We start from the raw sequence: 144,179 nt of genomic DNA on the forward strand, positions 1-144,179 counted from the left end.
CCAGCCTAGAATCAGAAAGATAGAGAAAAATATTACGTGGTTTCTTCACAACTGGGGATAATAAGAGACATTTACAAGGATGAAATCATGTTGTCACGGACTTCTGTGACAGAGGTATTGCATTTATGAGCAATTTAAAACTAACACATGGTTTACACTTCACTGTATTGATTCAGTCAAGGGATGTTTTCTTACTATTCAATGATTCTATGGTTACAATTGTATGTATGGGTTTATTGTGGATCTGCCACTAACATTTCCTTATCAGTTGACAGACCTCATTTCAATTGTAAACTTTCAAACAATATGCATAAGAAATGATATATTGGAGCAACCACAAAGACCATGAACTTTGGCATTAACTGTGCAACCTATTACCTCTATGACTTGGAAGAGTCACTTAACCTCTTTATGATCCCATTTCCTACTTGTAATATGAGGAAAATAATGCGAGCTATTTTGTGGAGATGTGTTGAGGATTAAGTCGGATAGTGTACAGTTCAGATTCTGTTAATGGTCCAATTCTTTACCCTTTTCTATATCCAGGCCCTTTGCCTGGTTACTTTGCAGTTTCTTCCACTAAAGAAGCAGAGTGCTATTTCCTCAACCCTTGACTTGAGTTTAGCCTTGTAGCTTGCTTCAGTCAATGGCATGTTATAGGACGTAATGTGACAAAAATATGTCAAACTCTTACTCCATTCAGTTTTCTGTCTTCTCCCTTTACCATCAACATAAAACAAACATTCTTGCTTGTTCTTGAAGAACAAACACTGGGGCAAAACAAATCACCTTATTTGGGCCCAGCCTAGATCAGACAACTCCTAGCCAACCTCCAGATCCATGAGCAAAGCCAGCTTGAGATGAAAAGAATTGCAAGCTGTGCCCAACTTCGATCATCGAATGCCTAACTGACCCACAGACTAATGGGAATCAATGAGTGTTGTTTTAAGCTGCTGAGTTTTGGGATGATTTCACAGAATATTTTTGTGGTGATAACTATCCTTGTCAGGGATTTAGCACAGTGCTTGGCACATGATTGTTTTTAACAAATTTTAGCTGCCTTTTTCTTGCACGGATAAAATGCAGTACATATTTTATACAGTTTACCTATAGTATAAAACATGCAGCTATTAAGAAATATTTGGATGAATATTTCCATTTGGTGTCATGCAGACATCACTTTTTCAATATGCAGTGAAACAGCAAATCCTTCACAAAGAATTCTTAGACTTTTGCATGTTGATTGCTATATTCTTCTCATGCAAGTATAACTAACTTCCTCACACTAATGCTAATATGAATTATGTGTGTGCATTGAAAGGAAAATATATTCCACGAATATTACACTAATGAATTAATTTAGCAACTCAGACTCATCTGTTCATTAACTCCCCACTCATCACCTTATGTATTTTGCATGTTGTAGTAAATGCAGAAAGAAACTTTTAGAAATATTCACTTGCTTGTCCATAGAGATCAGCTCGGGGAATAAATCTGAGTTATATCATGCTGCCTTAATGTTACATGCATACTGAGGAAGTATTTTAAAGATTATCTTGACTGGTCATTTTCTGTTATAATTTTCTGAACCTTTAAGTTTCAATTATTGCCTTCAAAGTTTCTTTGATTAATATAATCAGATACCTCCGCTTCTCAGATGTTTCTCAACATCCTCACTGGTACTGTTAACTACTTGTCATATTCAACTAAAATTTAGTATTCCTTTGTTGATGTTTAGTGTATTAAATGCAAGTAATTGACACTCTTTTCTTAAAAAGTCTGCATACCTCCTTAGTAAACAGCTTGTGATAAAAACCTTCAGAACATACATTGCTTCACTGCTTTACTAGTAACTCGATTCTATTTGCAATATTTTTTTTGAGACACAGTTTCATTCTTGTTGCCCAGGCTGGAGTGTAATGGCATGGGCTCAGCTCACGGCAACCTCTACCTCTCAGGTTCAAGTGATTCTCCTGTCTCAGCCTCCCAAGTAGCTGGGATTATAGGCATGTGCCACCATGCCCAGCTAATTTTTGTATGTCTAGTGGAGATGGGGTTTCATCATGTTGGCCAGGCTGCTCTCCAACTCCTGACCTCAGGTGATCCTCCCACCTTGGCTTCCCAAAGTGCTGGGATTAGAGGTGTGAGCCACCATGCCCGGCCTCTATTTGGAATTTTGTATTTAGAGGAGATGGAGAGATAGAGGTTGATGGTAGGTAATGTAGCAAGGGACAGGACAGTTGCCTGCTCTTTATAAATTGTTATCACTACCAAACCATCACATATTACTTAAATCTGTAACTCGATTTTTGCACTCATAATTAAAGGCATGTTACCATGGAATAAATTCTTTCTAAAGGCTTTTAAGGCATATATGGTACTGTATGTAATATGTGAAAGGAGGTAAAATTCAAATAGTATAGGGAAAATTTTTCACCTACTTGAGGACAATTTAGAAATAATTCAAAGATGTTAAATAGACATTAGATACGGGAGACTAGATATTGGAGAAGAAAATATTAGAAGCTATAAATTTATATCCAGCTGCTGTCTGCTAACACCCAAGCATTTATATTTCTATTTAATCAAATTACATGTAAGTTTAGTTTAATTCAGATGGTATTTACGCATCTGACCCACTTCTTTTCCATCATCTGCAAGACCGTGCTCCATCAATTATTCCTCTTACATCTGTATCCTCAAACTCTTTGTGCCCTTCCACTAGAGATATAAGTATGTAAAAATATTTCTCTTTCAAAATACCTTCCTTTGAACCTACTGACTTCGGTTTGTCACTCTAGAGCCTTCTCTCCTTCTCTTCACATCAGTTTATGAAGAATATTTTTCACATTGTCCTTCACTTCGTTATCTTCAGTTTAACCCACATGAATTTATCTTCCATTCCCATCATATTGCTGAAATATCTCTGAAAGAAGTAATTAGTGACTTCTAAATTGGTAATTTCAATTTCAATCCGTTTCTCACTTGACCATTTACAACATTTGATATTGCTGGACATACTCTGTGTCTTGAAAATCTCTTCACTAGTTTCTGCAATTACCCTTTTTTAGTTCTCTTTTGCATATTTCTTTTTGTTCTCCTTTCTCCCTTCAATGCTCCTTTTAATATGGTACTTTCCAAAATCTTTAGCTCTTTTATTTTTTCACTCTACACATTGTTCTTCTTTTTGACTATTTTTTCTTGGCTTCAACTATTACCTGTATTCTAACAACTTCCAATAGCTGAAGTCCAGATTTCTATTTTCAATTCACTAATAGAAATTTTCTCTTGGACATCTTATAGCAAAGTCAAAGAAATTTACTAAAAAAAAAATCTTACTTTTTCTAAAGCATTTTCTTCTCCCTATGCTTTTTATCTTGGTAAATGGCAGCATTAATCACTCAATTCTCCAAGGCAGAAAACTGATAGATTCCTTCTACTCTTCCATTTGCATTATCACACACATTTCAGTTACTATGCATTCATATATATGTTTCTCAAATCTCTTCTTACACTCATCATTTTAATTTGTGTTTTTATGACCTCTACCCTACACAATTTCAGTAGTTTCTTCATTTGTTTTAAAACTTTTGAATTTTAGATACATTAATTAGTGAATTTATCAAGATCACCTGGAAAAAGTCAAGATTGAGAAATATTTCCATTTCTGTAAAGTAATAAGAAATTTTGCAAATAAAATTTAAAATGTCATTTAAAGTAGCAAAAAAAATCATCAAGTACTTAGAATTAAATTTAATGAAAGATATGTCCAACCATTATACCTGAAACAAGACAATTCTGAGAGACACTGAAAAGATTTAAATAAATTGAAAAACATAGCACGTTTATGAATTGATTGGGGGACACAATAGTGTTACAGTGTCAATTCGTCCAAAACTGATCTATAAAGTAAATGCAGTCTCAATCAAATCACTGCAGTGTGTGGAGTGTATGTGTGTGTGTATAAACTGACAAGCTGATTATAAAATTTTAATTGAAATGCAAAAGTATTGAATAGTCAATACAATCTTGAAAGAGAGGAAACAAAGTTGGAGGGTTTATGCTCCTGGACTTCAAGACTAATTATAAACCCATAATGGTTAAGGCTGTATAGTATCGATGGAAGGATTGACAAATAGACCAATGGTACAGAAAAGAATCCAGAAACAGGCCCACACAGACAGAATCACCTGACTTATAACTAAGATTTCACTGTAATTAAGTGCAGGAAAGAATAGTTTTATTAAATAAATGGTGCAAGAGTAACTGAATTTTTATATAAAAGAAAATGGACCTTGATACCTATGTCTAACTATACAGAAAAACCAAAGTTAGATGGACCATGGACCTAAATGTGAAAAATAAAACAATGGAACTTTTAGAACAGACATCAACTAATGATCCTTAGGCCAAATCCAGACTACTGTCTCTTTTTGTAAACAAAATTTTAGCAGAACAGAGCCAGTCCATTCATTTGTGTATTGTTTATGATTGCTTTCATGCTACAATGGCAGAGTTGGGTAGTTATGAAAGAGATGACATGGCCTGTAAAGCCATATATATTTACTATCCAGTATTTTATAGAAAAAAATTGGTCAAACTATGTTCTAGAGAAAACAGGAGTATACCTTTATGACTATGGAATGGTATTCTACAAATTTTATATAAGGAAAAGAAAAAGGTAAGCATAAAACAAAACCATATACGATTAAATAAAGAAATAAATTTGACTCCATTAAGTTAAGAACATCTTTTTATCAGGATTTGTGTCTAGACTATAACAAAAACTCTCAGGTATCATTAAGAAAAAAAGACAAATAATCCAATTTAAAAATGAACAAAGGATTTGAATACACACTTCTCCACAGAAGGATACACAAGTGGCTGATAATCACATATAAAGATGCTCCATACCATTACTCAAGAAAATAAACAAAACCACAATGTGATATCCACTTTATATCTATTAGGATGGCTCTCATTAAGAAGACAGAAAATAACAAGTGTAGGAAAATATGTGGAGAAATTAAACTCTTAATACACCGCTGGTAGTAGGAACATAAACTTATATGTGCATCCTCTTTGGAAAATAACTTGGCTATTCCTCAAAAAGTTAAACAAATAGTTACCACATGATCCAGCAATTTCACTTCTAGATAAGTCCAAGAAAACAGAAAACTATGCCCACAGAAAAACTCATACATGAATGTTTATAATGGCATTATTCATAATAGTGAAAAGCAGAAACCACGCAAGTATCTACCAGTTGACGGATGGATAACCAAAATGCGTTATATTCATACAATGGAATATTATTTAGCCAACAAAAGAAACGAAGTAGTGATAGATGCTACAACATAGATGAAACATGAAAATATTACACGAACTTAAGCCAGATGCAAAAGGCAGCATACTGCATGATTCCATTTATGTGAAGTGTCCAGAGTAGTCAAATCCATAGAGACCAAAAATAGCAGATTAATGGTTGACAGGAATTGGAGTCCCAGGAGAATGGGGGGGTGACAGCTAATTACCATGGGATTTCTCTTTGCAGGAGGAAAATATTCTGGAATTATATATTGTTGATAGTTGTATAACTTTATGAATATTTAAAAAATCTCTGAATTGCATACTTTAAAAGGGTGAAAATTACAGCATGTGAATTATAGCCCAGTTTTAAAAGTTACAACTACGTCATCATGGTTACATGTAAGAAACTGAAGTTTTACTAATCCATAGATCAGCTAAATAGATAAATAAGTACTAAAAAAACCGTAATATTGTTTAGATGACCCAACACACACACACACACACAAAATCCCACAATGAGATATCACTATACACCCACCAAAATGGTAAAAATTAAAAATACCTAATACCAACTGTTGGTAAGCATGTACAATAATTGGAGCTTTCATATATTGGTGATGAAAGTGTAATTTTATGCAGTAACTCTGAATAAATTTAGTTGATACTGTTTGGCATCTTCTTAACATATGCTAAATATATTACAGAAGCTTATATTAGAATAAGTTATATATATATGCTTATTTTATGACCCAGAAATTCTACTCCCACATATATAACCAAGAGAAATGAGTGGATATGTTCACGAAAATACTCATAAAATAATGGGCATAGTGGTCTTATTCATAATAACCCAAATGAGAAATGACTCAAATGTCAATCAACAGGAGAATGGGCAAACAAATTGTGGTGAGTTCATGTATTGAAATGCTACAGAACAATAAAAAGGAAAAAATTCTGCTGAAACTTATACAACAATATGGATGAATCAAAGAAATATTATGTTGACTGAAAGAAGCCAGTCACAGAAACATGAGCACTATATGATTTCACTTATAAACAGTAGAAGAATAGACAGTACTAATTTACTATACATCAATATTGGTTGCCAATGGTGGAGGGGTGGAAATTAAATAGAGTGGGGTGCTAGGACACATTCTGGAGTGCTAGACAAATTCTATATCATAATGTGGGTTGTGGGCGCACAGGTATATACAAATATAAAAATTAATTGAGTTGCACCTTTCATATGTGTGCATTATATACACCTCAAAGTATGCATTTAATATCTCGATTGTGAAACTAAAGATAAACAAAAGAGTAGGGAAATTATAACTCTTTCCAATTGTAAAAACAAAATTGTTATTTTGCTAAGTAAGCCATAAAAAATGATATGGGTAACATCTATATTCACCATTATTTTGTAAAATAAACAGCAAAAATCAGAATGTTGATATTATATCAGAATAGAAAATAATCCTATTTGTAGAATGAATCCAGCTTTACAGGAAACTTATTAGCTCATCCTTAGTTTTGTACTATTTTATACCATTTTGCTTGGTACAAGTGAAAACCTTGTTTTGGATTAGCAACAGTTGAGGACTTACATCTTGGTATTATTGTTCTACTAGTATCTCGGCCTTCAATCTTTCACTTCTTCAGTCTAAACAATAGTTTTGTTTTCTAATATTTTCATTCATTGTTGTGCTTAAAATCCTCCAATGGCTCCCAACTGTATAAAGTAGTGGCTTTCCACTCTGGCTGCAGGTTAGAATAACCAGAGAGCTTTTAAAAATGGCCTTTACTCATCATAGCTCAATAAACCAGAATCTTGGGAGGGTGGTGCTCAGGTGCAGGCATTTGTGTTTTAACTTTACACTTTACGGTATCATGCACCAAGAAGAAACACACACTCAACTACTTAGTATCTGAACGGTTTCTGCATGCTGCTATGTTGCTCCCTCTTGTTTTATCTTTCTTGGGAACTATTAGCCTTCTTACAAGACTGTTTAAATATAATGTCTTTGTAAAGCCACTACCTATTTCCACTGTCCCCAAGCAGACTTAGATCCTTCATAGCCACTTACTATAGCATCTATCATTTCTTATTGTAGCTATACCAGAGCAAGTTTCATCAGGCAGGTCCTGCACTTTCTTTATACTTTTATCTCTAGTGTCTAGTAGAGTATATAGCACAACGTTCAATAAAACTTGAATGAATGAATACATTAATCTCTAATTTTGAGAATTTGCAGGAACAAATCCCCTGATTGCCTGCAGTTAATTTAATACAAGAGGCAATCTCCTAAAAAAAAAAATGTCTGTACTAAAGACATGTGGGAAAATACAAAAATAGAAATCAACATGGGTTAAGAAGTTCATTCAAGCAAGGTAAAGTGCAGTGAAACATACATAGAATAATCTTTCAAAAATATTACATGCAGTTGTGTGAAAACTACGTGAAGCAAATATGGTATTCTTGGGGAAAGTAAGGAAAGCAACGATAGATACCACATATATCAAAAGTATTATGTTGACACCAATGAGAGCTTCTTAGACAAAGCTGACTCCTATGTGAAGGAAGCTTATGGCAAAATAATTCTGACAATTTGACATCCCTTGAGAATAAATTCTGAACGTCACTTTTGAACAAAAAATTGACTGTGTAAAAATTGAAGGACAAAAATAAGACATAGCTTCTTTTTACAATTTCTCCATTTTTCCCACTGCAGGATGGATTGTAGCAAAAGGAGATGAGGTAAGTGGGCAGTCTATCCAGGAGGAAAATTGCGTGTGCTTCTTTTTCCGAGTCCAGCAACTCAAGATTCTTTACTGATTTGTAGAATGATTTTAAGCACCGACACAATCAAATCCAGCAGAAGGTAATTCTAACAGAGTCTTTGGAAGAGAAGTTCTTAACAAATATTTACCTCATCATTTGGTCATTTGATAGAAACAAAACAATCATTTCACGCCTTCTAATCTCGCACTGAATTATCAAGGTAAGGAGACAAGCTAGACTTCAACGCCTTCTTTTGGCAGTATATGCAGTCATTGAATAAGTTCTTTAAATTCAAAGCAGTATTCTAGCACCATAGATTCTGTTAACATTCTTAATAGTACATAGTATTGCTAAATTTCCTTACTCAAACTGTGTAAGAATATGCCCTGTGCGTTTTTGTCACTGACAAAGCTTTAAGAAAACTTGTGAAAAGATTTCGCATCCTACTTTGAAGCTTTAACACTAACTTGGGGGACTGTGAGGATTACTGCTGTGCTGATGGCAAGACTAGAAAAGTGCCATATTTTTCTACTTGTCCTCACTGACTCTCTGGTAAAATTTTTCAAGCTTATTTTTTCTTCTTCATCTCTTTCATTTCTTCCCACCTCATTGTTCCTGGGGATGGGCTCTTGCAAGGCTCTCTGAGATCCACTCCACTTTATTCCAGAAAACACAAAGAACAAGGTGAATTGTTCATTAATCTGTAGTGCTTTCACAATCACAACACCAGCTTTTCAGTTTTATTGGGCACCACATAGGCACTGTGCTATTTTGATAGGAGGCATATTGAGTATACTGGTTTGACCCAGAATATTATTGCCACAGCTCTCTGACAGGGATTCATATTGTACTATCTCCCCTTGACATTTCCAAAGCAACTTTTGCCACATAGGGGTGAAGACTGCAAGATTAGGATGCCTTTTTTTCTGAAAACTTGACTGCATGCTTTTCAGCATTCGCTTCTAATTCTTCCAGTGAAATTTGTAGCCATTCTTCATTTGTTATTTAATTTTCCATGGTTTTAAATTAAGTTATTGAAGAAAGACACTACTCAAACACAATTTTATGTATTAGAAGTTTCATTTCTGTTTTTAAAATGTTTGAATCCCCTTTTCTTAAATGCCAAAAAAAGAAATAGAGAATTTTGCGTCGTATTCTGATCAACATATCAACTGATGAAATCTGTTTCTTTGTTATTTTGAGAGAATGCTGCAAGTAAGGTGTTCTATCATTGAGCCAAAGCATTATTTTTATTCTTAGTCTTGATAGTATGATGTTATGAGTCATCCCCTGGGGTTTGGGGAAGTGCTGAGTGTAAGGTTGTAAAGTTGCAGAATATGAAAACATAAATGTATGTGTGTTATCTTTTCACGGTTTGCAAACTGACATCTACTAATTGTATTTTTTGCTTGTAAAGCTTATTTCCTTATTATATTAGTCTTGTAATTCTTAAGTATCATAGAAGGTAGTTACCCGAGAAGAAAAAAAAATCCATTTACAGTGATTCCTTCCAACTCTGCTGACAGACTACTCTTTAACTTTTCCTTAGTTTTGGATTCTGGTAATGCCAGTCTATCCCTATACAGCTCCAGGGAGAACAGTACTTTTTAAAATGGGGTCAAGATAGACGTAAGAATTCTCTAGAATCTCAGATTGCAGAAGAGTGAAGGTTTGAAGGCAATTAAATGCCACTTTACACCATTTTTAATACTGCCAGGCACAAAATGAAAAGGTTAGCTAGAGAAATTGTTTTACTTGACCTCATTAATATCTATTCTCCGTTTAAAGTGTTCTGAGGTATTGGTCACAGGAAGTATAACTTGAATTACCATGATTTTTACCTATTACAGAACATTTCAACAATATAAGCTGCCTCTCATCTCTGCTTGTGCAGTAATGCTAAAGCATTGGAAGGTATATGTTGAACCAAATACCGTTGTGGGAGTAGATTCTCATGGTAGCAATAAAATGGATAAAGGATTCAGAATTTCATGTCGGAATTCAAAGCTATGTGATTATAATGCATTTGATTCTGTTAAGTGTAAATGACAAAAGTCCAGACATTTATTTAACGTTTGCAAAATAAAACTAGTGACCTTTGAAGGATTTTGTGATCCTCTAACTGGTGAATTACCCTATCAAATATTTTTCTTATTTATAAAGTGTGGTAAAACACTTTATAACATTTCTCAGAACTAAAACCAGCTAATCTTTACAAATAATAATCTGCTTATAAAAAAATGCAATGTCTTACTTTCTTGATATATAGCATCCAGTGTCAAGGTAAGCTAAGGGGAATACCATGCTGGAACAAGCCCATATTTTCACAGATGAAATAATTTTTTAAATGGTATTTCAGATATAGCATGGTCATACTTTTTAGTATACCCTATTTGATATGCCCTAGAATCAAAACAGTAAAGACACGTATATATTTGTAAATAGCAGGGAGATAGATTATTTTAGTCAAATTAAATTCAGGTGCCCTACTCTAATAGAAGTAAACTTAAGCACAGCTTTGTACTCCTTTCTTTTAGCTGTAACTTGATGCCTATAGCATTTTCATTTAAATTATTTCACAATACACAGGCAGAAACTTTTTTGCTAAGTGTGAAACTGCCAAAACCAGGCTCTGTAAGTTCACGCTTTGTAGAGGATGTTAATTGAAAGTGAAAACTCAAAACAATGCAGCTCAATTAAGCTCCTAAAGAAAGCATGGACATTACAAATAAAGTAAGCAGATTTTACCACGTTAAGATTTCTCTTTTCCTTCTTTGTCACATTTTTGAATCGGGTTCTAAAAAAGTGTTTCTCACTAAGACATTTCAACTTTTTGAAGGTTTTGGAAATATGTACCATGTTTGAAACTGATCATCACAAATTATCAATTAGATTTGTAGATGCTGATGATTGACAGCTGTTCTATAGACTACAGAATACTGGGTAAGAGACTCTAATTGTTATGAAGATGACCTAAAATATACATATACACACACACATATATATATATGACTTAGTATGTATCATAGACATATGCTTACTATTTGTGCTTGAAATCAAACAGTAGTTTGAAACAGAAACACAACTAGTTAGAAGAATGGTCCGACTCAGCCAATCAGAATTATAAATTATTTGTTTTGGTGGTATTTGGTGCAATGGCTTTAATAGAACTTGTATGAAATATGATTCAAAATACCTTGAAATTTTCAACTTATTCTTGGAAACATTTTGGGAGTTCTGACTTCAGAGGAGTATGCATTTGTACATTTTGACTGACCAGCTTTTTAGGTGTCGTTAGCTAACAAAAACTATATATTGTATGTGTAATAAGACCATAATATTTATTTTCACAGGGATTACTAAAAATAGAAAGATTCAACAGCCAAACGAGCTACATTTAAAAAGTTTATGTAACATTGAAAAATTTTAGGATCCCCATTAGAAAATTGAACAGGTCTGATTATTAAATAAGCATCCTTTTTTTCTAGATATTTTATCAATTATTCCATGCTTATGGGCAAATATTGTTTCCCCAGATAAATTGTTTGAAATAAAGATTTTAGCACAAAATTGAGTTTAAAGTTCTGAAACTTATTTCGATTCTAACCGTGAAGAGGAAATTACCTCTGATAGCATACTGAAAAGTGTGATCTAACTTCAGGAACAAGTAGTGAGATTTCAAATACTATTAATTAAATTTAGTTCATTATGTTTTAAAATATTCTTTCTTCCTACTCTCAACACTTTTCTCATTTTTATGCTCTAGATCTTTTTTCTGTTGAACTCTAATTTACTTAGAGTGAAAGACACAAATCTTAAGTGTACAGATCAACCAGTTTTGACAGATGCTTTCTATAGCTCACATACTCATATGTATGTAGAATACTCCCAACACCTCAAGAAAGTTTTTTTGAACCATGTCCCAATTAACCCTTGACTGTCCCCCTGAAGCAACCATTGCTCTGATTTCTTTCACTATAGATTTACTTTGCCTGTCCTAGAATTTTATGTAAATCAAGTCATATAGTAAGAGTGCTTCTTTTGATAAGCATAATGTTTTTGAGATTCATCCATTTTCTGGCATGTTTCAATAATTAATTCCTTTTTATTGTTGAGTAGAAGTCTATTGCATACATATCTCACAATTATTTTATTGTCCTGTTGACCGACATTTAGGTTGTTTCTAGTTTTTCCTATTTTGACTAAACCTGCTATGCGTTTTCTTATATGAGGCTTTTTGTGGATATATATTTTCATTTCTCTTGTGTAAATTTCTTGGAGTGATACTACTGGGTCATAAGAGGGGTGTCTTAGTCTGTGCTGCTATAACAAAATACCAAGGACTAGGTAATTTGGAAACAATAGAAATTTATTTCTCACAGTTCTGGAGGCTAGGAAGTCCAAGATTAAGGCACCTGCAGGTTTGGGGTCTGGTGAGGGCTACTCTCTGCTTTCAAGATGTATTCTCACATGGCAGAAGGAATGGAAGGACAAAAAGGGACAAATGCGAACTCCCTCCAGCCCTTTTATAAGGCTGATAATCTCATTCATGTGGGCTTTGCCCTCATAATTTAATCACCTAAAGGCCTCACCTCTTAATACTATCACACTGGCCGTTAAGTGCCAATGTATGAATTTCGAGGGACACTTTCAGTCCATAGCAGAGGGAATATGTTCAACTTTATAAGAAACTGCTAAACTGTTTTCATAGTGGTTTAATGTTTTCTATATCCAGCAGCAGTGTTTGAGCGTGTCAGTTTTTCCATATTTGCTGACATTTGGTATAGTCAGTGTTTTAAATACTAGCCATCTTGATGAATATGTAGTGGTATTCAATCATGGTTTTAATTTGTATTGATCAACTATTACCTAATGATGTTGAGCACTTTTTCATTGTGCTAATTGACCATTTATATATCTTCCTTTGTGACATGGCTGTTTAAGCATTTTGATCATTTATTGCATTGATTTATCTTTGTTTTAATAAGTTGGAAGAGTCTTTTATATATACTAGATTTGAGCCCTTTTGATATGGTTAGGCTTTGTGTCCCCACCCAAACCTCACCTTGAATTATAATCTCTATAATCCCCACATGTCAAGAGAGAGAACAGGTGGAGGTAATTGAATCATGTGGGGCAGTTTCTCTCATGCCGTTTTCATGATGGTGCAGTCTCATGAGATTTGATAGTTTTATAATGGGTTCTTCCCCTTTTGCTCAGCATTTCTCCCTTCTGCCACTTTGTGAAGAAGGTGCCTTGATTCCCCTTTGCCTTATGCCATGATTGTAAGTTGTCTGAGGCCACTCTAGCCATGTCAAACTGTAAGGCAATTTAACCACTTTCCTTTATAAATTACCCATTCTCAGTTATTTCCTTATAGCAATGTTTGAATGGACTAATACGGTAAATTGGTACTGCAGAGAGTGGGGTGCTGCTCAACAGATACCAAAAAATATGGAGGCAACTTTAAAACTGGGTAACAGGCAGTGGTTGGAACAGTTTGGAGGACTCAGAACAAGACAGGAAGATGAGGGAAAGTTTGGAACTTCCTAGAGACTTATTGGTTTTTACCAAAATGCTGATAGTGATACAGATGATGAAGTCCAGGACGATGTGGTCTCAGAGGGAGATGAGGAACTGTTTGGAAACTAGAATAAAGGTGACTCTTGCTATATTTTAGAGTCTAACTATGAATGCATGTTGAATTTATTAAAATGCTTCTTCTGCATCTATTGAGCATTTTGCCCCTGCCCTAGAGATCTGTGGAGCCTTGAACTTGAGAGAGATGATCTGAAATTGGAGCTGTATGTCATTGTTTTCATATATGTGTCCAGTTATTCCAGCATCATTTGTTGAAATGACTTTCCTTTATCCATGGAATTGTTGTGGTGCCTTTGTAAAATATCAGTAGGATGTACAAGTGTGGGTCTAATATGGTCTATATTATCTTCTGTTGATTGATTCGTCTTTATTTAACCTACTACCACACTGTCTTGATAGCTGTAAATTTATAATAAGCTTTGATATCAGGTAGCATCAGTCTTCCAATTTTGTCTTACCTTTTTGCAAGATAGGTTTGGCTGTTTTCGGTCATTTGCTTTTCCACATAAGTTTTAGAATTAGGTTCTCTTTTGGTTTAATGAAAAAAAAAGGCTGCTGGGATTTTAATTGAGATTGCACTGAGATTTATTTCCATATATATCAGATCAATTTTGGGAAAACCGACACCTTAACACTGTTGAATATTCTGATCCATAAACACTGCCTGTCTTCCGTTATTTAGGTCTCCTTTAGTTTTTCTCAGCAATATGTTGTAGTTTTCAGTATAGAGGTCTTGCACATATTTAGATGAGTTCATTTCTAAGTGTTTTATCGTATTGATCTTATTGCAGATATTAATATTTTAAATTTCATTGTTAATTGTTGCTAATACATAAATATAATAGCTTTCTGGATATTGTCTTGTATTGTATGACCTTGCTAAGTTCACCTATTAGTGCATGTAGCTTTTCTGTAGATTTCTTGGCATATTCCACATCCCACATTATGTCATCTTCATATACAGATTGTTTAGTTTCTTCCTTTTCAATATTTTTGGTTTTTGATTTTTTCCCTTGCCTTGTTTCACTGGCTAGGGCCCCCAGTAAAAGCAGACTTCCAGGACTTGTTTCCAATTTTAGAAGAGAGGTATTCAATCTTTTGCTCCTGAGTTTGATACTAGCTATGTGTTTTTGTATATGCCTTTTATCAAATTGAGTGACTTTCTTATTGATTCCTAGTTTCTTGAGTTTTTACTATGAACGCATGTTGAATTTTGTAAAATGTTTCTTCTGCATCTATTTAGGTGATCTTATAATTTTTTTTCTTTTTTATTCTATTTCAAGTGTTGAATTGCATTGACTTATTTTCTCTTGTTAGTCCAACGTGGAATTACTGAGATATATCCTTACTGATCACAATGTCTTATTCTTTTTCTATCTTGCTATATTCAATTAATGGATATTTTGTTGTTAAGAATAATTTGTATGTATATTTATAAAGAAAATTAGGTTGTGGTTTTCTTCTAATGTCTTTGCCTCACTAATGGCAGGATAATACTGACCTCATAAAATGAATTGGGAAATGTCACTCTTCTATTTCTGAGAGAATTTATATAATATTAATATTATTCCTTGTTTAAATATTTACTACAACTTACCATTAAAACCATATAGAAACATTTTAAATTACCACTTCATCTAATTTGTTAGATATACATCGATTTCAATAAAAAAATTGTATCAATCTTGGTAATTTGTGTCTTTCAATTAATTGTCCATTTTATCAAATTGTAATATTTATTCTCATCAAGATGTTCACAATATATCCCAATATCCCAGCAATATCTGTAGGATTTATAAAAATATTTCCCTTTTTTGTTTGTTATCAATAATTTGAGGGTTTTTTTTTTTATAATTTGTGGGTTTTTGTTTTCTTTTTCCCTTTCTAGTCCAACTAGAGTTTTTTTTAAATTCAAGGGCTTTTCATAAAATAACTCTTCATTGCTTTTATTTACTCTATTGTCTGTTCCTTTTGTGTTTTATTCATTTCAGCTCTAACTTTATAAGTCCTTTCTTCGACTTGTTTGAGTTTTAATTTAGTAATCTTTTTCAACTCACTTAGGAGAACACATAGATAATTGATTTTGTTTTCTTTCAAATTTTATGTTAGATGTAGGGGGTATATGTGCAAGGTTTGTTACTAGGGTATATTACATGATGCTGAGGTTTGGGGTATGAATGATCCCATCACCCAGGTACTGAGAATAGTACTCCCAAAGTTAGTTTTTCAGATTTTGCCCCTTCCTCCTTCCCTGATCTAGGCATCCCCAGTTTCCATTGTTGATCTCTTTATTTCCATATGTACTCAATGCTTCTCACTTGCAAGTGAGAACGTGTAGTACTTGGTTTTCTGTTCTGGTGTTAATTTACTTAGGATAATGGCCTCCAGCTGCATCCATGTTGCTACAAAGGACATGATTTCATACTTGTTTTATGGCAACAGAGTATTCCATGCTGTTTATTTATTACATTTTCTTTATCCAATCAGCCATTGATGGGCACCTAGGTTGATTCCATGTCTTTTTGCTATCGTGATTAATACTGTGATGAATATGTGAGTGCATCTGTGTTTTCGGTAGAAGTACTTGTTTTATTTCGAATATATACCCAATAATGGGGTAGCTGGGCTGAGTTGAAGGTAGCTGTGTTTTAAATTCCTTGAGAAATCTCCAAACCGCTTTCCACAGGAACGGAATTAATTTACATTCTCACCACCTGTGTACAAGTGCTCCCTTTTCTCCGTAGCCTATCCAGCATCTGTTATTTTTTTACTTTTAATAATAGTCTTTCTGACTGGTGTGAGATACGATCTCATTGTGGTTTCGTTTGCATTTCTCAGATGATTAGTGATGAAGATTTTTTTCATATGTTTGCTGGCTGCTTATATGTCTTCTTTTAGGAAGTGTCTTTTTCATATTTTTTAATGGCTTTGTTTTTGCTTGTTGACTTAAGTTCCTTATAGATTCTGGATGTTAGAATCTATATTGTTAGATACACAGTTTGCAAATATTTTCACCAATTCTATAGGCTGTCTGTTTACTCTGTTGATTGTTTCTTTTGCTATGCAGAAGATCTTTAGTTTACTTAGGTCCCACTTGTCAATTTATATTTTTGTTGCAACTGCTTTTGAGGACTTAGTCTCAAATTCTTTCCAGAGGTTGATATCCAGAATGGTGTTTCCTAGGTGTTCTTCTAGGATTCTTATAGTTTCATGTCTTACATTTAAATCTTTAATCCACCTCAAAATTAATTTTTGTTTATAGTGAAAGGTAGGGGTCTAGTTTCATTCTTCTGCATATGGTTATCCAGCTCTCACAGCATGACTTATCCAATAAGGAGTCCTTTCCACATTCTTATCAACTTTGTTGAAGATCAGGTGGTTGCAGGTTTGTGGCTTCATTTCTGCATTCTCACATTGGTCTATGTGTCTGTTTGTGTACCAGTACCATGCTGTTTTGGTTACTGTAGCTTTATAGGATAGTTTGAAGTGGAGTAATGTGATACCTCCAGCTTTGTGGTTTTGGTTTAGGATCATTTGTCTATTCAAGCTCTTTTTTGTTTTTACATGAATTTTAGAATATTTTGTTCTGGTTCTGTGAAGCTATTTTAATAGGAATAGCATTAAAGCTGACTGCTTTGTGCAGTATGGCAACTTTAATGATATTGATTCTTCCAGTCTATGAATATGGAATGTTCAAACAAACATTTACTTCTCCCAGTACTAAAGGCTGAGAAGTCCAAGATCAAGTTCCACGCAGATCTGATGTCTAGTGAGGGCCTACTTCCTCACAGATAACACCTTCTCACTGTGTCATCACATGGTGGAAGGGGCTAGCTAGCTCTGTGAGATCTCTTTATGAGGCCACTAATATGAAATGCAAAGGTTCTACCTTCATTACCTAATCACCTCCCAAAGGCCCCACTTTCTAATACCCTGAACTAGGGTGTTTAGGATATCACCATATAAATTTTGAGGGGATACATACATTCAGGTCATCACAGACAGTATCCTATAAATGTGAATTTGGTTACCTTGGTAGATAGTGTTATTCAAATAATGTATACCATAATTGACTTTTTGTCTAGCTGTTCTAGTAATTATTGAGAGAGGAGTGTTAAAAATCTCCAACTATCAATTGTGAATTTGTCTACTTATTCCTATAGTTCTATCAGTTTTTCTTCATATATTTTAGAGCTCTGTTATTAAGTGCATATACACAAGAATTTTATGCCTTTTTGATACATTACAGTTTTATAAACATGAACTAACACTTTTATTTCTTTAGTGATATTTGTGTCCTAAGGACTATTCCTAGACTACTATTCTCATATCTACTACAACTTTCTTATGAGTGGGGTTTGCATAGTATGGTGATTGACATTTTATACTATGATCTTATCTTTGTCTTAAAGCTATTTATTAATTTTTGAAGCACTGAGCTTCCAGCTGTTACTATTCCTCTCTTGTAGTTTCTTATAGTTAGGTCAACTTTATTTATTTGAAAATGTCTCTTAATTTACCTTTATTTTTTAAGGATATTTTCACTGGATATCAAATTGAAGATCAGTAGAGTTTATTTTTCCAAATGTTCAAATATGTCAGTTCATTTTCTTCTGTCTGGTAGTGTCTCTGATGAAAAATCAACACTCTTATTATTGTTCTTCATGTAATATATCTTTTTCCTTTATATTTGATTGTATTATGATGTCCATAGGTGTAGTTTTTTCTTTTCTTTTCTTTTTCTTTTTTTTTTTTTTGAGACAGAGTTTCGCTCTTGTTACCCAGGCTGGAGTGCAATGGCGCGATCTTGGCTCACCACAACCTCCGCCTCCTAGGTTCAGGCAATTCTCCTGCCTCAGCCTCCTGAATAGCTGGATTACAGGCATGCACCACCATGCCCAGCTATTTTTTTTGTATTTTTAGTAGAGATGGGGTTTCACCATGTTGACCAGGATGGTCTCGATCTCTTGACCTCATGATCCACCTGCCTTGGCCTCCCAAAGTGCTGGGATTACAGGCATGAGCCACTGCGCACAGCCAGGTGTGGTTTTGTTTATGCTTACCTTGCTTAATGTTTAGACTCTTGGATCTGTGGATTTATATTTTTCATAAATTTTGGAAAATTTTGGCCACTATTTCTTCAAGCACTTATCTATCCCAATCCTTCTCTTATTCTGGGAAACCCATTATTTGTGTATTAGACTACATGATAGTATCACTCAGGTTACTGAAAATGGTTATTTTTTTCAGGCTTTATTTCTTTCCAGGCTTTCATTTGTATAGTTTTGTTGCCTTTTCTTCAAGTTTATTGGTCTTTTCTTTGTTAGTGTTTAATATGCTGTTAAGCATATCTATTGATTTTTTAAATTTCTGTTTTGTGCTTTCCATTTATCAAATTTCCATTTGGTTCTGTTTTGATAGCTTCCTTTTTTTCTGCTGAAATTTCTCCATCTTTTTACTCATATGTCTATCTTTTTCTTCAAATCCTTGAATTTATTTATAATTGCTCTTTTAAAGTAATTTTCTGCTAATTTTAACATCTATATCGTTTCTAGGTGATTTTTACTGATTGGTTTCTTTTCTCATTTTGGGTCACATTTTCATGTTTCCTCACAGGTCTGGTATTTTTCAAATTATACATTGTCAATGCTGTAGGCTTAAATTTCTTTTGTTATGGTCCTTTAGGGCATATTGAATTTTTGTTTGGGCAGATCATTAGTTTACTTGTGCATCATCTGATTTCTTGAGGCTTGTTTTTAAGTTTTCATTAGGGCAGGTCTAAAGTAGTGCTTGTTCTAGAGTGGACATAGACTTGTACCTTTGGTGCGGTTTTTTTCTCAAGTCTCATCAGAATGTTAATGTAATTCAGTAATGTTTCTTCTCTCTGGTTGGTTATAACTTTAATGACTACTAATACTTCACAAACTCGAATCTCCATTCAATTCATGGATCTTCAATAGTTACTTTCCGCTTTGTATATATATATATAGCTTAGTATTCATCTAAATATTTATTGTGACCCTTCTGTAAATTTTCTAGAGCCTCTTCATTTTTTACTTTCCTCTTGTCTGTTATTCTGCCTCAAAAGTTTCAGCCACCTACTTAGTACCTATCTCTACACTCTATTTCTTCAGTTCAGCAAGACTGCCATGCTCTGGGCTCCACCTCCCTGTGATGTAGTCTGGAAAGTGCCTCTTGGCAAAAAGTCAGGAAATAATTAGCCTCACCTCCTGTTCTTCTCTTCTGTCACCAGTTGTTACCTGTGATGCCTATTTTGCAATAACTGCAAACTATTGTTCCATATATTTTTTCAAGTTTTATAGTTAGGTACAGTAGAAGAAAAAGTCTGGCACTAAGTATTCTGTCATGGCTAGAATTGGAATTACAGTCCCACTAAGTTTTTTAATTTGAGTAATCGCAAACCTACAGATAAGCTGAAAGAAAAGCACGCATACACTTAACTTAGATTTGCCAATTATCATCTGGCCAAATTTACTTCATCCACCTATTTTCATATATCCTTATTATCTGTTATTTCCCTGAACCATCTGAAAAAAAGTTTCATATAGCCTGAAACTTCATCTCTAAACATTTCAGTATGTGTCTCTTGAGAATAAGAAATATTTTAAATAGCTACAATACCAGTATCACATCCAAGAAATTTAACATTGTTCAAAAAATATTATCTAATAGTATATATTCAAACTCTCCCAGCTGTTCTTCCAAAGTCCTTTAGAGCTTTATTTTTAAACCTAGGATCTATTCAAGAATCCCTTACTGTGTTTGAATGTTATATCTTTTTAGCTTCCTTTGATACAAAATAGCCCTTCTTGCCTTTTTGTCTTTTACAAAATTGACATTTTTAAAGAGTTCAGGTCATGTATGTCAGATAGTCTCTTCATGAATAGATTCAAGTTAAACACTTTTGTCTAAAAAAAAATTCACAGAGTTCCCTATACTTTCCATTTGTATAATATGAATAGCATATAGTCTCAGTTCATTTATATCCAAGTCATGCTAAGTTTGATCATTTGTTTAATGTTGTTCATGCCAGAGATTTTCAGTGTAAGGTATCTTTTCCTCTTTACAACCAATATGTAATCTGTGGGGTGATACTTTAAGACCATGTAATTATCCTGTTCTCCAATATTCTTTCATTGGATTATTTTAATATCCACTAATAATTATTACCTGATCAGTTATTACATTGGGAGTTACAAAATGGTGATTTTCCTAATTCTGTAATTTCTTCTACATGTATTATTTAAAATTGCTTTGTAATGAAGACTGTCATATTAGCTTTATCTTAGAAACATTTTTGAAATCTAACTAAGTGACAAAGTCAGGAGAAATCCTTAGTATGCATTTTATTAGTGTCACTGATCCAGCATGACTCCCACCACCTTAGAGATTTAAATTGAGTTCCCCAGTCAGGCACATTACTTTATAATAGTGATATAGAATGTTACTTCATTGAGAAATTCCTTCATGTCCTTTCCCAACCCATTCAATCCCCATCCCATAGGGACAACCACTGTTCTGGTTTTTCTCTACATAAATTAGTTTTTCCCATTATAAAATTTCGCACAAATTGAATAACATAGAACATTATTGTTTTTTGTGAATGGCTTTTTCACTGATAAACATGTCTTGAAGATTTATCAGTGCTGCATGTATCAAGTTTCTTATCATTACAAAGGGATTGTATTCCTTTGTATTTACACACGAAAGTTTGTTCATTAAGTTTCCTATGAACAGCTTTGCTCTTTCCAGTTTTTTGCTATTGTGAATACAACTTTTATAAGCATTGTATCAACAGACTCTAGAGTGGTTCCCCCATGGACCTCAACTCCTGGTGTTCATTTGCTAGTATTATCCACTCATTTTGAATGTAGGGAATTCCTGTAACTTGATTCTAACCAACAGAATGTGGAAAAGGTGATGAAACATGACTCTAATAATTTTGTTATATAGATCCCTATTTTGCTAGTAGACACTTTCTAGAGACTCTCTCTCCCTAGCTAGCTTGGAATAAGTAAGCAGCCATGTTGAGAAGACCACATGGCAAGGAGATAAAGGCAACCTCCAGCCAACACTAAGCCAGAAGCTGGGATCCTCAGCTCCACAACTGCAAGTGTATTGTTTAATTTTCAAGAAATTCTTCTTGTTACTGGTTTGTAGTTTTATTTAATTGTGGCCAGAGAAGATGCTTGATATTATTTCAATTATTTAAATGTTTTCAGACTTGTTTTGTGACTGAACATATGGTCTATCCTTGAAAATAATCCATGTGCTAAGGAAAAGAATGTGCATTCTGCAGCTGTTGGATGAAATGTTCTCTAAATGTCTATTGGGTCGTTTGTTCTATTGTGCAGATTAAGTCTGATGTTTCTTTTTTGAGTTTTGTCTGAGACATCTGTCCAATGGTTAAACTATGGTGTTGAAATTTCCAGCTATTATTGTATTGGATTCTATCCCTCTCTTTAGGTCTAATAATGTTTGCTTTATATATCTGGGTGCTCCAGTGTTGGGTTCATGTATCTTTACAATCCTTAAATCTTCTTGCTGAATTGGTCCCTTGATCGTTAGATAAGACACCTCCTTTTCTCTTCTTACAGTTTTTGTCTTGAAATCTATTTGGTCTAAGTATAGCTACTTCTGTTCTTTTTTGGTTTCCATTGGTATGGAATATCTCTTTCCAACCCTTTATTTTCAGTCCATGTTTTTCTTTACAGGTGATGTGTTTGTTTCAGGCAACAGATTGTGGCCTCTTGTTTTTTAGCCATTCAGCCACTCTATGTCTTTTGATTGAAGAGTTTAGTCTATTTATATTCAATGTTATTATTGATAAGTAGGGAATTACTCCTGTCATTTTGTTGTTTTCTGGTTGTTTTGCAGTTTTCCTTCTTTCCTTCCTTCTTTTTAGTAAAAGTAATTTTCTCTGGTGGTATGTTTTACCCTTGGTTTTTTTTTTTTGACAAGGACTCACTTTGACACCCAGGTTGGAGTTGCAGTGGTGTGATCACATATCACTACAGCTCACTACAACCTTGACCTCCCAAGGCACAGGCGATCCTCCTGCCTTAGTCCCCTGAGTAGCTAGGACTATAGGCACATGCCACCATGCCAGACTAATGTTTGCATTTTTAGTAGATACAGGGTTTTGTCATGTTGCCTAGGCTGGTCTCGAACTCCTGGGCTCAAGCAATCCACCCACCTTGGCCTCCAAAAGTGTTGGAATTACAGACGTGAATCACTGTACTTGGCCATTGTCTGTTTTTCAATTTGAGATCACCATGTGGCCTACAAACACTATGCTATAATCCATTAATTTAAGCTAATGATGACTTAACACTGATTGCACAAAAAAAAAGCCAAAATGCAAAAGGAAACTTATAAAAATTCTACATTTCATCTCCCTGAGATTTAACTTTTTGTTGTTTCTCTTTATGTCTTTTTAAATTTTTTATTCATTTTTTATTTTTTTATTGCATTTTAGGTTTTGGGGTACATGTGCAGAACATGCAAGATAGTTGCATAGTCTCTTTATGTCTTATTGTATTCTCTATGTCTTGAAAAGTTGTTGTGGTCCATCATTTAGTCTTTCTCCTTCTGAAGAGTAATTTACACACCACATTTATAGTGTTTTAGTGTTCTGTGTTTTTCTTTGTGCTTATAATTACCAGTGAGTCTTATGCTTTTGATTATTTTTTCTTGCTCATTAACATCCTTTTCTTTCAGATTGAAGAATTCCCTTTAGCATTTCCTATAGGACGGGTCTGATGTTGATGATATTCCTCAGCTTTTGTTTGTCTGGGAAAGTATTTATTTCTCCTTCCCACTTAACGAATATTTTACCAAATATACTATTCTAGGATAAAACTGTTTCCTTTCAGCACTTAAAATATGTCATGGCACTCTGTCCTGGCCTATAAGGTTTCCACTGAAAGATCTGCAACCAGAAATACTGAAGTTCCATTGTATGTTATTTGTTTGTTTTCTCTTGCTGCTTTTAGGATCTTTTCTTTATCCATGACCTTTGGGAGTTTGATTAAATGCCTTGAGGCAATCTTCTTTGGGCTAAATTTGCTTCATGCTCTGTAACCTTCTTGTACTTGAATGTTAATATTAGTTTTGAGGTGTGGGAAGTTCTCTGATATTATCCCTTTGAATAAGCTTTCTATCCCTATCTCTTTCTCCACTTTCTCTTTAACGACAATAACTGTTAGATTTACTCTTTTGAAGCTATTTTCTAGGTCTTATGGGCATCCTTCATTGTTTTTTATTTTTTTATTTTTGTCTCCTCTGACTGTATATTTTCAAATAGCCTGTCTTCAAGCTCACTATTTTTTTTCTTCTGCTTGAGCAGTTCTGCTATTAAGAGACTCTGATGCATTCTTCAGCATGTCCATTGCATTTTTCAACTCTAGAATTTCTGCTTGACTATCTTTAATTATTTCAGTCTTGTTGTTAAATTTATCTAATAGAATTCTGAATATCTTCTCTGTGTCCTCTTGAATTTCTTTGAGTCTCCTCAAACAGCTGTTTTGATTTCTCTTTCAGAAAAGTCATATATTTCTGTTTCTCCAGGATTGGTCCCTGGTACCTTATTTGGTTCATTTGGTGAGGTCATGTGTTTTTGGATTGTGTTGATGCTTGCTGATGTTCTTCAATGTCTGGGCATTAGATATTTATTTTGATCTTCACAGTCTGGGCTTGTTTGTGCTTGTCCTTGTTGAGAAGGCTTTCCATGTATTTGAAAAGACTTCAGTCTCAAGCCTAATTATGCTGTGGATTTTGCATACTCCCAGAGGTACTGCTTTGGTGGTCTCTACTGAGCCACATGGAACTGGGGGTGTGGTGATGCAAGCACCCCTGTGGCCACCACCATTGGCATGGTGCTGGGTCAGACCTGAAGCCAGCATGGCACTGGACCTTTCCCAAGTCTCTTCCCTTCATGGTGGCAAGCTTCCCCAAGCCCTGTTCATGTCCAGAGATACTGTCTTGGAGCCTCAGATTGGAGTCATTGGCAGGTCAGTTAGTGTTCTATTTGACTGTGTCTGAGCTTGCTCTCACACCATAGTACAAAATCCTTCCTGATCTTCCCTTCCCTTTCCACAGGCAGAGGAGCCACCACCACACAAGTCAATGTTGGCTGCCTGGACACTCCCAATGTTTACTTAAAGCCCAAGGGCTCTTCCGTCAGTTTGTGAATGCTACCTGGCCAGAGACTCATCCCTCAGGGCAGTTGGCTCTTTCACCAAGGGCTAGTCGAGAAATCCAAAAGCTTAGATCTGGACTCGAGGACCCCAAGAGCCTACTTGTTGCTCTGCCACACTGTGGCTGAGATAGTATCTAGGGTACCAAAGTCCCCTTTACTTTTCCCTCCGCTTTTCACCAACAGGAGTCTTTTACTATAGCCATCACAGCTGGGACACAGCATACTCCCTGAGTGTCCCTAGTGGTTATTCAGGGCCCAAAGTATCTTTGGTTAGTGGTTGATGAATGCTTCCAGGGACTGTTCCTCCCTTCAAGGGAGTAGGTACCATTTTTGCCCATAGTGCATCTAGAAATGTCATCTGGCAGCAAGGGCCTGGAATGGGGCCTCAAGACTGTCTGATGCCCTATCCTACTGTGGGTGAACTAATATCCAAGATGCAAGACAAAATCCTCTGTACTCTTCCCTCTCCTTTCCTTAAACAGAAGGAAGGAGTCACTTTCATTGCTACCAGCTGCACTGTCTGATGTTAGGGGAGGAAAGGTGTAAGCCCTCTCTTAGCTGTGCCAGCTGATGTCTCCCTAGGTCACATGCCACTCTAGTTCAGTGGCTCTAAGCCCAACCTTGCACTAAAAGTTTTCTGGGAATTTCAGTCCTTGAGTCCTACACTGCCTTTCAACTTTACATGCAACCCCAGAGCACTTCAGCCCATGGTTACGAGGCTTGTCCAGAAACTCAAAATCCAATGGCTGGGAGGGGTGATTTCCCTCTGGCTGGGGTGGGTCTAAATTCTCCCTCCATGTGCAGATGCTAGCTGAGCCCAGTGTGGCTTTCTTCTCTTATGTGACAAGGTAGCATTGACTTCAATGTAAAGTCCCTTAGTGACTGCACTCTTCCTCCCCAAAGTGTACAAATTCTCTTTCCCTTCAAGACTTCTGTGGGGGGATAGGAAAGGGGTGGCATTGGAATTCAAGACAGTCTTTCTGACCCTCCTCAATGTCTCTTTCCATGACATGTAGTTAAAACCAGGAACTTGATTACTCACCTGATTTTTGGTTGTTGTGATGATGTTTTTCTGTGTGCAGATAGTTATTAAGATTTGTGTTCCAAGAGTGGGGAGATGAACGGCATATGCTTCTATTCTGCCATCATGCTCCATCCCTCTATTAACCAATTTTTATTTTCATTGTTAATTTTTTTATAATTAACTTATTGGGTATGTTAATACACACACAACATATGTATGTGTGTGTGTGTATCTATATCTCCTGAACACTAGTCTTTTATGATTTGTACCCATGTTCTTCCAGTGTTTGGCTTGCTTATTCATTTTCTTAATTGTATATTTTGAGGAGAATTTTACTTTAACTATTATTTTAAGTTCAGGGGAACATGTGTAGGTTTGTTACATAGCTGAACACATGTCAGGGGGTTTGTTGTACAGATTATATAATACCCAAGTATTAAGCCCAGTACCAATAGTTATCTTTTCTGCTCCTCTCCATTTTCCACCCTCTTCCCTCAAGTAGACTCCACTGTCTGTTGTTTCCTTTTTGTGTTCATAAATTCTTATCATTTAGCTCCCACTTATAAGTGAGAACATGCAGTATTTGGTTTTCCGTACTTGAGCTTGTTTGCCAATGATACAAGCCTCCAGCTCCATCCGTGTCTGCAAAAGACATGGTCCCATTCTTTTTTATGGCTACATAGTATTCCGTAATGTATATGTACCACACTTTCTTTAACCAATCTATCACTGATGGGCATTTAGGTTGATTTCCATGTCTTTGTTATTGTGAATGGTACTGAAATGAAGATACATGTGCATGTGGTTTTTGTCTTTAGTTCTGTTTATATGATGAATCACACATATTGATTTGTGTATGTTGGATGAACCTTGTATCACAGGGATAAACCCTACTTGATTGTGGAGGATAAGATTTTTGATGTGCTGCTGAATTTGGTTTGCCAGTGTTTTCTTAAGGATTTTTGCATTGATGCTCATCAAGGATATTGGTCTGAAGTTTTCCTTTTTTGCCATAGCTCTGCCAGGTTTTGTTACCAAGATGATGCTGGCCTCATAAAATGAATGAATGAGGAGTCCCTCCTCCATTTTCTGAAATAGTTTTAGTAGAAATGTGTATTAGTCTGTTCTCATGCTGCTATAAAGGACTACCCAAGATTGGATAATTTATAATGAAAGCAGTTTAATTAACTTACAGTTCTGCAGTGCTAGGGAGGCCTCAGGAAACATAAGATTATGGCAGAAGAGGAAGCAAACATTTCCTTCTTCACATGATGGCAGGAAGGAGATGATGAGAGCCCTGTGAAGAGGAAAGACTTTTGTAAAACCATTAGATATCATGAGAACCTACCCACTATCATGAGAATAGCATGGAGGAAGCCACCCCCGTGATTAAATTGTCTCCCACTGGGTCCCTCCAATGACATGTGGAGATTATTGAACCACAATTCAAGATGAGATTTGAATGAGGACATAGTCAAACCATATAATTCCTCCCCTGGCCCCTCCCAAATCTCTTGTCCTCACATTTCAAAACACAATTATGCCTCTTCAACAGTCCCTCAAACTCTTAACTCATGCTAGCATTAAGTCAAATGTCCAAATTCAAAGTCTCATTGGAGACAAGAAAAGTCCCTTCCACCTATGAGCCTGTAAAGTCAAAAGCAAGTTAGTTACTTCCTAGATACGATGGGGATACAGACATTGGTAAATACACCCATTCCAAATGGGAGAAATGGGCCAAAACAAAGAAACTACAGGCCCTGTGCAAGTCTACATTTAAATAGGGCAGTCATTAAACCTTAACGTTCCAAAATGATCTCCTTTGACTCCATGTCTAACATTCAGGGCATGCTGATGTAATAGATGAATTTCCACAGCCTTGGGCAACTCTGCCCCTGTGGCTTTGCAGGGTACAGACCCCTCCTGACTGCTTTCATGGACCAGCATTGAGTGCCTGTGGCTTTTCCAGGCACATGGTGGAAGCTGCTGGTGGATCCAACATTCTGTGTTCTGGAGGACCATGACCTTCTTCTCATAGCTCCACTAAACAGTGCCCCAGTGCACACTCTGTGTGGAGGCTCTGACCCCACATTTGCCTTCTGCACTGCCCTAACAGAGGTTCTCCATGAGGGCTCTGCCTCTGCTGTACACTTCTGCCTGTACATCCTGGAGTTTCCATACATCCTCTGAAATCAAGGAGGAGGTTCCCAAACCTCAATTATTGACTTCTGTGCACCTGCAAGTTCAATGCCACATGGAAGTCAAGGTGTAGGCTTGAACCCTCTGAAGCCATGGCTCAAGCTGTGGCTGGAGCATCTGGGATGCACGGCACCAAGTCCCTAGGCTGCATACAGTAGGGGGGCACTGGGCCTATCTTAGGAAACCACTTCTCCCTCCTAGGCCTGCAGGCCTGTGATGGGAGGGGCTGTCACTAAGGTCTCTGACATGCCCTGGAGACATCTTCCCTATTGTCTCTGTGATTAGCATTCAGCTCGTGGTTACTTATACAAATTTCTGCAGCTATCTTGAATTTCTACCCAGAAAATGGGTTTTCTTTTCTATTGCATCATGAGGCTGCAAATTTTCCAAGCTTTTATGCTCTGCTTCCTCTTAAACACTTTGCTGCTTTTCTTTCGCTAAATGCCCTAAATCATCTCTCTAAAGTTCAAAGTTCAACAGATATCTAGGACAAGGGCAAAATGCCACTAGTCTCTTTGTTAAATCATAACAAGAATCACCTTTGCCCCAGTTCCCAACAAGTTCCTCGTCTCCATCTGCAATCACCTCTGCCTGGACTTCACTGTCCATATCACTATCAACATTTTCATCACAACCATTCAGCAAGTCTCTAGGAAGTTCCAAACCTTCGCACATCTTCCTGTCTTCTGAGCCCTCCAAGTCTCTAAGAAGTTCCAAACTTTCTCAAATTTTCCTGTCTCCTTCTGAGCCCTCCAAACTGTTCTAGCCTCTGCCAGTTGACTCAGTTCCAAGGTTGCTTCTCCATTTTTAGATATCTTTACAGCAGTGCCCCACTCACTGCAGCACCAATTTATTGTTTGAGTTAATTCTCTTGCTGCTATAAGGGAAAACACTGGGTGATTTACACAGGAGAGAGGTTTAATTGACTAATAGTTCCATATGGCTGAGGAAGCATTAGGAAATTTACAATCATGGTGGAAGGGGAAGCAAACACATCCTTCTTCACATGATGGCAGGAAGGAGAAGAATGAGCATCAAAGGAAGGGGGAAGCCCCATATAAAAAAAAAGGAAGGGGGAAGCCCCATCAGATTTCATGGCACTTACTCATTGTCATGAGAATAGCATGGGGGAAACCACCTCCATGATTTTATTACCTCTTACCAGGTCCCTCTCACAACACATGGAGATGATGGGAACTACAGTTCAGATGAGATTTGGGTAGGGACACAGCCAAACCATATCAGAATGGTACCAGCTTTTCTTTAAATATCTGGCAGAATACACTGTGAATCCATCTGGTCCTGGGCTTTTTAAAATTGTTATTGGCAGGTTATTTATTACTGCCTCAGTTTCACAACTTGTTATTGGTCTGTTCAGGGATTCAATTTCTTCCTGGTTGAGTCTTGGGAAGGTGTGTGTGTCCAGGAATTTATCCATTTCTTCTAGATTTTCTAGTTTATGTGCATAGAGGTGTTCGTAATAAAATCTGATGGTTGTTTCTATTTCTGTGGGGTCAGTGGTAATATCCCCCTTGTCATTTCTGATTGTGTTTATTTGAATGTTCCCTTTCTTTTTTTATTAGCCCAGCTAACAATTTTTATTAATTTTTCCCCAAAAAATGGCTCTTGGATTAGTTGATCTTTCAAATGGTTTTTCATGTCTCAATCTCCTTCAGTTCAGCTCTGATTTTGGTTATTTCTTTTCTTCTGCTAACTTTGGGATTTGTTTGCTCTTGGTTCTATCATTCTTTTAGTTGTAATGTTAGGTTGTTAACTTGAGATCTTCGTAAATTTTTAATGTGGGCATTTAGTGCTATAAATTTCCCTGTTATTAATGCCTTAGCTGTGTCCAGAGATTTTGGTATGTTGTATCTTTGCTTTTATTAGCTCAAATAACTTCTTGATTTCTGCCTTAATTTTATTATTTGCCCAAAATCATTTAGGAGCAGGTTATGTAATTTCCATGTAACTGTATAGTTTTGAGTGAATTTGTCTTGATTTCTAATTTGGTTGCACTGTGCTCTAAGAAACTGTTTGTTATGATTTCAGTTCTTTAGGATTTGTTGAGGAGTGTTTTAATTATATGATCAATTTTTGATTATGTGCCATGTGGTGATGAGAAGAATGTATATTCTGTTGATTTTGGGTGTTGAGTTCTGTAGATAGCTAACAGGTCCATTTGATCCAGTGCTGAGTTCATGTCCTAAATATCTTTGTTAATTTTTTTTGTCTCAGTGGTCTGATATTTTCAGTGGGGTGTTAAAGTCTCCCACTATTATCGTGTGGGTATCTAAGTCTCTTTTAAGGTATCTAAGAACTTGCTTTATGAATCTGGGTGCTCCTGTGTTGGGTATATACATATTTAGGATAGTTAGATTTTCTTGTTGAATTGAACCCTTTATCATTATGTAGTGCTCTTCTTTTTTCTTTTATAATCTTTGTTGGTTAAAAGTCTGCTTTGTCCGAAACTAGGATTGCCACCCCTGCTTTTTTCTGTTTTCCACTTGCTTAGCAGATTTTTCTCCAATCCTTTATTTTGAGCCAATGTGTGTTATCTTGGGTGAGGTGGGTCTCTTAAAGACAGCATAGCAATGGGTCTTGGTTCTTTAACTTGTTACTCTGCGTCATTTAATTGGGGACATTTAGCCCATTTCCATTTAAAGTTAGTACTGATATGTGTGGATTTGATCCTGTCATCATGATGTTAGTTGGTTATTTTTCTGACTTGTTTATGTGATTGTTTTGTATTGTCACTGCTCTGTGTACTTCAGTGTGTTTTTGTAGTGGCTCACAATGGTCTTTCCTTTCTATATGTAGTGTTTTTTTTTTCAGGAGTTCTTGTAAGGCAGCTTTGATGGTAACAAATTCCCTCAGCATTTGCTTGTCTGAAAAATATCTTATTTCTCTTTCACTTATGAAGCTTAGTTTGGCTGGATATGAAATTCTCGTTTGGAATTTCTTTTCTTTTAGAATGTTGAATATTGGCCCCCAGTGTCTTCTGGTTTGTAAGGTTTCAGCTGAGATGTCTGCTTTTAGTCTGATAAGCTTTCCTTTGTAGGTGACTTGACCTTTCTCTTTACTGGCCTTTTACGTTTTTTCTTTCATTTTGACCTTGGAGAATGTGATGATTATGTGTCTTGGGGATGATCTTCTCTCAAGGAGTGTCTTACAGAGGTTCTCTGTATTTCCTGAATGTGAAGGATGTGAATGTTGGTCTCTCTAGCTAAGTTAGGAAAGTTGTCATGAATGATATCCTGAAATATGTTTTCTAAGTTGGTTTCATTCTCCTCATCTCTTTCAGGGACACCTATCAGTAGTAATTTGGTCTGTTTACATAATCCCACATTTTTAAGAGTTTTTTTCTTTCCTTTTTGTTATTTTTTCTCTATTCTTATTCTAGAAAGGCACTGAGATTGTTTACTCTACTTGGTCTCTGCTGCTATTAATACTTGTGATTGCATTATGGAATTCTCGTAGTGTGCTTTTCAGCTCTATTAGGTCAGTTACATTCTTCTTTATGCTGGCTATTTTGTCTGTCAGCTCCTGCAATATTTTATAACAATTTTTAGCTTCCTTGCTTTGGGTTACAACATACTCCTGCAGCTTAGTGAACTTTGTTTCTATTCATAATCTGAATTCTACTTCTGTCATTTCAGCCATCTCAGCCTCAGCCCAGTTCCAAACCCTTGCTGGAGTGCTGATGCATTCATTTGGAGGCACTCTGGCTTTTTGAATTTTCAGCATTCTTGTGATGATTCTTTCTCATTTTTGTGGGCTTATCTACCTTCAATCTCTGAGGTTGTTCACCTTTGGATTTTTTTTTAAATTTTATCCTATTTGATAAACTTGAGGATTTGATTGTGGCATAAGGTGGATTCCGCCAACCAGTTTCATTTCTGGAAGATTTTAGGGGGCCAATGTTCAGCTCCCAACTCCTGGACTGCATGGTCTAACTCTGGGGTACTTGTATTGGATCCTGACTTTGTTCTCTGAATACTTGAGGTTTGGAGTCTACTGAACTGTGGGGGTTGAGGTGCAGCAGTTCCATCCAAGTGTTAGTGGATTCAGAGGTGTTCATCTCCCTGTGGGCATTCACCACATGGCTGAGACAAGGCAGTTGGGTCTGGGGAGTAGGGGGCCCTTGCTGGTGACTGTTAGTGCTGTTGCACTGGAGGTGTTGTTGGTTTGGGGTGAGGTGCTGGCCAGTGCAGGTCTGGTGCCTTTTCTGAGCCCCAAAACAGGAAGTTACTACTCAGGGTGTAGGAGGATCCCCTGTTCTCTGAGTAGTGTTAGCACAAGAGGAGGACACTGGGAGGTATGGGCTTTCTGGTTCTGTGCCTGCCAAGGCTCTGTCTAAAGTGGTAGTCTGTGGGGGTTTGGGTGCATACTGCAGTCCCACATGTTGGTGAGGGAATTAAAGTAAAACCCACTTGTGCAGATACACACCAGCAATGTGATGTGGGGAGTTGCTGTGGGCTCAGGGAAACTGCAATATGGGGAAGCAATGTGCAGGCTGGTTTGTGGTCACAGGTGCCATCTTGCTGGAGCTCTCCATCGGTCAGGCATGGTCCGCCATCTCAGAAGCTATGGTATGGGAATGGTATGGCCCCTCCAGGGGACCCAAGACTGTCCTGTGAGCAGGTGTGGCCAGGCTGGGGTCCCGGGAGATGCCAGCAGATCAAGGAGTGCTTAGGTTGGACCAGTCCTGTCTGATGTGCAAGACCTCCCTGTGAAGAACAAGTTCAACAATTCCCCTAGGGCTAAGGTCTTCTATGAGAGCAAGTCGAACACAGGCGGATGGCTGTCTTACCATGCTTTGCTACAGACAATTCGGCACCAAACCCTCTGGGCCCCACATCAGCTGGCTTGCTGCTCTACCACTTTCCTTCTTTCCTAGGGGTTCTACCCCAGAGAGATGTTGGTCAGCAATAGCTCAGGGCAATCAGCACAGGATGGAAAGACTCTGATGTAGGCCCAAGCCTGGGGTTCCTTGTCTAGTGACAAACAGTTGGGAGTGTGTAGGACCCATGGTAGATAGACTGGCCTCATATCCATGGATCGACTGCAGCTTGTTGAAGGTGTGGATAAAGCACTTAGGGCCTTGGCTTTTTTGTTAGTCAGAGGGTAGGAAGGGCAGTTCCACTGCACAGGCAGTGACACATAGGCTTTCAATTGCCCCTGGAGACTCTGTCCGGGGAGTTGCTGAGCTGCTACTGGCTTGATAGCTCTGTCAGAGAGTGGGTAGAGGCCCAAGCTTGGAGGACCTCCCCAGTGAGAAGATACAGGAATGGGCCACTTTTCTGTATGGCTGCTGAAGTATGCTGGGGTCTGCTCCAGTCCTAGTTGCCTTGGATTTTCCAGTACCTGGAGGTATCACCAGGGAAGGCTGTGAAATAGCAAAGATGGCAGCCTGCCCCTCCCTGTAGGAGCTTTGTCTCAGGGAGGTGCAGGACTGTTGCCAGCCAAACACACCTGATGGAGATGCCTGAAGACCCCAGTTGGGAGGTCCTGCTGTCAGGAGGAACAGGATTGGGGATTCACTCCAAAAAGTAGTCTGGTCATATTTTTTGTAGAGTAGCTGTGCTGTGCTGGGGGAATCTCTTTCACCCCTGGTCTGTTTGAACTCCCCAAAGCCCAAAGGCAGTAAGGACTGTCTCTCAAACAGCAGAGATAGTGGCCCACCCCTTCCTCCAGGAGCTCTATCCCAGGAAGGTGCAATGCTGCTACTAGTTGCTGGCTGTAATTCCGAGTTAGTAGGTTTATGTTTATTATTTAAAGCACCATGGAAGTCTGGCCCACAGACTGTTGCTGCTCAGCCCCTTGGATTCAGCCTCTTTCCTAGGGGTATGTATCGGGGGGGCTAACCTCTCGCTTTGCTGGAATTGCAACTACTTTTGGTGGGATGCCTGGAAAGCCAGAGTATGTAAAGCTCGTGAGTGGCTGCATGCACCTGAGTGGCTGCTCTGCCAAAACTCCACGGAAGTCCCTTTGTCAAACTGAAGACCCTGGTAGAGTGAGTTCATGAGGGGATCTCCTGACCTGAGGGTTTGCAAAGGTCCATGGGAGAAGCGTGGGTTCCTGGGGTTGCACATTCCCTCATAGCTTCTCTGGGCACGGGAATTTTCCTTGGCTTCGTGTTGCTCTGGGTGCGCTGTCATCCTGCCTTGCTTTTCTCTGTTTTTGGTAGGTTGAGCTGTTTCCTTGATTAGTGCCAGTGAGTACTTGGATGTTTCAGCTGAACATGTTGTATTTACTTGCACCTTCCATATTTCTCCATGAGAGCCACACACATTATCTGCTTCTGGTTGGCCTTCTTGGCCACTCCCCAGGGAAATTTTTGAATTTTGATCATATAGTTTATTATATTTTTCTTTTATGGTTTTTACTTTCCGTGCTCCCTCAAAGTTGCGAAGATGTTTTCCTGTTTTCATTCCATGCTTTATAGTGTTAGCTTTTCTGTTTAGGTTCACGATCCACTTGAAATTAATTTCTGTGTATGGTACAAAATTAGGATCAAAGTTGTTCACCCATCTCCATGTAGGTACTGCTTTTTTTTTTTTTTTTTTGAGACAGAGTCTGACTTCTTCACCCAGGTTTGGGTGCAGTGGAACGATCTCGGCTCACTGCAACCTCCACCTCCCTGGGCTCAAGGGATCCTCCCATTTCAGCTGGGACTACGGGCATGAGCCACTGCACCTGGCCTAGCATAGATTTTTAAAAGACTTTCCTTCTATAATTGGATTGCTTTGCAACCCTTATCAAAAATTAAATAATCATGGAAGTGTGGGCCTATTTCTGGGTTCTGTATTCTGTACCATTAGTCTACTTGCTAATCCTTATGTCAGTGTCATGGTTTCTTGATTGCTTTAGTATATATATGGAATTCAATTTGCATCAAATCTCCAGCTTTATTTCTTCTTCCAAAATGCTTTGGGCATTCTAGGCTCCTTTATGTTTTTATAAATATTTTAGAATCAGTTTGTCATTTAAAAAAAATATCCTGCTAAGATTATGACTTATATTGCTTTGAACCTTTAGATCTATAGGGGGAATTGTCATCTTAACAACTTGACTCTTCAAATTCCCACCTATTTGGGTCCTTTTTAATGTCTTCACAACATTTCATAGTTTTTAGGTTAGAGGTCTTGCAGTCTTTTATTAAATTCACTCCTATCCAGCCAATACTTTTGTAGCTATTGTTAAAGCATTAAAAAATGTTTATTTACCAATGTTTTCTGCTTATATAATGACAGCATTTTTGGACTCTTACTTTATATGGTATCTATGTCTTTACCTGAAAAACAGACTAAACCCATCTGTGGTACAAAATGGGAGACTTTCAAAACATATATGAAAATTTGCTTGGTCTGCACATTTTCCCCCTTAATTACCATATCTCCCCTGCCCACAGCTTGAGATCAGCTGATGCCATCCTCAGGACCTGTATAATCCTATATCACTTAGTGGTAAATAAAAGTATCCTAGTTGTCCTTATGAACCACTGACCCTCTATAGGTGAATGGAATAAATTAGATTCTTCATCACTTATAATATTATGTGATCATGGTCTTCAAACCCACAGATACTAAATCAGAACCAGGAAGTCTATGTGTGTGTGTTTAGAAAATTACACCTGAACTTATTAGTAAAAATAGAATGATTTTTATTTTATATATGACTAATTGGTCATAGTGACACTAATACGCTATAGCTGAGATGAAGAAATGGGGAGTAGAAGGATTCTTGTATATTATCACTTGACTAATCACAGAAAGAAATAAAGTCAGAGGTGGAGATAATCTATTTCAATGATTTTTCTTTCTGTATCCTGTTACTATTTTTTTCATTAGAAATAATACACAGAGTTCAAATATTTTTTTAAAAAATAGAAAAGACCACAATTGCTCTGGCTTAAATGACGGTAGAGGTTTTAGATCCAATGTATTACTATGGGACCTTTTTTGTTATGCTAGGGCTCAGAGGAAAAGTTTGGAAAATGCTGACCTAATCACATCACCCTATTTTAAAGAAGTAAAATAGGCCCTGGCCAGAACTTCAAATACTATGTTGAATAGGAGTGGTGAGAGAAGGCATCCTTATCTTTGTTTGTTCTTAGGTCTGGCCTAGCTATTTACACAAAGTTTTGTATCTGAGTAAGTCACTTAACTTTCTCTTAGTATTAGTTTTTCATCTGTTAATTAGGGACATGATACCTGTTGAACATTCCATCAAGTTATTGGAGGGATTATATGAGATGATGCAAGTTGAAAGGGCTTTAGAAACTATAAAGAATTCCCTAAACGTAAAATTATATTATCATTGTTATAAAAGTCACCTCTCCATTGCAACAACATTTTAGTGATAAAAGTATGGCTTATATAATAAACTAAATTGGGTGTGTCTTATAGCAACTGCTATTATCTGTAGCATTAGTCCTGTGAGATTTTATCATGTCTTATTATCTGTGGAAGATAAATGATATTTGTGTGGTGACCTGATGCAGACCAGTCACAAACCAGGGGATTAGAAGAATTGTTATAAATATATAATGTACCATAGCAGTGAACAGCAGGAAATAGGGTGGATTATTTTGAAGCATGGCCATGGGTCACAACTGAGAACTTCCAACAGTCACAAACCCTATAAGACACTAACCACAGACTGTGGCTGAATGATGGTCTTTTCTTCCAGTCACTCTAAGGAAGCTGACACATCTATACACATTTTATAGGCATGAGTTTTGAACATCGTATCCCTTGATGTGGATGACAGTGATGTCACTGTTATAAACCAACCATAGATATTTGTGCTGAGAGTTACCAAACTAAAGAATAAACAATCCTTCAGATGACCTTTTAGTAAGAGAACTAAATCAGTGTAATGGTCTGACCTGCAGTTTGCTTTTGAGTTTGTAAGTATCTGAAGCTTGAGGCTATCTTGGAATCAATAGAAGAGCTAATTTATTAAAATAAGTTGATTTATATTAATCAGCAAGCACAATGTCACATACTTAGGTTTCAAAGTATTTTCTTGCTCCTAGACCAAGTAGGCACTTGAAAAGAAATGGAAAAGGGACACGTTAACTTCTCTGTGAAGAAGGCAATTATTTCATCTTTTAAGTTTATATTCAGAACACATCCATAGCAAATATAATTTAAGCCCACATCATAAATATTCCACAAGAAACGTTCACCAGTTCCCAGAACTTGAAGTCACCTCTTTGGACACCAGACCATTCTGTGACATGCCATCACCTTCATCTAGGAGATAACAATCACAGCATATTTATTACAGTCCTTTTTAGTAGAAAATATCTGCAAAGAACATTGCAGTACCTCTCTGAATTATATAGAAAGAGTCATCCTTTTAATTTTTCTCCCATCTAAATGTTTACTTGTCTAACCAAACATCTGGAGCTCAGGGGGCGTAAGGAGCTCATTTATTTGATGCAGTGCTTCTGCATTGATTTTAGAAGGAAAACAAGACACTGTGTCCTGAATAAAGTTCCTAGAAAAATCTACAGTGTTTTGTTGTTGTGGCGGTGGTGGTGGTTATCATGGATTACCATGTGATCTTTTTTCTCTTCTTACACACACTTAATAGTGAAGCATGCTAACCATGGAAGGTACGTTTTTACCTGTATAGCCCCTACCCTGCATAGAATTGTCTAGGTTGTCTGCAAAACCCATGCTTCTATGACAGTCAGAGCCCAGCAGTGGGATAATATGGTTAATAATAACTAAATAGAACCAAAACACCAGGCTCAATTCAATTAAACAATGGTATATGGGATCTAAGACATTTTTTCTAAATACTCTCCAAGTCATGATCATTAGTGCAGGCTTCTAATACATAGGAATGCAGAGAGTTAAATGGAAGCATTGTATGTAAAGAAGTCAATATATGTGAATTAATGAAAAAAATCCAGACTTTTGCGCAATGCCTCAAATATATTAAGTGCTCAGAAATGTTTATTTTTTTCTTACATCTTTCTATCTCAACTTTCTCCTCTTGGCTTATTTGTAAAATAATGTAAATAAAATTTTAAGAAAAAAAATGGGAGAATATTTTTATGAGTTCAGTGTATGTTTTTTTAAATAAGCAGCAAAAAATACTAACCATAAAAGACAAGATAGATATATTAGAGTACATTAAAATGTAGAACTTTACTTCATTACTGAGAGTGACATAGCAAGCCTCAAATTGAGGAAATGTATTTACAAGACATATAGCTGCAAAATGATTGGTATCTAGAATAGTTTTAAATAAATATATTTTTAAAACCATGACAAATCAATAAGTAAAAATCACAACCCAACAGCTAAAATGGGCGAGTCACTACAGGGATTTTGTAGTATGTAAAATGTGTCGAGAATAAAAGCAGATGTTTATTTCATTACTAATCAGAAAAATATAAATTAAGAGAACTGTGAAATAGCATTTTAAATATCTGAAAAAAATAGGATTATCAATACAAAATGTTGGCAAGCATGAGGGTCAATAGGAGCATTTGGAATCTGCTGAGGGGAAAGCAAATTTGACACATATATTGGAAAACAATTTGGTATTATTTTGTTAAGTTATACGTTTGTCTAGAGTATGGCCCAGCAATTCTAACTCAAAAGTTGGTTTTGGGGAAAATATTATACATGTTCACCAGGAGAACGATATAGGAAATGTGTACAGCAGCATTGTTCACAATAATGCTAAGAGGATGGATAAGTAAATGAATGAATATATTTTGATATACTGAGAAATTAAAATATCATACAGCACTGAAAAATAATTATGGCTCACACACAAAAAATATATCAACAGAAAAAAGTAGAAATGTAAATCACAAGAGACTATGTATAGTGTGATTTCATTTTTCATGAAGCTTAAAAACAAGCAAAGCAAAGAATATACTGTTTATAAATACATAAATGTGAGATCAAACCACTTTCTAAAAAAAGAGAATAATAAACATGAAATTGTGAATGGAGTTATTATCTCTGGAGGAGGCAAGGGGCTGAAATAGGGAAGAAGTCCGCAGGTAAAGGCAATAGCTTTGGTAACGTGGGACAATTAGTTTGGAGACTGGGCTTTCAGGTGTTTATTTTATTATTATGCATTGTATATGCCAATATATATTAACTATATTCTTCTATTTGCATTAACTATTGCATAGTTTTCAGTGAAAATATTCAAACAACATCAGCTCCTGATAGTGATTACCTGTTCACTACTTCACTGAGTCTTGTATTGCTCTTCTCATCTTTGATACTAATCAGACATAGACCTTGAGGGACCTAGAGATGATATTTGTTGACTTTGCATTTCAACTCTATTTCTCAACACTAGACTACGTCTGGGGACCTTTGTTTCCTACTCCTGGATTTCAGTCTGCTACCCTGTCTGATATCCCAGTTACTTACATGCAGATTTTTTGGATATCTCCCTTTCTGACTAGAATTCTAAGGAGTGTTTTCCATGAAGACTGTTTTATGCCTAGCCATTGAGATCCTGGTCTTTCTTTGATTTTGCCTCTCAAGTATTTCTTCAGTTGTGATGAAAACTTTGGTGCTTCTTAGATTCACCCCTATTCAGCTGGCTGCACCTTGCAATTCAGCTTCTATTGCTGTGAGAGTTCCTCCAGCACTTGTCTCCTGCCATTGTTGGGTTTTGCGTTTATGTTTTGTCCTACCTGCTTACATTACTGAGTGAAATCATGAAGTCTCTCAGCCAAGTTCTGAGTTAATATGAGAAGAATGAAAATGGCAAAGAGAATTTTTGAGATAGTTAAGTGTAGCAAAGATAATAATCACCATTTTTTAACTTCTGGAGTTCTGAAATACATTCATAGAAGTGTAGCTCAACTATTAGTTACAGTTAGTGTAAATCAAGGAAACTGCTACACAGATATTGTCATATTACAGATTTCCCTTTCAGAATAAGGAAGACTTTTTTTTTCTGGACAGAATTTGGCACACTTAATTGAGTATGTATCCTGACATGCTAAAATATGAACACTGATGACCCTTGAAATTTTTATCAGATCAGAGCAAAAATTAATTCTACTTTCATAATTTATCTTTCTCTTTCTCAAACAGAATACTAAAATGCCAATTTCCTGCCTTTTGAACTACTTTCAGTCAAATTCTTGGAAGGTGAAGAAAGTTGTGTGGGTTTAAAGTCTTTTCCATTAAGATGCATTGTTCTCATTTCTAAACATTATTCTTACTTATTAAGCATTTATTTTACTAAGTCTTCAAAAAGCATTTTTAAAGTACTTCAGTATTTACTAAGATCTGCCAAGATCCCCTCCTTTTCCTTTGGTTGCTTAATCAATATCTTCTTTTGTTCAGTACTCTGATTTTCACCTTCAAAAATCTCTTGATGGCAATGAACTCTGTCCCCGTTAGAAGTTATATGCCCTTAATACTCCAAGCAACATTTTCTCACTGGAGAAGCTGTTTGAAACCAAAGTAAAGCTTTTAAAGATATGTATCATTTGGCCTCCTTAATCTATTCTCCCTATGTGGTAGAGTTTCTTTTTAATCTTTAAGGACCAACTTGAATATTGGAAGAGAGATGAGTCATCAACATGCTTCACATTTCACCAGCGTTAGCAAGTAAAACCTGATGTTATTAGAATCACTGGTATATCTAGTATTGAAGGTGGAAGAGACCTTAAATGTCATCTACTCGAACTATTCATCTAACTTTTCATTATTCAGACAGTTAGGAATTAACTGACAAGGGCATTGAAAAGAGGCATAACTTTATTCTTTACAATAAATGAATATAGTAAGATGCATTCTTGGGTCCCTAGAAATCACATCTACAGCAGCCAAGAGAATAAGAATGTAACTTCCTTTAAAAATTACAGGAAAATCTTTGTATGCTTATCTGTAATTGAAGAATATTTTATTTCTCTTTTCTGACCAATGTAATGTTCAGCCATTTGAGAAAATTCTACAAACAGTAGGTCTGTCTAAATTTCTATTCAGGGTTTGGTGTTTTTATAGTCTGCTCATAACATATCTGCTAGAATCTCTCATTATGTAACTTTTCCACTGAGGTAAATTCTCCCACCTTTTTGTAGCCCACACTGTATTTTCAACATCTTAGCATTTTTAATCATTATCATGTTTTGTTAAAACAGATTCTTTAAAGAAAAGAATTATTCTAGAACTGCTTAATTTCAGGCTTTTTACCCCGCCATGATGATACCAGAACATGGCAAATGTAATTGATCTGCCCAAACGCAAAAGTCGTGAATTTATTGCAGATTATTATTCATTAAAAAATAAAAGAATTAACATTTCACATGTGCCACAAAGTGGCATTTTTTTCAAAGCCTAATAAAGTTAGATGTATATGATCTATGTGTGTGCATTAAGCTAGATTTTTTTACAGATAAACATGGAAACAGAATATACTTTGATATATGTATTCTATTTTCATAAAAAATGTGGCTTAAATAGAGTTGTGGTCCCCAAGGAAAGCACATGCTGAGAGAGCATTTCAAATATGTCTGGGCTAGTTTAGTCTATGGCTCTGTCTATAAATATAAACTAAAAAGTCAGAGCCACTGAATATCTGCCAAATTGATTAGCCATTGGGTGGCCAGAAGAGAGAGAAGAGACATCCTAATTAGTTAGGTTGTTTGATTTTAGCCTCTGGATAACACGGTCCTAGATCACCCAATCCAGTGCATGACATTACCATTTGATTTTGCCTCACTCAGAAAAGCATTGATTTAACTGTTTTTCTCTGAATTTGTGCATCTTTGAATAAATTGGTGATATCTGACAAGAAGATCTGTAGAGAAACATCATATTTAAATGTCCCAGCACTTGTGTAAACTATGGTCAGTGGGCACTAGCATGAAAGTTTCCTTTTCGCTTCTTGCAATTTGTATTAGGATGTAATCGTGCTCTCTGAGAGCCTAGAAGAGGCAAAGGATTGATCCACCCAGAAAGAAAATTGGATCTGGTGTTATTCTAACCATCTTTCTGATTATTCTGCCAGCAAGTGCTTAAAAAAAATCCCCATCCAATTCTCATTTGGACACATAGAATCCTCTTAGGGCTGATTAGCAGTTTACTTACTTGTTTGTTCATTCATTCATTCATTCATTAATCATTTATTCAGTATTCTTTATGTGAAACACACTGTAGTAGGTAGGCATGGGGGATACTAAGATAAACAATGGTCATGTCTGTTCTTCAGAGGAGCTCTGTTTCCATTGTGGTTTTAATAAATATCCAACAAGGGAGATGCAGAGTATGGGGTAGAAGGGCCTTCCTCCACTGTAATAAGGTCCTCCACGACTTTGAAATCATGCTTCACCTTGGCCCTACTGACTCTTCAATCTATTTTATAGCTATAAGGAAACTGTGTGCAGGTGGAAGAGAAAAGCCTCGAAAGATAGATATCTGTGCTTCTCATTTACATGTACTTGTAATTTCAAACCAAAAGACATCCTTTAGTTCAGTAGTTTAAATATAACACATGTCACAGGGTTAAAGGATCCATATCTTTTGTTTAAATTTCACTGCAGTATCCCGATATGACTTATTCACACGTATTGTTAAAAGTAGATATGGGCCTGGGATACTGGCTCTAAACGTGCAACCAACAGAGATGATGCTGGATTACATTGCGTCTGACCTGTCTGATTTCTCTGATTTAAAGCTATCCGCATTGTTTAAAACTATATTTAACATTATCTATAGGGAGAAATTGCTGCTAGGTTGGCATGGGAAGGGAAAATCTCCACATCATGTATTCCATTTGTTAAGGGAAGAATTAGGAACAGGGCAAATGTTAGGGAAACTGTAGAATGAGAAAGAATCAAAATGACAAATGCAAATTTCTCTCCAAATTTGACGAACAGAATGTTGGTAAATGGGTTATTTCGTAGCAGTTAAATTGTTGAGTCAAAAGTGTAAAACCTTATATGGACAGAAATCAGCTAGAATAATCCATTTTGTCAGCAGGGAGGGAAAACCACTCAAAGGTATTTTACAGAAAGACGGTAAATGTGAATCTTTATTCAAAAAGGAGAATACATACATCTGTTTGTTTAAAGCTTGACATGTATATTTTCTGTGTTTGCTCTGATATTTGTCTCTTGGTTTTGTACTGAAATATTTCAAGTTTCCTTTAATTATTTGCCCTAGGAAATATGTTGGCATCCTGTTGTATAAAATAGGCAGGGTTTACTCTAGAAAATTAGAGAAGAAACTGTGAATACATTTGTTTGGGTATGGTCTAAAATACATCTACATCTAAATTAATAGAAAATGTTTATATTGGCATTTATTAATAACATATTGTACCACTACCAAGGATAATTATATTTTATGCATACAGACACATTCAGTGCAGATGTCAAACTGCCTGCTCAGTAATTAGTGTTACCTGCAGCTTGAGTAAAACTCAAAATTGGTATGCTAACTGCATTCAGTGATTACAGTACATAGGAAATGAATACAACACATCACAAGGAACACATATATGTCTAAACTAAAGAATTTATACTACATGCTAATAAATTTATTCCTTAAAATATAGGCATTTGAAATTTGTTCTGGTAATGTGGTGCATGTTTTGGACAATGACATACTATTCAAGGGCTTCTTGATAATTTAGAGCTATTTTTAAATTGGGCCACGTCCTGCCCTACAAAATGATAATATTCTTGTTTATCATTCTGTCCTAGTCACACTATGGTAGAATGAATCAGTTCCTTACTTATGAATACTGCAGCACAGTAAACCCTGTTTTTCTCTGTATTTAAAGTAACAGTCTGTTGAATAGATGGCTAAGGATATGGATCTCATCATTTAGAATGTATCATTTTTGTGGTCAATGTTCTCCAATGGGGTGTTTACCTGTACAGCAACCACTAGAAGGAAGCTCAGGGAAGAAATCTACAATGCAATGTATGATTTCACATTTGTTTCTGCTTGCAGTCAAAAGTACAATATTGCTCAGAGCTAGTCTGTTGTATGCTTAAGCAGCATATTTTCAAGAGTTTTTATTTTTAGGACTAACACTGCAAAGATGATAGTTACATGAGGACTTAAAACTAAGGATATGTCTAATCAGAGACAAGCATTCTGGTTAAAGAAGAAAAAATTTCTAAATCTATCTAAATAACCAGTATTTGATTATATAAAATAAAAATAATAATGTCATTTGCTTCATCATACTTTATCTTCATTCTAACCATACAAAACAAAACCCCATTTGGCACAAAATTATGCTTTTCATTTTACATATATGGCAACTGAGGCTCAGCTAGGGGATTCGATCCATCTATATCTGACACTAACATGGTACTCTGCTAACCCATGGATGGATAAATTAAACACTTCCAGTTACCTGTATTAATGCTATCTCATGTGATGTTTTTCATGTATCTCAGAAGCCTTCAGTATATATAAAATTAGAAGTAAAATTTTGGCCATTTTCTGACAACATGGAGATAATAAATGTGATAAATCTTGAAAAGCCTCCACTGTATAACTAGAAAGAATTGCTTATTAAATGGTTCCAAGACATCAGATATTATATCATCATAGTGATAATATCTTTCCCAGTAAAAAGACACTCTTTTTAAAAATGTTTATCTGGTCTTTTGATTACAAATAAATATTACTAATCTTATTTCTTTAGTTATAAAATGCATTGTTTGTTGCTTTTAGATATTTAAAATGCTATCCTACCATTGTTTGAGGGATTTACCCTCAATTCTTCTCAATGGATTTAAGATTGACTAGTTAAAAAACATATTAAACACGACTTTATAGTTAATATAAAGAATACTAACTAGTCATCTGGATTAAATATCTGATCCAAATTATGGATTGTTCAGGTATATTTCCCACTATTGCATTATCTGATGTGGTATTTAAAACATACTACCTTGATTAAAACATCATTCTGTGTTATGTGTGAGTTCACCAAGTTAAAAGTCTTTGCTTCTGTCTTTAGAGATCATTTGAAATTACTCTGAAAAAATTAGTTTCTATTATTCTAATAAATCTTCTTCAGCAATTGTTTCTATATGTCATTGGGGTTTCATACCAGTCAATCCATATCAGAACCTCTCATCTCTGACATCAAATCTGTTCTTTTCATTCTATGTCCTAAATATCTCACAGATGGTTCCATTTTATTTCCACATCCACCTCCACTACCATGGTTCAGGCCATATCATAGCAGATAATCTTTAGGGTAAAATTTGGAAAGAAAGCATCAAAATTTACATATTCTTTGTCTTCTGAAGATTAGAAAATATTCATATGAGTATAGCAGAAGATGGTAAGGATCAAAGAAAATAAATAAAGAAAACCATTCTTTGATCTCTTCTCAGCAGGTCCATCATCCTCTCTACTGTTTCTTTTTTTTTTTCTTTATAATATATATCCCAGTTTGTGAATACTTGTTTCAGTGAATTTTGGATGCCATCATTGTAAGATGTGCCATTATTTTATGGATTATTGAAAACAAATTAAAAATCCTGCCAATTAAGTTATGATACACCATCAATTATAAGATACCTCAAGATCTCAGAGATGATTAAATGTAAAAAAATATGAATCAAAGCATTATGGGATTTACTTACATATGATAATCACACATACTTATGTCTATCTTTTCCACTAGAATCCAAGATACATGAGGGTAGCAGACATGTCTAATTTTTTTTATCATCATATGCTCAGAAAAACGAATATAATCCTTGGTATAAAATCAAGACTAAGTATGAACTTGTTAAATTCATGAATGACACCAGGTAGGCTCTAACAATATTTCCTATGGCTCAATGCTACCATTTTTATTTTGTCTGTGGTATGGTAGGGATGGTAGATATTTATTTAAATTATTAAAATACACATAGGAACTACAGAAAGAGATATAAGAATGACAAAAAATCACAACATTGGTAGGCTAGTTGTTACAGACTAAATCTTGATACTTAAGAAGGATCCTTATGGGACTGCACACAAGAATTTTCTACCCAACATTGTGTCTGAACATGCTTTCTTGGAAAAATGCCACTTGATATTTGGTAGGTGGAGTTTTTAAGGGCTGAATGCCCATCAAGGAAATTTTTGTTTAGATTTCTAAGAGGCTAACAGCATTAAAGAAAGGATGTATTGGCTTGGGTTAAAACATACAGAACCAATATTTATACGTAAGACTTGATCAGTCCTGATTTCATGAGGTGGAGATGTTCTTCAGCCATAAAAATTTTAGACAATTCTCAAACTTCATTGAATAATTATAAAATGCAGATTTCTGGATTCCACTCCCAGATATTTTCTGCCTTTTTTATTCAAATATATTTTATGAAAATTCTTCAAAGAAAGCTTGTATAGAAGTGATTCATTCTTCTTTAATGGCTTCAGAAGATATTATTTTGAAATTGTTTTGAAAATGTAGGAGAATAACAATGTCTTTTCTGAAATGCATGCACTTTTTAAATATTTTCCACTATCAACAATGATGATATATGTATATATGTACATCAAGGGATATATATACACATCTATATAATAATTGTATATAATAGTAATGATCATAAGTAAAAATAATAGATAAGGTGTCCATATCTATTTTATTTTTTATTATACTTTAAGTTCTGGGATACATGTGCAGAATGCGCAGGTTTGTTACATAGGAATACATGTACCATGGTGGTTTGCTGCACCCATCAATCTGTCATCTACATTAGGATTTGTCCTAATGCTCTTCCTTCCCTTGCCCTCCACCCCCAACAGGCCCTGATATGTGATGTTCCCCCTCCCTGTGCCCATTTGTTCTCATTGTTCAACTCCCATTTATGAGTGAGAACATGTGATATTTGGTTTTCTGTTCCTGTGCTAGTTTACTGAGAATGATGGTTTCCAGCTTCATCCATGTCCCTGCAAAGGACATGAACTAATTTTATTTTATGGCTGCATAGTATTCCATGGTGTATATGTGCCACATTTTCTTTATCCAGTCTGTCATTGATGGGCATTTGGGTTGGTTCCAAGTCTTTGCTATTGTGAACAGTGCCATAATACATACTGGTGCATGTGTCTTTATAGTAGAATGACTTATAATCCTTGGGTAAATACCCAGTATATACCAAGTAATGGGATTGCTAGGTGAAATGGTATTTCTTGTTCTAGATCTCTGAGGAATTGCCACACTGTCTTCCACAATGGTTGAACTAATTTATACTCCCACCAACACTGTAGAAGTGTTTCTATTTCTCCACATCCTCTCCAACATCTGTTGTCTTCTGACTTTTTAATAATTGCCATTCTAACTGGTATAAGATGGTATCTCATTGTAGTTTTGATTTGCATTTCTCTAATGAATAGTGATGATGAGCTTTTTTTCATATGTTTCTTGGCCACATAAATGTCTTCTTTTGAAAAGTGTATTTTCATATCATTTGCCCATTTTTGATGGTTTTTTTCTTGTAAATTTGTTTAAGTTTCTTGTAGATTCTGGATATTAGACCTTTGTCAGATGGATGGATTGCAAACATTTTCTCCCATTCTGCAGGTTGCCTGTTCACTCTGAGGACAGTTTCTTTTGCTGTGCAGAAGCTCTTTAGTTTAATTAGATCCCATTTGTCAATTTTGGCTTTCCTTGCTATTGCTTTTCGTGTTTTAGTCATGAAGTCTTTGCCTATGCCTATGTCTTGAATGGTATTGCCTAGGTTTTATTCTAGGATTTTTATAATGTTAGGTCTTACATTTAACTCTTTAATCCATCTTGAGTTAATTTTTGTATAAGGTGTGAGAAGGCATCCTTATCTTTGTTCGTTTTCAAAGGGAATGCTTCCAGCTTTTGCCCCATCAGTATGGTATAGGCTGTGGGTTTTTCATAGATAGCTCTTATTATTTTGAGGGGTGTTGAATTTTATCCAAGGCTTTTTCTGCATCTATTGAGATAATCATGTGGTTTTTGCCATTGGTTCTGTTTATGTGATGGATTATGTTTATTGATTTGCAAATGTTGAACCAGCTTGCATCCCAGGGATGAAGCCTACTTGATCATGGTGGATAAGCTTTCTAATGTACTGCTGGGTTTGGTTTGCCCATATTGAGGATTTTTGCATCGATGTTTATCAGGGATATTGGCCTGAAATTATTTTGTTGTTGTGTCTCTGCCAGGTTTTGGTATTAGGATGATGCTGCCCTCATAAAATGAGTTAGGGAGGATTCCCACTTTTTCTATTGTTTGGAACAGTTTCAGAAGGAATGGTACCAGCTCCTCTTTGTATTGCTTGTAGAATTCAGCTGTGAATCCATTTGGTTCTGGGCTTTTCTTGGTTGATAGGCTATTAATTACTGCCTCAATTTCAGAACTTGTTATCAGTCTATTCACAGATTTGACTTCTTCCTGCTTTAGGCTTGGGTGGGCATATGTGTCCAGGAATTTATCAGTTTCTTCTAGATTTTCTAGTTTATTTGCATAGAGGTGTTTATAGTATTCTCTGATGGTAGTTTGTATTTCATTGGGATCAGTGGTGATATCTCATTTATCATTTTTATTGTGTCTTATTCTTTTCTCTTTTCTTCTTTATTATTCTGGCTAGTGATCTATCTATTTTGTTAATATTTTTGAAAAACCAGCCTCTGGATTCGTTGATTTTTTGGTGAGGTTTTCATATCTCTATCTCCTTCAGTTCTGCTCAGATCTTAGTTATTTCTTGTCTTCTGCTAGCCTTTGAATTTGTTTGCTTTTGCCACTTTAGTTCTTTTAATTGTGATGTTAGGGTGTCAATTTGAGATCTTTCTTGCTTTCTCATGTGGGTGTTTAGTGCTATAAATTTCCCTCCAAACACTGCTTTACTTGTGTACCTGAGATTATGTTTTGTGTTTTTTTCTCATTGGTTTCAAAAAACTTATTTATTTCTGTCTTAATTTCGTTATATACCCTGTAGTTACTCACGAGCAGGTTGTTCAATTTCCATGTAGTTGTGCAGTTTTGAGTGAGTTTTTAAATCTTGAGTTCTATTTTGATTGAACTGTGGTCTAAGACTGTTATGATTTTCATTCTTTTGAATTTGCTGACTGTTTTATGTTCAAATATTTGGTCAATTTTAGAATAAATGCAATGTGGTGTCGAGAAGAATGTATATTCTGTTGATTTGGGGTGGAGAGTTCTGTAGATGTCTACTAGGTCCACTTGGTCCAGAGCTGAGTTTAAGTCCTGGATATCCTTGTCAATTTTCTGTCTTGTTGATCTCTCCAATGTTTACAGTGGGGTGTTAAAGTCTCCCACTATTATTGTGTGGGAGTCTAAATCTCTTTGTAGGTATTTAAGAACTTTCTTTATGAATCTGGGTGCTCCTATTTTCAGTGCATATATATTTAGGATAGTTAGCTCTTCTTGTTGCATTGATCCCTTTACCATTATGTAATGCCCTTCTTTGTCTTTTTTGATCTTCGTTGATTTAACTTGTTTTATCAGAGACTAGGATTGCAAACCCTGCTTTTTTTGTTTTTCATTTGCTTGGTAAATACTCCTCCATCCCTTTATCTTGAGCCTATGTGTGTCTTTGCACATGAGATGTGTCTCCTGAATATAGCACACCCATGGGTCTTGACTCTATCCAATTTTCCAGTCTGTGTCTTTTAATTGTGACATTTAGCCTATTTACATTTAAGGTTAATATTGTTATGTGTGAATTTGATCTTGACATTATGATGCTAGCTGGTTATTTTTCACATTAGTTCATGCTGTTTCTTCATAGTATTGATGATCTTTACATTTTGTTATGTTTTTGGAGTGGCTGGTACCAGTTTTTCCTTTTCATATTTAATGCTTCCTTAAGGCAGGCTGGTGATGACAAAATCCCTCAGCATTTGCTTGTCTGTAAAGGATTTCATTTCTCCTTCATTTATGAAGCTTAGTTTGGCTGGATATGAAATTCTGGGTTGAAAATTCTTTGCTTTAAAAATGTTGAGTATTGGCCCCCACTCTCTTCTGGCTTGTAGAGTTTCTGCAGAGAGATCCACTGTTAGTCTGATGGGCTTCCCTTTGTGGATAACTTGACCTTTCTCTTTGGCTGCCCTTAACATTTTTCCTTCATTTCAACCTTGGTGAATCTGACAATTATGTGTCTTGGGGTTGCTCTTCTCAGGGATTATCATGGTGGTGTTCTCTGTATTTCCTGAATTTGAATGTTAGCCTGTCTTGCTAGGTTAGGGAAGTTCTCCTGGATAATATGCTGAAGTATGTTTACCAATTTGGCTCCATTCTCCCTGTCACTTCCAGGTACAGCAATCAAACCTATGTTTGGTCTTTTCACATAGTCCCATATTTCTTGGAGACTTTGTTCCTTTTTATTCTCTTTTACTCTAATCTTATCTTCATAATTTATTTCACTAAGTTGATCTTCAGTCTCTGATATCCTTTCTTCCACTTGACCAATTGGCTATTGATACTTGTGTATGCTTCATGACATTCTTGTGAATGTTTTTCAGCTCCATCAGGTCATTTATGTTCTTCTCTAAACTGTTTATTCTAGTTAGCAGTTCCTGTAACCTTTTATCAAGGTTCTTAGCTTCCTTGCATTGGGTTTGAAGATGCCCCTTTAGCTCAAAGGAATTAGTTACTACCCACCTTCTGAAGACTACTTCTGTCAGTTTGTCAAATTCATTCTCCATCCAATTCTGTTCCCTTGCTGATGTGGAGTTGTGATCCTTTGGAGGAGAAGAAGCATTCTGGTTTTGAAATTTTCAACTTTTTGTGATGCTTTTTCCTCAACTTGGTGGATTTTTCTACCTTTTGTCTTCGATTTTGGTGAACTTAGGATGAGGTTTTTGCTTGGGTGCACTTTTTGTTGATGTTGATGCTATTGCTTTCCGTTTGTTAGTTTTCCTTCTAACAATCAGGACCCTCTGCTGCAGGTCTGCTGGAGTTTGCTGGAAGTCTACTCCAGACCCTGTTTGCCCAGATAGCACCAGTGGAGGCTACAAAACAGCAAAGATTGCTGCCTGCTCCTTTCTCTGGAAGCTGCATCCCAGAGGGATACCTGACAGATGCCAGTAGGAGCTCTCCTGTATGAGGTGTCTGTTGAATTCTGTTGGGAGGTGTCTCCCAGTCAGGAGGCACAGGGGTCAGAAATCCATTTGAGGAGGCAGTCTGTCACTTAGCAGGGCTCAAGTCCTGTTGTGGGAGATCCACTGTTCTCTTCAGAGCTGACAGGCAGGAACTTTTTTTTTTTTGAGACGGAGTTTCGCTCTTGTTACCCAGGCTTGAGTGCAATGGCGCAATCTCGGCTCACCGCAACCTCCGCCTCCTGGGTTCAGGCAATTCTCCTGCCTCAGCCTCCTGAGTAGCTGGGATTACAGATATGCGCCACTGTTTCCAGCTAATTTTTTTGTGTTTTTAGTAGAGACGGGGTTTCATCATGTTGACCAGGATGGTCTCGATCTCTTCACATTGTGATCCACCCACCTCGGCCTCCCAAAGTGCTGGGATTACAGGCTTGAGCCACCGTGCCCGGCCCAGGCAGGAACTTTTAAGTCTGCTGAAGCTGCACCCACAGCTGCCCCTTCCCCCATGTGCTCTGTCTCAGGGAGATGGGAGTCTTATCTATTTGGGCCTGTTGCCTTTCTTTCAGAGATGCCATGCCCAGAGAGAAGGAATCTAGACAGGCAGTCTGGCTACAGCACCTTTGCTATGCTGTGGTGGGTGCCACATCCAGTTTTAACTTCCCAGCAGTTTTGTTTATACTGTGAGGGGAAAACAACCTGCTCAGGCATCAGTAGTGGCGGATGCTCCTCCCCTCACCAAGCTTGAGTGTCTCAGGTCGACTTCTGACTGCTGTGCTGGCAGCGAAAATTTCAAGCCAGTGGATCTTAGTTTCTTGGGCTCCACGAGGGTGGGATCTGCTGAGCTAGACCACTCAGCTCCCTGGCTTCAGTTCTCTTTTCAGGAGAGTAAACAATTCTCTCTCTCTTGCATTCCAGGCACCACTGAAGTACAAACAACAACAACAACAAAACTCCTGCAGCTAGCTCAGTGTCTGCTGAAGTGGCGACCCAGTTTTGTGCTTGAAACCCAGGGCACTGGTGGTATAGGCACCCAAGGGAATCTCCTGGTCTGTGGGTTGTGAAGACTGTGGGAAAACCACAGTATCTGGGCCAGAGTGCACTGTTGCTCACGACACAGTTCCTCATGGCTTCCCCTTGGCTATGAGAGGGAGTTCCTTGACCTCTTGCATTTCCCTGGTGAGGCAACACCCCACCCTTTTTCTGCTCACCCTTTGTTGGCTGCACTAAGTGTCCAACCAGTCCCAATGAGATGAACTGGGTACCTCAGTTGGAAATGCAGAAATCACCCACCTTCTGCATTTGTCTCACTGGGAGTTACATGCCAGAGTTGTTCCTATTCAGCTATCTTGCCTGGGAATGGTGTTTTTATTTTCTTAAACTGAGATTTCTAGATTGAGTATATATATCAAAAATAATTTCCAGAAAATCTTCATTAATTTCACTAGGAACATATGAGAACAACTTTTCCTCTATATGTGAACTATATATATGTCTTATCACTGTTTTTTCATAATATTAAATTTTTATATGGTCTGATATGTCTACCTTTTTTTTCTTTTAAAAACTGAATTTCCAGTTTAAGAAGCTGATTATGTTTTCTGATCCACAATTTTATATGTAGACTCCTACATATTCTTACATGAATTTTATTTGTTCACACTTAAGCCTTTAATTTATTTGAAGCTTATTAATGTTTTTGTTTGCTTTACATGGGGGGTTTAAATTTATTTTCTTTTATATGGATAGCTAGTTATGCCAGTAAAATTTGCAGATAATCCATCCTTTCTCAAAGGATTGAAATAGCAACCTTGCCATGTTAAATGGCCATATATACTGGAATCTATTTCAGTTTTCTCCATTGTGTTCTAATGATCTACTTGCATATTGATTTGATTAAAGTTAGTTTATCTTATGCTCTATTAATGAAGCAAGATTCATCCCATGTATTTTTCATAAGTTTCTGGCTGTATTTGTCATTTAATCTTTAATTAATTTTAAGATCATTTTACCCAATTATGAAGGAACAACATAGTTGGGGTTCTAATTGGAATTGCATTGATTTCAGAGATTATTTTTTGTTTTACTGATAGTTTTATAATATTTACTCAGGACTTGTTTTAAATACTTCTGTAAATGCTTATCATTTTTGTCATATAACTTCTTTCTCTTTTTATTTCAATTTTTATAGATTTTTCATTATTTTAAATGAAAAAATTTTTCCCCACTGTTTTTATAAAGTTCTTATTATAAGGATAAAGAACAGCATTTAATATTTGCATATTTTTGTATCATTCTGGCAACTCATTAAATTCTACTTCTTTCTGTAGAGTACATTTAGTTTTTCCAGTAAATGATTCTATACTCAGTTTTTCCTTCTTCTAAATGTTTATGCCAGTTATTTAGTTGTCAGATTTTACTGCAGTTGCCAGAGTGTCCATCCAAGACAACAGTGAAAATAAACAGGAAAAATTTGATGCCTTAGTTATTGATTTTAACTGTATTGGCTTTAGGGTATAATTATCTGAGATAATATTTGTTTGGGGTTTTGATGGTATTTGTTATATTTAATTAATTTTCTCCCTTGCCATTTTATTTAGCTACTTTACTAAAGATGGCTGCTGAACTTTATTGAATAATTTTTAGCATTTTAAAAACTTTTAAAATTTTTGTGGGTACATAGAAGTGTGTATATTTATGGGGTACATGAGATGTTTTGACACAAGCAAGCAATGTGCAATAATTACATCATGGAAAATGGAGTATACACCACCAAAGCATTTATCCCCTGTGTTACAAAAAATAAGATTGTAATATTTTAGTTGTTTTAAAATGTATGATTGAATTATTATTTACTGTAGTCAACCGGTTGAGCTATCAAATACTGGGTCTTATTTATTTTTTCTATTTTGTGTTTGTACCCATTAACCATCCCCACCTCCCCATCACTCCCTGTGCAGTACCCTTTCCAGCCACTAGTAACCATCCTCCTACCCTCTGTGTCCATGAGTTCAATTGTTTTGATTTTTAGGTTCCTCAAATAGTGAGAACATAGTAGTCTTTCTGTGGCTGGCTTATTTGACTTAACATAATGACTTTCAGTTCCATTCATAGTGTTGCAAATTACATAATTTCATTCATCTTTATGAAGAAACACAACATATTAAGAACAAGAAACACATTTTCTTTATTCACTCATCTGCTGATGGACACCTAGATTGCTTCCAAATCTTCGTTATTATGAACAGTACTGCAACAAACATGGAAGTGCAGATATCTCTTCCACATACTGATTTCCCTCTTTGGGTATATACTTATCAGTAGGATTACTGGATTATATGGTAGCTCAATTTTTAGTTTTTTTGAGGAACATCCAAACAGTTCTCTATAGTGGTTGTAGTAGCTTACATTTCCACCAACAGTGTATAAGGATTCCCTTTTTTCCACATCTTTTCCAGCATTTGTTATTCCCCTTCTTTTGGATGTAAGCCACTTTAACTAAGATAAGATGATATCTCGCTATAGTTTTGACTGGCATTTCTCTGATGATCAATGATGCTGAGCACCTTTTGATACTCCTGTTTGCCATTTGTGTTTTTGTTCTGAGAAATGTCTATTCAAATCTTTTGCCCATTTTAAAATCAGATTATTAGATTTTTTCCTATAGGGTTGTTTGAGCTCCTTACATATTCTGATTATGAATCCCTTGGCAGATGAATGGTTTGCGAATACTTTCTGCCATTCTGTGGCTTGTCTCTTCACTTTGTTGATTGTATTCTTCCCACTGTGGGAGCTTTTTAACTTGATGTGATCACATGTGTCTCTTTTTGCTTTGGTTGCCTGTGCTTGTAAGAAACTTTTGCCCACATCAATATCCTAGAGAGTTTACCAAATGTTTTCTTGTAGTAATTTTGTAGCTTGAGGTCTTAGATTTAAGTCTTCATTACAATTTCATTTTTGTAGATGTTGAGAGACATTGGTCTAGTTTCATTCTTCTGCATATGGATATACAGTTTTCCCAGCAGCATTTATTGAAAAGATCATCTTTTCCTAGTGTGTGTTTTTGGCAACTTTATTGAAATGAGTTTACTGTAGGCATATAGATTTATCTCTGGATTCTCCCTTCTATTCCATTGGTTTATATGTCTGTTTTTATGCCAGGACCATGCTGTTTTGGTGACTATAGCTCTGTAGTATAACTTGAAATCAGGTCATGTGAATCCTCCAGTTTTGTTGTTTTTGCTCAGGATAGCTTTGGCTATTCTGGATATTTTGTTATTTCAATAAATTTTAGGATAGTGTTTTTCTATTTTTGTGAAGAATTACATTGGTATTTTGATAAAAATTGCATTAAATCTGTAGATTGCTTTGGGTAGTACAGTCATTTTAACAATATTGATTCTTTCAATTCATGAACATGAAATATCTTTTCATTTTTGTGTCTTCTTTAATTTATCTCATCAATGTAGAAATCTTTCACTTCTTTGATTAATTCCTAGATATTTTATGTGTCACTATTGTAAATGGAATTATTTTTTATGTCTTTTTCAGAATGTTCCCTGTTGGCATATAGAAATGCTACTGATTTTTGTATGTTGATTTTGTATCCTGCCAGTTTATGGCATTTGTTTATAAGTTCTAATAGTTTTTTTTGCTGGAGTATTTATGTTTTTCCAAATATAAGATCATATCATCTGCAAACAAGGATAATTTGATTTCTTCCTTCCCCGTTTGGATGCCCTTTATTCCTTTTCCTTGTATGCTTGCTCTAGGTAGGACTTCCAGGAATATGTTGAATAAGAATGGTAAAAGTGGGCATCCTAGCCAAGTTCCAGATCTTAGAGAAAAACCTTTCAGTTTTTTTTTTTTTTGAGTCAGTATGATACTAGCTGTAGATCTGTCATATATGGCTTTTATGATGATGTATGTTCCTTCTATATCCAATGTTTTGAGCACTTTTATCATGAAGGGATTTTGAGTTTTATCAAATGCTTTTCCTGGCATCAATTGAAATGATCACATGGTTTTGTTCTTTATTCCGTTGATGTAATGTATCATATTGATTGATTTGTGAACCATTCTTGCATCCCTTGGATAAATCTCTCTTGGTCATGATGGATGATACTGTTAATACATTATTGAATTCATTTTGCTAGTATTTTGTTGAGTTTTTTTATATCAGTATTCATCAGAGATACTGACCTGTAGTTTTCTTTTCTGATATGTCTTTTTCTGGTTTTGGTATCAGAGTAATACTGGACTCGTAGCCAAAAATTTGGAAGTATTCTCCTCTTCTATTGTTCAAAATAGTTTGAGTAGGATTGACCTTAGTTCTCCTTTAAATGTATGGTAGAATTCAGTGGTGCAGCTATCGGTCCTGGGCTTTTCTTTACTGGGAGACTTTTTATTATGGCTTTGATATCATGACTTGTTATTGGCCTGTTCAGGTTTTAATTTTCTTCCTGACTCAATCTTTGTAGGTCGTGTGTGTATAGGAATTTTTCCATTTCTTCTAGATTTTCCAATTTTTTGGTATATAGTTGCTCAAAGCAGCTGTCCTTTGAATTTCTGCAGTATCAGTTGTATTGTCTCCTTTTTCATCTCTGATTGTATTTATTTTGATCTTCCCTTTTTTATGGTTATTCTGGCTAAAGGCTTGTCAATTCTGTTTATCTTTTCAAAAAATCCCTCCACTTTTTGTTTCATTGGCTTTTCATTTTCTTCATTCACATTTATTTATTTATTTTATGATCTTAATTATTTCTTCTACTAATTTTGGGTTTGGTTTGCTCTTGCTTTTCTAGTTCTATAAGTTGCATCATTAGATTATTTAAACATTTTCCTATTTTTTTATGTAGGCACTTGTAGCTGTAAGCTTCCCTTTTAGTACTGCTTTTGCTACGTCCCATAGGTTTCCTTTATCATTTGTTTTAAGAAATTTTTTACTTTCCACCTTAATTTCTTCATTGACCCACCAATCATTCAGGAGTATACTGTTTAATTTTCATGTGTTTATATGGCTTCAAAAATTCTTCAAAATTTCTTGTTATTGGTTTTGTAGTTTCATTTCATTTTGGGCAGAGAAGATCCTTGATGTTATTTCATTTTTTAAAAAAAAATGTTTTCAGACTTGTTTTGTGACCCAACATATTGTCTATCCTTGAGAATGATCCATGTGCTGAGGAAAAGAAAGTGTATTTTGTAACAGTTGGATAAATGTTCTGTAAATATCTACTAGATCCACTTTGTCTATAGTGGAGATAAAGTCAAATATTTCTTTATTGATTTTCTGCCTGGAAGTTCTGTCCAATGCTGAAAGTGTGGTGTTGAAGTCTCCTGCTATTGTTACATGAGGGTCTATCTCTCTCTTAAGGTCTATCAATATTTGTCTTATATATCTGGGTGCTCTCATGTTGGTGTGTATATATTTTTAATTGTTATAACCTCTTGCTGAATTGATCCCTTTATCATTATAAAGTGACCTTCTTTGTCTCATCTTATAATTTTTTCTTGAAATCTATTTTGTCTGATATATATGTATAAATACTTTTGCTTTTTTTGATTTCCAGTGGCATAGAGTATCTTTTTTCATCCCTTTATTTTCAGATTACGTGTGTCTTTATGAGTGACATGTGTTTCTTGTAGTCAACAGATAATCTGGTCTTGTTTTTTCATTCATTTAGCCACTCTATGTCTCTTGATTGGAGAGTTTAGTCTATTTGGAGTCAATGTTATAATTGATAAGTAAAAAGTTACTTACTCTTGCCATTTTATTTGTTTTTTTAATTTTTATTTGTGGTCTACTCATTCTTCTTTCTTTCCTTGTTGTCTTGAAGGTGATATTCTCTGGTGGTATACTTTAGTTTCTTGCTTTTTATTTTTTGTGTATCCATTGTGTACTTTGTGGTTAGAGGTACCATGAAGCTTACAAACACTATCTTTTTTAAAAATAATTTTAAATATTTTTTCTTTATTCCTTCTAAAATTAACAAACAAACATGAAATACATGTGCAGAATGTGCAGGTTTGTTGCATAGGTATACGTGTGCTATGGTGATTTGCTGCATCTATTGATCTGTCCTTTACGTTTCCTCTCCTCACCCTCAACCCCCTAACAGGCCCTGGTGTGTGTCACTCCCCTCTCTGTGTCCATGACAAACACTATCTTATAACCCATTTTATTAAAGCTACATACCACAGTTGCAATGTTATAACATCTGTGTTTTTCTGTATAATTATTATTACCAGTGAGTTTGGTACCTTCAGATAATTTCTTATTACTCATTAAGGTTTTTTTCTTTGGATTTAAGTAACTTCTTTACCGTTTCTCAAGGGATGGGTCTGGTATTGCTGAAATCCCTCAGCTTCTGTCTGTCTGAGAAAGTCTATTTTATTTGTTCTTCATGTTGGAAGGATATTTTCACTTGATGTACTAGTCTAGTTTAAAAGTTCTTTTCCTTCAATACTTTAAATATGTCATGCTACTCTCTCCTGGCTTGTAAGGTTTCCACTGAAAATTCTGCTGCCAGATGTATTGGAGCTCCATTGTATGTTCTTTGTTTTCTCTTCTCTTCCTGCTTTTAGGGTCCTTTATCTTTGAACTTTGGGAGTTTGATTACTAAATGCCTTGAGGTAGTCTTCTGTGGGTTAAATTGCTTGGTGTTTTATTCACCTTCTTGTACTTGGATATTGCTATCTTCATCTGTGTTGAGAAGTTCTCTTCTGTGATCCCTTGGAATGAACTTTCTACCCTTGTCTCTTTCTCTTCTGCTTAGTTAAGGCCAATAACTATTAGACTTTCCCTTTTGAGGCTTTCTAGATCCTGTAGGTGTGGTTTATTGTTCTGCATTCTTTTTTCTTTTGTCTCCTCTGACTTTTTATTTTCAAATAGCCTGTTTTAAGCTCACTACTTCTTTCTTCTGCTTGATCATTCTGCTATTAAAAGACTCTGATGCATTCTTCAATATGCCCATTGCATTTTTCAGCTTGAGAATTTCCGCTTGATACTTATTAATTATTATTTCAATCTCTTGTTCAATTTTATCTGATAGAATTCCAAATTTCTTCTCTGTGTTATCTTAAAATTCTTTCTGTTTTGTCAACACAGCTATTTTTAATTCTCTGTATGAAAGGCCACACATCTCTGTTTCTCCAGGGTTGGCCCCTTATGCATTAATTAGTTAATTCAGTGAGGAAATGTTTTCCTGGATCATTTTAATACTTGTAGACATTCATCTGTGTCTGGGCATTGACGAGTTAGGAATTTATTGCTGTTTTCTCAGTCTGGGCTTATTTGTTCCCGCCCTGCTTGGGAAAGCTTTCTAGGTATTCTAAAGGACTTGGGTGTTGTGACTAAAGCTGTTATCTGCTTTAGGGGTTATTCCAAGACCAGTAACAATGTGGTTCTTGCAGACTCACAGAAATACTGCCTTAATGGTCTTGAACAAAATCTGAGAGAATTCTCTGGATTACCAGTTAGAGACTCTTGTTCTCTTCCCTTACTTTCTACCAAACAAGTGAAGTCTCTCTCTCTTTTCTGATTCACCTGCACCTGGGGGTTGAGTGACACAAGCATCCCTGTGGCCACCACCTCTAGAACTGGGCTGAGTCAGACCTGATGCCAGCACAGCACTGGGTCTCACCCAATATCTTTTGTAATGATTCCCTGGTTACCACCTATGTTTGCTCAAGGCCCCAGTGCTCTACAATCAGCAAGTGGCAAAGTCCAGGCCTGTGTCCTTCCCTTCATGGCGGTGAGATTCTTCAGGCTCTGGGTGGATTCAGAGATGCCATCCTGGAGGCATGGAAAACAGACAAAAACCTTAGATGTCTACCTGGTGTTCTATTGGACTGCAGCTGACTTGGCACTGAAACTAGAAAATGAAGTCTTACTCTTCCCCCCCGCTTTCCAAAGGCAGAGAAGCCTCACTCCATGGCCACCACCACTATAGTCCCAAGGGGAGTACTGTCAGACTATCTCCAGTGTTCCCTAAGGCCCAAGGCCTCTTAAGTCAGACTCACCCTTCAGAGACTTGGTCTCCCCTTTGGCCCAGGGTATGTCCAGAAATGCCATTCCAGAGCCACGTTCTGGAATCAGGGACCCCAAGAACCCACTATGTACTCTTCTCTGCTGTGACTGAACTTATATCTGAAGTCAGCATATCTCAGAGTTTCATTTGAAGCCCTCAAAAGTACCTGGGTATTGCTGTGGGTTATTCAGGGCCCAAGGGCTCTTCATATCAGGTGATGAAGCCTGCTAGGACTGGATCTTTCAAGGCAGCACTTTACCTTCTGTCCCAGGGTGTGTCCAGAAATCTCACCTGCAAGCTAGTATCTGGGAAGGGGGTCTCATGATTCTGACCAGTGCCCTATCCTACTATGGCTGAGCTGGTATCCAAGATACAAGACATAATCCTCTTCACTTTTCCCTCTGCTCTTTTCAAGCAGAAAAAAAGTGGTCTCTTTAGAGCCAGGAGCTATGCCCCTGGGGTTTGGGGAGGGGTGATGCCAGCACTCCCTTGGCTGCTCTAACTAGTGTCTCAGTAGGTCATAGGCCCTCCCAGTCTGCTGTCTCTGGGCTAGGATGTGCCTAGGAGTTGCTGCCTTGTGGCCTAGACTGCCTTTCAAGTTTATTGTAAGACCCCAAAGCACATTAGCCTGTGATGGGATCTGAAGTTCCAACCACTGAAATTAGCAATTTCCTTCTGGGTAGGGCTGGTTTAAAGGCTCCCTCCATGAGCTGGCATCAGATGAGTTTGGTCCTTATAATTGCTGAGTTCTTCCACTCCAATCTCACAAAAATGCTCTCTGCACTGTGTTTCCACTGTTGGAGGATAAGAGAGGGGTGGCGATGGCGATTTCAAGACTATTTTTCCTGCCACTTCACTGCCTTTTTCAACATAAGCACTTAAAGCCAGGTACTATGAGTGCTCACCTGATAATTGGTTCTTTTGAAGTTTTTATTTTTATTTTTTTGGTGTGGATACTTGTTAAACTGGTGTCCTTGCAGGGGGAATGATCAGTGGAGTCTTCTATTCTGCCATCTTACTCTGCCTATTTTAGTATTTGTTTCATGATTTTTTTACTTCTTTTTGGGTCATTACTAAAACTTGCATTTTCTTAGAAGATCAATTTTTTCTCTAGGTTTTCAAATTGGTTGTGCTGGAATTGTGTATTAAATTCTCTTTAGAAGAGAATTGTAATATGTTAAACTTTTATGTATTTGTAATGATGTTTCACTTATGACTCTAATATTGTATTTTTACTCTTTTCTTTCTTAATCCCATGAGTTCATTAACTATTTTATTGATTTTTTAAAAAAGGTTTATATTTCTGTATTATATATAATATAGTTTTTGCTTTCCAATTCACTACTTCAGATTTATCTTTATTAAATATTCCTACCTTTTAGGCTTGAGGTTCTTTTCCAAAAATTTTAAATGAGAAATAGTCTTATGTTTTCATAATTCTCTTTTAATATCTATGGCATTTAAGCCTGTATATTCTCTTCTAAGTAAAGAGGCTTCTGCATCCCATATGTTCTAATTAAAAAGTGCTTTCTTTTTAGTTTATCACAGATAGGTTTTAATTCAATTTTGATTGCCTCTATGATGTAAGTGTCATTAAAGGTTGTATTTTCTAATTTCCATGTAGTAAAGATTTTTTTTGTCAACTTTTTACAATTTCTTTCTAGTTTGTTGGATTATGACAGAAAATATTACTTGAATGTAGAAACTTTTGAATGTATTAAATTCTGATTTTTGGATGAACACATGATTTTTAACAATGTTCAATGGGCAAGTGAAAAAAGTGTCTCTATTTGAGGAAGACAAGGTTCTATGAATGTTGCACAGTTAAATCCAACATAATTTAGTAGTTTACCTTTATTCATGGTGGTGAATACATTCCAAAACCCCACAAAGCACAGGTATAAACACACTGTATACACTATATATGCTATGATTTTCCCTATATGTACATATTATTAAATTTCATGTTTTCACTTAAAGAAAAACATTATGCCTTTTCTTTGACATATCCAAATTGCCAGTATCATTATGCTTGCGCTTTGGGGCCACTATTAGGTAATAGTTACTTGAAGACAAGCATTGCAATACTGCAAAAGTCCATCTGATAGTCCAGATGTCTACTAAGTGACTATTGGGAGGGTAGTGTATACGGTTTGGTTATGCTGTACAAAGGGATGATTCACATTCCAGGCTTGATGGAATAGGACAATACAGGATTCTGTCATGCTACTCAGAATTGAAGGTAATTTAAGACTTATGAATTGTTTGTTTCTGGAATTTTCCACTTAATATTTTCAGACCATGGTTGACTGTGGGCTACTGAAACTACAGAAGGCAAAATCATGGGTAAGAGGAAACTACTGTATTATATTCTATTGTTAACATATATTTGCCCTATTCAGTATGTCCACCTCTGAAAGAGATATATTGATCTCTCTTACCATAAGCCAAATTGTAATCAGTTTCTTCCTTAATCAATCAATCAATCATATCTTCAATCAATTTATAGCAAACTCTTGCTTAACAAATTTGTCTTTTCTGATGAAAAGAACTATATGACTAATACCTTTACATAAATTCCATTTATTATTTTAATAAATCATGCCCTTTACTATGCTTAATGCTTTAACAATGTTACTATTACTTATTGTGGCATTGTCCTGATAGCCACTTTCCAGTTTTAAAATTTTTATTATTTCATTATTACTTTGTTTAAAGAATGCTTTCTGTAGAAGGCATGCTCATTAGATTTTTTTGAAAAAAATTACAGTCCACGAGTCTCAGTCTTTTAATGCAAGAAGCAGCTTCATTCACACTTAATTCAGTGACAGATATGTTTGATTTCATTGTAATCATCTTTATTTTTTAAATTCATTTTATGTTATTTTCTATTTTTTAGTTTCCTTGTCTTTCCTAGTTTGAAAAAGTTAATGTAAGTTTTGAGATCTTCAAAGTTTAGGCTGTATTTAAAGCCATCAGTCAGGATGAGATGACCCAGAAGTGAAAGAGGGTGATAAGAGATCTGAGGACTAAGTCCTCAGGTTCTTCAATATTTAAAGGTCTTAAAGATTAGATAGAACTAGCCAGCAAGACTATAAGCAATAGCCATTGCTTTAGGAGGCTTTTCAAAAGAGAGACTATGGCCCAGGAGACCAAGTAAAGTCTTTCAATAAGAGAATGATAATTATGTTAAAATGCTGCTAGTAGGTCAAAAAAGATTAGGACAGAAAATTGGATTTAACAATATTGTAACCATTCATGACTTTGACACATTTTGGTGGAGTATTGGGGCAAAATCCTAATGATTTTAATTGTTGAAGAGAATGTTGGAGGGACTTCTAATTACAGAGATGCGAAGATTTTGGTGGCAAATTTTGCGTGTGAAAGTGGACAAAACAGTCAAAGACAAACATTTCAGGGCACTGGAACTTGAGCAAAGGCTAACAACAAATTGAGAAATGTTTATTCTTGAAAAGCTGCAAGAGCTTTTAGTAAGGGTATTATGGTATCCTTGCATGAGGAAGCTCTCATTCTCCTTATGTTCCGACCAATTTGTGGGGTCAGCAAGAAGGATGCATATTTTACCATTTTGTGGCTTCTCATGAAGACCAGAAAATTTGTTGCCAGAAAGCAGGACTTAATTGTGAGTAGTAAAAATTCAATGGCTTTTCTGACTAAAAATTGTGTACTAGGTTAGGAAAAATGAAATAAACCCAGTTTTGCTAACTTGTTGCTGTCCCAGTTAAGTGAACAGCAGACAAGTCAGAAATTTAATAGAAAGATATTGGAAATAAGAGAGGGATAGAAGGTCAAATGTAGCTCTCCATATATCCCTGGTTGAAAGAAAAATTACACATGATCATTAAAAATCTCAAGAGGGCCCGCCAAGAAATAAAAGTCGAAGAAGACTTGATAATTGATTATAAATGTGAATATACTATTGAACCTACACACAGCTTGATCGGCATTGGGTAGGTGTCTTTCAGGCTCAAGATGTTTGAATAAAACTTCTGTCCAAATTATTGGCTGACCACTAAGTTACTCAGGTAAAGGTGCGACTTTAGGAAGCTATACACTAAAAAAAAAAAAAAAATCAGAGGCATTAATGGCTGCAGTCAGGGCAACAGAGTTTATAGTGTAAGTCCAGGCAAGTGACTAAAAGAAAAAATAAACCCTCTGAGAAAAAATTTAAAAAGAATATAAAGTTGCTACATTATTTAAATATCCAGAGGCAAAATACAATAATTTCTTCCTAATAGCCCCCAAGAGTCTATACTCAGTCCAACACCAACTCAAAAAGTCCAAAGTCCAAAGTCTAATCTGAGATTAGAGGCAAGTTTCTTACAGCTCAGAGCCTGTAAAACTGAAAACAAGTGATTTATTTCTGAGATACAATGGTGATTCAGGCAGTGAGTATATATTCCCATTCCAAAAGGGAGAAATTGGCCAAAAGAAACGGGTAATAGGCCCTATGCAAGTCTAAAACCCAGCAAGGCAGACATTAAACCTCAAAGTTACAAAATAATCCTTGACTCCATGTACCTCACCTGAGCACACTGGTACAAGAAGTGGGCCCTGGCTGGGTGCAACGTCTCATGTTTGTAATCCCAGCACTTTGGGAGGCTGAGGTGAATGAATTGCCTGAGGTCAGGAGTTTGAGACCAGCCTGGCTAATATGGTGAAACCCCATCTCTACTAAAAATACAAAAATTAGCCGGGCGTGGTGGCACACGCCTGTAGTCCCAGCTACTCGGGAGGCTGAGGCAAGAAATTCACTTGATCCCAGGAGATGGAGGTTGCAGTGAGCTGAGATCACACCACTGCACTCCTGCCTGGGAGGGAAAACAAGACTGTCTTTCACCAAAAAAAAAAAAAAGGGGGGCCCCAAGCCTCGGGCAGCCTTGCTCCATGGCTTTGCTGATTCAAATGCTAATCTCATCCAGAAACACCCTAAGAAACACACCTAAACACAAGTAATCAGATGAAGTAAACCATCATGGAGTGCCTAAAGGAAATAAAACTAAAGAAAATGACACTTGACAGTATCTCCAATTCATGTGAAGAAATACAGGCTGGATGCGGTGGCTCATGCCTGTAATCCCAGCACTTTGGGAGGCCAAGTCAGTAGGGACACTTGAAGCCAGGTGTTCAAGAGAAGCCTGGGCAACAAAATGAGACCTGGTTTCTACAAAAAATTAAAAAGTCAGCCTGGTGTGGTGGCACACACCTGTAGTCCCAGCTACTAGGGAGGCTGAGATGGGAGCGTCACTTGATCCCACGGGGTCAAGGCTGCAATGAGTCACGACGGCACAACCGCAATCTAGCCTGGGTAACAGAACAAGGCTGTGTCTCTAAAAAATTGGAAGAAAAAGAAAAGGTTTTGGTATTCTAAGCTTGAATGTCCTGTCCTGTATTACAACTCACTAAGTGTGCAGGCTTCACTCATCGCTTGTTTCATTGCCCTGTGTGAACCACGGTTTAGGCAGCAGGTGCAAGTGAACGATGATACTCTGGCTACTGCCATTGGTGTGGAAATCAACTTTCCTTATCGCTGACCAAAAATCTCAGATCCTCTCCCACGAGAAACTATGGAAAATTAACCTATTAACTTGCAAATAGCATGGAATCTCATACTCTTCACAGTTTTTAACAGTGTTAATGAGACAGTAAGGAAGATATTAACTTACAGGATATAAACAAAGTCTATAATGTATGGTAAGTATAAGTAATGAGTAAGCAAGTAGCTCATGAGATGTAGGCAGAATTCTTAAGATGTGTTAATAGTAGGTAATAAGTTTGTAAGATGTTACAGATAAGTAGAGCTGTTAAAGACCAAATAAATGGATATATGACTCAAACAAGAGTGTTACTTTTGGATAGAAAGGAAAGGAAAGATCACATAAGATGCCATTATGGCCCCAGTTGGATTAACAACTATGTCACTCCCAAATTGGCCATTCATCGATAACACCAAGTGTACTTTCTTTCTGGCCCCACATGTGATGTGTCCAAGAAGCAAAGATAACATCATAGTTGCTTATCAAGTTAATTGGTGAGCTACAGCTATTGACCAAGCACACTTACTTCTGCATCTTTCCTATTTAAATAAAGCCAGAAATGCCTTCTCTTTGTCTCTCCTTCTCCCCCTTTACTCAAACTTCATCTCTGGTCCTCATAACTGCACCATCAGTGGGGTAACATGATGTAACCAAGAGACAAGACATATGAACATTGTGTAATCCAGGGTTTGGGTTGTGAGGTCCGTCCACCCACTTGCATCCTATCCACAGTGTGTTGACATGCCAGATTTCTTTTCCTGTTGCTTCTTGTGTGTTTTACATTCATTTACTAGATCATGTGATATAAAAAAATTATAATTTTTCTGTGAGCTCTTCTGTTCTATGATCTCTTAAAGAGTTCGCCTGGTGGTGTGCCTGGTAGACAGCACTGCGTCAAGGAAATTTCTTGCATAAGAATAGTGGGAACCTGTAAAAATTATCTTCTGATTACTTCAATTTTGCTAATTTATTAGGAAATAGGTGATCAGCTGAGAGTGAAGAAAGGGAGGAGTTGGAAGTTTGATAAAAGTGGAAAAATGAAATAATCATCTGGGAGAAATGTAAAGTAATTTGATTAGGAAACATAGTAGAATTATTGGGAAGCAGTAGGGACCTACTTGAAGTTAGTGGTCATGAATTAAAGTGAAACCTGTCACCACAGTCTTGTGTTTTTCTCTGACCACATTCTAACTGTATGGGTATAAAGAGAGAGCTGGTGGAGTTGTATTTATCCAAGATTGAGGTTTTTCCCTAAGGATGTGATAAGGAAAGAGGATGGTAACAGATTGAGTATATAAGCTCCACAAAGGAAGAACTGTTTCTCAATGCTTAGAACAGTGACTGACACAATACGTATTTAAAAAACATTTGCCAAATAAATGGAAACCTGATAGATTTTTCTCTTTATCCTCAAAGCTCAGTAATTTTACAAGTGTGTCTTGTCTCACCAATTCTGGCCCTTTAGTCTGAGCTTAGCTACTTCTTCAGCTCAGAGAAATTTTCTTCCGCTATTTGCTTACTGGGGCCTCTCTTCCATCTGTTTTTCACATCCTTCTGGAACTCTTATTTGCATTTTAAATCTCCTAAGTCCATCTTCTAGAGCTCTTACCCTTTCTCTCATAATTTCTTTCACTTCAAATTTATGCTTTGAGTTTGAAGTATTTGTTCTTTTGATTTTCTAGTTTCCTAATTTAGCTCTCAATAGACATTGTCCTCTACTTAAATGTATCTATTCAGCTCTTTTGTTGACAAATTACCCAATAGGTGTTTTTTTGTTGTTGTTGTTGGTTTTTTTTTCCCCATGGGCATGTACTCTTCTTGTTCTAAGTACTTTCTCTCCCTGGTTTCTGGGTCCTTTCAATTTATTGTTTTCCTTTGTCATCCATTGTTAGATGATTAAGACCAAGACACATTTGTTGGAGTTATGTATGTGATGGGAATCCCACAAGTGTTAAAAGGTGACACAGTGTCTATCATTTAGAGCTAATGGTTTTAAAGCAGGCAGGTTGTCAGTGGTGTACATTCTTGGTCTCCTTGTACATTCCTGGCCTGACCTCAGAGTCTGGGAAGACTCACCTACAATTTTACCTTTTTTTTTGGCCTCTGACAAACCATGGGGATCAGCCACACTCACACAAGTGGTCAACTTTTGTCCCTTTTTCCTTGCCTCAACCAGAAGGCTCACAGATCTCTGTAGACAAAGCTCTGTCTAGAGTCCACTATTGACTGATCCTCTCATTTCTGATGCTATTCTTCAGAAATCTTTTAAAAACTGTTTTACTCTCATAACCTTGTTAATAACCCCAATAAAGAATCCTATATTTTGAAAAACTTTCTGAAGTAACTTACTCTGCTTTGACTAGTGTCTTTAGGTCTTTTGAACACTTAGGTGTCCCACTTTCAACGTGCAATTCTACCTCACCTGAAGCAAGACCAATTTGTGAAGATATAGATTAATGTTAAAGACAAATTTGGAAGTAGCTCTGCTTCATCAAACTTCTCAAAACAGTATTGCCTCAATTAAGCTCCTATTTTTTTTCTCTAAAAGCAATTTAATTCAAGGAAATTTAAGTTATGTATACATTTTCAGGAACATATCATCTATTGAAAGTCAAAAATTTCAATGTAATTTTGTACCTGTTAATGGATTTGCTAATTATTCTCAAGCCACAGAATAAAAATATATTGTGTATCTAGTCCATACAATAGCAACAGTAGAAAATTAGGCACTTTTTGTCCTCTCCACAGTGCCTAATACTGTGTTCTTGTACAACGAAGATTTTCAATCAGTGTTTAATTACCTAGATGGAGGTTAAGTCCAAATTGTAGCAATTATCTGGATAATAATGTTGCAAATGCAAAACTTTATAAAATGAATCATAACTGTACTACCACGATCACAAAGTTTCTCCATTCTTTCAGTTCCTGGCCTGATTAAGAGTTTGTTGTTGGAAGTAAGGAAAAAGTGTGAATAGAAAATTGGTGACATCTGGAAATGTCAGCTGAAGCATATATTTCTCACCATTCTTACCTATTAATTCTACTTTTCTTGTGTCTTTCTTCTTCAATGTGTTGTTTAACCTAACCCTTATATTTTCCTGGGGTCTTCGTAATCTTTTTCTAAAAATCCAAATAGTCATGTGCATATTCATTATCAAATGAAAAACAGATCAATTATTGCATTCATTAAGTCACTACAAGGGAAATATATGTTTTATTTCTCTCTCTAGTATTTGAGAATTTTAAATAGTGTCAATTTGTCTTAACCTCTTTAGTTAGCATGTAAATTTACTTCTGGACTAAGAATTTCCCACTCAACACCTGTAAGAACTAAATATGTTTTTCTCGAAGTTATTACCTTTAAACAAGAAATAATAAAATGTAATAACTTGGAGAAAAACATGTTGAGTTCTTACAGGTATTGAGTTGGAAAATCTTAGTCCAGAAGTAAATTTATATGCAGAAATGAAATACTTCTTAGGTATTGTGTTTCAGGAGAGTAAAAATAAAAATCAACATTAAAAGCAGGAAATTCGACCCCGCATTGTGGCTCACGCCTGTAATCCTAGGACTTTGGGAGGCTGAGGCGGGCAGGTTGCTTGAGCCCACGAGTGAGAGACCAGCCTGGGAAACACGGTGAAACTCCATCTCTACTAAAAATACAAAAAATGTAGACAGGTGTGGTGGTGTGCGCCTGTAGTCCCAGCTACTATGGAGGCTGAGGCAGGAGAATTGCCTGAACCGGAAGGCAGAGATTCCAGTGAGCTGAGATTCCGCCACTGCACTTCATCCTGGGAGACAGAGTAAGACTCCAACTCCAAAAAAACAAAAAAAGAAATTCTATCATATGCTACAACATGTATGAATCTGAAGGATATTATGCTTCAGATGATATGAAAGATATAAGCTTCATACAGAAAGATAAAAATTGTATGATCTCACTTGTATGAGGTATGTAAAGTAATGAAACTTATGAAACAGAAGTTAGAATGGTGGTTGCCAGTAGCTGACGGGAGGGAGAAATGGGGAACTGGTGTTCAATGAATAGTTTCAGTCATGCAAGATGAGTAAGTTCTAGAGATCTGCTATAGAACTTTGTGCTTATTGCTAATAACACTCTTTCGTATACTGTAAAATTTGTTAAGAGGGCAGATCTCATGCTATGTTTTTTCTTCCCCCTAAACTTAAAAAACAATCCATATTAATTTCATCCCTCTTTTTTCATGGCCTCTGGTCTAAAAGTGCCTTCATTTTTTAAATAGAAATTTGGCATCTAAGAACGTTACAATGTGTACTAAGTCATTTTGGTATTTTAAAAATTGTATTCCTTCTGTTCAGTTACAGCAAGAGAATAAAATCCGAAAGTAGCTGGTGATACTCCACATAATGTTTGAGATCAAAACCTCATTGATATCACTGTTTGTGATTCCAGGGCCTTTTACTGTCTCTAAGAGGTGGAAGCAAACCGCGAGACGCCAATTTGTTTCTAACGGTATTTGCCTCATTATAGTAGGGTTTGAGGAAGGCTTACTTTTCAAATTCTTGCTATGTATGTTTCACTGAAATTGGAATGGCTTTAAAAATGTGAAGCAGCTGTTAGGTAACTCATTGTCCTTCATGTTATAAGATAATACTGCTAAAATAGTTTCTTCCTGCAACATGAGTTACTGGTAAGAATATTACAAAGTCTGTGTTCCTTCCTTAACTGATCTCTCCATGTGTCCTTTGCTTAATACCCATAGTTGCTTTAAGGACTTGTCACTTAATAATCACTAGAGTGTTATGCTTTATAGGAGTCTAAATTTCTAGCTCAGTTTGAGACATTCTATTTCTAATTGTGTACCTGTGTGTTTTCTGTATGGGTTGGCTGCTTTGTTAAAGTTCATGACTCCTAATGTAGTATTCATTCAAAAATGTGTTTTTCTGATTCTCGGAAGCTGTATCTGGGCATGAGGAAAGGACTAAATACTCTGAATCAGTGAATGGCTTGCCCTTTACCAGACTCAGCTTGCTCTGCCCTGTTTTCATTGTTGTTCGCTTTGTTTAGTTTCTTCTTTAGTGAACACAGTATCGAGGTCACATGACTGTTCTTCCCCACATGTTGCCCTTTGGTCAGATGTCTTCATATTATTTATTAGCTGAGTCTGCACTCATATTCCCTCGGGAGGACAATCTGTTTGTGGAGATATATGTGTGTCAGGTTGTCCAGATAAAAGGGAATGTCATTGGCCCTGAAAGCCTGCTGATCTGTGTTTGTTTCTCTAAAGTCAGATAGCATGAGCAGAGTGTTCTTCCCTATTGACCCCCTGCTGGTGTCACTATTTACAGATTAATTCAACAGCCAAAATATGTGGGTTCATGGAGGCCTTTGAAACCTGACTTTACTGTTCCCTGAAAAAAATATATACATCTTATTGAATTCTCTTGCATACCAAATATTATTAAAGATAATGTGACCTTACCTCCAAGCATTCTTAAAAAAACAAAAACAAAAACCAACTATCCTTTACTCCGAGAAAGTGGTACAATTACACATATTACTATGCTTTCAGAACAAAGCTGTAGCTTGGCAGAGTGCTATTAAAGTGAAATAAAGAAGGTAGAATGGAAAGGAAATAAAACAATCTCTAATAACAATGCCAACCCAGCTCCACAAAGTGTAAAACACAAAGAGATGCAAGTGATGGTGCCAAAATCAACCACTGAGGCATCGGCATAGATAACTGTACTCTTGATATTTGATACTGTCAGCTGCAATTTAAACATATTGGTGTGCTGAATAAGTTGGATGCAACCTAAGACCTTCTTGACCATCACTCAGAATTGTGATTTATTTGCCTTCTCAGCCAAAATCAAAGAGATTAACCATGCCACAGCCTAGCTCTCCAATATTAATGACTTACGGTTGTTGAACACTTTCATATGCTTCTTACATGCTTTGCCACAATTATAATCATATTTATGTAAATTGTGATTATAATTTAAAAATCAATATCTAATATTCATAATAGCTTTATGAGGTAGATTTATTATTATCATTTTAGATAAGAAAAAGCTAAGACTGAGTAGCTCTAAAACTTGCCTAACATCATAAAACTAGTAAAGGGAGAAGTCTGAATTGGAAAGCAGCATTGACTTCAAGACCCACATGCTGAACTGCTACCTAGTACTGCTTCCCTGCCCCTTTTTATCATCACCAATAATCTCTTTTGTAAGTAAGGCAAAATATATCCAGATTTGTATCCACCTCCCTGCTCCATGCTGGGCCCCTAATTATTTTGTACAGAGTGGACGAGTCACGCTTTCGTTGGATATCTAAGGCAAAATGGAAAAATAGATTAAGCAGTAGGCATGGAAGTGATGTCCTAATCACGTTTAGGGTCTGTTTGGAACAAGGAGTCTGAAATAAGTCCAGACAGAGAATTAATTCCAGAACAGAAGATCTGGAGTGAAATTGGGCAGCGGGGTGGTCAGGAATTTTTCATATCATACAGATATTAAAGAGCAGAGTGAACAGGAAGTTTGGGACCAAGAGAAAGAACTTAGGCATTAATTATGAAGTCAGAAACACAGACAAACACCCTGCACCAAAACAGATCAGGATTAAAGCAAAGGATCTGAACACTACACATGAGGTAGTAACAGCATTACAGATCTTGCTATGGAACCTTCTGCCTCATGTTTGGAACTTGCCAGCGCTTCCTGTTAAAGTAGCCAAGCACTAAGCTTGGTTAGTCAGAGGATGCAAATGAAGAGATCCATCATTTTTTGTCAAAACTGGAAAATAAGAAGCCTGAGATAAAGGCAGCCCTCAAAACTTTCCATCTCCTTAAAAATATTTTCTTTCAGTGAAAGAGCTAATACCAGTTATTTTTACTTTGGTGAGAATAAGGTAAGTTATGTGTTGCATCTCCTGGGAGATTTTACGTTTTCAGCTTTGGCTCCCAATGTAGAATGAAAATCTTAATCCTGGTTTATAGGGCTTTCTAGCTCAGGCCTCAATATGGAAGTAGATTTCCAGAGAGAAGCAGAAGTTCTTCCCATACTCGTGATACCAAACTACTTTGCTTATGCTTTGAAATTGCCCTGCCAATCTTGATCATTTGTTCAGTGAGAATGCATGAAAGAGTTACATATTTTGGTGACTTGTTTCATTTCTAGTTGGAAGTCTTTGTGCTTCTATCTATAATAATCAGTGTAGATATTTTAAAAATTAGAAGACCTAAGGGTAAGACGATAGACACAACCAGTACAGAAGTTCTACATTGTTCTAGAATACTGTAGAATACTGGGTAATGCAATGTAAGTGTTTACATCCAGATGGAGTTAAATGACTCAAGAGGACAGAACATGCTAGTAGCTATGTTAACTTGTTTCTGTACTTGATGGATCTACTTACAAAAATCAACATGTACTCAAAACCAGGGCTTAAATGAAATATCCAAATCTTTTTACATGAGTTATACTTTCTCACTGTGTAAACTCAGGCCAGCTATGTAAGCTCAATAAATTTCAGTTTCATCCTTATATAATGGTGATAATAACCTAGTTCTTCATTAGGTATTGTGAGAAGTAAATGAGATAATATATGTAAATCACTCAACACAGAGTCTGGCACAAAGCAGATATTAAGTAATAGAATCTATTATTATCCTTTTAGGTTGTTAAAGCAACCCTGGACAGTAGGAAGAGAAGCTATTGATAATCATATAACAACTAGAGAAACTGAGTCTCGGGGATTAAATTATTTGTTCCAAGTTGGTTAGTAGAACAATTAGGTAATTCATGAATTCATGAATGTTTATTATTCTTACTTTTAGAATTTTATTCTTGATTTATTTAATTCTATTTTTGATTATACATTTTAAATGTACTTTATTTGGAATTTAATTCTCTTGTGTGTGTATGAGTATTCTTTGCAAAAAATTAGAATAGGATGCCAAAAACTGAGGACATAGAGTTTTGCAAAGAAATATTACAATCATAGTAGCTCCAGGAAATGGCCGGGTTCAGGGAAGAAATCACTTGGATTTTTAGAATATGAAGAATTTCAGAAAGTAAACAGTGAACAGAAAAGAAAGGAAAACAAAAACAGAAAGCAAAGGGCCAGTGAAAAGGTCTAAAGAGGTAAAGCAGGGATCAGAAGCTCAAACATCTTCAGAGTCTGGGCAGGTAACTGACTGAAGCCAGTGAATACAACACAGTAGAAAAGAATCAGGGCTGAGACACAGTCAAGAGTGTGCGTACCAGCTAAACGTATTACAAAGAAAAAAGAAACACCTCTGTTCAAACCTGAAGCTAATGATGCCTGGAATAAATGACCGGGCAAGGTGTCAGAAGAAATAGGATGAAAGGGATCGAAAGAGAAGATGAAGTAATTAACAAAGGGAGGAGACAACTTTCTTGGGGTTGCACAGAAGTTGGAAAAATATGGTTCTAGATATTCTGATGTGGAAAGGAGAAAGTTGCAGAAATTCATGCCCCTCAATCTTCTCCGGAAAGTACGTATTTGTTAGGAGTGTTTTTGAAGACAGAGCAGTAACTGTGGGCTTGGGAATTTGGAGAAGACCCACCTAGGAAAATCACCATAAGAAACACAATAGGAAGTCACTGAAAAGAAAGAAAAGGACTACTCACTAGTAGAGGAGGAACAGCTGAGGTTAGACCGCATGGGTGTGAACTGGTCCCACTCAATACAGTTTCAGGATTTTTTTCTAAGCATACACCAAAACTGTGTCTATTGTGCTTTTTGTCACTCTCATTTATAGTGTCTGAGTAATACAAACTCTTGCATTATTAAGCTATGCCAAATGTCACTGTATGTGAATAACAACAAAAATGTCATATTACCTTAAATATTATAAAAATGATTTTTGTCTTCTTTATGCCACTGGTCCTCACTATGAATGTAGAAGATCGAGACTTCAGCAAATAGTACTTTCTTTATCTTAATGTTTAATTGATTTTCTCTTAGGAGTAGTGTGTGTGTGTGTATGTGGTGTGGGAGAATCACGCATTCATTTGTGAATGTTCTCTTAGCCCTGGGATATCAGAAAGAGGGACATGATTCTCAGATAGAGGATGCGGTACAGGTCAACGTGAATGACACCACTGTCAGTTTCAAATGTGGAACAATATTTTTGTAGGCCTACATGGCGTTTAAAAATTTCTGCAGTGTTTATCTCATGGATTATATTTTTGGTACTTTAGGATATGAGCCTGTTTTAACATTTCTCATAGAGAAGAAAGTGTATTACAACTTCTTTTTTTCTAATATGGCATGGAGAAGATTGAGAAGTATTTCCTGAATATGACACCAGTAAAATCTGCACATTTCTTCTACCAGCAAACACTTTTAAACCCTAGGAATGTGCTAGGTATAACTGGGCATTTCGAATGTAATGAGAAATGTTTTGTGACAATTTCTTGCAAGGTAATAGCAGGCAGTAGAGAAGAACCACATCAACTGAGAGGCTCTGGGGTTTAGAGACATCCTCTGAAGGGGAGAAAAGGAGGGAAGGGAGCTTGTGGATCACTAGTCATTCTTGATTGGCCTGTAGAAGAAAAGTGATGTATGGGAGATGGCTTCTGTTCAGAGGACCACGCAGTGTGCCACAGGGCAAGGAAAGAAGAAGTGAATAGAGAGACCATTATGCCAATGAATTAACTTAGTAAATGATGGAGGGAAGAGAAGATTTTTGTCAGTTTTTAATGCTGAGGAACTTTGAGGAGAGAGGAACATGCATACGTCATATTTCTGTTAAGCTCTTTGAGAGCAGTGCTATGTAAATCTTCCAGGGTGGCCTGTGCCTTTAAGAATTTATCATTCTTTTTAGATGCAACTCCATTCATATATTGGGCCATGTAGGGGGCCCTGGCATTTATTAGGGTTACACAGAGGCCCCAAAATGTTATGCCCTTCAACCTAAGGAAACAACAGTATTGCAGAATACTGAAGTACAAAATCTTACTGCACAACTTGGAAAGAAGTAGAAATTGATGGGAACTCTTTTTTCAGGTCCATAGCTTCATCAATAGGTTTTGCACTCTGAGCCTTCAGATAAAGAACAAAAGCACAATAACTCAGAGACTGCTCTGCAAGCTTTAATCAGACATTAATGCTTATGTTGAAAAGGCAGCTTATATAGACGGAAGCTTCTTGGCTATGCCCTCACAACTGATGTTCAAATATGTTAATAAAAGATACTGGCTGGAGTGCACACTGGTCTAATTACCCTTCTTTTTTTTTTCCGTAGCCATCTAATTACATACCATTTAAATGAATGTTTTTTGCCATGTCATGCATACTCAGTATTCTTAAAAATAGCTGACACTTTTCAGTAAAATCAGTCAAGAGAAATAAAATTGTTTACCTGCTTATAGCCATGTTTTTTGCTCCTTTGAACATTATACTTTCAAATAAAAGTATCGGCTTTTGAACCCTGTCAAAATCTAAAGCCCATGGCATTTCTTAATAGCCTTGTAACTTTATCCAGATCTCTGAAGACTGTCTGTAGACTTGAAGCTTCTGTGATTCAGGTAGAATTCGGACTTTACAGAAAAACTAACCTTTCAGTTAAAAGCTCGCTTGTGTCTGCATGTGTATGTTTTCTTCATGAATTGATCCAAGTGCAAAGACTTACAAACTTGTTCTGAACAGGGGAAAATATTTCCTTTTTCATCCCTTAAAATTATGCCTGTCTATGTTTTTCACTCAGTCAAACTTTCCCAGCTATCTCCTGGCACTAGAGAGTTAAGTCAAATAGTGAGGCAGGGAGCTGCTGTAAGATTTTTATAGCTGTATTAAAGTGAGAAATGGTAATGTGGCTAAGCAATTTCTGGTCAGGTGGTCTTAAAAATTTATACATCTGGTTTTGAAATATCATTCACCAGTCATATCACCCTGCTTATCTTGTTCATTTAATAAGCATATTTTGTTACTTTCATTCAGTTCTTGGCTAATGAAATTATGTGGGTAGTTTGAAACCGGCACAAAGAATACAAAATTACTCTTCTGTGATGTGATCTGATTTGGATTTGGACCACCGAGAGACTTATATAAGGTTTCAAAACAGAAATTTGCACATACCAAGCTTGAGTCCAGTGGTTTCCAACATTTTTGTAATGGCAATGTCCTGCCAGGAATTTGATTTTGTGAACCTTCCACTCCATTCTGGGTGGTAACAATAACACACAGTTTAAAACAAAGTAAATTAACCATACATTTGTTTTGAAAAAAAATTCTACTTCCTTGGTAACTATTGAGATAATTAGAAATGCAAACTTCACGTTGAAGTATTACAATGGTTGAAAATAACCATTTTTTATGATGGACAGTATAAACATAATATGCCAACTGACTGAGAGAATACTTCTCTTTTTCCATCCCCCAAATTTTAGCATTTCAATTTTAACTGGTTTACTCCAGTACATTTGTTTACTCCTAGGACACTAACAAATATAAATTAGACTTCAGAAAGTCAGTTATTAGTATTACAAGTATTTGTAATTTCAGTACTTTCACATTTTCATTAGCAGTCTGAACGCTAATTACCAAATTTCTATATTTCTCTAAAGCCAGCGATTGCAGAGTGTGCAGCAGAAAAATATTAATTATTAGTAGAAAGGCTAATTAAAAGTTGAAAGCAAAGCTTTAATAACTATAAATACCATTGTTTGTCAAATGTGAAAAACACACATTATTATTTTGCAAAATCCTATCCTTAGACTCATATGTGCGACTCCCTGATGCACAGACAATAGCATTATGAGGTGGTGATATGGGTAGGAATATAAGCTTTAAGGAGATAAGTACATCTAAAGGCAATCAGCATATTAGGATTTTGAGGGGAAAAAAGCTACTTTTTTACACAAAGATTAGTATTTTTGATAATGGCAAAAGAAAAATAATGCATGTAAAAACAATTTGCTCTTCCATCTTTTTTGGTGACTCTAAATACAGTAGGAAAGGGAAGCAAAAAGCAGACGGCAAAATGAGAGCTTGTGAAATGCACACAATTTATCAGATTGCCAGAAGTTGTGAAGAATGGGGAAGTAAAGGGAAGAAGACAGAAAGAAAAGAAGATGTGAGAAATTAGGATGCTTTCCATTTAAATGATGTTTTAGCATAAATTACATTTCTAAACCAGACTTTAGAAATAATGAAACTAGTATCATTTTTCTTGTTTTATGATACGAGTTTAGTATAAACTGGGTCTAATGGTGCTATTTAGCAGTGACAGTTAACTGTGAATTCTCTCATGGAGCATGACAGGAAATGCTGAATTGTTTGGGTTGATCAAGGTGCAACCAATACCTAGATTTCTAGTCTTGTATATAATGATACAAAATAGATCCTATACCCACAAATTATAAGAACCAGAGGCCAATTAATTCAAGCAAACATATAACTGTGAATAAATAGGGACCATCAAGAAAGGCTGAGTTGAAGACAACACACGTAGACCGATGGTCATTGGTATGAAACTGATCAAATTGTTAAAGGCAATGCCTAGTCCAGAGGAGGCCCAAGAGGAAAACAATGACGTCTTTATGTGGTTAGTGGTATACAGCCAAAAAGAAGAATTTATATGTCTATATTTGTATACTTTTTATAATCGGAAGGCTGCTATATCTTGCTCTCTTCTCTATCCACAACTTTATTATTGCCAAGCTTCTTGAAAATAAAAATGTGGGAGTGATGGCTCACGCTTGCAATCCCAGTGCTGTGGGGGGCTAAGGTCGGAGGATTGCTTGAGGCCAGGAGTTTGAGACCAGCCTGGACAACACAGCAAGACCAAGTCTCTTTAAAAATGTTTTAAATGTTAAAAAAAAAAAGAAAGAAAGAAAATTTGTCTACAATAATTATCTACACTTTTTGAACTCCAAACCCATATCATTCTGATTTCCTCCATTACTACCCTAAGTGGCCACCAATAATATCCTAACTGCTAAATCTGTTGAACATTTATCTGAATCAGTCTTTGATATCTGACTTTGTTGACAACTACCTCCTTCTCAAAGCTCTGTCTTCCAGGATTTCTGTTCATCCTTTCTTCCCACATTATTCCACCGATGCCTGTGTGTACAGCACCTGGCAAAGTGTTTGTCACAGAGAAGATTCTAGGTCTGTGTTCTCTCCTTTCATTCCACCTTCCATTTAGACTTTAGTGCCCTACAGGATCTTGTCAGCCCTCTTTTCACTTTACATGCTTTCCTTGTGCATAATAAGAATTTCACAGGAGCATGTCTTTTGTCATTCTCTACACTACTTCTTGTTAAAGAGTTTTAACTTCCCGTCTTTACCACATCTCTAGCTTATTAAATTATATTTAACTTAGGAAACACAGTGACAACTAGATTTAGCTCTGTTGCTTGGAGCCTAGTTAATTACCCTTCATTTATTATTATTCACTTTTTATTTAGATTCTCAGGTTAAATATGGAAAATAACAACACCACAAGTTAGATTGTTCAACACAGTGAAAATCTAGCAAACTGATTATATTGACTGGTCAAGGTCCTCAAAGTGATCAAGCTAGTAGCCTCCCATAGAGATACAATCTCAATATTTTTTTATTTTTAAAATGCCATGGAACTTCATTGTATTTCCTGTATTAAATGACTGTCTCTCATTGTGTGTTTTGTCCCTGTTTAGACAGATGTTATCATTCCCACCCAACTTTCTTTTCAAATTAATAAGTACTTTAAATTTTTTTATTTTTAAACTTTAAGTTCAAGTGCAGGTGTTTTACATAGTTACTCTTGTGTCATGAAGGTTTGTTGTACAGTATATTTTCTCACGCAGGTATTAAGCCTAGTAACCATTAGTTATCTTTCCTGATCTCTCCTTCCTCCCACCTTCCACCCTTCAAAAGGCCCCAGTGTGTGTTGTTCTCCTCTATGTGTCATGTGGTATTTGGTTTTCTGTTCCTGAATTAGTTTGCTAAGGATAATGGCCTGTAGCTCCATCTGTGTCCGTGCAAAGGACATGATCTTGTTTTTTTATGGCTGCATAGTATTCCACGATGTATATATATCACATTGTCTTTATCCAGTTGATCATTGATAGGCATTTAGGTGGATTCCTTGTCCTTGTTATTGTGAATAGTGCTACAGTTAACATACACATGCATGTGTCTTTATAATACAGTGATTTTTTTTTTTAATTTTTCAGTTTAGTTTTATTGTGTTTGAGACTTTTTTTTTTTTTTTTTTTAATTTTTTATTGGATTATAGGTTTTGGGGTACATGAGCAGAGCATGCAAGACAGTTGCGTAGGTACACACATGGCAGTGTGCTTTGCTTTTCTTCTCCCCTTCACCCACATTTGGCATTTCTCCCCAGGCTATCCCTCCCCACCTCCCCTCCCACTGGCCCTCCCCTTTTCCCCCAATAGACCCCAGTGTTTAGTACTCCCCTTTCTGTGTCCATGTGTTCTCATTTTTCATCACCCACCTATGAGTGAGAATATGCGGTGTTTCATTTTCTGTTCTTGTGTCAGTTTGCTGAGGATGATGTTTTCCAGATTCATCCATGTCCCTACAAACGACACGAACTCATCATTTCTGATTGCTGCATAATATTCCATGGTGTATATGTGCCACATTTTTCCAATCCAGTCTATTATCAATGGGCATTTGGGTTGATTCCAGGTCTTTGCTATTGTAAACAGTGCTGCAATGAACATTCGTGTACATGTGTCCTTATAGTAGAACGATTTATAGTCTTTTGGATATATACCCAGTAATGGGATTGCTGGGTCAAATGGAATTTCTATTTCTAAGGCCTTGAGGAATCGCCACACTGTCTTCCACAATGGTTGAACTAATTTACACTCCCACCAACAGTGTAAAAGTGTTCCTTTTACTCCACATCCTCTCCAGCATCTGTTGTCTCCAGATTTTTTAATGATCGCCATTCTAACTGGCGTGAGATGGTATCTCAATGTGGTTTTGATTTGCATCTCTCTGATGACCAGTGACGATGAGCATTTTTTCATATGATTGTTGGCCTCATATATGTCTTCTTTCGTAAAGTATCTGTTCATATCCTTTGCCCACTTTTGAATGGGCTTGTTTGTTTTTTTCCTGTAAATCTGCTTGAGTTGTTTGTAAATTCTGGATATCAGCCCTTTGTCAGATGGGTAGACTGCGAAAATTTTTTCCCATTCTGTTGGTTGCCGATCCACTCTAGTGACTGTTTCTTTTGCCGTGCAGAAGCTGTGGAGTTTCATTAGGTCCCATTTGTCTATTTTGGCTTTTGTTGCCAATGCTCTTGGTGTTTTGTTCATGAAGTCCTTGCCTACTCCTATGTCCTGGATAGTTTTGCCTAGATTTCCTTCTAGGGTTTTTATGGTGCCAGGTCTTATGTTTAAGTCTTTAATCCATCTGGAGTTAATTTTAGTGTAAGGTGTCAGGAAGGGGTCCAGTTTCTGCTTTCTGCACATGGCTAGCCAGTTTTCCCAACACCATTTGTTAAACATGGAATCCTTGCCCCATTGCTTGTTTTTGTCAGGTTTATCAAAGATTGTATAGTTGTATGTATGTTGTGTTGCCTCCGGTGCCTGTTTTGTTCCATTGGTCTATATCTCTGTTTTGGTACCAGTACCATGCTGTTTTGATTACTGTAGCCTTGTAGTATAGCCTGAAATCCGGCAGTGTGATGCCCCCCGCTGTGTTCTTTTTGCTTAGAATTGACTTGGCTATGCGGGCTCTCTTTTGGTTCCATATGAAGTTCATGGTGGTTTTTTCCAGATCTGTGAAGAAAGTCAATGGTAGCTTGATGGGGATAGCGTTGATTCTGTAAATTACTTTGGGCAGTATAGCCATTTTCACAATATTAATTCTTCCTAACCATGAACATGGAATGTTTCTCCATCTGTTTGTGTCCTCTCTGATTTCATTGAGCAGTGGTTTGTAGTTCTCCTTGAAGAGGTCCCTTACGTTCCTTGTGAGTTGTATTCCAAGGTATTTTATTCTTTTTGTAGCAATTGCGAATGGCAGTTCGCTCTTGATTTGGCTTTCTTTAAGTCTGTTATTGGTGTAGATGAATCCTTGTGATTTTTGCACATTGATTCTATATCCTGAGACTTTGCTGAAGTTGTTTATCAGTTTCAGGAGTTTTTGGGCTGAGGCGATGGGGTCTTCTAGGTATACTATCATGTCGTCTGCAAATAGAGACAATTTGGCTTCCACCTTTCCTATTTGAATACCCTTTATTTCTTTTTCTTGCCTGATTGCTCTGGCTAGAACTTCCAGTACTATATTGAATAGGAGTGGTGAGAGAGGGCATCCTTGTCTAGTACCAGATTTCAAAGGGAATGCTTCCAGTTTTTGCCCATTCAGTATGATATTGGCTGTTGGTTTGTCATAAATAGCTTTTATTACTTTGAGATACGTTCCATCGACACCGAGTTTATTGAGGGTTTTTAGCATAAAGGGCTGTTGAATTTTGTCAAATGCCTTCTCTGCGTCAATTGAGATAATCATGTGGTTTTTGTTTTTGGCTCTGTTTATGTGGTGAATTACGTTGATAGACTTGCGTATGTTGAACCAGCCTTGCATCCCTGGGATGAATCCTACTTGATCATGATGAATAAGTTTTTTGATTTGCTGTTGCAATCGGCTTGCCAATATTTTATTGAAGATTTTTGCATCTATGTTCATCATGGATATTGGCCTGAAGTTTTCTTTTCTCGTTGGGTCTCTGCCGGGTTTTGGTATCAGGATGATGTTGGTCTCATAAAATGATTTGGGAAGGATTCCCTCTTTTTGGATTGTTTGAAATAGTTTTAGAAGGAATGGTACCAGCTCCTCCTTGTGTGTCTGGTAGAATTCGGCTGTGAACCCATCTGGACCTGGGCTTTTTTTGTGAGGTAGGCTCTTAATTGCTGCCTCAACTTCAGACCTTGTTATTGGTCTATTCATAGTTTCAGCTTCCTCCTGGTTTAGGCTTGGGAGGACACAGGAGTCCAGGAATTTGTCCATTTCTTCCAGGTTTACTAGTTTATGTGCATAGAGTTGTTTGTAATATTCTCTGATGATGGTTTGAATTTCTGTGGAATCTGTGGTGATTTCCCCTTTATCATTTTTTATTGCATCTATTTGGTTGTTCTCTCTTTTATTTTTAATCAATCTGGCTAGTGGTCTGTCTATTTTGTTGATCTTTTCAAAAAACCAGCTCTTGGATTTATTGACTTTTTGAAGGGTTTTTCGAGTCTCAATCTCCTTCAGCTCAGCTCTGATCTTAGTAATTTCTTGTCTTCTGCTGGGTTTTGAGTTTTTTTCATCTTGCTCCTCTAGCTCTTTCAATTTTGACGATAGGGTGTCAATTTTGGATCTCTCCATTCTCCTCATATGGGCACTTATTGCTATATACTTTCCTCTAGAGACTGCTTTAAATGTGTCCCAGAGGTTCTGGCACGTTGTGTCTTCGTTCTCATTGGTTTCGAAGAACTTCTTTATTTCTGCCTTCATTTCGTTGTTTACCCAGTCAACATTCAAGAGCCAGTTGTTCAGTTTCCATGAAGCTGTGCGGTTCTGGGTCAGTTTCTGAATTCTGAGTTCTAACTTGATTGCACTATGGTCTGAGAGGCTGTTTGTTATGATTTCAGTTGTTTTGCATTTGTTGAGCAGTGCTTTACTTCCAATTATGTGGTCAATTTTAGAGTAGGTGTGATGTGGTGCCGAGAAGAATGTGTATTCTGTGGATTTGGGGTGGAGAGTTCTGTAAATGTCCACCAGGTTTGCTTGCTCCAGGTCTGAGTTCAAGCCCTGGGTATCCTTGTTGATTTTCTGTCTGGTTGATCTGTCTAGTATTGACAGTGGAGTGTTAAAGTCTCCCACTATTATTGTGTGGGAGTCCAAGTCCTTCTGTAAGTCACTAAGAACTTGCCTTATGTATCTGGGTGCTCCTGTGTTGGGTCCATATATGTTTAGGATCGTTAGCTCTTCTTGTTGTATCGATCCTTTTACCATTATGTAATGGCCTTCTTTGTCTCTTTTGATCTTTGTTGCTTTAAAGTCTATTTTATCAGAGATGAGAATTGCAACTCCTGCTTTTTTTTGCTTTCCATTAGCTTGGTAAATCTTCCTCCATCCCTTTATTTTGAGCCTTTGTGTATCCTTGCATGTGAGATGGGTTTCCTGGATACAGCACACTGATGGGTTTTGGATTTTTATCCAATTTGCCAGTCTGTGTCTTTTGATTGGTGCATTTAGTCCATTTACATTTAGGGTTAATATTGTTATGTGTGAATTTGATACTGCCATTTTGATTCTAAGTGGCTGTTTTGCCTGTTAGTTGTTGTAGATTCTTCATTATGTTGAAGCTCTTTAGCATTCAGTGTGATTTTGGAATGGCTGGTACTGATTGATCCTTTCTATGTGTAGTGCCTCTTTTAGGAGCTCTTGTAAAGCAGGCCTGGTGGTGACAAAATCTCTGAGTACTTGCTTGTTCACAAAGGATTTTATTCTTCCTTCACTTCTGAAGCTCAGTTTGGCTGGATATGAAATTCTGGGTTGAAAGTTCTTTTCTTTAAGAATGTTGAATATTGGCCCCCACTCTCTTCTGGCTTGTAGTGTTTCTGCCGAGAGATCTGCTGTGAGTCTGATGGGCTTCCCTTTGTGGGTGACCCGACCTTTCTCTCTGGCTGCCCTTAGTATTCTCTCCTTTATTTCAACCCTGTTGAATCTGACGATTATGTGCCTTGGGGTTGCTCTTCTTGCGGAATATCTTTGTGGTGTTCTCTGTATTTCCTGCAATTGAGTGTTGGCTTGTCTTGCTAGGTGGGGGAAATTTTCCTGGATGATGTCCTGAAGAGTATTTTCCAGCTGGGATTCATTCTCTTCATCCCCTTCTGGTACACCTATCAAACGTAGGTTAGGTCTTTTCACATAGTCCCACATTTCTTGTAGACTTTGTTCATTCCTTTTTGCGCTTTTTTCTCTGATCTTGGTTTCTCGTTTTATTTCATTGAGTTGGTCTTCGACTTCAGATATTCTTTATTCTGCTTGGTCAATTCGGCTATTGAAACTTGCGTTTGCTTCGTGAAGTTCTCGTATTGTGTTTTTCAGCTCCTTTAATTCATTCATATTCCTCTCTAAGGTATCCATTCTTGTTATCATTTCCTCGAATCTTTTTTCAAATCTTTTTTCAAGGTTCTTAGTTTCTTTGCATTGATTTAATACATGATCTTTTAGCTCACAAAAGTTTCTCATTATCCATCTTCTGAAGTCTAATTCCGTCATTTCGTCACAGTCATTCTCCGTCCAGCTTTGTTCCCTTGCTGGTGAGGAGTTTTGGTCCTTTCTAGGAGGCGATGTGTTCTGGTTTCGGGTGTTTTCCTCCTTTTTGCGCTGGTTTCTTCCCATCTTTGTGGATTTGTCCGCTGGTCGTCTGCGTAGTTGCTGACTTTTCGTTTGGGTCTCTGAGTGGACACCCAGAATGTTGATGATGAAGTATTTCTGTTGCTTGGTTTTCCTTCTACCAGTCTAGCCCCTTTGCTGTACGACTGTTGAGGTCCGCTCCAGACCCTGCTTGTCTGGGGTGCACCTCTAGTAGCCGTGGCACAGCGAGGGATGCTACCAGTTTCTTTTTCTGCTCTCTTTGTCCCAGGATGATGCCTGCCTAATGACAGTCTTTTGGATATAGAGGGGTCAGGGAGCTGCTTGAGGAGACAGTTTGTACTTTATAGGGGTTTAATTGCTGAGCTGTGCACTCTGTTGTTCATTCAGGGCTGTTAGGCTGCTATGTTTGATTCTGCTGCAACACAGCTCCTTAAACAACCCTTTTTTTTTTCTCAAATGCTCTGTGTTGAGGGGTTTGGGCTTTATTTTTGGATGTCCGATCAGGTGTCCTGCCCAGCTCGAAGGCAGACTAGCCACTGTTTGGCTGCCGAGGCTCCGCCCTGCTGTTGTGTGATTCGCGCTGTTCCTGCCGGCTCTGCTGTGATCTCCGCCACGCCCTGCGGCGGAGTCTCTTCGTTGTAGCGTGTTGCCTCAGCAACGGCAGGCTGCGTCAGCAGTGGGCGTGTATCTCAGTAGGGACGGGTTGCCTCGGCAACGGCTGGCTGCGTCAGCAGTGGGCGTGTATCTCAGTTGGGGCGGGTTGCCTCGGCAATGGCTGGCTGCCTCAGCAGTGGGCGTGTATATCAGTTGGGGCAGGTTGCCTCCGTAGTGGTGGACGCCCCTCCCCCACAGAGCGTCTCGGACCGTCTGCTCAGGATAGTTTGAAATCGCGGTTTTGTTCGTCCCACTGGGTATCCCAAACGATCTGTCCCTGCAATCCCCTGGGCTGGGCTACTGTGCAAGTCTCATTCAGTCTCAAGTCCAGCCCTCTCAAGTCTCAGGTTGCCGGTTCAACAAGGCACCCGGACAAGCGCGCCCTGTGGGGATTGCTGGGTAGGGCCGGCCGCCGCCGCCCCGGCTGCCGGCTTCGCCAGGCAGACCTACTGCCTGGCGTCCCGTGTCTTTTTATACTTGGGAGTTTCCCCGTTCTGTGGGCAACAAAGATCAGTCTGGAAATGCAGCACTGACTCACCGTTTGCGAATTCAACGCGGGCTCCAATCCTGGGTTGTTCTCACAGCGCCATCTTGAGTCTCTCTCCAATACAGTGATTTATATACCTTTGGGTATATTCCCAGTAATGGGATTGCTGACATGAATATTTCTGTTTTCACGTCTCTGAGGAATTGCCACACTGTCTTCCACAATGGTTGAACTAAGCTACACTCCCACCAATAGTGTATAAGCATTCCCTTTTCTCCATAGTCTTGTCAGCATCTGTTATTTTTTGACTTTTTAATCATAACCATTCTGACTGGTGTGAAATGGTATCTCATTGTGGTTTTTATTTGCATTTCTCCAATAATCAATGATGTTGAACTCTTCTTTATATGATCGTTGGCCATATGTATATCTCCTTTTGAAAAATGTATGTTCATGTCCTTCACCCACTTTCTTATGGGGTTGTTTTTCTTATAAATTTGTTTAAGTTCCTTATAAATACTGAATATTAGAGGTTTGTCAGATGCATATTTTGCAAACATTTTTCTCCCATTCTGTAGATTGTCTATTTACTCTGTTACTGGTATCCTTTTCTGTGCAGAAGCTCATTAGTTTAATTAGGTCTCATTTGTCAATTTCTGCTTTTGTTGCAATTGCTTTTGGCATCTTTATCATGAAATCTTTGTGCATGCCTATGTACTGAATGATATTGCCTAGGTTGTCTTCCAGGGTTTTTATAGTTTTGTGGTTACATTTAAGTCTTTAATCCATCTTGGGTTAATGTTTGTATATAGTGGAAAAAAGGCACCCAGTTACAATTTTCTGCATATGACTAGCCAGTTATCCCAGCATTATTTATTGAATAAGGAATCCTTTCCCCATTGCTTGTTTTTGTCAGGTTTGTCAAAGATCAGATTGTTGTAGGTGTGTTGTCTTATTTTTGGGTTTTTTTTCTGTTCTATTTGTCTATGTGGTTTTTTTTTTTTGTATCAGTACCATGCTGTTTTGGTTACTGTAGCCCTGTAGTATGTTTTGAAGTTGAGTAGCATGATACCTCCAGCTTCCCCACCCAACTTTTTACTTTTCACACCTAATCAGTATGTTTTCAATTCTGTTGGTCAAGTGAGTCTTTTTGACATGGCATATTGTATGAGATTTGGAGTTCAGCAACATTGACTTGAAACTTCAGTCTCCTCATTTATAAAATGGTCCTAACAATGTTATATGGTCTTAAGGATTGAATTCAGTAACAGCTATCTTTTAGCCTTATGTCTTCCACATGGAAAACAAACTCAAAGTTTAATATTACTGTATCTTTTGCCTTTGTTTCTCCCACATAGGGGCAATATCCTGTACACTTATTTTATGTAACATAGAGTCCCACGTTATGTCAGGAATAAAATTCCACTACCTCGAACAGGAATGGAAGGAGGCCATGCAAGTTTATTGGGGTTTATGTATGGAAGACACTTTTATTGGGGATAGTAAAAGAGAAAGGGCAATGAGATAATGCTTAGGTTGGAGTTGAGAATGAACAATTTACGAAAAAATAGTGGGACCCAGCATAAGTCACCATGGTAGTGACAGATGAAAAGTTAAGCAGATTGCTGTTTAAAATGGAGGAAGAGAACAGATATTATGTTTTGTTACCCAACTTGACATTGGTCAGTGTATAGTTAAATGGACAAAGCTATAGCATATAAAATAGTCATCAGTAGAAAAGGTGCACTCTATTTTACTTATCTTTCAAAATTTTATTTCTAATAATTTAGAAATCATTTATCAGTTGACCAGCCTTACTATATGTGCTTTTGATGAAATCCTGTAAGTTTTCCACATTTATATAGGTTTGAAAATTAGAATATTAATCAAATCACTAGAGTAGATACAGGCATTTTGATGTCCCTGGTTATTTAAAGTTGGCTTAATTTAAGGTGAACTGCTGTTTGTATCTCCTCTCCCATTCTCTGTTATTTATATAGATATCCTAAATTAAAACAGAAGTGGTACACTGAATCCCAAATGTCCTAGCAATGCTATATATGCCACCTACAAGCATCTTTGAATCATATCTTAATTTTCTGATGGACTCAGGCCTTTGATCCTATTAAGAATTCAGCACTGAGACCACTCAGGAAGAGCCAAAGTGCTTTCTGTTGGGGCTCATGCATCATCAACCAAATTGTCAGCTAAATTCTTGTTGCAGAATCTTTATTACTGGCAATGATGAAAGAGGCAGAGAAAACACAGCTTGAATCTCAGATCTCTGGATAAAAATAGATCAAGTATTAAAAATATTCTTTTACCTAATAAGTCAATTAAATGTAGATATGTCTCTGATTAATTAAAATTAGAAATACCTGTAATGTCATAGTTTACTTACTTTCTCAGCCTAAAAACCAGTTGTGACTACTGACCCTAGGTCCTGTTCTGTCATCATAGCACCAACTTTCTTAACAAAAGGAACAATAGAATCAAACTAGATAGCATGGTTTGAAATAGAAAGAGTCAGCATCATCCCCCAAATCTGTACATTCTGTGATGCTTATCAAAGATAGAGAATAAATGACGTACCAATGAATGTGGGAATCAAAGGACGATCACCAATTGAAGACATTTATTGGTAATTAAGATGATGGAGCATGGGTTGATTGGAATTTATTATAAAATTTTTATAGCAGTAGGATTGGTGTGAATTAACATCATCAATATTAGAGCTCTTGCTACTTCTCCATCATAAGGTAGTGACAGATAATTAATAAACCTGATTAACTACGAAATTACATCTGCTTAGGTTTTTGCATATGGCTTGACTATATTTTAAAGTAATTGAAGTTATTTTCAACTGTTAAAAATATACCCCAAGACATCTTCTTACTGAAAGATCCATTTTCAGTCAATTTGAGCATAAAAGTTCTTCAGAAGATGGAATAAATCTATAGAGTGGTCTGTAGATTCTTACCCTTCTTTCATTCCCTTCACCAGCCTCCACAGAGAGATTGGAAGAAAGCAGACAGACCTCTGTAAATATGATAGCTTATTGCTATCATTAAGCACTATCTGTTTTCTGGGAAAAGTTTGTGAAAATAAAAGAAATTAGATATGTCTCTACTGTCACTGAGATTTTAATTACAGAAGTCAAATATATGGCACAGAAGAGTTGAAACATTAATTAAAACAATTTTGATAAATGCAATTGGATTAAATTATACACAATATAAGGTGGCGATGTGGATATTATGGTATGAGAAATGCAGCAATCCCCCCCTCTACACTTTGGACTAAATAAAGAAGGAAGAGGTCATATACATTCAACGTACCTTGATATAAATATTTGGATAATTATTTGTTCTTTGATTTTCTTTTTCTTATCCCTCAAAACCTTTCTCTTTTAATGTGGAAATTTCTGTCTATCTCTGTGTTTCAAGAGCAGCAGGAGGTACAGCAATATGAGAGATGTGTGGAAGGGTCATTGGGTGGAAAAAAGAGCCAATCTGAGCATGGAACACCCACTGGGGTCAAAGAGAATAATGGGATGTAACTGAACGGCTTCCTAGGGAGATGAAGCAAGAAGAGCAACCCTTCCAAAGATATTTTTCCTCATGTTTGACAACATAGAACCTCTGCACATATAAAAGTAAATGCTGTTGGTTTATAGGAAGATCTATAGGTGTGTAAACATTTTGATCCAATTTCAGAATGGCCACTGATTTTCATCTATGGTGGTTTCATTAGCATTCTGTTTTAGACATTCTACTTTCTAGCTCAGAGAGTATACATGTTTGCCTGTGACAAAATCCAATTTTCAACCCCCAAATGAATAAACAAATAAACAAACAAAATAACCCATAAAAACTCAACAGTAAAGAATACTCTCCAATGCCTATGGACTAATTTTTTGTCTTTAATTTATTAGCATAATGACAAAAACTATCAGTCACTTATGGAAGTACAAGAATAAAAATCAGAAAAATCATGTGAGTAATTGCACTTAGAAGGAATTCAATACATGCTGTGTTGGAGCTAGCAATGTCTTGTGAAAGCCAAATGTTAAATTTTCAAGAATTTTGCAAGCTGGTTGACATCACATTGGTAGCTAAAATCAGCCTTAGTGAGATGGAAATTGGCAAATGCTAAAAATCAGAACTTTGTTTGCTACATGAGACAGCCAGTTTCTAAAGATTTATTTGTGTATCACCAGATTCGATCAAATCAATGCATTTTTTTTTTAATTTCTTCAGCTAGTTTTCCCCTAGGTTAATAGCATGACATAGAATGGTGCTTTTCAAATCTCTCTTTTTTAACATAAGGAAATTTTTCCAAACAAAATCTTACATAGAAACTTGTATAAGCAATAAAGACAGATATGCTTTTATTGAAGTAAATGGGTAAGAGTGTGCCATTCCCTGGCCTCCCTTAGTCCTATAAGCTACCAATCAAATGATCCTCTGAAACCCCACCATATCCTGGACCCTGGAAGCCTATTTATACCGATTGATAAAAAGGAAGGAACAACAGCTGGACAACAACGAATACACGAGGAATTATAGTCCCAGTTTTGACTCTAAGCAACCACTTCAGATCTTGACTTCTTTATTGTAAAGTGAGGAGTTTAGACAAAGGACATTAGAATTCTCCAAGCTACAAAACTTTGTGTTTTTCTGATTTAAAGATTCATGAAAGTTCCATGGAAATAATGTTTTGAATTTGACTTAAAGATAAATTATACTTCAAGTCAGCACTCTCATATACTTTCATTTAACTTCTAGGGAAATTACTTTTGCATTTAAATTAATTGGCAATTGCCACATACTTGCACCTAGACTCACAAAAGCGATAATCTTACCAATGCCTATACAAAAATGAGAATATTTTTACCAACAAATATTCTCATTAAATTGGTGCGTACCTAGCTAAGCAAGACAAATTGTCTTTCTTCACATGCATATTTGTTCTCTGCAGTGCTGGCAGCACCACTCTTGGTTGTTTACTGACTTGTTTTTATGCTTTACCTTACACTAAATTCTCCTATGTCTACACCCTGTCCTTGATGATACTCTCTTCAGAGTCAATATGAGTCATATTAGTAAAAGAAGAGCTGAACCATTCTGGAGTGGGTGTCCATTGCTAGAGTATTTGGAGGTGATGGAAACAAAATCTGCAAAGTAAGATGATAAGTTTTCCCCAGCAGAAGCAATTCTGAAAGCTGAAACAGGTATGTTATGTGTGGGTTTGTAAATGTGTGTAGGTATATGTATATGTATGTACTGATAGGCTCATAATTGCCCAAAGGAACTATTTCAAAAGAAGAGTAGTAATATGCCTACCCACCTTTCAACTATCTAGGCATAGATTAGTAAGTATGTGGACCAACTAAAATAAAAATATATAATAGCATATTTATAAAAATTATTACTATAAATCAATTAAAACAGCCACATATAAGGATCTGTTGTTCAGAACTAGAAAGTAACTGTAGGGTCTTGGCAGGTGCTACGATCTGAATGTTTGCAACGCCCCAAATTCACATATTGGAATTTGAACCCCTAAGGAGATGGTATTACATGGTGGGGTCTCTGGGAGGTGATTAGATCATGAGGGAGAGCACTCATGATTGAGATTAGTGCCCTTAAAAAAACAAAAAATACTGCTGGCCAGGTGTGGTGGCTCACCCCTGTAACCCCAGCACTTTGGGAGGCCAACGCAGTTGGATCACCTGAAGTCAGGAGTTCGACCAATACGGTAAAACCCTGTCTCTACTAAAAATACAAAAAAATTAGCTGGGCATGGTTGCAGACACCTGTAATTGTGGACCTCCAGCTAATCAGGAGGCAGAGGCAGCAGAATGGCTTGAACCCAGAAGGTGGAGGTTTCAGTGAGCCGAGATCATGCCATTGTACTCCAGCCTGGGCGACAGACTGAGACTCCATCTCAAACAAAGAAAAAAAAACTGCCAAGGGCTAGTAGTAGCCCCTTCCACCTTGTGAGGACAGAGTAAGAAGATTCCATTATGAGAAAGCAGGCCTTTACCTGACGTTGAAACTGCTGGTGACTTCGTCTTGGGTTTATCTTCCTCAAAAACTCTGGACAAAAAATACTTCTGTTGTTTTTAAGCCTCCAAGTGTGTGGGAGTTTGTTACAGTAGCCCAAATAGACTAGGAAAGCAATAATAACAGTACACCTACAGAAGGTGTTTGAAGGGATTTTAAATAAAAAAGCTATTTTTAAATGTCTGAGAAGCATTAAGAGAAACCAACAGAAAATGTTGAAGCACTCAGGGCTAATGACAGAGAGGAGCTTTTATCATCCCATGGCCTAACTGGATGGGAGAAGGGAAATGTTACCAGATACTGGAGAAATTAACCTTACAGTAAGAGAAGGCTACCTGCTGGGAGCTGCAATATTCGGAAGAAGGGTGTAGCTGCCAGTTAACTCTTTGGGAGGAAGTTATTACAATAAATACTCTGATCTCTTTCTTCTCTGACCCTTGAATCACCTATTGGTGCCTCCCATTGGCTGAAACCAACCAGAACAAAGAGAGCAAGAAAGCCTATTGACCTAGATATAAAGCCAGCTTCTTGGGGCACAGAAAAAGGTGAAAATGGTAACAAGAGAAATAGGCAAGGAAAATTGAGACTATCCACCATGGTAACCAATAGTCGCTACTTTTGGTCTACTGAAATGTAAGAATACCCTTTCTCCTTTATTCATTAATTCAATCTATATTTAGCACTTACTCTATACCACACACTGATCACAGTTTTAATTTTACAGCAGTGAGCAAAATAAAGGTTTTGTCCTCGTGAAAAAAAAGGGACAAGAAAAAATAAGTAAATAGTCAAAACAATTTCAGATAATGTTAATATTCAAAAATAAAAATGAAGAAGTATGATAGAATTATCACAGTGGTGGTATGGAGCTTCTCCAGGTAATGTGGGTAAGAAAGACCTATTGGAGGAGATGATAATTGAACAATAATATCATGATGAGAAGACATTAACTATGCTCTTAACTAAGGAAGAGAGAAGAATCAAATAGATGCAATAAAAATGATAAAGGGGATATCACCACCGATTCCACAGAAATACAAACTACCATCAGAGATTACTACAAACATCTCTCTGCACAATAACCAGTAAATCTAGAAGAAATGGATAAATTTCTGGACACTTACACACTCCCAAGACTAAACCAGGAAAAATTTGAATCCCTAAGTAGACCAATAACAAGGTCTGAAGTTGAGGTAGCAATTAATAGCCTACCAACCAAAACAAGTCCAGGACCAGATGTCTTCACAGTCAAATTCTACCAGTCGTGCAGAGGAGCTGGTACCATTCCTTCCGAAACTATTCCAAATAAAACAAAAAGAGGGAATCCTCCCCAACTCATTTTATGAGTCTAATATCATTCACCGGGGATGGGGGATTGGGAAGGGATAATATTAGGAGAAATACTTAATGTAGATGACAGGGGGATGGATGCAGCAAACCACCATGGCATGTGTATACTTATGTAACAATCCTGCATGATCTACACATGTATCCTAGAACTTAAAGTATAATAATAATTTAAAATCCCAATTTTTATGCTCTGTCACCTCTTGAATGCTTTGCTGCTTAGAAATATCTTCTGCCAGATACCCTAAATCATCTCTCTCAAGTCCAAAGTTCCACGGATATCTAGGGAAGAGATAAAAAGCCGCCAGTCTCTTTGCTAAAGCATCCCAAGAGTCATCTTTACTCCAGTTCCCAACAAGTTTCTCATCTCCATCTGAGACCACCTTCAGCCTGGCTTCACTGTCCATAGCAGTATTTTTGTCAAAGCCATTCAACAAGGCCCTAGGAAGTTCCAAACTTTCCCACATCTTCCTGTCTTCTGAGCCCTCCAGTTCTCTAGGAGGTTCCAAACTTTCCCACATCTTCTGAGCCTACCAAACTGTTATAACCTCTACCTGTTACTCAGTTCCAAAGTTTCCTCCACATTTTGGGATATCTTTATAGGAGTACTCCATTCCTGGTACCACTTTACTGCATTAGTCCATTCTCATGTTGCTATGAAGGAATACCTGAGTCTGTAATTTATAAAGGAAAGTGGTTTAATTGACTTACAGTTCTGCATGGCTGGGGAGGCCTGAGGAGACTTAAAATTGCAGTGGGTGGGGAAGCAAACATATTCTTCTTCACATGGCGGCAGGAGAGAGAAGTGCCAAGAAAAGGGGGGAAAACCTCTTACAAAATCATCAGATCTTGCAAGAACTCACTATCATGAGAACACAATGGTGATGACTGTCTCCATGGTTTAATTACCTCCTGTTGGTTCCCTCCCATGACACTTGGGGATTATGATCATTCACAGATGACCAATTCAAGATGGGATTTGGGTGGGGACACAGCCAACCCCTATCAATCACATAGAAATAGTATTAATAATTTATGCTTAGCACTTACTATATGTCCAGCACTGTTATCAGAGCTGCACCTACATTAACAGTTTAAAGTTTGCACCAACCCTGTGAGAAAGGTGGTATTAGCATTTGTGTTTTACAGATGGGAAAACCTGAATTATAGTAAGATTAACCGACTTGCCCCAAATCACACAATTATTGATAGGTGGATCCAGGATTTGAACCAAAGTGGTTTGTATCTGAAGTCCATTGTTGGAACCATTGCATTGTACTAGCTCTCCAAATGATACAAAACACTTAAGTGTTTCATACAAAGGCAGGCTAAAAAGTATGGGAATGTGTAAGAAACAAAAGAAGCAGCTCAAAGTCAGACTAATGAATAAAACCCATAGCTCATTTTTGTTGGTGCATGTTCAGGGCCTCAGAGTTGCTTAGGCATTAAACATTATGGCCAGCCTTGTAGTTACTTTGGTGATACTGTTTCCTCAAAAAAACTGCAGGCATTTGATCAAAATTTATTTCTCATGATATTAACTCATAGAGATTATCTTTACATAGATCTTTAAGAGCGGCTCTATTGAGATATAATTCACATAAAACAAATTCACTTAGATAAATTGAATATCATCAAAATTAAAATCTTTTTTGATACAATTCATACAATCAAGAAAGTAAAAATCCACAGAATGGGTGAAAATATCTGCAAATCATATATCTGATAAAGCAGTGGTCCCCCAAATTTTTGGCACCAGGGACTGGTTTCATGGAAGGCAATTTTTCTACAAATGTGGGGGGTGGTGATAGGGACAGATGGTTTCGGGATGAAACTGTTTCACCACAGATCATCAGGCATTGGAGTCTCATAAGCAGTCTACAACCTAGATCACTCACATGTGTACTTCATAATAGGGTTCACGTTCCTATGAGAATCTAATGCCAGCGCTGTTTTCGCAGGAGGCAGAGCTCAGGTGGTAATGCTTGCTCACCAATTGCTAACCACCTGCTGTGTCGTCAAGTTCCTAACAGGTCATGGAACAGTACCAATCTGCACCCAGGTGTTGGGGACCCAGGTGATAAGAAACTTGTATCCAGAATATATAAGGAACTCTTTCAACTCAAAAAGACAAGCAACCGAATTTAAAATGGGCATAGGATTTGAATAGACTTTCCTCCAGAAAATATATTTATCTATTTTTCACTTATCACTCATTCTTTTTGTGTCTTATCTAAAAAGGTGGGTCTATGATCCACTTAGAGTTGATTTTTGTATATAGAGTAAGCATGGAGTGCAACTTCATTCTTGTGTATGTGGATATATAATTTTCCCAACATCATTTTGCCAAAAATGCTATTCCTTTCCCATGAAATTGCTCTAGCACCTTTGTTAAAAATCAACTAACCATAAACACATGGATTGATTTCTGGACTCTTGATTCTGTTCCTTTAATCTTTTGGTTTAAGTCAGTCCCATATCGTCTCAGGTATAGTAGCTTTGTAGTAGTTTTGAAATCAAGAAGCATGAATCCTCCAGCCTGATTTTTTTTGGCGGGGGTCAAGACTGCTTTCTGCATCTCTATATGAATTTTAGGATAAATTTATCACTTTTGGAAAAAAAACAGCTGGAATTTGGTATGATTTGTATAAAATTTATAGAAAAATTTGGGGAGAGATCCATCTAAACAAAATTATGCCCTGTAATTCAGACCACTAAATGTTTATTTTATTTAGGTCTTCTTTAATTTATTTCAACAATATTCTGTAGGTGTCAGAATACAATTCCTATATTTATTTTGTTATATATATTCATAAGTCTTTCTTGTTGATGCTGTTGCAAATGAAATTGTTTCCTTAATTTAATTTTCAGAATGTTCCCTGATAGGATATAGAAATACAGTTGACCAATGTACTCACGGAAATTAAAAAAAATAAAAATTGTAAAAAAGCTTATCGATGACAACAACAAAATAAAAATACAGTTGATGGCAAATTAAGCTTATGTTCTGCAACTATACTGAACTCGTTATTAGCCATACTTTTTTTTGTGGATGCCTTAGGATTTCCTGCATACAAGAGCATGTCATCTGCAACAAAAGACAATTTTATCTTTTTCTTTCCAATATGGATGTTTTATTTATTTTCTTGCCTAATTTTCCTGGCTAGAACTTCTAGTACAATGTTCAATAGAGGTAGTGCGAACAGATATTCTTGCCTTGTTCCTGATCTTAGGGGGAAAGCATCCAGTCTTTCACCTTTAAGTATGATATTATCTGTGGGTTTTTTCCTAGCTGCTGTTTATCAGGTTGATAAAATTTCCTTTCATTCCTGGTTTGTTGAGTGTTTTTATCATGAAAATATTGAATTTTGAGATGATTATACATGTTTGCCATTTATCAATTAATAGGGTGTTTTAAGTTCATTGATTTTTGGATATTAAACTGACCTTGCAGTCCTGAGATAAATCATACTTGGTCATGGTGTATAAATCTTTTTATATGTTGCTGGATTTGGTTTGCTAGTATTTTCTTTAGGATTTTTGTATTTTTACAAAATATGCTGTCTGTAGTGTTCTTTATAAGTGATGTCTTTGTCTGGTTTTAGTGTCAGGATAATACTGTTCTCATAGAATGAATTGAGAAGTACTCCCTCTACCTCTATTTTTTTAAGTGTTTTTGAAGAAAGTGTTCATTCTTCTTTAAATATTTGGTATAATTAACTAGTGAAGCTGGGACATAGGCTTTTCTTTGTGGGAAGATCTTTTCCTTTAATTAGTAATTAAATTTCTTCACTTGTTATATTCAGATTTTCTATTTATCCTTGAGCCAATCTTGGTAATTGGTATCTTTTTTAGAAACATGTCCATTTCATCTAAGTTACCTAATTCACTGACATAGAATTTTTCATAGTTTCTCTATAATCCCTCCTCTCCCCTATAAATGTTGGTAGTGATGTTTTCTCTTTCATTCCTGATTTTAGTAATTTGAGTCTACTCTCTCTAAGTCTAGCCAAAGGTATGTCAATATTTTTAAATCTTCTCAAAGAACCAAAATTTGATATTTACATATACATTTAAGCCTAACTTCTCTAATCTTTCACTTCCTAGAAGTTGAATGCTTCTCATCACCCTCTCACTAACATAAAGACAGAGTAGGTTAATTTCGGAGTCGAATGAACAACTAACATAACACTGAAAATCTACGTTTTTTGCTCACTTAATGTAGGCAGTTTTGGGCCAGTATGATACTCCATTATTATAACTTTATTTTCTATTATCTGACTGTTTAGTCATTCTCTAAAGTTGACCAATTTGGCTACTTGAGGCTTATCATTTCAGCATTCCAGCCATCGCATCAATATTCTGGTCAGCAGTAAATAGACTAGGATTTTCACTCCTTTTAAGAAGACTTCCCCAGTTTTCATGTACCACTTTCACTTACAACTCTTTGGCCTAATCCTATTATTTGGACACACTGAGCAACAAAGAGGCTTGGAATTGCCATTTATTTATGGTGTTTCCCTTGCCCAAATAAAATTCTGACCTCCAATTATTGAGGAAACAAGGAAAGAATGCATATTGAAGGATATAACCTTGTAAAGACAAAGTATGTTGTAATATTTAGTGTATGTGTATATTTTGAGTTTATGACAATTTACTCCATGCCTTGTTCAATATTCTGCATTTTATATTTAATAGTATTTATGAAAATAATTATAAACTAATAAAGCAATACTCTCTGTATAGCATATATGTATACATATGTATATTATATAGTATTTGTGTGTTTTAGATATGATTATGAGAGTGAACATTCATGATTTATTCTCCCTCCTTCTCTTTTCTGTAAGATATCTGTAATATAAGAATCAGGGCCAGGTGCGGTGGCTCACGCCTATAATCCCAGCACTTTGGGAGGCCGAGGCCGGTGGATCACGAGGTCAAGAGATCAAGACCATCCTGGTCAACAAGGTGAAACCCTGTCTTTACTAAAAATACAAAAATTAGCTGGGCATGGTGGTGTGCACCTGTAGTCTCAGCTACTCAGGAGGCTGAGGCAGGAGATTTGTCTGAACCCAGGAGGCGGAGGTTGCAGTGAGCCGAGATTGTGCCATTGCACTCCAGCCTGGGTAACAAGAGCGAAACTCCGTCTCAAAAAAAAAAAAAAAGAAAGAATCAGAATACTCTCATTCCTTATTCTCTCTTTAGAAATGAAAAGGATTTTTCATATGCTCTATAATCATTTAGCATACTGATTCTCAGTTGTTTGTATAAATAAGAGTCACCTAGGAAATATAAATGTAGATTACAGGTTCTATCCTAAGAGAGCCTTATTCGGTAGTCTAGTGTAGAGCCAGAAGCTTGAATTTTAAATAAGGACCCCAGGTGGTTCTGGCCACATTTTTGAGAAATTCACTGAGTTAGGGAGTGTGGTGACCAGCATTTTCATTAACAAAAAATGGATTTAGCAAGGAAGACACATGCATTCCTCCTCCCTATGGACTCTTGAATATGATTTTTCCATTGCTTGTAATGAAGCCTGTCTGCGTAGTTGCTTTAAAGTGAAACTTTAAAGATATCATTATGTTAGTTAAATGATTTATGAAAGCAGTGAAAGCAGAGATGGAGAAAGGTAGGTCTCCTTATTCAGCTTATAGACAGATAATCTATATTGTTCTTGGTTGAGTAGAGCTGTTATAATGGGATGATCAAAGCATTGTCTTTTTTCGGAAAGATCAAACCATTTTATTTTCTGTGACAAAACTTATCTCTCTCAATTTAGTCTTTGAGATACATCTCACCCAACTGTCCTACATGAACAGAATTTGCCAATTAGATTCAACACCAGATCTCAGCATGGGGTTTTATTATAGATGCATAGATACTATTTTCACAAGCGATTCTGGGAACTTCTTGATACTCTCTATATCAATGAGCTGTGATGAGGATGAAGTTTGAGCAGAAATATAGTCTGTGATGTGATTAAAATTAAATGACAAAGTTTATTAATTCTATTTACTATATAAGCAGTAGATTTAAATGAATTTAAAAGTAGATTTTTTTAAACATTATTTTAGTTTCAGGAGTATATGTGCAGGTTTGTTATATAGTTAAATTGTGTGTCATAGGGAATTGGTGTACAGATTATTTCATCACCCAGGTAATAGGCAAAGTACCCAGTAGGGACTTTTTTTTATACTCTCTCTCCTCCCATCTTCCAGCCTTAAGTACACGTGTCCATGTGTACTCAATGTTTAACTCCGAAGTAAGAACATGAAGTATCTGGTTTTCTGTTTCTGCATTAGTTCACTAAGGATAATGGCCTCCAGTTTCATACACGTTGCTGTAATGGACATGAACTTATTCTCTTTTATGACTGTGTAGTATTCCATGGTTTATATATGTCACATTTTCTTTATCCAGTTTATCATTGATGACCATTAAGGTTGATTCCATGTCTTTGTTATCGTGAATAGTGCTGTAGTGAATATATGAGGGCATGTGTCTTTTTGGTATAATAATTTATTTTCCTTCAGATATATACCTAGTAATGGGATTGCTGGGTTGAATAGTTTTAAGTTCTTTGAGAAATCATGAAATTGCTTTCCACAATGGCCAAACTAATTTATATTGTATAAGTGTTCCCTTTTCTCTACAATTTTGCCAGCATCTGTTATTTTTTTTTTGACTTTTTAATAATAGCCATCTGACTGGTACAAGATGGTACCTCATTGTGGTTTTGATTTGCCTTTCTCTAATTATTAGAGATGATGAGCATTTTTTCACATGCTTGTTGGCCACATGCATGTCTTCTTTTAAAAAGACTTTGTTTATGTACTTTGCCCATTTGTTAATGGGGTTATTTTTTGTTTGTTAAGTTCTGTATCTTAGACCTTTGCTGGATGCATAGTTTGAAAATATTTTCTCCCATTCTACAAGTTGTCTGTTTACTCTATTGATAGCTTCTTCTGCCGTGCAGATCTTTAGCTTAATTACATCCCATTTGTCAATTTTTAATTTTGTTGCTATTGCTTTTGGCATCTTGATAATACAAGCTTTTCCAGGTCCTATGTATAGAAGGTTTTCCTAGGTTATCTTCCAGAGTTTTTATAGTTTCATGTTTTAAATTTAAGTCTTCTTTAATCCATCTTGAGTTGATTTTTTTGTATATAGTGAAAGGAAGATGTCCAGTTTCTATCTTCTGTATATGACTAACCAGTTATCTCAGCACCACTATTGTACATGGAGTCCTTTTTCCATTGCTTGTTATTGTTGAGTGTCAAAGATCAATAGTTGTAGGTATGTGGCTGTATTTCTGGGCTTCCTGTTCTGTTTCATTGGTCTGTGTGTTTATTTTTGCACCAGTACCATGCTGTTTTGGTTATTATAGCCTTCTAGTATAGTTTGAAGTCTGGTAATGTGATTGCTTAGAATTGCCCTGACTATTCAGGCTCTAAAAGTAGGTTTAAAATAAGTGTTAATTATTTCCTTAGAGTAAGTTTCTGTAGGTAGAATTGTTGAAGTGTAAAAAGGGTTTGATGCAGAAACTCCAATTTTAGAAATTTATTTTTAAGCAGTTATAATAGATATAAACTAAGATGCATATACAATGAAGTTTATATCAGCTTAATTTATAATCAGAAAATATTAGAAAGAATGCCCTATAGAAGGAGACTTATGTGAATCATGGCATATTCATATGATTGAACAATATATCACATTAAAAAATCATATGTTAGGCCAGGTGTGGTGGCTCAATGCCATCACCCCAGCACTTTGAGAGGCTATGGCAGGTGGATCACCTGAGGTTGGGAGTTCAAGACCAGCCTGACCAACATGGAGAAACTCCGTCTCTACTAAAAATACAGAAAATTAGTTGGATGTGGTGGAGCATGCTTGTAATCCAAGCTACTCAGGAGACTGAGGTAGGAGAATCGCTTGAACCCAGGAGGCAGAGGTTGCGGTGTGCCAAGATCATGCCATTGCACTCCAACCTCAGCAACAAGAGCAAAACTCCATCTCAAAAACCAAACCGTATAATTATATGTTAGAACTCTGTTAACAAATGCTCATAACATATTGTGAAGTTTTTAAAAACCAGGTTAAAATACAACATAAAGTATATAATCTAAATTTGGCAAAAAATATAAATGTATCTGCATACACACACACACACACACACACACACATACACACTTAGAAAAAAGACTATAAAAATATGTACCAATCTAACAAAATGTTAACAGATTTATCTCTGGGTGGTGGTATTACATGTAATATTTATTTTACTTTGTGCTTGTGGTTGCCTATATTATACTTTCTATCACTTATGTTTTTTTACATGATGCTTTCTCTATTTTACTTACATATTAAAAAGTGTTATTTTATGGAATAAAATTATAAAAAAATTAAAATGTGCCATTTGTCCACTAAGATGTACTATAACTCAGGTTTAAATGGATGTACAGACTCACCATCCCACTAAATCTATTAGCACAAATTTTATCAGCTGAATTTGTAACATGTGACCTTCATCCTCTTTTACATAAACTGCATTTTTAAAACTCTTTTTGGGGAAACTGGTTTGGTGACATTGAGGGATCTGATGATATGAATCATTTGGTTTGATTATTGCCTACACCATGAACTCCTTTGCTCACGAAACAGGTAAATATTCTTGAGTAACAACAGTTTGCATTTCTTAGATAGAAGATTTGCATATAAATGGTAGAACTTCAGATCTTTAAAGTGTATCTTAACTCAGATTTCAACAATGTTCTTGTTAACAGAACAAACAGCAGTGCCACTAAATCCCCACACATCCCATGGAATATTTTGTCATTAATTAACTATCTCTTTTTCTGAACATAAGCCATTTAGCTTCTTGGTCAATGAGTTCAAATTTTAAAAAGAAAAGAACAAACTCAGGATTGTATAAAGATCAGAGTTTTAAGATCCTGAGACTTCAAGTGAGTAAAAGCCTACAAATCCTTTAGAAATCTACGGTGAAGCAGTATTTCCTCCAAAAGTGTTCTGCATGCAGGGCAAAGCATGTTGGGGGTGAAATTGGGTTTTGAATATTTAAGATACAGTTGAAAAACTAGGATAACCACACAGGGAGCCTAACACCACAACAAATCGGGATAACCAGTGTAAAATCATATTGGGCAAATAGTTATTAAGAGGAAACTAACATTTATTGAGCATCAATTCTTTAGCGTACTCTGTTGATGGGCCAGTAAGTAAAGAGGGGCATCAAGTACTACTACAAAATTTGGATTCAATTAAGAATGAACAAGAGATAAATAATTTCTTACAATGTTTGTCAACATTCCATTTCAGTGAAATTAGAGTTATTATTTTTTGTATAAGTCGAGACTTGTCCTGAATATATAAGTAAGCCACTTCCTTGGCAGCTATTCACTTTCTTGTTTGAATTTAGTTGTTTTTTTCAATCAAAGTTATACAAGTACATAACCTGAATAATTAACTAATGTAGTTCTATAAAACTTGTTAACATAACTTCTCTGACTCCCTCTATTCCATATTTTTTGCCACTTAGAGACAACCAATCTTATTCTTGCAACAGCACTGTAGTACTTTCCATCACATTGATAAATAATGTATTTTTATTGCTACTTAATTTTAGTCCTTTTTGGGCGTTATATATTTTCTTCTTACCATAGAAAATGAGAAGTTAGTTCTCTTTTACAACCTGTACTACATTTCATGTGCCCCATCTCATCAAGAAAGTTAGTAAATTTTTTACTGTTTACATGATTATGAAAAAGCAAATACCTAACTGAGTTGGGCTATGTAGTAAGTTATGTTTGCTTGCCCTTTCCTACCTATATTTTAGTTCTCCCAGTTACTAATGAATTTGGCTTTGATTGCTTAGTTTTCTGTGCATTTATCAATAATTTGGCCCCAAACTCTTCCCAGATGTGTAAATCTTCTTTCATACATTGAAGCACAATTTCCTTTCCTTAATGTGGTTCCCAGAACAAATGTGTGTGTGTGTGTGTGTGTGTGTGTGTGTGTGTGTGTGTGTGTGTGTCTGATAGAGCCTCTGCTTTCTTGCTCTTAGTATTTTCCCTTATTTAAGAGGTGCATATTCTGTAGCAGCTTCCTAGGAAATGGTACACGGGTGGCACAGTTTTTGAGACTCTGCATATCTGAAATGTTTTTATTCTACCCTTGGCTTGACTAATTGATAGTTTAGAAGTATAGAACTCTAGGATGAAAATAACTGTCAAGATTTTGAAATCATACTTCCATTGTCTTCTAGTTTCCAATATTGCTGAGAAATCTGATACCATTCTGGGATCTGAGCCTTTGTATAAAACATGTTCTTTCTCCCTGAACCTTTTAGGAGCTTTTTCTCTGCTTCAGTGTTCTAAAATTTTATGATAATGTTTTGGTGAGGGCAATTTTTATCCACTGTGCTAGGCACTTATGGGCCTTTTCAATCTGGAAACTCATGTTCTTCAGGCGTGGGAAAGTGCATTGAATTATCTCTTTATTTTCTTCCCTCTGATTTCTATATTCTCTCTTTCTGCAACCCCTATTTTTGAATTTAAATCTCAGGGATCGATCTTCTATTTTTACTATCTTTTTCTACTTCTTTGCCTTTTTGTGTTACTTTCTTGGATATTTCTAAATTCATCTTATGAGCTTTTCCTATCTGACAAATTATTTTAATTTTAGGAGCTCTTAACCCTTTGAAGATACGAGTACTTTCTAAACCATGTTTTCATTCATAATCTCTGTTTCCTCCAAATTGTTTGGTTACGTCTATTTGTTGTGATATTTCTTTTTTATATAGGAGACTTTTTTCATATTACATAGTTATTCTCGACTTCCACTTTATAATGAATGTTCTAAAAAGCAGACTGGAAGCTCTGAGTAGAGGATAAGTTTTGTTCACTGTGGTTTCATAGTAGTATAATCTGGTAAATCATTTCTTGAAGGACACCTGCATTTTCTGATCTCCTTACCATATGGTTTAGGCCTGGCTGCCAGAATTCTGGATTCTTAGTGGGGAAAGAATTACGGGTTCTTAATAGTCAACATATGAACTTTCACATAATCCCTTTTTAAATAGAATAGTCCAAACGTTAGTTAAACCTAATATCTCCCATTCCAGAGACTGTTTTAGTTACTTTTTCCAGAGAATGATTTTCATCAGTTTTCTCTAGGTAGAGAAAAGATAGCATGTCAGTTGCATGAAGTAGGGAAAGGGCTTGAGTTCTAACTTCTCAAGTTCTAACTTCTAAGTTCCTGCTTTTAGCCCTTCATTCATCTTCCAGGTGTTCCAGGCACTACCATTTCCTGAGAATTCTGGAGGTACAATGATAAAAATCTGCTTGTTTCTTGGCTTCTCCACTGAAAGCTTGGGGTTAGCCTTTCTGGGTGTGCTAAGTCAGTTTCCACTCATCCATCTGCTTTCCATATTGCAACATCTTGTTATCTCCTTTTCTGTTCTTTTGGTCCTATTAATAGCATGCCTCCTTTTGCTTTAATCTTTAATGGAGTGTTACAAGGGTAAACAGTCATTCAAGCACCGTTTTTAACTACAAGTTGGTAGATGGTTTTTGTAACTTCAAAACAAGATGTAGATATATGATGATAAAGTAAATAGCATGAAATTCTACTGCATTCTTCTCTGTGGAAACATGGAGTAGCTTCTTTTCATTAGTTTAACTTAGGCCTCAGCTTAAATATCACATCTTCAGTGAAGTCTTCTGTAACTGTTTATTTCAGGCAACTCCTCAGTCCTCCATATTTTCTTTCTTTCTTTTTTTTAAAATTATACTTTAAGTTCTGGGGTACCTGTGCAGAACATGCAGATTTGTTACATAGGTATACATGTGCCATGGTGATTTGCTGCACCCATCAACTCACCTCTACATTAGCTATTTCTCCTAATACTATCCCGCCACTAGCCCCACACTGCTTGACAGGCCCAGGTTTGTGATGTTCCCCTTCCTGTGTCCATGTGTTTTCATTGTTCAACTCCCACTTCTGAATGAGAACATGGAATGTTTGGTTTCCTGTTTTTGTGTTAGCTTGCTGAGAATGATGGCTTCCAACTTCATGCATGCCCCTGCAAAGGATATGAACTCGTCCTTTTTTATGACTGCATAGTATTCCATAGTGTGTACGTGCCATTTTCTTTATCCAGTCTATCACTGATGGGCATTTGGGTTGGTTCCAAGTCTTTGCTATTGTGAACAGTACTGCAATAAACATACATGCACATGTGTCTTTATATTAGAATGATATATAATCCTTTGGGTATATACCCAGTAATGAGATTGGTATTTCCAGTTCTAGATTCTTGAGGAATCACCACACTGTCTTCCACAATGGTTGAACTAATTTACACTTTCACCAACAGTGTAAAATAGTTCTTACTTCTTCACATCCTCTCCAGCATCTGTTGTCTACTGACTTTTTAATAATCGCCATTCTAACTGGTGTGAGATGGTATCTCATTGTGGATTTGATTTGCATTTCTCTAATGACCAGTGATGATCAGCATTTTTTCATGTGTTTATGGGCCACATAAATGTCTTCTTTTGAGAAGTGACTTCATATCCTTTGTCCACTTTTTGATGGGGTTGTCTTTTCTTGTAAATTTGTTTACATTCTTGGTAGATTCTGGATATTAGCCCTTTGTCAGATTGATAGATTGCAAAAGTTTTCTCCCATGCTGTAGCTTGCCTGATGACAGTTTCTTTTGCTGTGCAGAAGCTCTTTAGTTTAATTAGATCCCATTTGTCAATTTTGGCTTTTGTTGCAATTGCTTTTGGTCCTTTAGTCATGAAGTCTTTACCCATGCCTATGTCCTGAATGGTATTGCCTAGGTTTTCTTCCAGGGTTTTAGGTTTTATGTGTAAGTTTTTAATCCATCTTGAGTTAATTTTTCTGTTGTAAGAAGGGGGTCCAGTTTCATTTTTCTGCATATGGCTAGCCAGTTTTCCCATTTATTAAATAGGAAACAAACACCATTTATTAAATAGGGAATCCTTTCCTCATCACTCATTTTTGTCAGGTTTGTCAAAGATCAGAGGGTTTAGAGATATGGTGTTATTTCTGAGGCCTCTGTTCTGTTCCATTTGTTTATATATCTGTTTTGGTACCAGTACCAGTATCATGCTGCTTTGGTCACTGTAGCCTTGTAGTATACTTTGAAGTCAGGTAGCATCATGCTTCCAGCTTTCTTCTTTTTGCTTAGGATTGTCTTGGTTATGTGGGCTCTTTTTGGTTCCGCACGAAATTTAAAGTAGTTTTTTCTAATACTGTGAAGAAAGTCAATGGTAGCTTAATGGGAATAGCATTGAATCTATAAATTACTTTGGGCAATATGGCCACAGAAATACAAACTACCATCAGAGAATACTATAAACACTTTTATGCGAATAAACTAGAAAATCAAGAATAAATGGATAAATTCCTAGACACATACACTCTCCCAAGTCTAAACCAGAAAGAAGTTGAATCCCTGAACAGACCAGTAACAAGTGCTGAAATTGAGATAGTAATTAGAAGCCTACCAACCAAAACAGCCCAGAACCAAAGGGATTCACAGCCAAATGCTACCAGAAGTACAAAGAGGACCTGGTACCATTCCTTCTGAAACTATTCCAAACAATAGAAAAAGAGGGACTCCTCCCTAACTCATTTTATGAGGTCAGCATCATCCTGATACCAAAATCTGACAGAGACACAACAAAAAAAGAAAATTTCAGGCCAATATCCCTGATGAACATTGATGCGAAAATCCTCAATAAAATACTGGCAAACCAAATCCAGTAGCACATCAGAAAGCTTATCCACCATGATCAAGTCCGCTTCAACTCAGGGACGCAAGGCTGGTTCAACATATGCAAATTGATAAATATAATCCATCACATAAACAGAACCAAAGACAAATACCACGATTATCTCAATAGATGCAGAAAAGGCCTTCAATAAAATTCAACAGCGCCTCATGCTAAAAAATCTCAATACACTAGGTATTGATTGAACATATCTCAAAATAATAACAGCTATTTATGACAAACCCACAGCCAATACCATACTGAATGGGCAAAAGCTGAAAGCATTCCTTTTAAAAACAGGCACAAGACAAGGATGCCCTCTCTCACCACTCTTATTCAACATAGTATTGGAAGTTCTGGCCAGGACAATCTGGCAAGAGAAAGAAATAAAGTGTATTCAAATAGGAAGAGAGAAAGTCAAATTATCTCTGTTTGCAGATGACATGATTTTATATTTAGAAAACCCCGTTGTCTCAGCCCCGAATCTCCTTAAGCTGATAAGCAACCTTAGCAAAGTCTCAGGATTCGAACTCAATGTGCAAAAATCACCAGCATTCCTATACTTAGTAACAGACAAACAGAGAGCCAAATCATGAGTGAATGCCCTTTCACAATTGCTACAAAGAGAATAAAATACCTAGGAATACAACTTACAAGGGATGTGAAGGACCTCTTCAAAGAGAACTACAAACCACTGGTCAAGGATATTAGAGAGGACACAAACAAAATGGAAAAACATTCCATGCTCATGGATAGGAAGAATCGATGTCATAAAAAGTCCTCCTTTATTTTCTAGGGCAGTTCCTCACCTTCCCCCACCCCATAGAAATAACAGTTTAAATTTATTTTTTTCTGTACTATTAAGGGGTTTTGGTCATTTTTTCCATGTTAGATTGTTAGTTCCTTGAGGGAATGAAGAACACTTAAAATAGCACCAGGCACAGAGTAGACACTAAATAAATATGCATTGAATTAAATAAAATTTAGAGCTTTCTCTAAAGTGGCATTGAAATGCTGCCCTAAACCTTTTCAATGATAGATCAAAATGGAAAATGGCAAAGCAAAATGAAACAGAAATGAATAAGGCTCAGTTTTATAGAAGACAACTATTTATTTCTCAATCCTCAATCATAATCTAGTTTTCTTTTCTTGCACTAATCCCATAAATGTCAGTCCTATATGTTGTATTATCAGTTAAGGAATCAGAGAAGGCCAGAATCAATAAAAATTCTGTCTAGCTTTTGTAACAGAAGTTCACAAAGCCTCAGATTTTTCTGGCCTCTCAGGTCCTGCATTAGCAGGACTTTTTTTTTTTTAATTGAATCTGGCCTATGATGGGGAAAAACAGTTTTGGAGCTAGAAAATGTTTGAATTGCTGCAGTATTAGAAAAGAAACCAATTTATAGAATGGCACAGCTGTTCACTGTATGATCATTATGATCCTTGTTATTTGGGTGCTGGTTGGTATTTATGTCTAATTAGCTCTCTCACACACCATCAAGCAATCTGCATTTTGGGAATAGAGAAAAACTAAAATATATAGAGTTCCAAGCTGCCAAAAACATATAACAGAATGAATACAGGTTTAATTCACTGCAGACCCATTATTAACAAACCACTGAAATTAGTTAGTTGGCATTTTTACTTGTATGTGTGTGTGTTTTTATAGGAGATGAGAAAGCCATGAAAATAAACTTCAGAAATTATTTTCTATCTTAAATGGTTGACACTTTTTTCTTGTTACTCACTGACCTTGGAGAGCTGGACTGCTGTCAAAATGAGATTTTGCAACCCATTGCCTCATTGATGTCTATTTATTGGTATACATATAACATTTTATAATACATTAATAAAAATGTCAGTTCTTAGTTCTCTGTTAGCAACTTACGTGTTTCGCAACTAGAGTCATGTTTCTGCTATAGTGATAACAACTAGGTTTTAACAAACTATATTATCCTATATTAATGAGAAAGAAAACATAATGACTCCACTAAGTTGTCACATTACATTTTTGTTCCATTTCCCATTTTAACTTTTTGTTTTAAAATAATTTTAGATTTACAGAGCAATTGCAAGGGTATTACAGATATGTTATAAACAGAATGTTTGTGTTCTCCAAATTTCATACGTTAAAGCCCTTTCAGTGTGGCTTTATTTGAAGATGAAGCCTCTAAAGAAGTAATTAATGTTAAATGAAGTCATAAAGTTGGGGACCTGATCTGATAGGACTAATGTCCTTATGAGAAGAGACATCCAACACTCACATGATCTCTCTTTCTCCTCTTGCCCATGTGCAAAGGAAAGGTCATGTGAGGACATAGCAAGAAAGTCACCATCTACAATCTTGGAGGAGAGCCCTCACCAGAAACTGTACATTCTGGCACCTTGATCTCAGACTTCTGGTCTCCAAATCTGAAGAAATAAACTTCTGTTGTTTAAGCCACCAAGTCTGTGGCATGTTATGGCAACATGAGCTGACTTAAGAGATTTCCCATATACCTTCTACCCAGATTCTAGTAATAACATCATCTATAAGCATACTACACCTATCAAAATTAGTAAATTAACATTGGTACATACTGCTAACTAGACTGCAAACTTTATTCAAATTAACTCAGTGTTTGCACTAATGTCCTTTTGCGATTCCAGGATCCAATCCAGGATACTCCATTGCATTTAGGTGTTGTGTCTTCTAGATCTGTCAGTATGTGACAGCTGCTCCGTTTTTCCTTATTTCATGACCTTGACAATTTTGTCTAATGTTTTCTCATGATTGGTCTGAGGTTACAGAATTAATGATATATATTAAAAGAGGTGACATCACTTTCTCATTGCATCATATCAGGGGTTCAATACCATCAATAAAACTGACTACTGATGATGTTAACCTTGACTGAGTGTGGATAGATTAAGTGAATCATCAAAGCGGTGTTGCTAGGTTTCTACACTCAAAGTTGCTCTTTTTATTTTTCTGCACTATTTTAATAAATAGTCACTAAATCCAGCCATATTCAAGGGTAGGGGAATTACATTCTACCTGCCATAGAGAAGAGTATTAAAGAATTTTGGAATATGTATTAGAAACCAATCACAGTAATTCATATTTTGGGGAAGAAACTGAGGTTATATACATACACTCTTTCTCCTTAAAGTTTTACCACTAATTTCACCATTTTGTCTAATGTTTCATTGATATTGCCTGCATGAATTATCACTATGATATTCTTTTTCTATTTAGTATTTTGTGGGTACATACTATGTGTATTTATGGGGTACATGAGATGTTTTGATACAGGCATAATAATCACATCATGGAAAATGGGATATCCATCCCCTCAAGCATTTATCATTTGTGTTACAAACCAACCAATTATACCCTTTTAGTTACTTCAAAATGTACAATTATTATTGACTATAGTTACTCTGTTGTGCTATAAAATACTAGGCCTGATTCATTCATGCTAACTATTTTTGGACACCTTAACCATCCTCACCTTTATCCCACCCCCATCGCCACTACACTCCCAGTCTCTGGTAATCGTCCTGCTGCTCTCCATAGGTTCAATTATTTTGACTTTTAGATCCAACAAATAAGTGAGAAAACACAATGTTTGTTGTTCTGTGACTGACTTATTTAACATAATGACTTCCAGTTCCATCCATGTCATTGCAAATGACTGAATCTCATTCTTTTTTATGGCTGAAGAGTACTCCATTGTGTATAAGTACCACATTTTCTTTATCCATTTGTTGATGGACACTTAGTTTGCTTCCAAATCTTGGCTATTGTGAACAAAACTGCAATAAACATGGAAGTGCAGACATCTCTTTGATATACTGATTTTCTCCCTTTGGATATTTATCAAGCAGTGGAATTGATGAATTGTATGGTAGCTCTATGTTTAGTTTTCTGAGGAACCTACAATGTGTTCTCCACAGTGGTTGTATTAATTTACAGTCCCACCAACAGTATATGAGAGTTCCCTATTCTCCACATCCTTGCCAGTGTTTGCTTGTCTTTTGGATGTAAGCCATTTTAATTGGGGTGAGATAATATCTCACTGTAGTTTTTGTATTTCCCTGATAATCAGTGATGTTGAGCACCTTTTCATATCCGTTTGCCACTTGTATGTCTTCTTTTGAGAAATGTCCATTAAAATCTTTTGCCCATTTTTTGATTGGACAGACTTTTTCCCCATACAGTTGTTTGAGCTCCTTGTATGTTCTGGTAATAAATCCTTTGTCAGATGGGTTGTTTGCAAACATTTTCTCTTATTCTGTGGGTTGCCTCTTTACTTTGTTGATTGTTGTTTTCTTCACTGTGAAAAATCTTTTTAACTTTATGTGATCTCATTTGTCCATTTTTGCTTTGGTTGCCTGCCCTGGCAAAGAATTACTCAAGAAATCTTTGCCCAGAGTGAAACTTTGGATAGTTTCCCCCAATATTTTCCTGTAGTGGTTTCACCATTTGAGATCTTACATTTAAGTCTTTATTCCATTCAGAGTGATTTTTGTATATGGTGAGAGATAGGCATCTAGTTTTAATCTTCTGCATATGATTATCCAGTTTTCCCATCACCATTTATTGAAGAGGCTGTCCTTTCCCCAGCATATGTTCTTGCCACCTTTGTTGAAAATGAGTTCACTATAGGTGTGTGGATTTGTTTTTGGGTACTCTATTCTGTTCCATTGGCCTATGTGTCTGTTTTTATGCCAGTGCCATGCTGTTTTGGTTATTCTAACCCTGTAGTATAATCTGAAGTCAGGTAATGTGATTGTTTTAATTTTACTCTTTTTCTTAGGATACTTTGGCCATTCTGTGTCTTTTGTGGTTCTGTAGACATTTTACAATATTTTCTTTTTTATGTCTATGAAGAATGTCATAGGTATTTTGATAGGGATTGCATTGAATCTATAGATTGCTTTGGGTAGTATGCACATTTTAACAATACTGATTCTTTTAATTCATGAACATGGAATATCTTTCAATTTTTTGGTGTCTTATTCAATTCTTTTCACCAGTGTTTTATACTTGTCATTAAAAAGAGCTTTTACTTCTTTGGTTAAGTTAATTCCTATCTATTTGATTTTACGTGTGGTTATTGTAAATGGGATTGTTTATTACTTTTTCAGATTGTTCACCATTATCTTATAGAAATTTTACTGATTTTTGTATGTTGATTTTGTGACTCTAACTTTACTAAATTTATTAGTTGTAATAGTTTTTTTTGTGGAGTTTTTAGATTGTTCTAAATATGAGATCATATCATCTGCAAACAAGGATGATTTGATTTCTTCCTTTCCAATTTGGATGCTTTTTATATCTTCCTCTTCTAGCTAGGACTTCTGGTACTATCATGAATAACAGTGGTGAAAGTGGATATTCTTGTCATGTTCCAGATCTTACAGGAAAGGCTTTCAGGTTTTCTCATTGCATATAATACTAGCTGTGGGTCTGCAATATATGTCTTTTATTATGTTGACATATGTTTCTCCTATACCCAGTTTTTTGAAGGCTTTTATCATGAAGAGATGTTGAATTTTATCAAATGCTTTTTCAGCATAAATTAAAACAATCATATGGTTTTTGTTCTTCATTGCATTGATGTGATGTGCCACATTGATTTGCGTATGTTGAACCATCTTTGCATCCCTAGAATAAATCTCACTTGGTCATGATGATCTTTTTAATGCATTATTAAATTTGGTTTGTTGAGGATATTGGCATAAATATTAATCTGTGATATTGGCCTGTGTATTCCTTTTTTTGATGTGTCTTTGTTTGGTTTTGGTCTCAGGGTAATTTTAGTCATGTAGAATGAGTTTGGAAGCATTCAGTCTTCCTCTACTTTTTGAAATAGTTTGAGTAGGATTGGTGATAGTTCTTTAAATATTTGATAGAATTTAGCAGTGTAGCCATAGGGCCACAGGCTTTTCTTTAGTGGGAGTCTGTTTAATTTTGTACTTGTTACCAGTTATTGGTCTGTTCAGGTTTTGGATTTCTTCATGGCTCAATCTTGGTATGTTTTTTGCCCAGGAATTCATCCATTTCTTTTAGAGTTTTCAATTTATTGGCATAAAAACTGCTCATAGTAGCCACTAATGATCCTTTGAATTTCTGCAGTATCAGTTGTAATGTCTCTTTTCTCATCTCTGATTATATTTATTTGGATCCTCTCTCTTTATCACGTGGTGAAACTAAAAGTTTGTTGATTTTGTTTACCTTTTAATAAACAACTTTTTGTTTCATTTATCTTTTGTATTGTTTTTTTTTTCATTTCAAATTCATTAAATTCTATTCTGATCTTTATTGTTTCTTGTACTAATTTTGGGTTTGGTTTGCTCTTGCTTTGCTAGTTCTATATGTTGCATAGTTAGGTTGTTTACTTGAAGCTTCTATTCTTTTTTGATGTAGGTGTTTATAGCTATAAACTTCCCTCTTAGCACTGTTTTCCTGCATCTCATAGGTTTTGGTATGCTGTGTTCCTATTATATCTTGTTACAAGAAATTTTTCAATTTCTTTCTTAGTTACTTCATTGACCCACTTGCCATTCAGCAGCATATTAATTTCCACGTATTTTTATGGTTTTCAAAATTCCTTGTTATTGACTTCCAATTTTATTCCACTGTGGTCACAGAAGGTGCCTGATATTATTTAAATGAAAAAAATGTTTTAAGACTTGTTTTGTAACCTAACATGTGATCTATCCTTGAGAATAACCCATGTACTAGGGGAAAGAATGCGTATTCTTCAGCTCTTAGATGAATTATTCTGTAAATATCTAAAAGATCTATTTTGCCTATAGTAGAGATTAAGTCAAATGTATATTTGTTGATTTCCTTTCTGGAGTATTTGTCTAATGCTAAAAGTGGGATGTTGATGTCTCCAGCTATTATTGCATTGGGGCCTATCTCTAATGCTAATGACATTTTCTTTATATATCTGGGTGCTCCAGTGTTGAGTACATACATATTTACAATTGTTATAATCTCTTGCTGAATTGACTCCTTTATCATTATATAGTGATCTTGTCTCTTTATATAGTATTTTTCTTAAAATTTATTTTGTCTGACATATGTATAACTACTCTTGTTCTTTTTTGCTTTCCATTGGCATGGAATATATTTTCTGTCCATTTTTTTCTAGTCTATGTGTGCTTTATAGGTGAAGTGTGTTTCTTGCAGAAAACAGATCAATGGGTCTTATGTTTTAATCCATTCAGTCATTCTGTGTATTTTGATTGGAGAGTGTAGTCCATTTATATTCACTGTTATTATTGATAAGTAGGGAATTATTCCTGCCATTTTGTTGTTTGGTTTTTTTTGGTTGTTTTGTGGTCTTCTCTTCCTTAATTCTTTCATTCCTGACTTCATTTTAGTGAAGGTAGTTTTTCCTCTGGTAATATGACTTAGCTTCTTGCTTTTTATTTTTTGCATGTCATTTATATGGTTTCTGGTTTAAGGTTACCATGAGCCTTGCAAATACTATCTTATAATGCATTAATTAGACTGAAAACAACTTAACACTATTTGCATAAACAAACAAGCAAGAAAAAAAAAACTAATAAAGACTCTAAGTCTTAACTTCGCCCCTGTTCTTTAAACGTTTGTTGTAACTATATCTTTTTGGACTGTCTGTGTCTTGAAAAGTTGTTGTAGTTATTTTTGACTTTCATTTAGTCTTTCTACTTAAGAGTAATTTACATGGCGCAGTTACAGTATTATAATTACAGTGTGTTTTTCTGTGTGTTTACCATTGAGTTATGTAGCTTTAGATGATAATTTCTTATTGCTCATTAACATCTTTTTCTTTCTGATTGAAGTACTCCTCTTAGCATTTCTTGAGGACAGATATGTTGTTAATGAAACCTCTCAGCTTTTGTTTGTCTGGAAAAGTATTCTTTTTTTGTGTTGGAAGGATATTTTCACTGGGTAAAAGTTTTTCCTTCAACACTTTAATTATGTCATGCCACTCTCTCCTGGCCTGAAAGTTTCCACTGAAAAGTCTGCTGCCAGATGTGTTAGAACTCTATTGTATATTTGTTTCTTTTCTCTTGCTGCTTTTAGAATTCTTGCTTTATCTTTGACCTATGGGAGTTTGATTACTAAATGCCTTGAGGTGGTCTCCTCTGGGTTAAGTCTGCTTGGTGTTCTATAGCTTTCGTGTACTTGGATATTGATATCGTTCTCCAGGAGCGTTCTACCCTTATCTCTTTCTCTACCTCCTTTTTAAGGCCAATAACTTTTAGATTTGCCCTTTAGAGGCCATTTTCTAGATCTCGTAAGCATGCTTCATAATTTTTTATTCTTTTTTCTTTTGTCTTCTCTGACTGTGTAGTTTCAATTAGCCTGTCTTCAGGCTCACTAATTCTTTTTCCTGCTTGATCAATTCTACTATTAAAAGACCCTGATGCATTCTTCACCATGCCAATTTTATTTTTCAACTTCAGAACTTCTGCTTGATTCTTCTTTATTATTTCAATCTGTTTGTTAAATTTATCTGATAGAATTTGAAATGTCTTTTCAAATATTTTGTCCATTTAAAAATCAGATTATTAGGTTTTTTTTCCTATAGGGTTATTTGAGCTCCTTATATTTTCTAGTTATTAATCCCTTGTCAGATGGGTAGTTTGCAAACATTTTCTCCTATACTCTGGATTGTCTCTTCACTATGTTAATTTCCTTTGCTGTGGAGAAGCTTTTTAACTCTACGTGATCCCATTTGTCCCTTTTCGTTTTGGTCGCATGTGCTTGTGGGGTATATTGCTCAAGAAATTCTTCCTCCTTGAGAAGGCTTTCCAGATATGTTTGAAAGAACTTGCATGTTGTGATCTATACTGTATCTTCTTTGGGTAGGGGGACCCCAAGCTCATTAACACTGTGTTTCTTACAGACTTGTCAAGGTACTAACTTGATGGTCTTGTCCAAGATCTGGAAGAATTCTTTAGATTACTAGGTAGAGACTCTTGTTTTCTTCCCTTTCTTTCTTCCAAACAAATGGAGTCTCTCTGATCTGAGTTACCTGGAGCTGGGCATGCAGTGACACAAGCATCCCTGTGGCCACTACTCCTAGAACCGTGCTGAGTTAGACCTGAACTCAGCACAGCACTGGGTCTCTCCCCATCTGTAGTAACCATTCTCTGGCTGCTACCACCTATGATCGCTCAAATCCCTGGAGGTCTACAATCAGCAGGGGACAACACCAGCTAGGCCTATGTCACTGTCTTCAGTGTAGCAAGTTCCCTCATGCCCCAGGTAGGTCTAGAGGTGCCTTCTGTGAGCCAGGGACTAGAGTAAAAAATATTAGAACTCTATCTCGTGTTCTACTGTGCTGAAGCTGAGCTGGTACTCAAACCAGAAAATGCAGTCCTTTCCACTCTTTCCTCCTTTTGACCACCACGGGATCATGGGGAGTAGTGCCAAACTGCCACTGGTATTTCCTTAAGGCCCCAGGGCTCTTCAGTCAGCTTGTAGTAAATGCTGCCTGGCCAGGGACTCATCCCTCTGGGGAGCTGGCTCACCTCTGATCCTGGGCAGGTCCAGAAATGCTATCCCAGAGCCAAGTCCTAGAATCGGAGACCTCAAGTGCCCATTTGGTGCTATAGGTCCTGTGGCTGAGCTGGTATCTGAAGTCAGCAAGTGTCAGAGTCTCACCCAAAGCTCTTGATGAAGCATCTGGGTATTGCTGCTCATTGTTCAGGGATCAAGGGCTCTTCAGTTTGCAGGTGGTAAGGCCTGCTGGGATGGGTCCTTCTTTTCAAGGAGAGGGTTCCCTTCTGGCACAGGGTTTGTCCAGAAATGTCCAGGAGCTAAGACCTGGAATGGGGGCCTCATGACTCTGACTAGTGCCTCTCCTGTTGTGGCTGAGCTGGTACCAAGATGCAAGACAAAGTCTTCCCCACCATTCCATCTTCTCCCCTCAAGTAGAAGGAAGAGGTCTCTTTTGGTGCTGTGAGGTGTGTAGCCTAGGTTTAGGGTAGGGGGGTGATGCCAGCAATCCACTTGCCACCATAGCTTGTGTCTCAGTAGGTCATGTGCCCCCCTGTCCACTGTCTCTGAGCCCAGTTCAACCATAGCACTCACACAGGTATTATAATACTTGTGGTCTAGATTGCCTTTCAAGTTTATTTGGGGTTGAGAGCACGTTAGCCCATGGTGGTGAGGCTTGTGGGAACTAAAATTTCAACCACTAGGATCAGTAATTTTCCTTTTGCTTGGGCTGGTTTAAATGCTCCTTCTGTGGGCAGGCATCAGCTGAGGTTGGTCTGGTTTTGCTTTCTGCTGAGATAGAACAGCACTGAGTTCAATGCCTCACAAGCACTGGTTCTCCTTCCCCCCAGGGCACAGAAATGCTCTGCCCCCACAAACTGCTGCTGCCAGGGTGACCGAGATGGATGGCACTAGTGATTCAGGACTGTCTTTTTTTTTACCTCTTCGGTACATCTTTCAGTGATATGAAGTTAAAACCAAGTACTGTGAATGCTTACCTGATTTTCAGTTCTTACAAAGTTGTTTGTGTGTAGTTGTTAAATTGGTGTCCTTGTGAGAAGGATGATTGGTATAGCCTTCTATTCCACCATCTTGCTTCATCCCTCTTCTTATCACTGTGATACTAACAGTGATTTTCTAGTTTCCTCATTTATTTTATATTTATTAATTGAAACTTCCTGCAAGGAAGATTTTCCCTCCATCCCTATTATTTACTTAAATTAGTATGGACTCTCAGATATTTCTTTTATTCTTTGGGCTATAATCCAATTGTATGATTTATTTTGTTACTCAAATTGTTCCATCTTAGGCAATTGGGAGATCTTGCAGACCCACTCCAATATCGTTTTTCTTTCTTTTTCTTCTTGAGTTCTTCCTGACTTTCATGAACCCTAAGATGCTACAGGCACAGTTTGTATTTTCTCTGACCTAGCCCTAGAATCAGCCATTTCTCCAAATATCCTTGGTTGCTTATATTTTATACAGACACACACACACACACACACACACACACACACAGATACACACACACACAACTCTGTACTGTTATATCCAAGTATAATCTAGCACCGCGGGGTTCATTTTAGCATTCCTCCTCATTTATGTCCTTAGTGTGAAACTTATCTCAATGATCTACAATATATTTACTCAATTGTTCAAACCTATTATACATGTCATTTCAGAACTGCTAAATCCTTTAATTGTGAGAAACCAATTTATCAGCAAAGGCCCATTGTTTTGTAGTTTTTTGTTTTCATTTTTTTTTTTTTTTGTATTTAGCCTAACACTGTTCAAAACACTGTTTTACAAAGTTGCTTAGGTCAACTGCTTTTTTCTCCAGCACCTTTAGAAAGTATCCTGAACCCTATTCTAAGAGATTTTCTTTTACTAATTTTGGGTGTGGCTCTGGAATTTTTATTTTTAACCAGCATCCCAGTGATTCATATGCCGATAAACCCTGGTCCTCACTTTTTTATTTGCTAATCTAGGATATGTTGGGTATAAATTGAGCATACCTCCACCCTTCATTCCTGGAGAGCCCACACAAGTTAAAAAACACAAGGCTAAAAAAGTATCTCATTAAGCCAAGCCAGATAGGAGCATTATATGCACTCCTTGGAGATTAAACCCTTCTCATATTTACTTTTTCTCTACTTCTGCACTGATTTATACTTACTTATGTGAATTCTAAGGTAAAGAAATACAAAATAATTTGTGGCTTCTTGTTTCTCCTTAAGTATTACTCTAGCAACAGAAACTGGAAGACAATTTCAGGAAATGGGGAGATCAGAGACTATGGAACTCCTACAGCAAGAACACGCTGGGTCAACCTCCCTCATAACCTTGAATGAATTCTTTATTACGAGGAGTACTCTGGCACATGCCTGCTTTGGCACTTCATTGCTCCAGCAAAATACGACATGAGAGCTGCTGCCTTTGGCAAGCAATACTTAATAATACAACTGTGCACCTCTCATTTGTAAGCTCCAGAAAATAGTACTAATGATAATTTCTGTTGCAGACTTAAAATTAGGGCCATTTGATTATTTACATTTTAGATATGACAAAAGAGAAAACACAACTGAAGTGAGAATTTGGTACTCAAATTACTAACGTAATGATCCAGCTTAACTCTATCAACTGCATAACATGAAAACCTTCTGTTTGTGTGGCCTGTCTCTTATACTGGTCATTTTCAGGGAATATTTACTTGCATAGACTTTGAGGAACAACAAAAATTTCTACTCTGGTAACATAAAGAAAGTTAAAATATGACTGAAATATGGTAAAGGGTTTGATTTTTATAGTTTTTTTTTTTTCCTTTTCAAGTTTCAACTCTAAGGTAATGTTCTTTCCTTGAGATATGAAAACTGCGTACCATTTTGTGAGATAATTCCAGCCAGCAGTTAGTTGTATAGAACTTCTAGCATTTCAAAAATAAGAATACCACTTTGTAACTTGGCAATACAGCGATGTTGTTAAATAGAATGAAGAGCTTGCACAGAAAAGACACAACCCACTTTGAAGAGCTTTGTTGTTCAATTGGTAACCATCACTGGGGCAGTTCTCTCTGATTCAGTATCTGGTACTCAGAATTCCTAATTCAGAATAACTAAAAGGAAACCCAGTCAGAAGCTTATTGGATTTGGATCCACCTTATAAAAAAGAAAAAGAAAACATCAGAAGTCTATGTGCCTTAGAAATCATGTAATACATTTCTTATCGGTCTTTTGCCTGATATAATGTCCTTTATTGCCTTTTCTAATATAGAGAACACTCTGCTGTAATGCAGCAGTCACTTCCAACAAACATATCATTATTACGTTGCTTGCTCTGACTTTTCCCCCCCTTTCCTCATTTCTTCCTCCTCTCTCTTACTAATCCCCCCCTACACCACCCTCTATACACCCAGTCACTCATGGATAATAAACTGTCATTCTACCATGAAACCAAGTGGGCCACTGTTCACAACAACTCCACAGCAATCTGTGAAAATAGAGTAGAGATGAGAATTCAGAATGCATTTAATCTTACAGCTGGTGCAGCTGTGCTCTGAATCTGGTCAATGTATATATTTATTTCAGAAGGTTGTGAACCAGTAGAAAAGAGGAATTTTGCAAATATCAAATTATTATGCCCCTTTATTCCTCTGAATTTTAGTATCTGCCAATTGGCCAATTAGCAAAGAACCTGTATGTGTTTTACGTGTTTCATTTGGCATAACTCAACACCCTTCTATCTGAGGAGACTACAAATACAGTAAATGACTGTACTACATAATTATATGCTATATTATCTATAGCTAATAGAAAGAGACATTGCTGCATAGAGATATGTCAGGTTTACATGTTTAAATACTGTTAGAATGATAACTCTTTGTTCAATTGCATATAAATGGAATAAAAGGAAATGATTTGTTTAGCCTGGACAGTGTTCTCAGCATAGTACAGAGATTAAGCATTTAAGTCATATTGAGAGAGACACTCTCTCCTCATGGGATCCATAAACAACATCTATCACACTCAAAGAAAGACTTCTCATTTGATCTCCTAGAAATATTCCCGGGGTATTTTTCACCCTGCCAGCTGTTGCCACAGTTTGATAGTGAATGTATCAGCAAGACAACAATGCTTAATTGTCTGCACCCTGTCAATTCAATATATAGTAGCTTTGGTCATCCATACCCTGCTTATGATAATAGTCCAAGGAAAAGTGGATGTAGAAGAAACACTGAAACATTGAAATTTCTGTCTGTTAAGTTGTCAAATAGTGAAAGAACTCTTTGCTTGATACCCAACTATCTTTAAAATTGCCACTCAATGTAATTATTAGTATTAAGCCTTACATGATATACTGTAAAACTCTGAGGAATCAGGATCTTGAAGGCAGAATGATGTTGACATATGTACCTAAAACCATTGTCCCTGGGAATTTTCATTCCCTGTCAAATTTATACATGCCTATATTTTTTATAGCAGAGGAATATTGGAAGAAGAGGCATTATTCTGGGAAAAGGTATTGTTACAGCCAACTCAGCAATAAGGCCACAGCAATGAAAGAAGACAGTGTCCATACCCACATTAAGTCTTCTGATAACTTCCAAGGCAAAAAGAAGTGAAGGTAGGGAAGGAGACTGCATCTATGAAAGGGAATGAGGGAGGAGATAGCCCAAATAGCAGCCCATGAAAGGAAAGTGCTAAGACAGACCTCACTAGAATGTATCCAAAGGATCTTTACTGTAGTGAGTGAAACCTTCAGAGAATACCATAGAGAATTAAAAAAGAGAGTAAAAATATTTGATGTCCCTACTATGCCAGGCATCGTGCTTGCTGCTTTATATATGTTGATCTCCCAATCTTCGTAACAGCACTAACAAGAAAGTACTGGTTTAGAGAGGTTCCATGTCTCATCCAATGCTGCCACTTATTATGCATGTACCACTGAACTTGTGACTACAATAGAATCAACTCAGGCATACTTCCCTAACCACAATTAGGGAAATTAATGAACATTGAAAATTGGAGATGGCTAGAGGAACCTCCTTAGCTACTCAGAGTGGTTCCCCATGATCCTTTCACTGTTTTCCGAAACTTGCTTCATTATCAGAAAACTGTTCTATATGCACAGCTTCTCGGAATGTTTCCTTCATTTACTTATCTAACCTGAAATTTGGTAGTTCCTAAAAAATTCTTTCTTCCTCTTGCTAACCTCTCAAGTGAACATTGTTTCATTTTCCTTTCATGATCCATGTAACTCAGAGGTTGAAATTGGTCTCTTCCTTGTTCCTCAACATTACTTATAGACATTTGCTTTTTTTCCCTCTTGCTAAAACCCCTGTTTTTATTAGGAACACACAGTCATTATAACTTGGCTCTTTTTCAATAGCATTAATCTGGAAAAATTTGAATCTAAGTGACCAATCTCTTGCCCAGAAGAAAAGAATCAAACAACCATGTAGATTAGTATCTAACACCTTACATGTGTGATCACGAAAACAAAATTAGTACTCAGAAAATCCCAGCCATATTCACAAATGTCTCTTTCATTTTGCTTTCAAACTCTCTGCAATCAGTTTTTCATACCTTGCTTATTCTTCCTAAATATTTAAACAACCCATCACTGCCCTATGTCTCGTGCTGTATAGAGAAAGTAGAATCTATTAGATAGAAATTGCTGCATCATCATTAAATCAGAAAAAAATAAAAACAAAACATAGGTGTGTCTACTCCCCTATTTGGCTTTTCCCTCCTATTAAAATAGAGAAAGAAGAAGTGATTCCAATAAGTACATGACCCTCAAACCACAGTTTCCAAAGGACTGCGAGACAGATTTAATTCACAGATCAGTTAATAGTCACAAGGAAGGCAATGAAGACAAGAAATATGGAGACTCACTCATTAGCCCAGAGGCAGCAGATTCAAGATAACAGCAGCACAAACAACTTCCTGGAGGGAAGTTGTTCTTAGTTTTTGCTGAAAACTAAGTGTAAGAAATGGGTGAGTGGGGTGAGACCCCATTTCTTTCAAATAATAAGATACAGAGCTAGATGAAGAATCACATGTACAAGTCATGTTTCTAAGAGGTAATCTTCCTCTGTGGCAGTAACGTAGAAATAGTTCATGGAGTGTAAAGCTTAAAGGGCTACAGTTGCTCCTACCCCAACCAACCTACAAATAGCTGGTATAGAAAAATTCAATTCATTCAGTGAGGAATAATATAGGAAAAAAACTGGCATGATATTGACACAAAAAAGTCATAAGGAATATAAAGAAAAGAGCTACAAAATGTAGAAACTAAAGGACATTCACCAGAATGTGTTTCAATAAAACAAATGACTTAAAAATAATGAATCCATGACATTTACAAATAAAAACCATAGATCAGAAATGTATAGTCAGGAAAGAAATGATGTGACAACAGAAACAATGAAGTATGAGCTAGAATCACCAAGGAAATAAGAGCATGAATTTTTACAAAAACCTGAAACAAATATAAAACTGGTGGGATGACAAAAGAAAACAGATATTACGGAAAATTGGATGTGATACTGTGAAATGATGTATAATCACATATATATATATATGTAAAGTGAGAAAGTGTGTGTGTATAAGACCTTTATAATTTCCTGAGTGATACGAGGATATGGCCAAGACCTCCAAAATCAGGTAACAGATGCATTGCTTGTTCTAATGAGGTAACCTTTGGTGGGCTCCTGGATAACATCAGGATAAGGGCTAGTTGCCAGGCAAATGAACCATGTCATTAGATAGGTAGAAGTGTCAGTCCAACCCCAACCTCCAAGGAAGAAGAGAGGGGCCAAAATTGAATTTATGAACAATGGCCAATGATGTAATCAATCACACGTGTCTGACGTAGCCTCCATAAAACCCCAAAAGGACAGGGTGAGAAGAGCTTCTGGATTGCTGAAAACATGGAGGTTTCTGGGGGGTGTCATGTGTGGAAAAGGCATGAAAGATCCATGTCCCTTACCACATACCTTACTTTATGCATCTTGTTGATTTGACTATTCGTCTGTACCCTTAAGTTTCTCTTTTTGATGATAGCTTATTGATTATTCACATGCAGAGATGTTTTATGATCTTTTATCTATTCTTGAGATGTTTAACAATTCCTTTTTCTTTCTTCATGTTGTACAGATTTATAAAGATCTATTTGATATTTAATCTTGCATTAATGTTTCTTACATACTGTTTTATCACTTCTTAAAACTTAAAAAGCTTTTTTTTATTGCTGTACTTTGGGTTCTGGGGTGCATGTGCAGAACATGCAGGTTTGTTGCATGGGTGTGCATGTGCCATGGTAGTTTGCTGCACTCATCAAAAAAACTTTTAAGTATATAAATGCACAAGCCGTACAAAATTACTGACTATAAAAACCTACAGAAATGTAAAAGGTTCTTATAAGCATTTGTCCATACTTTATTAGCTTCAAAATATTGAAAACCTGTTTAAAGTTATAAGAAACTGTACATCTTCTTTTAAGGTATATAACAAATAAAGCTCAGAAACCACACAAAAAATAAAAATAAATAAATGAATGAATGTAAGTAAAGCAATTCCGTGAGTTCTGTGAGGCACTCTAGTCAATTAATTAATGAGGAGAGTGTTATAGAAACCCCCAGTTTACAGCTGGATAGTCAGAAATGTAGGTTCCAACTCCTGCTTGTCATTAGAATATGAAGTTAGGGGCAGTCTTGCAGGACTGAGTCCTCCACCTGGGGGATGTGATGCTATTTCCGGTTAGATGGTATAGGAATTGATTTAAAATTATAGGATACCCATTTGTTGTCCATTGTGAGGAATTTCTGCACATTTTGGACACAGAAGTATACTATGTTGAGTACTGTAAGAGTAGAGGGAAAAACTTTTTTAAAGACGTGGTTAGAAACTTGGAAGATAGAAATTAGGAAGTAAGTGATGGTGATAATAATAAAGTGAATAAAGAGCTTAAAAGGGATGGGTGAGGCAATGATAGACTTAGAAACCTGGCAAAGGAGAGTGAACTTATGTGTAACTGAAGTACCTAATGAAGAAAACTAAAATAACGGAATAGAACAAATATTTCAATGCATTATTCAATAAAACTCTACTAAAAAAGAAGGCAAAGTCATATATAGAAAGAATTGTGTAAGAGACACTATGTGTGTAAGAGAAGATGGAACCAGAATGGTCAATGGTGGGAAATGTCCTAGTAAAGTTGTGGGTTGTTAAAGATAGTGAAAGAATTCTTTGAACAGTCAGACAAAAAGATCAAGTCATGTATAAAGAGAAAAGAATTAAACTAGCCTCAATTTTTTTCCATAGAACAATTCTATACTAAAAGATAGTGAAACACCTACAATATAATACCTTGTAGATTACAAGGTATGCAAAGATAAAAAATGTGAGCCAGTAAATTATATCCAAACTGTCCTTCATGTGTAAAGACTGTAGGCACATGCATTTGAATTGGCCAGAATTTGGAGGCTATTTTTCTGTGAGCTTTTATGAGGATACTGCCAGAGAACTGTTTTGAGCCAAAAGAAGTGATGACAAAGAAAATTAAGCCAAAAGATTCGCAATGAATTTTGAATATTTTTAACTGTATAAATAAGGCCAAAACAAATGTGGGAATAGAGTGAAGGAGCAGAACGTAAATGTCATATGCCTTAAAAAGGTCAAAGTCATGTAATTAATACCGGTTGGGAGAAGTAGGGAAAAGAATGTGCAGGTAGAGTAAGTACAGTGATTACTTAATTGTAATAGATAGGAATCATCTTATGTGCCTAAATATAGTAAGGCATAGTAATAGTTGAGGCAAGCAATAGCTATATATATGACTATACAAAAGAAAATTCAGAGAAACGTATATTATTGAATTCATTATTTTATCATAAAAACAAATAAATACACCTTTACCAACTGCAAAGATAAATAGACTTGCATTATCAATTTAAGGAAAAGAGGAATTTAAGATTGGATCACAAAGCAAAAGTAAATTCTCTGTTGTATATATAAGAGATACACAGAAAACATGGTGATTCAAAAGGGTAGCAAATAAAAATATATCCCAGGTAAATGCAAACAAAAAATGGCAAAGGTAAGGTTTTTAATATAAACAAGGTAGAATTAAGGCCAAAAGCACTAAAATGAATGGAGGACAGTCCAAAGTGATAAAGGATGTAATTTATATGTAAGATAAAATAGTCATATACTTAACATTAAGTAACACAGTAACAGCATTCATAGATCAGAAACCATAGGAAATAAGAGGAGAAATTGATAAGAAATACACAGGTAGGATTTTGATTCTTTACAATACATTTAGAAATTTATAATTCTTTTTTTAAATTATGAAAAGGTTTTCCATATGCAAATTAAAAACAGATCTCTATAATTTTAGAGCGTCAAAGAGGAAATATGAAATTAAAGCATATTTGTGTCTCAAATAATATAATAAAAGCATTGTACTTTACTATCTAAGTGACACAGCTAAAACAATGCTTGGAGAAAATTCAGGATCTTAAATATGTATATAAATAAGAAAGCAGAATGTAAGCAAGTGAATTAGTAATCTGACTTAAAATTAGACATATGGCAGAAAAATATTAAAGTTTGAATTAATAAATTAACAAAGATAGAGAATATGAGATTTGGTGGGAGGGGTTTGGAAAAGTATCCAAACTACATCGTTCCACCATGAGCCACACTGTCTTTCTCACACTGCAAAATACAATCATTTTCCCAATATAGACTTTTAAGACACTCTCACAAACACACTAAGAAATAGGTTTTAACCTGGATACTTCATGTCCAGTCAAGTAGCTACATGAAGTAAACCACCATGGAATACTTAAAGGAAATAAAGGACACTAGACAGAAATTGCAATCCATAGTATTTCCTAAAGTTTTAACTTAGTTCAGCATCAAGTCAAATGTCCAAAGTCAAAAGTCTCAACTGAGACTTGAGGCAAATTTCTTACAGTTCTGAGCCTGTAAAATTAAAAACAAGTTATTTCTAAGATACAGTGGTGGTACAGGCATTGAGAAAACATACCCATTCCAAGGGAGAAATTAGCCCAAAGACAAATAATTTGACAGTAATAAATACCACAGATAGATAAATAATCACAAAAGAAACACTTGTACAACACCATGAACCAATTATGTTTAACAAACATCCATACAACACTCCACCTAACAAAAGCAGAATATGTATTTTACCCAAGTGCACATCAAACAATTTCTGAGAAAAACCATATCTTAGGCATAAAATAAAAGTCACTAAATTTAAAATCAATGAGGAACTGGGGCAGAGGAAGATGGCCAAATTGATGGTTCCACTGGTGGTCCCCCACTTTCACAGGAACACCAAATGTAACAACGACCTACATAAAAAAGCACTTTCATAAGTACCAAAAATCAGGTGAGCACTCACAGTACCAGTTTTTAACTTCATATCACTGAAAGAGGGACTAAAGAAGGTAGAAAAGACAATCTTGAATCCTCAACACCACCTCTCTCTGCCATCCTCTGGCAGTGGCCATGTGGTGTGGAGAGAATCTGTGCACTTGGGGGAAGGAAGGTACAGCAATTGTGAGATTTTGCATTGAATGCAGTGCTGCCCTGTCATAGCAGAAAGAAAACTGGACTGAACTCAGATGATGCCTGCCCATGCAAGGAGCATTTAACCAGGCCTAGCCAGAGGGAAATTGCCCATTCCAGTGGTCAAAACTTGACATTCAGCAAGACTTGCCATCATGGGCTAAAGTGCTATGGGGCCCTAAATAAACTTGAAAGACAGTCTAGGCCATATGGACTACAATGCCTAGGCAACTCTTAGTTCTGAGCTAAGCCTGGAGCCAGCTGACTTGGGGGGGTGTGCAACCTACGGAGACAGCAACTGGGACAGCTAAGGAAGTGCTTATACCACCTGTCTGCCAACCCTAGGGACCATAGCACATGGCTGTAAAAGAGACCCTTTTCTTCTGCTTGAGGAGAGGAGAGGGAAGACTAAAGAAAACTTTATCTTGCATTTTGGATACCAGTTCAGCCACAGTAGGATAGGGCAACTGGCAGACTCAGGCCCCAGTTCTAGGCCATAGCACCCAGATGACATTTCTAAACACACCCTGGGTCAGAAGGGAACCCATTATCTTGAAAGAAAGGATCCAGTGCTGGAGGTATTCATCACCTGCTAACTAAAAGCCCCTGGGCTCTGAATAACGAGCAGCTATACCTAGGTACTACATTGAGGGCACTGGGTGAGCCTCTGAGTCTTGCTGGCTTAAGGTGAGACCCAGCACATTACCAGCTGTGGGGCGAACTGCGGCTTGAGAAAGGCAGAGGGAAAAGTAAAGGGGACTTCGTCTTGCACCTTAGGTACCAGCACAGCCACAGGGGGATAGAGCATCAAGTGAGCTCTTATGGCCCCCAATTCTAGGACTTGATTCTTGGTCTGCATTTCTGGACCTACCCTGGGTCAAATGGGAGCCCACTGCTCTGAAAAGTGAGCCCCAAGCCAGAGAGTATTTACCACAAGCTGACTTAACAGTCCTCGGGTCTTAAGGGATCATTGGCTGCTAGACTGGTAGTACTCCTTGTGGCCTTGGGTGATTGTGGCTATGGAGTGAGGCTCCTCAGTCTTTGGAAAGGGGAAGGAAGAGTGGGAAGGACTGTGTTTTATGGTTTGAAAGCCAGCTCAGCTGCAATACACTAGAATAACAGGGATGCTTCTAAGGTTTTGATTCTAGTCCCTGACTCCTGGATAGCTCCTCTGAACCCACCTTGGGGACTTTGCTGCCCTGAAAAGAAGGAAAGGCAGAGACTTCGGTAACTTTGCCACCTGCTGACTGTAAAGGCCCAGGGTCTTGAGGAAGACATAAGCAGTGGTCAGGGGGTAGTTACAGTAGGCCTTGGGCGAGATCCAGCACTGTGCTGGCTTCAATACATGAAAATTAATGAATATGCTCCTGAATGACCAGTGGGTCAATGAAGAAATTAAGAACAAAAGTGACAAATTTTTTGAAAGAAGTGATAATGGAAACACAACATACCAAAACCTATGGGATACAACAAAAAGAGTACTGAGAAAAAAGTTTATAGCTGAAGGTGCCTACATCAAAGAGAAGAAACACTTCAAATAAAAAAAATCTAACAATGAGTCTTAAACAATTACAAAAGCAAGAGCGAAGCAAATGCAATATTGCTAGAAAAGAAACAATAAAGATCAGAGCAGAAATAAATGAAATTGAAATAAAAAATACAAAAGATGAATGAAACAAAAAGTTGGTTTTTTGAAAGTTAAACAAAATTGACAAACCTTTAGCTATAAAAACTAGGACAAAAAAAGGGAATGTACAAAAAAAAATTAGAAATGAAAAAGGAGACAATACAGTCCCTTTCAAAATACCAATGACATTCTTCACAGAAATAGGAAAAAAAAAAATCCTAAAATTTACATGGAACCACAAAAGACCCAGGGTAGCCAAAGCTATCCTAAGCAAAAAGAACAAAACCAGAGAAATGACATTCCTAACTTCAAATTATACTACAGATCCCGTCTCTTGCTATATAAAAAATCAAATAAAAATGGTTCAAAGATTTAAAATTAAGACCTCAAACTGTGAAACTACTACCATAAGACATTGGGGAAAATTTCCAGGACATTGGTCTAGGCAAAGATTTTTTGAAAAATACCCAGCAGCACAGACAACCAGCGCAAAAACGGACAAATGGGATTCCATCAAGTTAAAAAGCTTCTGCACAGAAAAGGATACAATCGACTAAGTGAAGAGACAATACACAGAATGGGAGAAAATATTTACGAACTATCCATCTAACTAGGGATTCATAACCAGAAAATATAAGGAGCTTAAACAACTCTACAGAAAAAATTCTAATAATCCGATTAAAAATTGGCAAAATATTTGAATAGACATTTCTCCAAAGAAGACCTTGAGATGGCAAACCGACATATGAAAAGCTGCTCATCATGTATTGATCATCAGAGAAATGCAAAACAAAACTACCATGAGATAGTATCTCACCAAAGTTAAAATGGCTTATATCCAAAAGACAGGCAATAACGAATACTGATGAGGATGTGGAGGAAAGGGAATCCTTGTCCACTGTTGGTGGGAATGTAAAGTAGTACAACTACTATGGAGAAGAGTTTGGAGGTTCCTCAGAAAACTAAACATAGAGCTACCATTCGATCCAGGAATCCCACTGCTGGGAATATACACAAAATAAAGGAAATCAGTATGTTGGAGAGTATTAGCACTCCAGTGTTTATGACAGCTCTATTCAGAATAGTCAAGATTTAGAAGCTGGTGTCCATCAATTGATGAATGGATAAAGAAAATGTGGTACAAATACACAATGGAGTGTCCAGTCATTTGCAACAACATGGATAGAGCTGGGGGTCATTATGTTAAGTGAAATAAGCCAGCCATAGAAAAACAAACATTGCATATTCTCACTATCTGTTAGAGCTGACAATTAAAATAACTGAACTCATAGACATAAAGAGTAGAAAGGTTACTAGAGGCTGGGAAGAGTAGTGGGAGGAAGAGTGGGAAGGGAAGTGGAGACGGTTAATGGGTGTAAAAGAATAGTTACACAGAGAGAATAAGACCTAGTATTTGCTAGCACAGCAGGGTAACTATAGTCAAAAAGAAGTTATAATTTAATTTTACATTTAAAAATAACTAAAGGAGTATAATTGGATTGTTTGTAACACAAATAAATGCTTGAGTAGATGAATATCCAGTTTCCCCTGATGCGATTAAACATTGCATGCATGTATCAACATATCTTATGTGCCTCTTAAGTACACACACCTATTATGTTCCCACAAAATTTAAAAATTAAAAAATCAAAAATTAAAGCAATGTATTCTTATAAAATATGTGCTTTAGCCACAGTGGAATGAAATTAGAATAAATAACAGAAGGAAATTTAGAAAATTGAAAAATGTGTAGAAATTAAACAACTTACCCTAAAAAACCAGCACATCAAAAAAAATCACATGAGAAACAATAAATGAAATGAAAATACAACATATCAAAATTTATGTGATGCAGTGAAAGCAGTCCTGATAGGGTGATTTAGAGCTTTACATATCTATATTACAAAAGCAGAAAAATCTTGAATCAATAATAGAAACTACCACCTTACTAATTTATAAATAGAAGAGCAAACTGAACCCAAATTAAGGCAAATAAAAGAACTAATCAAGATTACAGAAGAAATAAATGAAATAGAAAACAGAATAACAATAGAAAAATTTAATGACGCCAAATGTTGGCTTTTGAAAATAACAACATTGAAAAAATTCTAGCTAGACTGGCCAAGCAAAAGTTAATGGGGACTCATATTACTAAAATCAACAGTGGATGATGAGACATTACTATTAGGTTGATGCAAAAGTAATGGCGGTTTTTAATGGCAATGACTTTTGCCTCAGCCTAATACCAATCTTACAGAAATAAAAAGGATAATAAAAAATCATGATGAAAAACTGTGCCAAAAATTAGATAATGTAGAATGCAATGGACAAATACTACCAAAACTGACTCAGAAAGAAATAGAAAATCTGAATAGAACTATAACAAACAGCTTGAAAAATAGTTCCATAAAAGAATCCCAGGACCAGATGGCTTCACTGATCTCATCAATTATACCTAATATTACAAAAACAATTAAAAACAATTTTTCATAAACCCTTAAAGAGGAGAAACATTTTCAAGCTCATTCTATGAGTTCAGTATTATCTCATACCAAAAATCAGACAAAACCATTATAGTTAAGAAATCTATAGCCTAATATCCCTTATAAACACAAAAATGTTCAACAAAAAACTAGCAAACTGAATTTAGTAATGTTTTATATAAAACATTATCTACCTATCCATCCATCCATCCATCCATCCATCCATCCACCCATCCATCCATCCATCCATCCCATGTTCAAGTAGTATTTATCTCAGGAAAGCAGGTTAGTTTAACATATGAAAATTAATATAATACATCATACTAATAGAATAAAGGAAGAAAACACAGATGGTCACCTAAATAAACAGAAAAATTGTATGAAAAAATCCAACACACTTTCCTGATAAATATGCTCAACAAACTAAAATGGAAGTTAACTTCCTTAACTCATTAAAGTGCATGAATTAGTATCCCACAACTAATATTATACTTAAAAGGTGAACAACTAAAATGTGTACACCTAAAATCAGAATCAGGAGAAGAATGTCTGCTCTCACCACTTTCATTCAATGTTGTACTAAAGGTTTTAGCCAGGGAAATTAAATTAAACATAAATGTGTAGTTTTATTTTTGAATGCTCAATTTTATTCTATTGATCTTTATGTCTACGAATCTTCACTTCTTTTCTTAAATTTATATTTAAATTTCTTTTTTATGATATTGGTAAATGGGATTGTGAATTCGATTGCATTTTTGAATTGCTCACTGCTAATGTACAAAGATGTCATTGGTGTTTTTATATGATCTTATATCCTATGAATTTGCTGAATTTGTCATTAACGCTAATAGCTTTTTTTGTGGATTCCTTAAGATTTCCTATATATGGGATCATTTCATCTACAAATAAATACTTTTTTCTTACCAATATTAATGCCTTTCATTTAGTTTTCTTGCCTGTTTTCAACAAGGGTGCCAAAACAATTCAATGGGGTAAAGAATAGTCTTTTAAACAAATGGTACTGAAAAAACTGAATATTCACTTGTAAACTATGAAATTGGATTTCTATTTCACACCACATACAAAACTTAATTCAAAATAGATTAAAAGCCTAAATAAAAGAAGTGAAACAGTAAGACTCTCAGAAGTAAACATAGCAGTAAAATCTTGGTGACCTTGGATTGGGCAATAAGATCTTAAATATACAGGTATAACACAAGCAGTCAAAGGGTTAAAATAGATATATTGGACTATATCAAATTAAAAATGTTTGTGCTCCAAAGAATATTATCTTAAAAGTTAAAGGACAACTCACAGAAAATATTTGTAACTCATATATCTGATAAGTATATAGGACCCAGAATATATAAGGAATTTAATATTAGACTGTAAAAAGACAACCAACGTTTTTTGTTTTTGGTTTTTTCTTTTTTTTTATTATTATACTTTAAGTTCTAGGATACATGTGCAGAACATGTAGGTTCGTTATGGTATACACATGCCATGCTGGTTTGCTTCACTCATCAGTCCATCATTCACATTAGGTGTCTCTCCTAATGCTATCCCTCCTGTAGCCCTCCACCCATCAAAGCCTGAAATATGTGATATTCCCCTCCCTGTGTCCATGTGCTCTCATTGTTCAACTCCCACTTATGAGTGAGAACATGCAGTGGTTGGTCTTCTGTTCTGGTATCAGTTTGCTGAGAATGATGGTTTCCAGCTTTGTCCATGTTGCTGCAAAGGATATGAAGTCATCCTTTTTTATGGCTGCATAATATTCCATGGTATATATGTGTTACATTTTCTTTATCCAGTCTATCATTGATGGGAATTTGGGTTGCTTCCAAGTCTTTGCTATGTAAACAGGGCTGCAATAAACATACGTATGGACTGTCTTTATAGCAGAATGATTTATAATTCTTTGGGTATATACCCAGTAATGAGATTGCTAAGTCAAATGGTATTTCTGGTTCCAGATCCTTGAGGAATCAACACACTCTCTTCCACAATGACTGAACTAATTTACACTCCCATCAACAGTGTAAAGCGTTCCTATTTCTCCACATCCTCGCTAGCGTCTGTTGTTGGCCTGACTTTTTAATGATCACCATTCTAACCGGCGTGAGATGGTATCTCATTATGGATTTGATTTGCGTTTCTCTAATGACCAGTGATAATGAGCTTTTTTTCATATGTCTGTAGTCCACATTAATGTCTTCTTTTGAGAAGTGTCTGTTCATATCATTTGCTTACTTTTTGAAGGTGTTGCTTTTATCTTGTAAATATGTTTAAGTCCTTTGTAGATTCTGGATATTAGCCCTTTGCCAGCTGGATAGACTGCAAAAATGTTCTCATTCTGTAGGTTGCCTATTCACTCTGATGATAATTTATTTTGCTGTACAGAAGCTCTTTAGTTTAATTAGATCTCGTTTGTCAATATTGACTTTTGTTGCCATTGTTTTTGGTGTTTTAGTCATGAAGTCTTTGCCCATGCCTATATGCTGAATGGTATTGCCTAGGTTTTCTTCTAGGGTTTTTATGGTTTTAGGTTTTACGTGTAAGTTGTTAATCCATCTTGAGTTAATTTTTGTATAAGATGTAAGGAAGGGGTCTGGTTTTAGTTTTCTGTGTATGGCTAGCCAGTTTTCCCAATACAATTTATTAAATAGGGAATCCTTTCCCCATTGCTTGTTTTTGTCAGGTGGGTTGAAGATCAGATGTTTGTAGATGTGTGGTATTATTTCTGAGACCTCTGTTCTGTTCCATTGGTCTATATCTCTGTTTTGGTACCAGTACCATGCTGTCTTGATTACTGTGGCCTTGTAGTATAATTTGAAGTCAGGTAGCATAATGCCTCCAGTTTGTTCTTTTTGTTTAAGATTGTCTTGGCTATACAGGCTCTATTTTGGCTTCATATGAAATTTAAAGTAGTTTTTTCTAATTCTGTGAAAAAAGTCAATGGTAGCTTCATGGGGATAGCATTGAACCTATAAATTACTTTCACCAGTATGGCCATTTTTGTGATATTGATTCTTCCTGTCTATGAGCATGGAATGTTTTTCCATTTGTTTGTGTCCTCTTTATTTCCTTGATCAGTGGTTTGTAGTTCTCCTGGAAGAGGTCCTTCACACTCCTTGTAAGTTGTATTCCTAGGTATTATATTCTCTTTGTAGCAATTGTCAATGGGAGTTTACTCATGATTTGGCTCTGTTTATTATTGGTGTGTAGAAATGCTTGTTAGTTTTGCACATTGATTTTGTATCCTGAGACTTTGCTGAAGTTCCTTATCAGCTTAAGGAGATTTTGGGCTGAGACGATGGGGTTTTGTAAATATGCAATCACGTCCTACGTATTTTATTTTATTATTCCACACAATGAAATATTATTTAGAAATAAAAGGCATGAAATACTAATACACACTACAACAAGGATGAACCCTGAAAACATCATATTAATTAAAAGAAGCCACACACAAAGGCCACATATTGTATGATTCCACTTACATAAAATGTCCAGAATAGGCAAATGCATAGTAGGAGAATGCAGATTAGTGTTTGCCAGAGGTTAGGGATGGGGGATTGAGGAGGAGGACTGAGGTAAGGAGTTTCTTTTCGGTGTGATAAAAGAATACTGAAATTAGTAGTCATGGTTGTGTAACTTTGTGATTTTAATAAAATAACTGAATTACACACTTTAAAAGAATACATGTGCCTCTGACGTTAATAAAAATTGATGAAAAATATGAATAAATTATGGTATGTGAGTCATATTTTAACAAAAAAATAACTGAAAAAATTCTAACCAAAATATTAATCAACAGAATCCAGCCATACAGTATAAGAAATAAGACCAGTGGGATTCATTGTAAAAATCCAGAATTAGTTACTATTTGGAAACCTATTTTTAAAATTTATCATATTAATTGATCCAAGGAGAAAATTATATGCTCGTCTTCATAGATGCTGAAAAGGTATTTGAGAAAATTCAATGACAAATCTCCATTTAAAGAAGGTAGTATGAATAAACCAATGCTTATTTAACATGATTAACTGCTTTATCTCAGCCCCAAATTCCATATCATAGGGAAATACAGGATTCGTTACCACTAAAATCAGCTAGAAGTTTGGAATGTGCACAGTCTTCACTAGTATTTAGCATTATACTGCATACAATAGCTAATACGATTACATAAGGGGCATCAAAGTATAAAAAGTAGAAAGAAGAGAAAAGTACTATCTTTTGTTGAAGATACATAATTGTGTATATGGAAAATACAAGAGAATCAACTGAGAAAACTACTGCAAGCAAACTACAATTCAGTAATGTAGTAGAATATATATTAATGTATGGGATCAAAAAATAAAATTTGACAAGTGGGACCTAGAGAGAGAGTAGCTGATTTTTAAGTCATATAGAAAAATACACAAATATACAACAACAATACCAAATAAAATTCTGAAGAAAAGCAGCCATGGGGTTATGTTTTGAATGTGGCCCACTCTGATAGGCATCGTCATGTGGAATAAATTGCTTATAGTTCCCCTGCTGTTCTCCTTTGATATCTGCAGTCAAATCTGAACCCCAGCTATAGACAGGGTTATTTTCTCCTCCATTAGAGCCCTGGACAAAATTCGTATAAGGAAACATAATATGATCCCTATTTCAGTATCCCTGAATATTCTATAATAGGGAGGATTTGTATACTCTGATATAACAAATTCTATAATAGGGAGGGTTTGTATACTCTGATGTAAGCCTTTTAGAGTGTTGCTTACTGCCAAGGCTAACTTATTCAAGTTTTAGCTCTGGCTCCATGAAGATACTAATAGACTCTGATAATCAAGAGGTAATAAAAGGAAATGAAGGACAATTCTACTACCGTCATGAACCAGGACCCTGTAAGCATCTTCTACATTGGGAAATATTCCATCATCATTTGTCATCCAATATCATCTCCCTAGTCAACAAAAAGATTCTCCCACACCAACTGCAGGAATCTTGAATATTTCAAAGAAACTGTGCCTATGTTAGTGATTTTTTTCTGTTTACAGGTGAGGCTTTCAGACGTTTTACACAATTGCCCATGTTAAACATGTAGTCAATTCTCTATCCTAATCAACATAAATGCATAGCACCCTGCCCATCATGCATACTGAATTGATATGTGTTAACATCAAAAGGGATGGATTCCCATTTCAATGAGCAAAGGGATTTGTATGTGTGTATAAGGTGATAGATAATCTAAAGGAAGGCTCACGTAAATTTTCTTAGCATGTAATTAAGCTGTTAAAAAGAAATATTTTCCTTAATGTATGTTAGCAAAATGTTAATGTACCTCCTGAGATATTTTACTTGTTACTTAATACACAACTTAGGTTAAAGAAAAAGAGAACAACATATTAATATTGAAAATGTAAGAATCAAGGTAGATTGTCTAAGACTGCCTATGTGAATATGTGATATAGAAATAATTAAGGATATTAACATCAACAGTTCTAACTTTAAAGCCTACAAATCATTCTACCCAGGTTCATTTTTTTTCTTTCTATTCTACTTCTTCCCACTTTTAATTAAAATTTGGACAATTTAACATAGGAAAAGATTTCTGGATAAAGCGAAGAGTAAAGCAGCCATTACCTGAAGCTTTCCTCAATGATGTTTTACTAAACCTTGACAGGAAGATTACAGTACCTTATATATTTACCTCCTGTCTATCTACAATTACAAACTAATTACCTGTGGAGTTGTTACTGAGTGATCAATCTAATAATTTGAGTTAGTTCTTAAGGTGACCAAAAATCTGGACTGTATTCAATTTCTTTTTCTTGATTGTCCCATATTATAATCAAACAAGTTGTTAGGTGTAATGACAAAGATAGCCCCTACAAAAAGGGTCAGTAATGTTCTGTCAGTGTATGTCTTCACTGTAAAAAAACCTCTAGTCTCATTTGCTATGTAAGTGCAAAAAAGACCAAACAATATATGCTTTCATTTAATTACCATCATATATTTAAGACTGTGGTTTCTAATGTTTTTTATTTCATGCATATATGCTTCATATAGCTGCCACCTCTTTCATGCTTGATAGCTGAATTTTCTGCTGAGCACTTTTGCTTTTTCTGATCAAATAAAGACCATCATTTTGTTGTGAAGTTTCATTTGTCTTTTTCTGCACTGTAGTACGAAACACCTAAATGCTCTTTCCAGCTGCTTTAATTTCCTGTTAGTCATTATAAATCTTTGGACTCTATTCTAAAACTAAAACTTGTTTTCTTTTAAAATTCAATAGAAAAATCTGTCAGAATACCTTATTAGGCTCACTTCCTTACCCACCAAAAAGACCATAATTATATTAAGAGAAATAAATATATAGATTGCCCCAATTTGCTGAAATTTCAAGATCACATCCTGTTGTGTGCAAACTAAAGAGTTGTGATTACAAATGAACTTCTCAACTTTTGACACTACATTTGAATTTTCCCTCTTTTTATGAGGTGATAAAACTATACTAAGAAAGGTTACTAGGCATGTGTATAGAAAATAATATAGAAATAGTAATAATATAGTAAATGTATAACAAGTACATTAAACAAGCATGATATATTGAGTGAAATCAGAAAAAAAAATTAATCCCTCTGCCCTATTAACATTTATTCAGAGGGAGGAAGATCTTTTTAAATTATGGATAAAAACCTGGAAAATCCCTTAACATTTTTAAAACAATGTTCTTGAGTCATTTTTAGTGACAAAAATCAATAATTACTTTTCTTGGGAAATATCAACATAAAAAGGGAAAATGAACTCTTTTTTTTTTTTTTTTTTTTTTGACAATCAGTTCGAGCTTATGAGGTTGCTCAGGTTAGTCTTGAACTGATGACCTCGCCTTCGCGAGCGCCATGACCTCCGGCGGGAGCCACTTTGGACCCCCGGAAAATGAACTCTTGATGTTACATTTGAATTAGAATATCAGTATGAACTTGTGATTTCTTAAAAGTGGTTAGTGTCCTCATAGTGCCTATTAGCATATTGTAGAAGCAAAACCACTGAGTAGTAATTAGTACTCTTAGCAGTCAGGTCTTGGTTTCTAAATGCCATTTTCTAGAAAAGGAAATGGAGCTCCTTGAAAAAATTAATGATTCCAGGTCTGGAGCAGGCAAGGTACAGATAATCCTATATAAGAATGTGCTGTTGTGCTAAAAAGCAAGTATTATTTACAGAATGAGGGGACATGTCAAAAAGTTACACATAAAAACAGGCCCTCACTGCCCATATCTGGAGCAATTTGAGCACCAGAAAAAAAAGGTAATATCTTTAAATATATTACAAAATAATTAACGAGTCCATAATGACACTCAAAAAGAGGGTGGGGAAAAAAGCTTTTCTTTACAGATGAAGGACGGCTAATAAAAGTAGAAGGAATGACATAAACAAAATCATCATTTTAGAACTACAAATATAATAATTGATTAAGGCATGAATGCAAAGTTACTGAGGAATAGGATATTCACATAGTTTCAAAGTATCACTCTGTAGATTAAATACTAAATTATGAAGAGGGAAAATGTACCTTTAAAATGGCCAAATCTAGGATTTACCACTTTAGATGCAGATAAGATATTTTGGGCAGGAACACCATGTAGTTAATCTTGTGTATTTTCAGTCATGACATTACTGAGTCAACTTGTAGAGAAATAACTTTATAAAATAAATCAATGTTGCTTAGAAATCATATATACGGTTTTAAAACATAGATAAAAGCAAGGGAGTAATAGACAAAATTTTGGATAATGCTTCCTTAAAAGGAAAAATAAATAGGTGTTGTGAAGGGGAAGGCATATAGGCACCTTAGAAGCACTGATATTTAATTATTTAACTGAGTGGCATATACACAGGCATTCATTTGTTATTTTTAAACTGTACATATGTATTGTATATACTCTATTTTATGTATAACACATTTCAGAAAAAAATAAAGGATGAGCCTATATCTAGCAGATATGCTCACAAAGATAAAAGAAAATTAGAAGAGAAACTCCATCTTTTCTTCAGGCATATATGGAAATGAAAAGTTGATATATATATATATATTTTTATTATACTTTAATATCTGGGACACATATGTAGAATGTATAGGTTTGTTACATAGGTATAAATGTGCCATGGTGGTTTGCTGCACCCCTCAAACCATCATCCAGGTTTTAAGTCCCACATGCATTAGGTATTTGTCCTAATATGCTCCCTCCCCTTGCCCCAACCCTGAGAGGCCCTGGTATGTGATATTCCCCTCCCTGTGTCTATGTGTTCTCATTGTTCAACTCCTACTTATGAGTGAGAACATGCAGTGTTTGGTTTTCTGTTCCTGTGTTAGTTTGCTGAGAATGATGGTTTCCAGCTTCATCCATGTCCCTGCAAAGGACATGAACTCATCCTTTTAATGGTTGCATAGTATTCCATGGTATATATGTGTCACATTTTCTTTATCCAGTCTATCATTGATGGGCATTTGGGTTGGTTCCAAGTCTTTGCTATCATAAATAGTGCTGCAGTAAACATCCATGTGCATGTGTCATTATAGCAGAATGATTTATGATCCTTTGGGTATATACCCAGTAATGGGATTGCTGAGTCAAATATTTCTGGTTCTAGGTCCTTGAGGAATCCCTACACTGTCTTCCACAATGGTTGAACTAATTTACACTCCCACCAACAGTGTAATGACTTTTTAATGATCACCATTCTAACTGGCATGAGATGGTACATTGTGGTTTTGTTTTGCATTTCTCTAATGACCAGGGATAATGAGCTTTTTTTCATAGGTTTGTTGGTCACATAAATGTCTTCTTCTGAGAAGTGCCTGTTCATATTTTTTGCCTACTTTTTGATGAGGTTATTTGTTTTTTGCTTTTAAATTTGTTTAAGTTTCTAGTAGATTCTGGATATTAGCCCTTTGTCAGATTGATAGATTGCAAAAGTTTTCTCCTATTCTTTAGGTTGCCTGTTCACTCTAATAATAGTTTCTTTTGCTGTACAGAAGCTCTTTAGTTTAATTAGATGTCATTTGTGAATTCTGGCTTTTGTTATAATTGCTTTTGGTGTTTTAGTCATGAAGTCTATACCCATGTCTGTGTATTGAATAGTATTGCCTAGTTTTTATGGTTTTAATCATATTTATAACATTCAAGCTCTTGGTAGGGTTAAAACTTTCTCCCATAATCTGGATTTTCAGATTCCCTAGTGGGGATGTATTTTCAGAGGCAGGTAGGTGCTTTCCTTCTCATACTATAGAAATTTAGTTTTTTTCTTGTCTCCTGGAAAATGCTGCAGCAATTAGACAAGAGAAAGAAATAAAGACCATGCAAATTAGAAAAGTAGACGTCAAACTATTGCTTTTCACTGGTTATATGATCGTATACATAGAAAACCCTAAACATTCATCCAAACAGCTCCTAGATCTGATAGATGAATCCAGTAAAGTCTCAGGCTACAAAATCAGTGTACACAAATTAGTAGTACTGCTATATACCAACGATGACCAATCTGAGAATCAAATCAAGAACTCAACCCCTTTTACAACAGCTGCCAAAAACATTTAATAGTTAGGAATATACTTAACCAAGGAGGTGAATGATCTCTACAAGGAAAACTACAAAACACTACTGAAAGAAATCATAGACAACACAAACAAATGGAAATACATTCCTTGCTCATGAATGGGTAGAAAAAGTATTGTGAAAGTGACCATACTGTCCAAAGCAATCTACAGATTCAATGCAATTTCCATCAAAATACCATCATCATTCTTCACAGAACTAGAATAAACAATCCTAGAATTCATATGGAATAAAAAACAACCTACATAGCCAAAGCAAGACTAAGCAAAAGTAACAATCAGGAGGCATCACTTTACCCAACTTCAAATTATACTACAAGGCTATAGTTACTGAAACAGCACGGTAGTGGTATAAAAATAGGCATGTAGACCAGTGGAAAAGAGAACCCACAAATAAAGCCAAATACTTACAGACAACTGATCACTGACAAAGCATACCAAAACAAAAAGTAGGAAAAGGACACTCTATTCAACAAATGGTGCTGAGAAAATCAGCAAGCCACATGTAGAAGAATGAAACTGGATCCTCATCTCTCACTTTATACACTTTAAACCTAAGACCTAAAACCATAAATATTCTAGAAGTTAACATCAGAAAATTTCTTCTAGATAATGGCTTAGGCAAAAAGTTCATGACCAAGAACCAAAAAGCAAATGCAACCAAAACAAAGATAAATAGACGGGACTTAATTAAACTAAAAAGCTTCTGCACAGCTAAAGAAATAATCAGCAGATTAGAGAGACAACACATATAGTAGGAGAAAATATTCACAAACTATATATCTGCAAAGACTAATACCCAGAATCTAAAAGGAACTTAAACACATCAGCAAGATTAAAACAAATAATCCCATTAAAGACTAGGCAAAGGACATGAATAGACAATTCCCAAAGAAGATATACAAACAAACAAAAAATATGAAAAAATGCTCAACATCACTAATTATCAGGAAAATGTAAATAAAACCACAATGAGATACCACCTTACTCCTGCAAGAATGACTATAATTTAAAAAAATTAAAAAAGAATAGATGTTGGTGTGGAGGTGGTGAAAAGGGAACACTTTTAAATATCTGGTAGAACTGTAATCTAGCTCAACCATTATGGAAAACAGTGTGGAGAATTTTTAAAGAATGAAAAGTAGAACTACTATTCAATCCAGCATTCCCATTAGTGGGTGTCTACTCAAACAAAAAGAAGTCATTATAAGAAAAAGACACACGCATACACGTTTATGGCAGCACAATCTGCAATTGCAAAAATATGGAACCAACCTAAAAGCCCATCAACCAACCAGTGGATAATGGAAATGTGGTATATATACATCATAGAATACTACTTAGCCATAAAATTGAATGAAATAATGGCCTTTGCAGCAACTTGGATGAAGCTGGAGGTCATTATTCTACATGAAGTGACTCAGGAATAAAAAACTAAATATTGTATCTTTCCACTTATATGAGCCAAGCTGTGAGAGCTAAGCTATGGAGATGAAAAGGCATAAGAATGATAAAACGGACCTTGGGGACTCGGGGCGGGGGAAGATTAGGAGTGGAGTGAGGGATAGAAGACTACATATTGGGTACAGTATACACTGCTCAGGTGATGGGTGTACCAAAATCCCTGATATGGACACTAACAAATATCCATATAACCAGAAACTACCTCTACCCCCAAAACAATGGGGAAAAAAGGACATTGTTATTTCTATTATGTACGCTTTCTTGAATTACTCACCATGAGAAACCCAGCTTCATGTCATGAAGATACCAAAGCAGCTCTATGGAGAGGTGGTAAGAAACTGAGTTCTCCTGCTAACAATCAGAACTTGTCAGTCATGTGAATGAACTGCCTTGGAAGTGAATTCTCCAGGCCCAGTCAAACCTTTAGATGTCTGCAGACCCAGTCACATTCTTGACTACATCATGAGAGACTATGAACTAAATTGACCCAGTGAAGGCACTCCCAGATTCCTGACCCATATTAATTATGTACCTTTGATTGTTTTAAACTGTTAAGTTTAAGTTTGGTATAAAGTTTTGGTGTAATTTGTTGTGAAGCTGTAGAGTACAAGATTTTGACCTATAGCGTTTGTTCAGTTTTCTTAGTTTCTGTCTATTCTTAGAGTTCCGCTATTCTCCTAACATTCCAGTCAATAGACTGCCACATCCAGTTAACTGAGAATTCTTATTGTCTTGGATTTCGGTTGATTTCTGCTCATCCGTAGGAACCATGACCTGGCACCAATAAGTTCTGCTCCTTCCAAACTGAGTCAATCTAGACCAAGATATGGAGGTAGAATAGACTGTTTTCTGTTACCAGTGAATAGGCTCTTCCTATTCTATTTTGGTGCCTTTTATGGCATGGATGAAACTTTGAGTCTCCTCTCCCTAACTCTTGTCATGTTTACATGGATGCTGGTTCTTGGACTTGAACAGAGCTATAAATCTGACTTGAACCCAACTTGCTTAGCTGGGTGCCAACGCTCTAAATCTGAGTTTGAATCCCAGCTTTACTACTAATTGGTACATGATTTAAATAAGTGATTTATCTGTACTTACTGGTTTTTCAGCTCTAAAATATAGATAGGACTTACTTTACGGAGTTGTGAGTAGAAAATGAGAACATATATATGAAGTTCTTAGCCCAGTGTGTGTGAGAATGAATCTTTCATGTGCCATTTAAATCTATAATATAGCTACTGCAAACTACTGGACCCTTCCAACAGACTAAACCTCCTTGGATACTAATTTCAATCCAGTGAAAGTCTGAATTTAACACTATTTTCTTAACATCCTGATCATAAATCTATAGTCCACCCTCTATAAAAAATAGTTGTTCTTCTTT

This window comes from Callithrix jacchus, chromosome X, assembly GCF_049354715.1.
Source record: "Callithrix jacchus isolate 240 chromosome X, calJac240_pri, whole genome shotgun sequence".
Taxonomy (NCBI): Eukaryota; Metazoa; Chordata; class Mammalia; order Primates; family Cebidae; genus Callithrix; species Callithrix jacchus.